The sequence below is a fragment of the Thrips palmi genome, unplaced genomic scaffold (assembly GCF_012932325.1).
Source record: "Thrips palmi isolate BJ-2018 unplaced genomic scaffold, TpBJ-2018v1 HiC_scaffold_19, whole genome shotgun sequence".
Classification (NCBI taxonomy): domain Eukaryota; kingdom Metazoa; phylum Arthropoda; class Insecta; order Thysanoptera; family Thripidae; genus Thrips; species Thrips palmi.
The window spans coordinates 13440861-13561298 of record NW_023144628.1 but is presented as its reverse complement, the minus strand read 5'-3'; the positions used below and the strand labels follow the sequence as shown (position 1 = coordinate 13561298).

At 45.2% G+C, this 120438-nt stretch overlaps 6 protein-coding genes and 2 long non-coding RNA genes across 32 annotated transcripts in view; 7 read left to right on the top strand and 1 right to left on the bottom strand.

Moving 5' to 3' along the window:
- The window catches only part of LOC117645861 (vesicular glutamate transporter 3-like), a 51513-nt gene extending 47643 nt beyond the window's left edge, over positions 1-3870 (top strand). The window contains exon 6 of the mRNA XM_034386384.1: positions 3568-3870. Coding sequence (XP_034242275.1) covers positions 3568-3651 — 84 coding nt within the window. The 3' untranslated portion in view covers positions 3652-3870. The remainder of the gene's footprint in view (positions 1-3567) is intronic.
- Positions 3871-5399: 1529 nt separating this feature from the next.
- LOC117645868 lies at positions 5400-7171 on the top strand. 2 transcript variants are annotated; one of them, XR_004587748.1, is made up of 3 exons: positions 5400-5530; positions 6681-6927; positions 7016-7171. It is a non-coding gene; the product is annotated as an uncharacterized LOC117645868 (long non-coding RNA). The 2 variants fall into 2 exon arrangements; XR_004587749.1 differs by lacking the exon at positions 7016-7171 and adding an exon at positions 6990-7007.
- Positions 7172-27435: 20264 nt separating this feature from the next.
- Positions 27436-27982, top strand: LOC117645871. The gene is made up of 3 exons (XR_004587751.1): positions 27436-27533; positions 27627-27659; positions 27752-27982. It is a non-coding gene; the product is annotated as an uncharacterized LOC117645871 (long non-coding RNA).
- Positions 27983-28650: 668 nt separating this feature from the next.
- Positions 28651-31770, top strand: LOC117645857. The gene is made up of 8 exons (XM_034386363.1): positions 28651-28717; positions 28801-28958; positions 29040-29106; positions 29196-29358; positions 29446-29630; positions 29711-29870; positions 30258-30391; positions 31138-31770. The coding sequence occupies exons 2-8, from the start codon at positions 28912-28914 to the stop codon at positions 31468-31470; spliced, it is 1089 nt and encodes a 362-aa protein (XP_034242254.1). The 5' UTR covers positions 28651-28717; positions 28801-28911; the 3' UTR covers positions 31471-31770.
- A 32504-nt stretch (positions 31771-64274) lies between these two features.
- LOC117645855 lies at positions 64275-69894 on the top strand. Of its 11 annotated transcripts, none has more exons than XM_034386354.1 (3): positions 64275-64540; positions 66099-66314; positions 68417-69894. In XM_034386354.1, the coding sequence occupies exons 2-3, from the start codon at positions 66306-66308 to the stop codon at positions 69716-69718; spliced, it is 1311 nt and encodes a 436-aa protein (XP_034242245.1). In that variant the 5' UTR covers positions 64275-64540; positions 66099-66305; the 3' UTR covers positions 69719-69894. The 11 variants fall into 11 exon arrangements, with proteins under 11 accessions (XP_034242245.1, XP_034242249.1, XP_034242250.1 ...); XM_034386358.1 differs by having other exon boundaries at positions 64534-64668; XM_034386359.1 differs by lacking the exon at positions 64275-64540 and adding an exon at positions 64938-65081.
- Positions 69895-70756: 862 nt separating this feature from the next.
- Positions 70757-87397, bottom strand: LOC117645850 (SET domain-containing protein SmydA-8-like). Of its 3 annotated transcripts, none has more exons than XM_034386329.1 (12): positions 87298-87397; positions 83147-83208; positions 82130-82386; positions 81303-81453; positions 80757-80887; positions 79536-79718; positions 77689-77844; positions 76529-76670; positions 74831-74974; positions 74108-74278; positions 72649-72857; positions 70757-71110 (listed from the first exon to the last, which is right to left on the bottom strand). In XM_034386329.1, exons 2-12 carry the CDS (start codon positions 83172-83174, stop codon positions 70958-70960), a joined length of 1725 nt encoding a protein of 574 aa, XP_034242220.1. In that variant the 5' UTR covers positions 83175-83208; positions 87298-87397; the 3' UTR covers positions 70757-70957. The 3 variants fall into 3 exon arrangements, with proteins under 3 accessions (XP_034242220.1, XP_034242218.1, XP_034242219.1); XM_034386327.1 differs by lacking the exon at positions 87298-87397 and adding an exon at positions 86616-86753; XM_034386328.1 differs by lacking the exon at positions 87298-87397 and adding an exon at positions 84908-85060.
- LOC117645848 lies at positions 86735-102677 on the top strand. Of its 12 annotated transcripts, none has more exons than XM_034386326.1 (15): positions 86735-86868; positions 88667-88806; positions 89978-90123; positions 90923-91068; positions 91387-91891; positions 91944-92263; positions 93658-93927; positions 94765-94919; positions 97007-97224; positions 97875-98171; positions 99919-100162; positions 100465-100723; positions 101057-101206; positions 101798-101863; positions 102238-102677. In XM_034386326.1, the coding sequence occupies exons 2-15, from the start codon at positions 88715-88717 to the stop codon at positions 102400-102402; spliced, it is 3033 nt and encodes a 1010-aa protein (XP_034242217.1). In that variant the 5' UTR covers positions 86735-86868; positions 88667-88714; the 3' UTR covers positions 102403-102677. The 12 variants fall into 12 exon arrangements, with proteins under 12 accessions (XP_034242217.1, XP_034242204.1, XP_034242210.1 ...); XM_034386313.1 differs by having other exon boundaries at positions 97007-97236; XM_034386319.1 differs by lacking the exon at positions 86735-86868 and adding an exon at positions 86976-87114 and having other exon boundaries at positions 97007-97236.
- Positions 102678-108297: 5620 nt separating this feature from the next.
- Positions 108298-114057, top strand: LOC117646566. Its single transcript, XM_034387607.1, has 3 exons — positions 108298-109200; positions 109300-112641; positions 113899-114057. The coding sequence occupies exons 1-3, from the start codon at positions 108298-108300 to the stop codon at positions 114055-114057; spliced, it is 4404 nt and encodes a 1467-aa protein (XP_034243498.1).
- Positions 114058-120438: the final 6381 nt, after the last annotated feature.

The window sequence follows — 120438 nt, the reverse complement described above, 5'->3', positions numbered from 1 at the left end:
CAGAAGTAAATTCATGGATTGATGATTCTTGGAAGGGTCTGGTTTCATGATTCAAAGTAGATCGGCCTGCGATGAGGAGACATGACTTGCAAAGGCATCGACAGTCCATCATTGATCCTGACTGCCTCCAAAATTCTACCACCTAGGCATTACTCAAAGAGTCTTGTCGCATATGGATATTCTTTTATTTGGGAACTGGGCCATGTCAAAATAAAGCGTGCTTGGCAAGTACACTCTACCTGGAGCGTGCTTGACAGGTATGCACTGTCTGCAGCGTACCTGGAAGGTACGCTCTAACTGGAGCGTACTTGGCCATGTATGCTCTGCCTGGTGCGTACCTGACAGGCACGCTTTAACTGGAGCGTGCTTGCCAAGGCATGCTCTAGTTATTGCGTACATCCAAGCACGCTCCAGTTAGAGCGTACAATGTACGCAGTTGGATTTGTAGAGTAGGGTTGGTCGAATCGATTACGATTTAAATCGAAAATCGATTCAGGTGGTCGATTTTCGATCCAAATCGTAATCGATTTGACGTGTCGATTTAATCGAAAAAATCGATTTAGGCGATCGATTTTCGATTTACCTTAAATTTGCGCTATTTTCGCTCATTTGGCGCTCTCAGAGAACTGAAACTGCGGTGATTTTGGTGAAATTGAAGACTTTACCACCTAGTTAAAGATGAAATCATTCAAAAACAAGGCCGTACAAGCAATCGTGCTTCTGTGCGTGAGGAGAACATTGCAGATCACGTCAAATCCTGGCCGGCCTGTATTTAATACTAATAGTAATAGGGAGGACCCGCACGTTTAGAAAGGCGCCAACAAATGAAAACCCCATTTCTACGCATTTCAGAGGCACGATAGTAAATGTACCGAGATAGCTGTTCTGACCCCAATTAAACACTCTGTTCACTCCAGGAATATATAATTTCAAATAAAGGATTTGTATGGCTTCCTAAGGCATCATACACCATGTAAAGTTGCAAAGAAGTCGACAAGGGCATACTTTTACTTTCTTTACCGTCCTATACATTCAGACCAGGATTGTGAAGAGTGACTCGCACAAGCAGAGCATCTAATCTGAGCCGCAGGCATTTAAAAACGTAATTTACTGAGAAAGGCAGAATCGAAAATCGAAAGTTGAAAAATCGATTCATCACGTTCAAAAATCGATTTTTGGAAAAATCGATTATCTTGTTACGATTCGTGGATAGGGCCCGTGCACCGCTGGAGGAAGAACAAAAACTCCTGGTGGGCATTTCCGCGCGAGCCTTCAAACTGGGACCCAGCTGGGGGTGCCTGTTTGTTGTATTTTTTTTTTACCGGTTTTAAACAAAGTGGCTAAGGATCGCGGCAGGTTGCGGTGTCGGTTCACGATAATTGGAGAAGGAAACTCTAGTCGATTACGCCGAACCTTAAGCAAAATAAGTGAACTTGTCAAGATAGTGCAGGTTAGGTTGACTAAGATGTCTGCTAGGTCGACGCCATGTTAACTCCGCGCACGTCGCTGCTGGTGGGCAAACGAAACAGCCTTTTTCTGCTTTTCCCGATACGAGTATGCCACAAAAGCTCTCAACACGAGTCGGAAATTTTTATTTAATTTAATTTCGACAATGTAAAAGGTTGGATGAATTCCAGTCACTTCTCAAAACGCGAAAACGCAAGAACCAAATTTGAACTTCGCGCTGCTTTCCCACCAGCACGGAAGGGAACGTTATGCGTCGTTTAACAGCACCGTTTCGAGATCCTCGACCTGCACGGGCCCTATCGACGAATCGAAAATCGATTCGAGTGGCGAAAATGACAACCCTACCTCAAACGTTCAAACTTGGCGAAATTTAGGACACTCTTATTCCAGGAACGTGACATCACGTTGAAACGAACGTAACAAAATGGCACGTTCGTTTGAGCATTGTGTCACTAGGGTGTTTCACTTTTGCATAAAATTTCGAAATCTCATGATTGCCGGGTGAAAATTGATATCTTATCCAAAAAAAAAGGAACACGTGTTTCGGGGTTTTCCAAATTTCGCAAAATTAGAGGTCGCTCAACGCCCTTGAAAAATTTGTTTAAACTTAGATCCGAAATGCTGAAATCGTCAATTATTGACCGATTTGGACAATTCTGGTCTCATTTGAAAGGTATTGAGCTGCACATTAAGAATTTACTGCCAGAAATTCGATTGTAGTCGTTTGCTGGGCTACAGAGCCGCGTTTGTGTTTTTCAAGGCTCTGATTGCAACTTTGTGAGACTGTATCTTCGGCAGTTACAGACCGATTCTTCCCCGCGATAACTCAAAATGACCGTCAGAGTCTCCTCTTTCCAGCGGTGTGCTCGGATTGTAATTTGAAGCATTTGCCTAGTCTCTATGAGGCTCAAAGTACAGATATGCAACAAATTTTCTTGTTTACCGTACACTTCTTTTAAGGTTTGCACGGCATGCGTTTCGATATGCACGAATTTTTGCGCGCAACAACGCACACTTTCGGGCCCTTAGTTTGGCTTATAGTTACGCACAGATTCGTGCATTTCAAAACGCATGCTCAAGTTTGTGCGAAAGCTTATGCACCAAAAAGCGCCAAAAAGTACATTATAATTTACTGTATCGGAAATGCCCACAGCCAATGCAAGGGTAGGACAGTCCTAAAGTCTTTGTCTTCAGCGACGTTTTTCCCACGCTTGCGAGTGTGAGGTACGGTTCGCACCACCCTTATTGCTTCCTATCGGAGTCTCACACTGGCAAACGCGGTTCACAATTTGCGAAGTGAGGGACACTTCAATTCACGGCAAATAGAGTGAGACTGTCCCACACGTTGATTGGCAGTGCTACTTTCCACCACTGAAAATCTGTCGGCGTGGGTTCGGGCCGTTTTACGGCCGTGAATAAAGTGTCACGCCAATTCATGGCATGACAGAATACCCACACTCGGCGTGACTCAAAAAATTTTGGTGTGAATTTCTCGTTACACTGTAAATCCAAAGGCAATACTTAGAGTACCTTTTTTGGCGATACAATTGAGTATCGCCAATAAACGGCCTTACGGAAAAGTTTTGCCTTCAAAACGGCGATCCACAAAAGTATCGCCAAAATTTGGCTATACTTTGAAGTATTGCCACGATTTGGCAGTAAACGTCGAACAAATCAAGGGGACAAGACCTTGGTTTAAAGCCGTGGTTTTGGCAATATCCAAAAGTATTGCCAAATTTTGGCGATACTTTTTTGTATGGCCGTAATACTTTGCCGCAAGGCCGTTTATTGGGGATACTCAATTGTATCGCCAAAAAATGTACTTTAGTATCGCCTTTGCATTTGCAGTGTATGCCGGTTTTTGGCATGACGTTTCTCATAAAATGCATTGCCGTCATACACGCCGAAGGACGGCGTGACTCACATTTCATGCCCTTTTTCGGCGCGACTCTTTGTCACGCCATAATTCGGCCACGTGCCCGACCATTACGTTTTCAGTGACATTGCTAAAGGGGCCAACGAAAACAAAATCCCAAATAAATTAATATGATCAATTGTATTATATTGTCCACCTGAAAAACATTTTTCTCTGATCCACAGCCGTCTACCACAGCCTCCACTTTGATGGAAACAAATTCATCACTTGTTTGGCGGAGCTCGGACTCTCAGGTATCAAGCGTATAGAAGAAGAAATCACCGCCGACTGCGCTCCGATGGACAACTACGTGAGATACGAGATCTGCGTTGCATGGAAGGTGGCCACGCTTGCACCAGACTTCCTCAAATGTGTCGCGAGTCCCTGAAGATCCCAGGTTACGATTTCATGCATTGGTTGGAAACCTTTTTTCAAATTTCATCTGTTGTAACCCTTTCAGGCATGATACTGTTTCTGTAATACTGTTCGACCAATAAATCGTCACAAAAAAGTTGGTCGTGAAATAAATTTAGGACACACTCTGCAAATCGAAACCCTACACTCGTTTTAATTTTGTCATAATGTCAGAAACATTGTCTGAAATCATTATCAAAGTACGCGCACATCTGATAAAGATTGCGTCTGAAATTCTAAGAGTGCGGCCAAGACTTTGCGAGGATAGAAGGGTACATACACCGCACCCATCGCGAGATAGCCGCATCATAGCAACCCCTGTTTTGGTCCCTAGAGGTCAAAAAATGCTTTTCAGTACTCAGACCCAAGCTTCGAGCCTCCCACGAGATGGAAGATGACCCAGGCATTATGGGATCTCCTTACAAATGTAACTGCGAAGAAAACCGTAGGCCGTTAAGTTATGAGATTTTCGACCCACTCTTATACAGACTGCCGGCCAAAACCTGGTCTACCTAAAGCCGCAAATAATGCCCCAATTGGACAATGCATTTTCGAATGAGTGGAGAAAATATGAAAATGGAACTTTGTTTTTGGTTGCCAGCCCTACGCAAACGTAGCAGCCGCCAAAAAGCACATTGCAAAGTCAACAACAGCCTACAATGAGGCTCATGCTCTACAAACGTTTTTTCCAAATAAATACAATTACAAAACTGCAAAAAGAGCATGTTAGGTATCATTGAAAAGGGACTAAGCTCTGCAATCGTACCAATAAGTGGCTATTTTGTGTCTTTTTACACCAATGTTGCCTTAGTAACATCACGCTTGCGCTGCCCACTGACACTACGGCAAAAAAAACTATACTGAAAAATCAGTTGACTTCTGACACATTTGCCGTAGCGTCTTACCGAACTTCTCCGTAGGACTATGCTCCGCATGCCCCTTGCAGATGAATGAGGTGCACTTCCTCAAGGAGGATAGACAAGAGGGCTACGGAAAATGTTGGGTTCTGAGTATAACTGTTAGAATAGCTTAGGTCATTCCGCGGCCGTATCTCATTTTTCATTTGGTAACTCCTTTGAAGTTTTCTGGTTTGGACTTAATTGAATTCGAAGGTGCAATTGATGTGCTCTGTTTGACCTGTTTACCATAGAGGTACAAATGCAGAAGTTCCACGAAAATTCTAGCAAGGGGGGTTGGGTGGCTTCCCTCCCTGATGTTTTTTTCTTTCAAATGTGGAGCTGGCATTTTGTCAGGTCATGCACTGAAAATTGAATGGTCGGACACATGGTTATGGCGTGACAGTCACGCCAAAAATTGGCGTGACAGAAAATTCTCGCCGAAAAAGGGCATGACGTGTGCGTCACGCCGTCATCTGGCGTGAATGTTCCATGTGGATTGGTGCGTACAATGCGTTTTATGAGAAAAGACATGCCAAAAATTGGCGGAGGAAATTCACGCCAAAAATTGGCGTGAATTTCTGAGTCACGCCGATTTTTGGCATGACTTTTCTGTCATGCCGTTTTTTGGCGTGACACTTCATTCACGCCCCTGCAGCGGCACGAAGTCACGCCGATAGATTTCCAGTGTGTTCGTGCCGTGAAAAGTCGTGCACATACACTGAGAAGGCTTCAACAATCCACGGAGCGTATAAAAGTCTACCTGCGGCCCGAAACTAACAACAACATGCGGTTCGCTGTTCTTGCTTTGGTCGTTGCGGCGCTGATCGCTCTTGTCGTAAGTACCTATTACTATGCAGAGGGTCTACCACTTAAGTTATGCACAGTTGAGTGTGAGTGATGTGAGTTTTCAAGTGGATTCGGCCATTCTATATTTGCCTACATTCAGCCGTTTTCCTGTTAAACAACTAAGGGAGAGGGTTAGTGTTGGCTGAGTGCGTCGTACAACAGGAGCACGAGGTGGCAAAGGCCACGACAATGCATTGGGAAAGTCTCTCCGAAAAAAGATGGAAACTGAACGGAGTCTCCATGAACTCTGCAAACTGAAGTGTGTAAGGGTACACTCTTATTAGAGCATGCTTCCAAGCACACTCTTATTTACAGCATACTTGCTAGGCACACGCTAAAATAGAGTGTACATGGCATGTACATGCTAAACAAGAGTGTGCCTGGCAAGTACACTTTAACTGGCCCATGCTTTTAGATAGGACTAATCCAGTGTATTTTAGCGTGTACTTGCAAGGTACACCCTTATTTAGCGTGTACATGCCAGGCACACTCTACTTAAGGGTGTATTTGACGTATTTGATGTAACATGTACAAACACTCCAAATCTAAAGGCGGTAATATTTCCACCCTTTACTGGCGGTAATTTTGTATTGGCGGTGTCCACGTTTTACCGCCAATACGAAGGCGGTACAGAAATTACCGTCCTAACAGAACCGTTTGCACCTCCTTACGAGAGCTTTACCGCCTTTTTCTTGGCTCTCTGAAGGAACGTTACTGGCGGTAATATTTTGTACCTCCTTTAACGCACCATCTAAACGGCGCGCAATGGGCGGTAATTAACTCTACTGCCGTTTTCCTTCGGTTTGTAGGGTGCGTAATTGGCGGGCTCCAGATTTTACCGCCAATACGAAAGCGGTGCACGTTTTACCTTCTTCACCGTACCGTGTGTACCGCCCATAGATTTGTAGTGAAGGATCCCTTGTGAACTGGTACGGAAAACATGTACAGAACTTCCGTGGATGGCAAGGTACGGACGGTCCTGGTAAAAAATTGACCAGACACGTTCCGTACTACGTTTTCCGTACTTTTTTCTACCAGTGTATGTTGTCCGGGAACGGTACGAAAAGATCTTTTGCATAGTATCCCTCAATGTGACCCAATTACTGCTCAGCTGATTGACTCTCTATTCCATGTTGCAGGCAGCGGCACCGGCTCACGATGTAGCGAGGCGATCACCCCTTCTCGGCTGCATCTCCAAATGTTTCGGCGGTTCCAAGAGCAGCGGCAAGGTGAAGCCTATCCGGACGGGCAATCGGGGAGCGTACCCCGGCCAAAGTTAAACCGTGGGGCCACATTTAAGGGCGAGTCCGCCTGGAGGTCATGTGAAAGATAAGGCTGTTATCAATCAAATGAAATAAAATTCTGTGGCGAAAGCTGCGTCTTCGAGTAAAAAGAATCTTATGAAGTAGCACTTAAACTTCCACCCAAGGCACGTTGGTTGTCTGTAGTCTTTTGCTCTGCTCATTTTTCTCAGGAACAGGAGTCACCCAGTCACTCCGCAAATTGAACTACTGGGCCGAGTGACTCACTGGGATCCCACGAATAGTCGACGCACAATCGCCCGTCCGCAGCGACGACAGATATTTGAGAATAAAACGTGTGTTTACAGCTCTCTAGGAGAGCACTCCAAGATAGGAGCCAATCTTCCGCTTTCATGATCTGGTATTTCCTGAACTTGTGACGAAGGGATCAATGTCTTTTAACACACCAACAGGACTGGAACTTGGACCCTTGGGCCCAAAAAGGTTTTGTTAACATCTGCAGCCTTCGTAAACTTATAAAAGTTTCAAAACTTAAGATTTTAGAACGAAGACCATACACGACAAATGACTTTCCTTGCGCGGGTCATACCACGTCAAATGGAGGAGACAGACTTTGATACAACGCCTTGGGCCACAACGTCTTGGTGTCCGTTTCGCAGAACGATACGAGCCTGCGGCTTTCGAGAAAATGGAACTCAGCATTGCTTCCACGAACACCGTTCGGAGTCACTATTTGGGGAATCCTAGGATTCAAGAAAGTGGTATGTGAGGGCTTTGATACCAAATAGAATCGAATCAGGTCAGTCTTGGAAACGAAACGAAAAGAGAAAGTTTACGAATCGCATTTTTTAGACCTAAACAGCACAAGGGATTTTTTCTCTCCCCTTCTTAAGACATAAACGTACCCGAGACCATGGTTTATTGACGGATTGATTCCTAGCTATTACAATGGGCCTAACACGTGCTCGCCCCCGGTCACTCCCTACAAGCGCTTGGCTCACCTAGTCCGAATCCTGGCTGGGCTGCGACTGCCCGTCCGCGGCCGCGTCGCTCCAGACCTCGGCCCTTCGCGACGCGCCCGGCGGGTGATTTGGCTGACACAAGGGATATGGGTCGCGGTGGCGGCGGATGCAGCAGCCGCGCCCTTGAATGATTCGAACCTGCGCGGGGTGGCGCAACACTAGACGTGACGTCGACATAGAAATAGAAGCGACTGCAAATTGAAACAGACGGCTGTGGGCGTTTTTGTTGCAAAATTACCAAATTATTTTGTGTCTAATGTGGAAACGTTTTAATACGTCACCAAATGGCGTTTGTCTCCAGTACTCAAACCACAATCTTTCCAAGAAAGGTCGAAGCGGGAGACTCAAAAATCATCAAAATGCGTTTAAACGTCGCTGCAGCCCGATCAAGAGAGACGTTAACGGTACAGTATTCTCCCGCAATAGGTCGACGGCTCGGGACCGGATCTCGGACTATAACGAACACGAAAACCGAACAGCACATGGTGCGAAGGCCAGGCTCCAGCAGTGCTCCGAGCTCGGGGAGGCCATGAAACAATTAGCCGGCCCTTGGGTCCTACACTGGAGTGGCCCGAAACGCAGTGCCGACTGGCGCCTTGCGGGTCCACGCTACCTGGCCAGGTCGGCACTGCCGTTCGGGGTCCCGTCAGCGCCCGGGTTCGCGCGTTTTCGACCTGGCGGCACGGAGGACCCCTGTCAATCATCCCCGAGGGTCGAGCTCGCCGGGCCATAAACCCCCGTGCGTAAGCGGGGGCCGTCACATGAAAACGACTTATTGCGAATCGACCTAATGCGGGAGAATACTGTACCGCCAACACATTAACTGAATTCTTGGGAATAAAGAATGGAAACTATCGAGTTCTCGCAGGATCGGAGGACCCCGCTTGTTTGAGCAAGCTCCCAGGCAATTCAGTTAAGCACCAAAACGCTAAAAAATGAGCGTTCAAATCAAATAGTATTTTACAGCATGTTAATACCATTCCACTCGGCACATTGGGCACATTCGATTCGATTAATTTGAAATTGAATACAAAGTGAGTTGGGTCTCTTGTCATCGATACGTGATCAGTTAAAGTCAGTCGGTCCGTGAGTTCACTACCAAAACACTAGCAAATGAGACTTCTGATGACTAGCTAGCACCGCACATGAGGGTGGGTCGAAAATCCCAGAATAAAACGGCGTATGGTTTTGTTTGCAGTTGACCATATTAGAAAAGAGATCCCACAATGCTGGGGTCTGGTGACGTCACCTTCCATCTCTTTGGAGGCTCCAAACTTGGGTCTAATAGTGAAAAATGGCACTTTTGGCCCTACAGGGACCAAACCAGGCATCGCCCAGGATGCGGCTATCTCGCGATGGGTGCGGAATATGTCAAGAACCTATAAAGCCCCAATCCGACTGACTCACTGACTCACTCACTCACTCACTCACTCACTCATAGAAATGTTTGGGGTGAAGGAGTGGTCGTAGAGACTTGCGGTTTTTTCCATTCAATTCCAAATTTTATGGGAAAATTGGGAAAAATCCCAAAAGTTGAAAATTCCTCACCGTTTCCGAGAAAACATACTTTATCTACAAAAAAGGGGAACAAATTTCTCACCGTTTCCGAGCAAACCTACTCAATCTTCAAAAAAGGGGACCGACCGACTAAAAATTTTATTCGCCCCATCGGTAGGTCTGGTCGAGACATTTCCGAAACTGTGCCGCAATCGGGTCCCCGTCACCGGCAACATCCTCAAAAACGATTAAATAGGCCTAAATTCAACAAAATCCACTCAATCTTCAAAAAAATGGACCGACCGACTAAAAATTTTTATTCGCCCCATCGGTAGGTCTGGTCGAGACATTTCCGAAACTGTGCCGCAATCGGGTCCCCGTCACCGGCAACATCCTCAAAAACGATTAAATAGGCCTAAATTCAACAAAATCCACTCAATCTTCAAAAAAGGGGACCGACCGACTAAAAATTTTTATTCGCCCCATCGGTAGGTCTGGTCGAGACATTTCCGAAACTGTGCCGCAATCGGGTCCCCGTCACCGGCAACATCCTCAAAAACGATTAAATAGGCCTAAATTCAACAAAATCCACTCAATCTTCAAAAAAGGGGACCGACCGACTAAAAATTTTTATTCGCCCCATCGGTAGGTCTGGTCGAGACATTTCCGAAACTGTGCCGCAATCGGGTCTCCGTCAGTGGCAACATCCTCAAAAACGATTAAATAGGCCTAAATTCAACAAAATCCACTCAATCTTCAAAAAAATGGACCGACCGACTAAAAATTTTTATTCGCCCCATCGGTAGTTCTGGTCGTGACATTTCCGAAACTGTGCCGCAATCGGGTTCCCGTCACCGGCAACATCCTCAAAACGATGAAATGGGCCTAAATTTAACAAAATACAACCGTTTCCGAGCAGTAAAAGCCATGTAATATATTGCGTCTTAAACCTGGCCGGAGAAATCTGTAGAAATCAGAAATGAAAGATGCAAAAGAGGCCCATTAGTTTGGCCTTTGGTCACATTGACCATAATCAACACAGATCTTATTCTTGTCAAAGCAGTCTTCAATATTTTCCGGACCTTGAATGCCGTTGACTGCCACAGTAGCCAATACAATACAAGCTATCTATTTGGGCAGTAATAGTACCTTAAAAATGAATGGTCAAAAGCAGTTAAATAGACCCTTCCAAAAAGCAGTACAGTTACTTCATTAGAAAATTTTCCTTTGGTCACCACGGACTTACTAAAAAGTTTCGCCAGACGCGTCTGTCGTAACATTCGGATGTCTCGTGCCTTTCCCAAACCGCGCCTGGGTATACCTTGCCCGGGCGTATGCTCGGCGCAAATGGTTGCCACGGGCTACTTGTAACTACATGCAGCGGTGCCCCCAGACCCACTAAAAACTAGATCCTTGTAACTTTTCACTTGTCGGGGTACCCCAATTTCTTCAACAAGTGATCTGTCTGCAGAAAATCAGATTTTTGGTTTTTTGGGGTTTCGGCAAAAACTGAAGTTGGGTAGGATAGTGAAATTTCGCTTGCAGAGCCAAGGACATGCCCTAAAGTTGCAAAACTCAGAGATGGCCGAGCGTTCAGGAGATAGTGCGGACACAAGACAGACAAACAAGTTTCAGACAGACAAAAAAACTTTTCAACCCCAATTTTGGATAACAGTTTATGCTCAGCCAAAAATCTTTCGGCCCCATACATCGGGTTGGGGGACAGCACAGCGCGAGTTCCATATCCCTTTGCAAAGTCTGGGCGATGTGCTCAAAATCTTGTTAAGCGCACTTGTTTTGCTAAAACAAAGTTGCAGACCAAAAATTGGCTTAATCTATTGTTTGCTCAAGGTCACCCTAAGTATATAAAAGAAACCAAAAAGCAGCTTTGTTATATTTTTGATCGCGTTTTGCCAGGGCGAAACTTTACCATTTCAGCCCAAACCCAAAAACACTAAAAAGTGATTTTAAGTTGTATTACCTTGGTCCATTGATATACGTTTTAAGATCTAAAGAAAATGCATTGGTTAAAAGTTTTGTGTTTGGGCAACTCGAATTTGCAAATAATACAAGCAAACGAAGCAAAACCCGTTAGGCAAGAGATGGCCCGACGAATTTTCACTTTTGGCGATGCCTAGTTTTGGTCCATGTACCCAAAAGTGCCAAAATTTTTTTATTTTTTAGACTTTGAACTTTGGGGTCCCAAATGGATGCAAGGTACATACCAAAAACCCACATTGTTTGTGATTTTTCTTTTCTAAATGGTAAACCCCGGGAAAAAATTCCATACAAAGTTAATTCCCAGGGATTTTTTTTACCTTTCCTTTACAAAATAAGGGTGGGAAACGCCAGGACCCTAAAAAAACTGGCAAAAGCGTTAAACAAGGTCCTTGAGATTCCAAATGTTGAGACATCGGGACCGTGTTTGGGAATATTGAGACATTTACCCAAACCCAAAGCAGATAGCCGCACCTGGGCGTGCCCGGTTTGGGCCCTTAAAAATGCCTTTCACCCTTTAAAAGTTGGAAACCTCCGAAATGGGGTGACGTCACGACCCCAGCATTTTCCTTCAACAGGGCCGCAAACCCCGCCGGCAATTCTGGGATTTCCCGGACCTACCGGGGGAAAAACCGGTCAAAAGCCAGGAGGGGCAGAAATTTGGAGCGTCCGACACGGTCACAGGGCTTTGGGATGGCACGTTGGGCAATCTTGAGACATCGGAAACTAAAGCCAATGGGGCCTAGGGCCAGGTGGCACCTTTCGTGGGAGGTTCCCTAAAATGCCGTCCCTTATAAAACGGGGAAGGCTCCGAAATGGGTCCGATCGGACGATCCGAAATTTTCCGGAGGACAGTCCGTCAGTCCCCGCCGGACAGTTCCGAAATCTTTCCCGGACTTGCCGGGAATCGGTCGAAAAGTACCACAATCAGAAGGATTTCGGGGAGTCCGACAGGGCGACAGGGCTGGTCGGGCTCGTTCCGGGCCGTCCGAGACGAGTCCGGAAAAAAAAAGAAACTGGCGCTGGCCGAGGTGGGACTACTGTGGCTGGATTCGTTCCCGGGCCCCTCTCCTTTGGACTTTCCTCACTGCTTGCTGTCGACGTCGCTGACCACTGCGCTAACCTGAAACATGAGGGCCGGGCCCGCAGGCGAGCCTCTTCACCGGCGCGGCGCAGCGCGCAGCGCTCCTTCCTCCTCTCTGGCGAGCGCACCGCGCGCTATACAAGCTAGAAGGGTGCGGTTTTCGACGCGCATCTTGTCTGAATCACCTGTATAGCGGGATTCGACATAGCGGCTCACATATTTTAAATTAGATCTGGCAAAATTTGAGCGGCTTTGGTCGTACTCACACTGTTAGAAATTAGCTCCGAAATTTTATGGAGAAAAACCCTATAATCACGTTCATGGAGACTCCATTCATTTTCCATTTTTTTTCGGAGAGATTTTCTCAGGGTTTATACAGATGTTTTTTGGAGCATTCCTTGGGTCCAGATAGGAGGTAAAATGCAAGTCTTTTCTCAGATATATTAAAGAGGACTTCGCTGAAGCATTTTTCGGTCTGAAATGGTCAAAGAAGGGACAATCTCATTCGAGCTCATTTGACTTATGTCCTGTAGCTTTCCCTTAATATTATGAAAACTAAGGTCAAGAAGTAGGGGTTCACCCTTCCCTCAATTTTTAACTGGTTGCAAACCTTTTTTCCGTGTTTTTGTGATAGTGCAGCATATATTTTTGTTCAAAATTCCGAAATTTTTCGGAGAAAGCCCAGAATTTGCATTTATGGAGAGCTCCATGCAGAAGTTTCGGAAAAACTCCATGATTTTTCCATTTTTTTTCGGAATTTTCTGACAGTGTGGAAAATTGCTGTCATACATCAACAGATTTAGGGCATTACCGTATTGAACGAGTAATATTTTAACATGCTGCTCTGCATGTTACAGTTTGACGCTGCTTTTTTTTCCAAAATAAATGTGTGTTCTAATACAGCGTTTAGCTATTTTTAGCTATTTAGCTATTTAGCATGCTAAATAGGTTAAGGCCAATGCACACACATTAGTTTGTTAAAAACGGGACTATTGGTGCCTTATCGTACAGCCTTCATAAATAGGCCAAGCATTTCTTCGACCCGTGCTGCTTCCTTTACAGAGCGTCAATGTTCGCACCATCGTTAATTCACAATCTTTCGATTCTTCCAGCGTAGTGGTTTGAGTTGAGTAGTTTGAGTTTGATATAGTCGCCTTTAGGACTCTAGGTTTGATAGGGCGAGGTTTGAGGTCTGTAGAGTCCTAGCGGTTTGCATCAGCATAAGCCACGATTAAACTATTTCAAAAACTCATTACAAGGAGATTCTATCACCAATAAATACTGCTTATTACGTGAGAACGAACTCCAAACAAAAATCAGCTTTAAACAGTCTTCTGCTGGGGTGTGTTCGATTCGAGTCAGACCGTCGAGAGCGCGCCACAGTCGACACACTTTCTTTCTTTTTGTTTCCTTACCCTTTCGTCCAAACGACGAATTTTGACGATCAAACCCAGCGAAGAAAACGAAATATAAATAAATAAAATAAAACCAACTAAGTTATGGATTTTTTCATTCACATTACATATTTGGGTCCAAACTTGCCAAAATGTCGGGTCGTCGTTATGTTGGTACTACCGACGGGGCAACAGGTTTTTGTTTTCTGCCGTCTGTTTACTGTTTCGTTGTTGTTTTTGTTTTTGTAGAATGTGCAATGATGTTTCACCATTTATTTTGCTACTTAAGAACTTTAAAAGTCTTTTGGAAGTATTGCTCATCATAACAAGAAAGGATAGGACTAGAATTATGCAGAGGGAATGTGGAATTGCATACTGTTTGTAATGACAAGCGTGCGTCGCAGCATTGCACTGTCAGAAAATTCCGAAAAAAAATGGAAAAATCATGGAGTTTTTCCGAAACTTCTGCATGGAGCTCTCCATAAATGCAAATTCTGGGCTTTCTCCGAAAAATTTCGGAATTTTGAACAAAAATATATGCTGCACTATCACAAAAACACGAAAAAAAGGTTTGCAACCAGTTAAAAATTGAGGGAAGGGTGAACCCCTACTTCTTGACCTTAGTTTTCATAATATTAAGGGAAAGCTACAGGACATAAGTCAAATGAGCTCGAATGAGATTGTCCCTTCTTTGACCATTTCAGACCGAAAAATGCTTCAGCGAAGTCCTCTTTAATATATCTGAGAAAAGACTTGCATTTTACCTCCTATCTGGACCCAAGGAATGCTCCAAAAAACATCTGTATAAACCCTGAGAAAATCTCTCCGAAAAAAAATGGAAAATGAATGGAGTCTCCATGAACGTGATTATAGGGTTTTTCTCCATAAAATTTCGGAGCTAATTTCTAACAGTGTGGAGCTATTACAAGACGTCCCTAACCCGTCCTGGGGCTGAGCAACAAACCAGCAAAAAGGAGTGTGCAAATCTGTTATCCATAATGACTAACACAGTGTCAAAAATTCAAACTGTTTTACCTTTCATAGTAAGACTGTTACTTACACAACATTCATCATGAACTATTTCCAAAGAAACAATCAATTAGCCTCCTCGATCTCTCAACTGTGGATATATTCAGCTTCATCTCGTGTAATCTGGACCACAAGAGGTATGTGTAGTTAGGTTATCAACACATTTTCAAGCAGTGATTACCAAGGTCATTTGAATTCAAACCTTTTCTGGCTAACAAACTCAATAAATTGTGTGTTGGTCAGAATAAAAGAGTGTCCGCAGCAGGACATTCAGAGATATTTGAATCCGCACTTCAAATGCGGATTTACTTGGTCTCCGCACTTGTTAATGCGGTGAATCTTGTCTCCGCTTGGCTCATGCGGAGTAATTCTCTAGCAACATTTCCTCTCCGCCTTTCCTCATGCGGAGATCATGTCACTCCGCTTTTGAAGTGCAGAGTTCTCCACATTTGGAAAAACAGTGAAGATGGGGTGGTTCGCCGAGATGTGGGAATTTGAGGCACGAGATTTCCAAGATTTTAATGTGCGGCTTTTCGGATGAAATTTTGCAGGCTCATTCAAGATGGCTCTAGAATGGTCCCCAAGAAATATCAAAGCTTAATTCGTTCCAGTTTTGTTTCAAATGGCTTAAATGTTGAAAGCGTACTTTGGGTCGACGTTTGTTACACGCGCGTCAACGTTTGTTACATTCAAGTGGTTTGGGTGGAATTTCAAATGGACAAAACTGACATCTATTTATAGAAATCGATTCGTCTGATCAGGACCAACAAAAAATCCTAACATATGTAATAGCACTGCGAATAAAAGAGTCATGATCAATACCCCATTTTGGGCGAGGTATTCTTTATGACCCAAATTTGGGCGAGGATTGTTTCCTCGCCCAAATTTGGGTGAGGAAGGCTTCCTCGCCCAAAATTGGGTGAGGAAGGGTGTATCAGATGCCTATATGGGTCCATAGTATTATGACCCAAATTTGGGTGAGGAAACCTTCCTCACCCAAATTTGGGCGAGGAAGGTTTCCTCGCCCAAATTTGGGTGATAAGGAATTCCTCGCCCAAAATTTTAGTCATGATCATGACTCTTTCATTCTCAGTGAGGCTTGGATGCGAAATAAACAAGTATTTAAGCTTCAAAAGTTGCAGTAACAGGCGTCGACGCCGGGGTCCTGGCTGATTACATCCGATTACATCATTACATTTTGTAAAAACCATCTATTTCGCGAGGAAATACCAAATTTGCTTGTACGTAACAGACGCTGTATGATGTAAATAGGTCAAATGAAGCGGCAAACATGACCTTGTCCCAGTATTTGAAAATGTTTATCCGGGGGAGGTCGAAATAACGCGTTGGCGATTACAGGTTTATGATAGCGAGTTACGGCAAAGCGACCTATTATCCTTGTTTCGAACCAAACATTTCCTGTAGAAGTATTTCCACCGTTGTAGTTTTGTTAAATATCAATTTCGAGGCCGAATAGGGTTGGCGCTTGGGTCGGTGCAGGCACAAAACACGCTTAGAGCCGCGAAATACAAATGCCTGTAGCAAGTGACGCAATTTGCGGAACTTTTCTTCCACTTTACGAACGAACGAATCGACTCAAGGTTTCGGGACTTAGGTTAAAATGTAGACTAAAGTGTCCACTCTCGAAAACACACAAAACTTTGAGTGTTTTAACGGCGTTATAAGGAATTAGACTTTACATTGTGTTTCAATCGGGGATTCGGACACCGACAAAACGGCCATTTTTGTACCTTTCCGGCGCTATTTGTGGTACAAGAAGTCAAAAATTTTGACTGAAAACATGTACATGCCTTTCTCTGAAGGTGTTTTGTTGTTACATAAGGGGTATTTGCTGATAGGAAGTCCGTGCAAGTGGTAATTGAGCTAAACATCTTTGATTTTAAAATTTCCACATTTTGACGAACCAATCCAGATGTAACAATATGACAACATCATTGAAAATAAATTCAGCTGTTCAATCGCACTGTATAATAAGCGGCAATGCAAAGTCTTTTCCGACCATTGTCGCCTTTCTTTTTGAAAAGACCAACGGTTCCAATCTTTAACATCACGCTTGCAAAACCCGCATCAGAAGGGACGCCCCACCGGCCACCGCACTACAAACCTAACTGTCTACTTAGTACACACTTACAAATGCATGCTTGCAAGTACACACTTACAAACGCATGCTTGGCCAAGTACACACTTACAAATGCATGCTTGCAAGTACACACTTACAAACGCATGCTTGACGCCGTATAACTCCATGTGTCAAGCATGCGTTTGTAAGTGTGTACTTGCAAGCATGCATTTGTAAGTGTGTACTTGGCCAAGCATGCGTTTGTAAGTGTGTACTTGCAAGCATGCATTTGTAAGTGTGTACTAAGTAGACAGTTAGGTTTGTAGTGCGTATTTTATTTAATATTGCAGTCATGAAAAAGCGCCGAGCGTGGCTGAGCCATGAATAGGCTCGCCTGCGGGCCCAGTCCTCGTGTTTGAGGTTAGCGCTGGGCAGGTGTAGAAGATATATTGCGGGGCTGCTTAACATAAGTTGCCCCTCTACCCCACCGACTCTGAGTGAGCACACGCGCCCGGCAAACAGGCTACACATCCTACGCGTGCTCGCCGGCGGTCGAAGTGTTGCCTACCTACTAGGCGGGGCACGCCCCACCGACCACACCCGCGCTCAACCGCAGGCAACACATTCAAGGCGCGTGTTGCATGGTGAACACTGGTAGCCAACGAAAGTGACGTCATATTTGTTCGAATGTGAATTTTGTCACGTTCGTTTGAATATGATGTGACATTCGTTTGAATGTTGATTCGCGTTTAAACGAATGTGACACCAGGGGGCGGCAACGGCCTAGAAAGCGCGTGAAGCCATGCGCGAGTAAGGTGCATTGGTTACTTATTTTGCTTCGATTGTAAGATCTAGACCGTTGATTGCAAAATGCTTTGCACAGATCAAAAGAGCACAAAATTTGGGGTGCATTAGGCCTAGTAGACTGCCCGATACTTCCAATTCAACCGAACACAAGGGTGGAACCATTTACATCAACATGGCGCATTCGAGTTTTTCCTAAATTTTATGATTTCTCGTGTTTTTAGGTGTTTTCACTGCACCTTAATATCAGGTAAGGTGAGAGTTTGGAGAAAAGCAATTAGCCTAATGCACCCTAAATTTCAAGCCCTTTCCATCGGTGCAAAGCGTTTTGAAGAACACAGTCTAGTTTTCATAATCTCGAACAAGTGCGCAACCTCTGCACTGACGGCGCGAGCATCGCTTCACGCTCTTCCTAGGCCGTTGCCACCCCCTGGTGACACCCTACTTAAGCGGCCGAGTCTCGTTCAAACGAATGTGACATCATATTCAAAGGAACGTGACACAAGTGGTGTCTATCAGGCGCGTGCAAAGTGCGTATTAGGCTGTGAGGTATAAAAAGCACAAAACACATCCATTTTATTTTCTTTATTCAACATCAATACGATACCAATAAGGGAGGGTGGGGCACCATGACCACTGGGGCACCATGACCACCCCCCTCGCTCTCGGGAACTACTTTGCCGATGGCAACCGGTCGACCGGACTTTCGAGAGAATAGGATTCTAACTATTTTCAGTCAGAGCCCTAGCTTCAAGGGTACGACCATAGCACCTCGCCAAAATTTTTGTTACAGCGTTTTGGCTAAATTGGGCGTATTTCAAATCTGGGATATTTTTTCTCACACTCACATTTGAGGAAATAAGTTGGATGTCCTAGGTTTTTTTCAAAATGTCGGCTCTCCGGCAAAATATCCACTATCACATTTAATTCTAAGTAGCTTTTTTCTTGCTCGGGGTGCCTTTGAGTCGTAAACTGTATTGTGGGGAGCCATGACCACTTTTTAGTGGGGCACTATGACCATACATATTTGAGTGTTTTTTCTCATGTTTTGGCCTGATAATAATTTATTTTCGTCGAAAATTTGCTTTTTGCTTCAGAAAATGTATAAGGGTTGAATAATTGATGCAGAATAGATAGTTTTATCACAAATCGTGAATCACCAGGATGATTAAGAATGGTTCTGAAACTGAGACTTGAAATGGTAGTTTCTCTAGCACTAAATGAGCTCCAAACCGCAAAAGTTGGCCGCGAAGGCGATCCGTGGCTACTTTGCACCAAGATGGCTCTGGCATTATGAGAAACAGCATTTAATTCACTTGTTTGCAGTGTAGTAACCGCGATAATTTTCTTAAAATTAACCAAATTGAAATCTGCATACGAATTTGGATTCGTGTTAGCAAGGCAAACATAAAATGTTAACACATGTCATAGCTTTGGATGTGAAATTTGAAAGCCTTAGAGCGTTAATTGTTTTAAACCGTCCATTTTAAGGCATCTTAGAACGTTTGATACTTCGAAGGTTTTTACAGTGTTTTTAAGTTAAGTTGACTGGCCTGATGGTAAGGACAGCGATATAAACAATTTCAATGAGAATACGGGTAGCAAGTACACTTTTTGGGCCAAAAAATTACTATGGTCATGGTGCCCCACGGGGTGGTCATGGTACCCCATAGGTGGGGCGCCATGACCACTTTGCGTTTTATTTTCCGAAGTGTTCTGTGAGCCTGCCGTGCATTGCAGACAAGTTCCAATGGGTGGAAGAGGTCCTTGGAGGTCCAAAGAATCCCCTCATGCTGGAAACTTAACTTTTTGAACCCCACGGTGGAGTAGGTGGAGGCACAAAAAAAAGTGGTCACGGTTCCCCACCCTCCCTTACAAATAAATACATTGGTTACAACAATACATCCAATCTTGATATTATAAAAATACGAGAAGAGCGGTTACATCTGCACGACACATTGGACATCGATCAAGAGTTTCCCAGCATTCGGTGCAGGTGTTCAGATGCGCACATGGTAAAATAACCACACGTAACTCATTTAGCACATTATGCATTGCCGCCCAGTGTTTTGGGGCGAGGGTACTGGATGATCTATTATAGGTACAGGCGACGCGGTCACACGCTCAGGAGAGGTGCACACCTACAAGCATTCCTCAATAAAGGCTTGTCCCTTAACAATACGACACAGCTGGGGTTTGACTAGGCGTGCTTCTTCCAAGTATCTGCACCCGGCGTCGAACGACCTACCCCTACACCGCAAAACGCACAGCGGGCGAGATCAGAAAAGCCAGTGTTATAAAATCCACAAGCCGCCGTCGCAGCCTTATCACAGGCCAAACCAGATGGCCAATCATGAAACGTCCTAATTCTTTGGTTAAATAATCTCTGAGGGCGCACTTTTGGCCGCAGCTTTTTCACCACACTGTAAAAAATATGTTGTGAATTTACAACGGAATATTTTCCGAAGGGTTTTTGGGAATGTCCAAAAGTGCACTGTAAATGTTTTTTTCCTACGGGAACTTTTGTAAATCAACGTAGGTTCGTCGTTAATTTACGAAGGTTCTTCGTAAATTTACGAAGAAAAGTCGAAAATTTACAAAATCTGTTGTAAATTTACGAAGGGCTTCGTAAATTTACGACGTTCTTCGTTAATCTACGACGGGTCTTCGTAAATCTACGGCGGACCTTCGTAAATAAACGAAGGAAGTGTTGGCAATTTTTTTGCCGAAGGATCCGTCGTTAATTCCAGACGTATAATTACGAAGAATCTCTGTTTATTAACGAAGTTTCTTTGTTTATAAACGAAGGTTCCCTGTAAATTTACGAAGGATCTTTGTAGATTTACGAAGGTGCTTCGTAAATTTCCATTGTGATTGGAAAATCAGCAGAGATCTTTCAAAAAATTAACGAAGGTTTTGGTAAATATACGAAGAGCTTCGTTAATTAACGAAGAAACCGTTGGCAATTTTTTTGCCGAAGGATCCGTCGTTTATTCCGGATATTAATTTTTACAGTGCACACTTAAATTTGCCATATGTCCATGCTCATCAAATCGACGCTGGCTTGAAAGCAAAATCAACTAAGACGGACCACTTCTTCCGCTGACCCTCTCCGATTTGCCTGATTTTTTGTAGGCTTAACTAACTAAAGGAGAGTCTAAAGCCAAAATATTAGGTCCGGCAAAAATTTATTCCCCGAGATATGGCCAACTTTAGTTTAACTTTTGGAGAAAAAACACGAATTTGGGTATTTTGGACTAATTTTACACTTTTCATAGTAAAGGGCTAAAATTTGGTCACTTCATATAAAATTGGCCAAGGGACAAGAATATGACCTCAGATTTGACCTCCGACGTATACCTGAAGAATAAACCACCTAAAACACTCTAAAAACGCATTAAAAAACAGTTATTTCTTGGGGTTTCTGGGAGAAACATGTGGACAAAAATCTCTGATGATCTTATCTTGTAGAAAATGACGCGATGAATCGAATGAGACCACGCGCAGATTTTTATGTCAAACTGTTTAGGAGATAGAGCGGTTCAAAGTATGAAAATTTTGCCATTTATTTTATGAAAAATGCAGGTTTTGAGCATTGTTTGACATCTTTTGCCTCCTTGGTGCGTGTGGGTGGTCTCATCTTGTGGAAAAAGACGCGCTGAATCGAATGAGACCACGCACAGACCTGTATCTCAAACCGTTTAGGAGAAATAGCGGTTCAAAGTATGGGCACTGTAGTCTGCCCGCCCGACAGGCGTGTTTGGCGGCTCTGCCTTGTCGGGTGTTTGCAGGAGCTCTCCCGTGCCCATACTTTAAACCACTATATCTCCTAAACGGTTCGAGATGCAACTCTGTGCGTGGTCTCATTCGATTCAGCGCGTCTTTTTCCACAAGATAAAAACACCCACACGCACCAAGGAGGCAAAAGACGTCAAACAATGCTCAAAACCTGCATTTTTTACAAAATGAATGGCAAAATTTTCATTCTTCGAACCGCTATATCTCCTGAACGGTTTGACATAAAAATCTGCGCGTGGTCTCATTCGATTCATCGCGTCATTTTCTACAAGATAAGATCATCAGAGATTTTTGTCCACATGTTTCTCCCAGAAACCCCAAGAAAAAACTGTTTTTTAATGTGTTTTTAGGGTGTTTTAGGTGGTTTATTCTTCAGGTATTCGTCGGAGGTCAAATCTGAGGTCACATTCTTGTTCCTTGGCCAATTTTACTTAAAGTGACCAAATTTTAGCCCTTTACTATGAAAAGTGTAAAATTAGTCCAAAATACCCAAATTCGTGTTTTTTCTCCAAAAGTTAAACTAAAGTTGGCCATATCTCGGGGAATAAATTTTTGCCGGACCTAATATTTTGGCTTTAGACTCTCCTTTAGTTAGTTATTAAGCCTACAAAAAATCAGGCAAATCGGAGAGAGTCACCGGAAGAAGTGGTCCGTCTTAGTTGATTTTGCTCTAAACGAGTGTGAAGGTAATTATTACAAAAAGAATCATCCCCGGCTCGCTCAGATAGAGGCACAATTGGCAACATAAACCGACAGCGCGGATTCCTTCTAATGTGCTCAAGTTATGGAATGTCGCCAGGTTCCCACCGTCCTATCTCAATTCCACATTCATGGCATTAAACGATATCTCCATACCGAACCCGATAAAATCCCGTATCAGCCCAATCAACTGCGTTGGCAAAATTTGATTGAAAACCATCAAACGTTTGCAGCCTAGATGCCAAAGTGCTGTAGTACAGATCGTCGCTCAGCCACCCGCTTCGCCCGGTGTCCACGGCTCCAACGCGTTGCGTCATCGGACGACTGTGGTGCAACATCGACAGCCCGGGGGCCTTTTATGCGCAGCAGGTTGGAAAGGGAAGCCCCCTTCGCCCGTCAAAGTTTACTGCACCTGTGTGCAAAGTAATTGGTTCCCCACCAACGCTGCAACATGCACATTGTACGCACTCGCAAATCTTATATAAGGCGCTGCGACGACCAGGTGCAGTATTCCACCGCCAGCAAGCCACCAGCAAGCCACCAGACAAGACAAGCCCAGGACCTCCGCAGCCTCCCGCATCGAGGTACCACTGCACCGCTGCACGGGGCCCCCCAGCTCGCCGTCGTCCCCGCGCCGCACCGGGACTCCCAGGACGTCGCCGTCAGTGTCTGCTCGCCGCCGTCCCCGCGCCGCACCGGGACTCCCAGGACACCGACAGTGAAGCCTGGTCGCTGCACCCAGCTGCCCCAGACCCCCTGCTCGCCGTCGTCCCCGCCCTGCACCGGGACCTCCAGGACGCCGTCAGTGGGCAGCGTCTTAGATCGCTAACTACTTAGACAGGTGAGCACTGGGCATGCTTCGAACGTTGACCACGCCGCGCGCACACAACGCGAGAGAGAGTGAGAGAGAGAGAGTGAGATGAGAGAGAGAGAGAGAGAGAGAGAGAGAGAGAGAGAGAGAGAGAGGCGCCGAGCGCCTAGTCTCTCTCTCTCTCTCTCTCTCTCTCTCTCTCTCTCTCTCTCTCTCTCTCTCTCTCTCTCTCTCTACCCCCCCTCCACGAGTGGTCAGAGAGAGCGCGTGAGTCACCCGTATGGAATTGGAAATCTGGAAACGGTCTCTTAGAGGTCTTGTTCTCGTCTTCCCGGGAAGACGAGTTAGCGAGCACGGCCAGACCGATTGGAGACTATAAGTAGACCGATGTAAGACGAGTGCCAGACGAGAACGCGGTCCGTGCAGCCGTCTTCCTCTGGTCTTCCTGCAGTCTGACCGTGGTCTGTCTGCCGTCTGGATTTGGTGCCTTTCCAGACCAGATCCAGACCAGATTCAAACGAGATTCAGCCGCCTACATAAAAACAAACACGCGAGTGGCGGACACTGCGTATCGAACACAGACTGTCCGCGTCGGAAACCGGTGCCCCATGCCGCTGGGCCAGAGCGACATGGTTGAAGGGGTCGAGCGGAGCCGTAGTGTATCTGATTCGACCGGCTGGGTGGAAAGAGCAAGTGCCGCCCGAACTCTGAAGTTCTTCCCGTCTTCTAGTCAACAACACTACGTACGCACTCTATTCAGAGGTTCGTCTGTGTAGGAGGGACGTAACAATATTTATTTGCGCCTTAGTAGTAACCGCGATCACAGATCGCGATGTAGGGGGAGACGTTGTTTTAGAAGACGCACGGTGGGCTAAAACGCCCTTCTGGCGCTCAAAACCTCTTTATTAAAAATCGTTTAAACGGGCAAACTTTGTTTCCATCGGATTGGAAATTTTCCGCAGATTTCAAATCTGGTCTTATTTTTATTGTCAGACCAAAACTACGACCACTACAGGCCGTCAAAGTTAAAATTTGTGATAATGTGTTATTTTTTAGTAAAAAATGCAACAAAACGCCACAGCGATTTTGACGGCTTTGCATCTAGATTTTGAACCCCGGAGGTTCCATTTTAAAGAACAAGTATTCCCGTTCAAAATGATATCCGAGTTATCTTCCTGCGATAATTTGAAGGGTGTTGGTGTGCATATAATCGCTTTATTTGTATAATTTTTACTTTAAAAACAAAAGTTTGAGATCTACTATAGAATCAAGCACTATCAAGCAGGTTTCAGCGCTGGAAATTATCAACCTATGTGTCAATTGAAAGGATCAACAGAGAAAACCTGCGCATATTTGCGCAAACAGTAATACGCGGCTGTGAAACATTAAAAAATTGGCAATTTTCCCCTTTTTGATAGAAAATGCGTCCGAACGAAGAAAGAATCCAAGCAACCGTGTCTCCATCCCAACCGTCCCTTGTCTTTTCACGTGCTATTTGGCTCCTTTTCCCTAGCCCCCCTGCCCCTTCTCTTCAACTAACACTCAAGAAAAGGCCACCCGGAAGTGCAACAGAATTGATGGGAATGCAGATCTTCTGGCTGCAATGTTGTTTCATCTGATTCTGTGATCATCTCTTTCAGAAAAAAAAACCTAAAGCCAAGTCTTAAAAACTGTGTGCCACAGTTCTTTCACTTATAGTTGGCCCCTTTGATGACCAGGCTAATGAGCCTGCCATGTTATTGTTCCATGAAGAGTAAAATGATATATCATTTAAAAATTGGTTTTAGGAAATTGAAGTTTGATAGTTGTTATAAAATCTGTAGCCATGATTTTTTACAGTAATGTTTTTAACAACGTACATATAATTGGCTGAGCGATAGCGAAGCCCTTGCCGTGTTTGGGCGCGCTGAAAAGTGACTGGTCGTGAGTCTGTCTGTGACTTTGTACTCACCAACGATTCTCAGCAACTACAGTAGCTATAGTTTCAAGATTTCGTATTTAACGTCACCTTAGTACCCCCCAACACGAGTTTGTTTCAAATCGTTGTTTAGTATCGTTTGAAATATTCAAAACATACTTTTGAATCAGGTTATTAGCATGGTTAGGTTGGCAGCACTCAGCACTCACGAATTTCTCATACCTGCGGCCGCGGCTCTCAAATACGGGACAGAAGCAAATAAGCAAATAAAACAAAATAACGAGCAGAAGGGTTTGGAAATGAGATCGGCCATAGTTTTTCCACATTCTAGAATGATTAAAACCCTTTTAGGGTATCAACACAGCGAAATATGGAGAATGGCCGTGAAAATGATTTACGTGTTTCGTTCCCCTCTCCCCCTCCCCCTTTCGAGGGGAATCTTCTTCAGGTCAGTGCACTTTGACAGAGCAGTGTAAAAAGAATGTTTTTATTTTGACCTTTTGTATTGTGGGCATCTACTTGTTTCATTTTCTATAGTGTCATCCTCTTTTTTTTAAATTCTCATAGTAGAGGAAATCAGGGAAATGCAAATAACTTGTGTTGAAATTAGCAGGCATACTTAGTTTGGACTCGAGAAATACATTCTATTGCAATGCTGCAAGCTGACAAGAGTGCAAAAGTACTAACATGTGTTTATTAATAGAATCAATGTATGGTTGTGTATATTTAATCCTAATAGAGTTTGAATTGATATTGGGTTCAAAGAGACGACTCAGGTTTTGAGCGGTGAGTGAATTAGTGAATGGATTTAATGAGACGATTCCTTTCACTTCACTGAAGTTAATATAACTGGTACTACTCAGTATTGCATACCTGAGTAAGATAAATTGTGTCGGTTCATTAAGCCTTGGGTAGCCTTGGCATTGGACTCTATATGACGAATCACTGGATTTGACAATAATTGGTCCCCGTTAACTGGTTCAGATCAGCCTACCCTAAACTGACTCTCTTAATATTAACTGTGATAACGTATGCCAATCAATATTGTTTTATTCACTGGTTCACAATGAAAGAATGACAAAATGTTTCATAGATATTACTTATAAAATTGAGAATTCATTAGTTAAGAAAAAAGAGATATCGAATAGTGACCCAATCATACGAGTAATCAATTAAGCGATTCAATGCTGGCAATTGAATGTTACTCGACTGAGGGATTCACATTGGTGTGGCATCAGGGAATTGGTGATGACAGAGGGTGCTTCATGAAGACAGTGTACACTGTCCCAAAAGTAAAGTCAAATCGACGAACTTCTCTTAGTCGATTTTACTAACTAAATAGTTTAGTCGATTTGACAAAGAGATGGTCGATTAGGTCGATTTTTTTCACGTAGGTGAATTTTTCATACCAACTATGACGTCACTTGCGCCGTCAGCGCTCCGTGCGCTCAGGTGGCCGGTCGGTCAGTTGTCAATCATTGCGGCGACCTTGACCTACAACCATGGACGCAGACGTGTCCGCGCTGCTGACAGCCTGGGGACTGGACCAGCTGATCGCTACTTTTGGGTGGTAAGCGTAAATTTTAGTGCTTCTTTCTACTTCGTTTTTTTTAATGCCTCACTGCACGCATGAATCAAAATTAGTATGGATTCGTTTTTCTATTGCTTTGTACGACCGGAAAGTTAAATTTGAATTTCGCTCCTTAACCTGTCTCCCAACTGCCGAAGCATGGTTCGCGTGATTCTCGTCACTTGTTTTAGCCGTTCTTGTGCTTTAGCCGTCGCATCAGATCACATTGCCTTGTTTTAAGTCAGATTCATCCAGTTTATTCCCCTTTTGGGCTTGTCGCGATGGTTTCCATAACATCGCGTCCGTAGAGATTTTTATGTCGCGTTGTTGGCCTTACTCCCGTCCCCGTCTCGGGTGGAAGGAGAGGTTATGGTTTCTTGTCTGAGAACAAGTTTGAGTTTCAGTTCTTTGACTGGCTATCTGTCTGCAGCCGTAGTTTCCATAGTTTTACCATGAGTTTAATGTGTGATCTGTGTGAGGGTCGAATTCGTTTCAGAATGGTGTCAAATCGTTGGTCAAAGTAAGCGTCAAGGGAAGGGAAAGAAAGTTTTGCGTGGATCAGCCGGCCGGTGTCAAAGACGGTCAATGACCCATCTAGAGACCAAAACAATGATTACCCCAACTATGTAGGCGCTAGGATTTTCCTATTTCCCCAACCTAGCCATACTTTTGTTTGAGCTGCTTTCTATTGTGTTTCACACCCACCTGCTAATAGGTTTCATTGCCTTGTGTCCGTATTTAATAATCAAGTTTATATGGAGCTTAGCTGTGCCAGTCCTGTATTTTGATCCACTTTGTCTCAAAATTATGTTGTTGAATTAGCCAAAGCAATCCTGCTCTGACTTAGATGAAATGTTGGTGGTTAAATAACCTAGACTCTTTCTTGTGGTTACACGACTAACCTTTTTATTGTTTACAGATCAAGACATATCGCTGGAGGTTTTGAGGACCATCGATGGGCAGCTTCTAAAGGAACTGATACCTTCCATTGGCCTACGGTCTACTTTCATCTCGAAGAGAGAACAGGTAGCGTATGTCTTGCAGTTGGGCATTTCTGTTGCTTAACTTCTGGTGTCATAGTCCCTAATTTTTTGTGTTTTTGTGTTTTCTGTGTTACAGTTCTTGAAAAGCAGGGAACGGAGTCATTTGATGGTGAGTTTATTTTTTTAAACCCTTTTAAAATCTTCATTGAAACCATTCAATATTTACCTGTTAATTTTTTTTTTTTTTTTACTTTTGTTTAGGAACCAGAATCTACACCTGGCGGGTCAGTTGAGGTTCTAGCGATACATCACATTTCATCAAACACTACTGTAGTCGGACCAAGTTCACCGCTTATTCCAACGCCAACTCCTTCCACTTCAGTTCCAACATGCTCTTCAGTTTCAACGCGCTTTTCAGTTCCAACGCGCTCTTCAGTTCCAACTTCCAGTTCAGTTCCAACTTCCAGTTCAGTTGCAACCAGCCCAGTGGCATCAAGTTCTAAATCTGTAATTTTTTACTCTCCAATATTATTATGTGAGGGGGCGGTAGCACTTGATGCAAAATATGTGAGGTATGTTCAATTTTTTCATAATCTTTTGTTTAAGTTGTAGACTTACATCTGTGTTTCAACAGAAACTTATTTCCCTTCCAATTGAACATTATTGATTGAAATGTATCCTTTTTAAGTGTGTCTTATGGTTTTATTTCATTTCTTACAATATTTTAAATAGTTTTGTTTTTCAATGAAATAGTTTTGTCAATTAAAATGGCACAATTGATACAGACACAAACTATTTTTTCAACGGTAATGGTTCCATTTAAAGGCCTTCATATGTAGAATTGGTGAAAAAGATTTTATGCGCATACTTTACAAGACCTCTAAATATCTGTGAGCAGTGAATCTGTCTTGGTTTTTTGTACCATTTTTCAATGCAATGTTGGCCTGGCCACGAACATATTTAAAGTACTTCACATGCTTTTTATAGAGAAATGGTCCCTGAAGTAGCATGTTTCTTTTGGGAAAATTTATTTGTCACATACTTACACAAAAAAATTTTGCAACCCATTGAAAATACCTCATATTATTTCTTGCTTCCAGTGTGCCTACCTTCATAATTGCTGCAATATATGTTCTTACCTTGTCTTATTCTACCCTCAGACTACTTCTTCCTTCGAAAAAGGTGTAGCTGCTAAATTTTTGCCTGAACAAATTCATTGCTGATATTGTAAGTTCCTTTATTTTGTGTTTGTGTTTTTGTGTGCACACGAATGTTTTCAAAGTGTTCAAAGTTTGTTTCAATTGTTACAGGACATTGATGCTGTTTTAAATAAACATGTCTCAGCTTCTGCTGCTGTTCCTTACTATGAACAAAATTTGCTTCTCTGTGGAACTCATCGTACGGGCATTGTGGATGCGCTTATGGTGCATTTGTTTGTTCACGCCAGGGACTTTGGTTGTGTTGACAGGTATGTGAAACCTCAACTACTGTTCTCATTCTGCCTTCATCAGTCTTTTTGGAGTAAAATTATTACTTTTCTTTTTTACAGTATAAAAAATGATCACTTAAGCTTACTCGCTGACAGAATTATTGATCGATTTACTTGTGAGAAAAAGGTAAGTTGAACTTTTTATCCTATCATTTTCCCGTCTTGTCTGAACTCTCTACTATGGTATTAATAATCATTATTATTTTGTCTGTTCAGAGTACTTATTACATCCCACCCTCTGGCAGAAGTGTTGCAACAGGCAAATTGTCGCACAAGTTAAGGAATTTAAGGAGGAAACCAGCTAACTCACAATCCAAGGAAAGTATCTCAGAGGAGAGTGTTGATGATCCAGCTGAGCGTCTTCGCTGTGCTCCTAAAGGTCAGTAATTCAAGCTTTGTTTTTGGCAGGAAATACTCCAAAGTAGCTTGTATTTATTTGAACTTCTGTTTTTCTATCTTCATACAGATCCCAATGTGGATTTAGAAGCTGCCATCAACTTCCTGGCGTTTACAAGGTCTCCATGGACTGAAGTTGAGGAGAAGTGGGTTTCAACCCATCAATACCGCCTGAACCAGTTGAAGACTGAGCCTTACTTGGACAAGTACTTTGCATCGTGGCCAGTCCTGCAATCACCATCAGGATGTACTCTGGTATGTAACATTTTTGAGAGTCCTGTTTGTTCCTGTTCTGGTGTTTTTTGGCCCCTTTTGATTTTTTGTTTTTCTTTCAGCTTGAAGCTGATTTCAATTCTTTGTGGCCTGGTCGAAACTCTGTGATCTTTAGCAAATGGCCATTATTTGAGGAAAAGCTCTTGAAGCTGGCAGAGAAAGATGTCAAAGACCAGACAAGCAAGGCAATTTTGAGTCTGCTGAAGCCCAACACCTCTTCAGGTAGGTTTCAGCGTGGCTGGATTTATTTCTCTTTGGCCCTGGGTCGACAAATTTTGAGGGGAGGGTGCCTTTTATCAGGAAAGACTCCACGCTGGGGCATGATTTTGAGCAAATTGAAGGAACGTTTTTGTTTGTTGGTTTTTCATTCAGTATGTTACTATAAAGATTTTATAAATTTGAAGAATTTGAAGTGGTGATTATAATTAAAATTCTAAATCTTCTTAAGTTTTTTTCTTGTTAAGTGTTGTTTAAAATATTGTGATGCATTTTAGTGGACTGTAACAATATTTCTCTTTTACCTGGGAAAATCTAATTTCGCAAATGTCTCATCATTTCTTGTTGTCAGATGTAACACAAATTAAGCAACTTTCTTTTCCTTTGTTTTAGATGGTCGTACTGCCATAGCATTCAGTATCCTCCCAGCCCTATGTCCGCCAACTAGGAAGATAAAGTTAAACAACGGAAAGCTATGGTTACCCTCAATAGCAGAAGCACGGTCTTCAATGATTCTTCATGCACAGGTTTGTTGAAGTTTGCATTCAGAGAGGAGGGATATTGTAGCCACAATGTATTTTATTTAATGAAACGAAGTCCTTCATCAATAGTACTTGGAGATTGGCCCATTGAGCCTATTTTGATACGATTCACTCCTAGTGCTCCCACAATGGACTCATAGTTAAGGTAATGTTTTAAATGTTTCATTGGTAGGGGGTGGTAAGCCATATGGTTACTCGAAGTACTCGAAGTCTGATAAAGTCTTGAAGAGAACATTATTCCTTATGCTTTAAGACTAATTTTAGTTTTTCATCACCACATAATATAAATTATAACCAAAATAAAATTGTCTTATGTAACTTATTCAAATTAACAATTTTACTTTGGTTATAATGTATATCATGTGGTGATGAACAGACTAAAATTAGTTTTAGAGCATAAGGAAAAATGTTTTCTACAAGACAATATCACACTTTGATTACAGAGATGAACCATGTAGCTTACAACCCCCTACCAATGAAACACTAAAAACATAAGTGATGAGTTCATTGTAGGAGCACCTTCCAGTTGAAATTTTTTTGCTAACGGCAGTTTAGATTGAAGTAATATTTCCAAATGTTGTTTTTTTTAGTACAAATTATGTGTGGAGTCTACATGACTAACATTCGAAAATATTCCATATATTGGGCTACAATGAAACCCCTTCTTCCTCTCTTTAGGCCCCACCTTATACTTCAGACTGAGAAAATATTGCGCTTTGTTTTTGTTTCAGAATGCTAATAAGGTTCGCTTAACTTTAAAGGAAAACACTGATAGACTTTTTAAACAGGGGCAGAGGGTGCAGCCTCTGATAATTGTTGTAGGTCCCACCTTGGACAAAATAACCAAGAGTTATGTCTGCATCGACAAGACCTTGTGGGCTACTAGCTGTGTGATGAAATCCATTGACGTTTGTTTCAAAGCTGTGTTTGCAACAGAAAGTGAGTACCCCGGACAGTCTCAGCACTTTTGGGAAGCCATTCAAAAATCTATTTACAAAATGAAAACTGTGCATGACAAGTGTCAAACCCCTTTGGACAATATTTTTAAATCTCACTGTGAGTGATAGTCATTTGGATTGTTTTTCCCCATACCCTCTTGGTTTTTTTTTCTTCTCTTTAGTTAAGTTTATTTTGTTGTTTCTTTGTTGTTGTTAATGTAGTTTTGTTACTATGGCCTTTTTTTGTTTTGTTTTGATGCATTGCATCCTACCATTCCACAACTGATGCAGCACTACAGAGATGCTCATTATTTTGGGGGTGCACGTTTTTAAGTATTTCCCTGTCGGCAACCAGGGTGGGGAGGTTCTATGACAGACTAGAGTCGTTAGCTAATCATTTACAAACCCCTGTAATGACATAGATTTAAGGGGCAGTAGCGTCATTTGCACGTGTTTTGACGTTTTTGAACCTCCTGTTTAGACGTTAAAATAAAGATAAGTATGAATGCCAGAGACAAACGGCAGGAACCATTTTAAAGATAAAAGTTTTTACAACATTTTCAAAAAAAAATATTTTTTTTTAGCATTGAATTAGGATGTTTTGTGTTCTATGCAAAAATGGTCTGCAAAATTACATGGTGTCACTGCGCGCACGATTTCAGCCAAAGTTTTTAACTTTTTACCAATCGGGAAAATGCATCTGAAAAAGCATGAAATTGCCCATAAAAAGACCCTTTGGGGTTTTAAAATTGGGCAAGAAAAAATATTGAAACGCTCATCTTCAACTTAAGATGGAAACGAACCACATTTTTTCTGGCCCATATTAAAACCCAAAGGGGCTTTATGGGCAATTTCATGCTTTTTTAGATGCTTTTACCGATTGGTAAAAAGTTAAAAACTTTTGGGTGCAATCGTGCGCGCAGTGAAACCATGTAATTTTGCAGACCATTTTTGCATATAACACAAAACATCCTAATTCAATGCTAAAACAAAAATTTTTTTTGAAAATGTTGTAAAAACTTTTATCTTTCAAATGGTGCCTGCCGTTTGCCTCTGGCATTCATACTTATCTTTTATTAACGTCTAAACAGGGGGTTCGAAAATCGTCAAAACACGTGCAAAAGACGCTACTGCCCCCTTAAATATTGTAAACTATGATAAAGTGATATAATGAATTTGTAATATTTGATGATGTGGATCAAATTGATATTGAGCCTGTTCAACCTGTTTAACCTATTGAACCTATTGATCATGTTGCAATAAATGAAGATAGAGCTCCATTGACCTTAGAAGAATTTGTTATTTTAGTGAGCTCATCGGCTTTGAGATTCGTTGCCAAATTATATGCAGACCCTGTGTTGCCAAGAGGTCTTATACAAACAATTATTAACCATTTCAATAGTTTTTTGACGGGCTCTTATCTACCTCATCTTAAGGGCGTAGGAGCGGGTGGCTACTCTGAGAATGGTAGCATCCGAGAGCGTTTTCGGGTGCATCCGCAGTCGTCTGAGGCCGGGGCCCCGATGCCCCGTAGACCTGGTTCGCAGACAATGCACCCTCGGCCGGCTGTTTATGGCCGGCCTGCCGGAGTGCGGGTGAATGACACCCCGGCACGGGGCTCGGCCTGGGCCGCACGGAGCAGATCGCCAGCTTTTCGTGAGTTCGGCTAGTTCGGGGTCAGTCTTCAACTCCTAAGTCCAAGTTTCAGGTCAAAATCAAAAGTTTTGACCAAATTTGACAAAATATGTTTTGCGAAGTACTGATTATTTCTATGTAGCTAAAAAAGTTGTTTTCGTTGCTCTGTTAAAAGTGGCCGCAGAAACTTAATTTTTAGATGGAAAGATCAAAAATTTCATCCCGAGTACAATGGTGAACATCCCATGAGTGTCAAACGACGCGTTAGAAAAATTTTAGCTTTCAGGTAGCGAAGGGACCGCCTCCCTTTTGTGTGGAGAGGCTTGCTTCACAATGGGCTGCGCCGAGGCGACGATGATGACAGGCTGATTTATTACCCCAGGCCCAAAATACAAATTTTCAAACGAGCCTTTTCGCGTTTTTGGAACATGCGGCAATGGATTCTTCGTTGAAAGCTGGGTCTAATGGTGTTTGAATTTTTGTTCTACGATAATTTCTGCCAAAATCGCGACGAAAATCGGCCAAAACTGGTCGGGGCCCGGTGCCGCCTGCCTTGCAGACGGATCCTCGACGGCTCCCCTATTGTCCGCCCGGCGCGTCACCCCGGACCCCGACTACCTGCCCCGAGCTCGCTGTGCGACAGAAACAACACATCGGCCGAAGCAGCCTGTCTCTCTCTACTGGTGCAGGACCTTCAAATCTGAGTGATTTTCTAGACCACACGACGCGAGTACCACACCTCCTAGAGGAATGGAAAAAACTTGCCCGTGCAGACAAAGGCATGGCCTAGGGGATGTGATGGTCCATTTTTTCGCTATTTCATTAGATTCCGCTCGGGAGCTTCCTAAAAATCACTCTTTTTCAAGGCGTTCCAGACGTTAATAGAAGTTCGAGCGCAAATTGGAATAGACCATCCCCTGCATACAGTCCCTGCCAACAAGTGTGCAAAGTTTCAAGACAAAGTCTCAAAATAAATTTTAAAGCAAGACAAGCTTCAGGCATTTCGAGTAGGGAAGTTCGAATCAGACAGATGGATCGGAACCCACTTATCGGAACCCACTTGGGTTGTGTAATTCAACGAAAAAAAAAAGGAAATGATAAATAAAATGGAAACAAATTATTTGAACACAGGTAAACATAACCTGCACTCAGTAAGAGACCGTTTGACAGCCTACACACATTCTGGAGCAAAGAATATCACAAAACGTTTCAGAATAAAGCGAAAAACCCCCTTTAAAGCAAAGCCGATGATATGAAGGCAATACTTGCCTTTAAGACGACAAGAAGTACCAAACGATACAAACAACTTCTCGACCCCCGGGCCGATGTCTCACCAACGTAAACAAGACTGACCGATTTTTCATATCCTGTTCACTCAAGCAGACGACAGAAATTTTATTTTGTTTGTATGAATCGTCACGTGTCTCGTGGAGCCAATCAGGCACGATCCTGACCTCGTAATGTCAATATAACGACTGCCTCGTCGAATCGACTAAAACCAAGAACACGTCATCAAAACGTCAGGGTCGATGACGTTGTAGCCCTGTGACGTCACAGTCAGGAACAAGTGCCGGTCGACCAAATCTCTTCGTCAAAAATCGACTAAACATTCGTCAAAGTGACCAATATTTCGTGAAAATGACAGTCAAACCAGAGTCAAAACGGGGGTCGTAGATTCGACAAAATTTTAGTGACCCCGTGAAACGACGAATTTTATTCGTCAGATCGACTAAGGTTTAGTCGATTTGAACTTACTTTGGGGACAGTGTAGGAATGTACAGAAATTGAGTCTAGATAGTTGTTTGTAGATTTCAGTGTACTAGTCACAAAAGCTACATTTATTTCAATGCCAAACCCACACTTTCACCTAGAGCTACGCAATTTGGGGCAAACTTTCTAATTTGAGAGTCATGCGTTTCCCTGCAGTTTTCAGTGCGCTGACTTCAATATTGACTTCTAAATTGTCCCCAGACCCAAATTTTAAACCCATTTTTGGGGCAAATTTTTTTAAAATTTAATTGCACATTGTTCTTGCAGTTTTTTTTAGTGCTGATAGCAAAAATCACTTCCATTTTGAAACAGACTTATATTTTCATCCGAAACGAGGTCATTTTGGACCAAAATTTTCAAGTCGAGTCTTATATTATTTCCTGCAGTTTTTGGTGTGCTGAACTCAAAAGACTTCCAAATTTTCCCAGACTCACACTTACCCGAATTTGACCAATTTTGGACCAAATTTTAAATCGAGTTTGACATTGATCCCAGCAGTTTTTGGTGTGCTGATAACGAAAATCACTCTCATTTCGACTCCAGACTTATATTTTCATCCCAAATTAGGGCATTTTGGACCCAAAAATTTTTAAGTCGAGTTATATATTGTTTCCTGCAGTTTTTGATGTGCTGAACTCAAAAATGACCTTCAAACTTTTCCCAGACTCACATTTAACCGAATTTTAACCCATTTTGGACCAAAATTTTTTTAAAACGAGTTTGGCATTGATCCCAGCAGTTTTTGGTGTTCTGATAACGAAAATCACTTCCATTTGTACCCCTGGTCTAAAGTTCACTCAATATGAGTCCTTAAGATGCACATTTCGTCTTCTCAAGCAAAGTCCAAAGTGCACAAACCATGTCAATTCGCATCGCTCAGCCACACTACGCGCCCAGACTAAACGGCGCGTACCCCTAGTTTAAGTGATGTTTTTGACTCCTTTTTGACTCCTTTAAAGTAGTACATCAGTTACAAACAAAGTATTACATGGTAGGTGGGTCATTCCACGCCAAGTCGTCAAGGTTTTGAGGGACGTGTCGGCCGAACCCAGCGGTATTTTCAGGGATTGTTGGCCCTATGGGCCCATTGAAGGCCCGGTACTTTTTTCCCCGGAAAGTCGACAGGGGTCTGAGATATCTCAAACTTCATTTTTGGCAAAAAAAATTACCTATCGACCTAAAAAAATTTATACCTCGGAAAGTATTTGTCCTTTCTCAAAACCGCTTATACCGTTGGAAAGAGGAAGAAAAACTGAAAAAGATAGGATTTTTTCCAAAAATTCTTGGAAACTTTTACTTTTTGCACTTTTATAGTGAAATGTTAAAAATTATGCAACTTTTTTGTACCCTGATCAAAAATGGCGTTCTATGGCTCAAAATGTACCTTGATATGTCCTCTAAACGAAAAGATCAACGCCCCAATGTATTTTTTTTAGTTCCGGAGAACGAGCGGTTCTTGTGGACCACTGCAAGGCTACTTTCCCGCTGGAACGGCTCCCACGCCACGCTCGCCTTCTCTGATGTTAGCGGACGTGATCGCCAGGGTTCGGCGACCGTCAGGTAGGGGGATTCCCACCTCACTTTCCAGCCCACTAAGGGGAAGCGCTGGACCTCAGCGCCTGAAGGGCAAGCAAGGGAGAGACTGGGAAGCACGAAGGGTCACCTACACACACATTTTTTTTTGGGGGGTTGGCCGCGCGACTGTGCTCCGCGGTGCGCGTCGCCGCCGGTGGCGGACTGCGGAACTAACGAACTTGGTGGTGTGTGTTCGTTTCTGACCATCGCTTGTTTGGATTAGGTGTCAGGCAGAAAGGTTCGGATACTTGCTGAATCTCGCCCTGTGTTTTCCTGGCAGTTTGAGGTGAACTATGTAAATTCTATAGAAAAGGCATATTTGCAATATTTGCAACGCACCAAACGTGGTTGGCACCCATTTGACCACACCAGTTGGTGCGGTATAGACCACGTCCAGAAACCAAGTGCGTATCCTAACAACTTAAGGGGCTGGCTGCCGGGGCGGGAGAGTGAGTAAATGGGTGGCTCGCAGCCTGCGTGGAACACCGATACTCCCCAGGTACAGCCCTACGGGTCGTCACGGCTTGGCGTGCGCGGACAGCACCAAACGAGTATCGTATGCTTCCATGAACGTTTCTTGAATGTAGATTTTCGTTTCTCTTCCCAACCCAACCAGCTTTTAGTCATCTTTAACTAGTTTTGTCACTGCTGTCAAAATATTGCAAATATGCCTGTTTGTATTACCTATTTGTGCCAAGACTTGAGCCTTGACCCAAAGCCCTAATATCTGGAGGTCCGACATGAGCCCGGATTGAGCCCCGACCTGAGGCTCGAGTCCGGGCTGAGATCGGGGCCGTATCAAGCTCACGCCGGGGCTCAACTCGGTTTGGGGTTGGGATTCAGGTTGGGTTTCTGGTCACAGGGGTACAAGGATCGTGTCCTCTAAGCCAAACAAATATCAACTATGAAAAACACACCTTTAGTCAAAGTAAAATATTTGGTGTTCAGTTATTCCCCTGCCCATATTTTCTCCGAACTGACCGCTCCGAGAACACTGAACAAGTGCATACTTGAAACATTTTGACAACAGTGACAAAGCCAGTAAAAGATGACTAAAAAGTGGTTGGGTTGGAAAGGGAAACAAAAATCAAACTACGGCAGAGAGCCCGTCGTGAATCTGAACCAGCAAATGAATCAGACTTAAGCCACGCAAAGATATTCTCCAGTGTAGAACTTATATAGTTCACCTCCAAACTGCCAGGAACAAACGCAGGGCGTGATTCAGCAAGTATCCGAACCTTTCTGCCTGACACCTAATCCAAACAAGCGATGGTCAGAAACAACACACACCACCAAGTTCGTTAGTTCCAGAGTCCGCCACCGGCGGCGACGCGCACCGCGGAGCACAGTCGCGGCCAACCCCCAAAAATGTGTGTGTAGGTGACCCTTCGTGCTTCCCAGTCTCTCCCTTGCTTGCCCTTCAGGCGCTGAGGTCCAGCGCTTCCTTAGTGGGCTGGAAAGTGAGGTGGGAATCCTACCTGACGGTCGCCGAACCCTGGCGATCACGTCCGCTAACATAGAGAAGGCGAGCGTGGCGTGGGAGCCGTTCCAGCGGGAAAGTAGCCTTGCAGTGGTCCACAAGAACCGCTCGTTCTCCGGAACTAAACAAAATACATTGGGGCGTTGATCTTTTCGTTTAGAGGACATATCAAGGTACATTTTGAGCCATAGAACGCCATTTTTGATCAGGGTACAAAAAAGTTGCATAATTTTTAACATTTCACTATAAAAGTGCAAAAAGTAAAAGTTTCCAAGAATTTTTGGAAAAATCCTATCTTTTTCAGTTTTTCTTCCTCTTTCCAACGGTATAAGCGGTTTTGAGAAAGGACAAACACTTTCCGAGATATAAATTTTTTTAGGTTGATAGGTAATTTCTTTTGCCAAAAATGAAGTTTGAGATATCTTAGACCTCTGTCGACTTTCCGGGGAAAAAAGTACCGGGCCTTCAATGGGCCCATAGGGCCAACAATCCCTGAAAATACCGCTGGGTTCGGCCGACACGTCCCTCAAAACCTTGATGACTTGGCGTGGAATGACCCAGGTGTACGCCAGACTGTGTCTTGTCGTAACAGGCTTCGCGATGCTGCGCCAGTTTTGACAATCCACGCCTGGCGTATACACCTACCTTGGCCTGCGGCGCTAACCTGCCTTCGGCAGGCTGCCTTCCTTGGCAGACCGTGGAAATGGGCGTGATCCCCTCAAGAAGAGCATGTGCTCATCAAAATCTACTCTACTGGGGCTAAACTTTCGGTCGGAGGTCTAAATGGGTTCTATTTTCCTCGTCAGCAGCTTTAAAAACCTTTAGAACGACATTGAACTTGACAAAAAGTTGAGAGTTCCAAAAAAATTGTCTTTTTCCTGCCATTTTTAAAGTGTTTTTTGGCTAATATGACCGAATGGATTGAGATAGAAAGCTGAATTTTGGTGTGTGGCGAGCCAAGGATATGCCCAATGACGCTGCAAAATCTCAGCAGAATCGGCCGAGCCGTTAAGGAGGAGTAGTGCGGACACACAGACACACACACAGACAGACAGACAGACAGACAGACATGAAAAACTTTTCAACCCCACTGGAGTAACAGGCTTCGCTATCGCTCAGCCAAAAAAAGTTCCCCATTTGATCCATATCGATAGAAAATCATGCGCTGAAGTCAGTGTTACCAAACAAAATGCTCCTTCCTGAACTCGTTTCTGAGATAAATGCAGTCAAAGTTGGGATTTTTAACATGGGTCTTATGGGGAATGGGTCTAAAAAACATGCTAACGTTTACTTTTGGCACATAAGGAGTAATAAGAAGGCAATGAAAAACTATAGTTAGATAAAAAAAACACTACATAGAATCAAAATCCTTCCAGAAAAGCGGGGGTCCCTGTCCATAGATGAGAACTACAGAACAAAGAATGTCCGAAAAATGCCCTCTTTTGGGTCAAAACGCGACTTTGGCCGTTTTCATAGTTGAATTGGTCAAAACCCTGTAGGGTTACATCAAAATTGCATATAACTTAAAACAGAGTTTGGAGCTTTATCTGTAACTTGATGCAAAGCTCAGAGCATTACGACAAATTTCAATTTCAAAAATTTTTGGCGGGAAGCCCTAGCTGATGTACTCCTTTAAGCAGTTTTCAATTGTTTCGTCTGAAATTTACATTTAAAAACAACAATATGTTTTGCATTGATCTAGTGGAAAGAGAGACTGCTCCCGCAGACTCAGAAATATACAACATAAAAATACGATTATATTAAATCAATTTTCGGTGAACCACGGCTGAGATAAGGTCACACTTGCCGCCGCTTGTTCAAAATTTTGTAAAGTAAGACCAACAGAGGGTCTGTACCAAATTTGGAACATTTACGATCGAAAATGGCTGAAATGTAGGTTTTGGGCGTCTAAAAGGGCGTTTTAGCCCACTGTGAGACGGGAAGAACTTCAGAGTTCGGGCGGCACTTGCTCTTTCCACCCAGCCGGTCGAATCAGATACACTTCGGCTCCGCTCGACCCCCTCTTCAACCATGTCGCTCTGGCCCAGCGGCATGGAGCACCGGTTTCCGACGCGGACAGTCTGTGTTCGATACGCAGTGGCCGCCACTCGCGTGTTTGTTTTTATGTAGGCGGCTGAATCTCGTTTGAATCTGGTCTGGATCTGGTCTGGATCTGGTCTGGAAAGGCACCAAATCCACACTGTTAAAAGAAACTGTAGGAGAACAGCACATTTACCAACGAGTGATTTGCTTTTAAGCAGCACGTGTCATCGGAACTTAAAACGGCACAAATGCTGTTAGGAAACAGCAAGTTTCATCATTGAAGAAAACAACAAATATAGTGTTATTGAACGATTTCCAATGCTGGAAAACAGAACATCTTGTTTGTAAAATTAATGATATATGCTGTTTTGGAACGGTATCCTGTCATTTAAAAACAACACCATTCAATTGAAAATTTGCCGGAGCATTTTGCAGCTCACGGCTCAAATCAAACTCCAACTATGTCAAAATAAATTCTGTTGTTTCTGAACAGCATTTGTGTTGTAAAGTTTTTTAGCAACACTTCCAATTTTTAAACAGCGGTGAACTGTCCAAGAACTGCACGAACTGTTACAAAACAAATGTTTTGTTTGAGCCGTCAGGAAACTCCTATTTCCTTTTTGTGAATAACAGAGAGACCGCGTTGAAGAACAGTGCTGTTTGTAAACAGAAAAGAGCGTTTCTGAATGACTGCTAGTATTGGATAAGACTATTAGGACCCTCGACATTTTTTTTTGTAAATGTATAACAACTCTTTTGTTTGAAAACAGAAAAGTGTTGTTTATGAACAGGTTGGTGCCATTTGGAAATGGTAATTCTGTTACACAACAACTTATTGTCAGAGGTCAGATACAGAGAGCCATCATCCCTTTTTACAACACTGCTGTTGGATAACGACTCAGTGTCCAACAATATGCCGTTCCTCTACAACAAGTGTTGCTAAAAAACTTAACAGGATATATGCTGTTAATTAACAGCATCTTTTTTATCAGTGCAGACGGCAGACAGACCACGGTCAGACTGCAGGAAGACCAGAGGAAGACGGCTGCACGGACCGCGTTCTCGTCTGGCACTCGTCTTACATCGGTCTACTTATAGTCTCCAATCGGTCTGGCCGTGCCCGCTAACTCGTCTTCCCGGGAAGACGAGAACAAGACCTCTAAGAGACCGTTTCCAGATTTCCAATTCCATACGGGCAGCCACTCGACCTTGCCCTCCTCTCCCCGCGCGGGGCCACTCACCTCGCGACAGGCTCCTGCCCTGAGCTACTGCTCGCCCGCCCAGCGTGTAGACAACTTATTTAACACCTCGCGACCGCATAAGACTAATTGTATTTTTCCCTTTACAGATTACAATGGAAGTCTTCCCCAGTGAAATTGTTTCTCACTTAATGTCATTTCTGGATGTGATCAGTCCTATCCAAATCGCCCCAACAAATAAACGCTTTCGGCTTTTAGGGAAACATTATCTCGCCACCGCTCAACCCGCGCAGAGCATTGACGAGCTCCCCAAATGCATCACATCAGAAAATTGTTCCGAATTGTCGCTGGAGAGACACTTATTGTTTTTGAAAGGCGTCTTCCAACACTGGTGCTTCGGCCCGGGGTACACTAGTATCCTGGATGGTCGTTTTTTGACATGCACGCCTGAAACCGCCTGAAACGATCGGGCGATCTAACCACAATGCCAAACTGTCCTGTAAAATGCTTGTGAATACAATTACTCAAAAATGCGAGTTTGCAATGTATCCGATTTGTGCAACTTTGCCGAACTTTTTGGCGTTAAAAATGAGAAACGGTTCTGTACCCTTATCATAAAAAATTCACGTGCGACATTGCCTCGTTCGTTTGGACCCATTCCGTTTAGCGCGGCTTTTAAATATCACAAATTCTAGAAGTACGATCAATTAGTTTTTTGTTCCAAATCTCTCGGAACGGGTTTTAGTAAATATAAACATTTTCTTCCAAAACAACTCACTCTTGGAATGTGTTCGGCTGTATGCCAAAACAGTAAGTGTACACACTGCAGGAAATAACCACAACAAAAGTACACAAATTTCTGGCAAATTTTTTATCAGGTTTTTATTGTACTTTCAAAGTACAACAATTGTTGTACAAAGTACAATGGAACCGGCATGACGAGTGCTGGGCAGTCCAGGCCTCGTTGTGGTTCGTACAATTCTCGTTGTACTTTCTACAATCACTGTTGTACTTTTATTGTACAGTTCTTGATGTACATAGTATTATGCGTAATAGTAATGGCGTGATAGCCAAATTTTTTATAATTTTCCCTAGGGGCAAGATTTTGGCCTAAATCTGGATATTTTCGAGCGTAATAAGCCTTCTGTAATAGCGTAATAGAACGCAATAGGGAGTAGTCGGGTCACAGTTTTTAAGAGTGATTTTCCCCTCGGTTGGACGCCGGATGTAGATCCCTGGAAAAAGCACGCCCAGTCAAGCCCCAGCTGTTTCTATGTTCGTATTGTTAAGAGGCAAGCCTTTATCGAGGAATGCTTGAAGGTGTGCACCTCCTGAGCGTGCGACCGCGTCGCCTCTACCTGTAACAGATCAGCCAGTACCCTCGCCCCAAAGCACTGGGCGGCAATGCATAATGTGCGTGTCAAATGAGTTACGTGTGGTTTTTTTTTCCATGTGCGCATCTGAACATCTGCACCGAATGCCGGGAAACTCTTGATCGATGTCCAATGTGTCGCGCAGATTTGACCGCTGTTCTCCGTGTCTTTTTACCCTAGATAATATTTAGATTGGATGTATTGTTGTAATAAATGTATTTATTTGTATTGAATAAAGAAAATAAACTAGATGTGTTTTGTGTTTTTTACTCCTCACAGCCTGAAACGCACTTTGCATGCGCCTGATAGACAACACTTTCACCATGCAACACGCGCGTTGCATGTGCTGGGCGTAGGGAGCGGAGCCGACTTGCGGTTGAGCGCGGGTGTGGTCGGTGGGGTGCCGCGCCTCATAGGTAGGCAACACTTCGACCGCCGGCGAGCGCGCGTAGGATGTGTGGCCTGTCTGCCGGGCGCGTGTGAAGCGTACCCCAAGCCTCACTCAGAGTCGGTGGGGGTGGGGCGGCTACTTTCGTTAAGGTGTGGTGTGGGTGAAAATGGAAACTTCTATACCACTTGGCTGTGGTGGTTGAAACTTTAGGGCATATATGTACTAGGTGGGAAACTTATTTATTTATTTATTTGTTACTTGGCTGCCCAGAGAGCAATGCTCTAATAAGGGCGGGATACAAAAATTACAGGTGGTACTAATGGTCAGGAGCAGTTACAGATACCATTCAAATTCACAGGAGGTACAGGGTAACACTTTTCTTGAAGGTATTTACATTTTTTGAGTTTTTTATATACTCTGGCAAGCTATTGAATAAAGATATAGATTTATACAACACACTGTGGAGACCATACTTCGTAGAGGTGGGAAAAGCTCTTTTTATTTGGTTTTTATGTCTAGTGTTATGCTCGTGTACTTCCGTACCACAATGAAGTTCAATGTTGTTCAAAATCAAGTTATGTTTAAGCTTATAGATCAGCATCGAGTTGGCGACAGCAATGTGGTGATCGATTGGTGGTACATTCGTAGTGATATGCAACTCATTTGTAGGATAGCGAGAATCAAGGTCAAATATAGATTTTAGGGCCCTTTTCTGAAGGGTATAGATGAGGTCAAAATTACTAGAATTACAGGTAGACCAGATTTGAGCCAAATACATAAAGTGAGAGTGTATTAATGCATAATACAATCCCTTTTTTAGATGATCAGGTATATGATACTTAAGCCTGAATAGTTGGCCAATTAAAGGAGCAATTTTTGATCTTATTTTCATAACATGTTTATCCCAGGATAATTTGCTATCAATAATCAATCCGAGATATTTGACCTGATCAGCTTTTACAATTACTTGGCCGTTCAGTGTTGGGTTTACAATAATGGGTTTACAATGTTGGGTTTAATGTTGGGTTTACAACAACTTACACACCAAATTTCATCCAAATCTACCCACCCATTTAGCCACAGTAGGGTTTTTTCATTGAAATTAAGCGTTTAGTAAAAAAAAATCAGCCACGCAAAGTTATTTGACGGAATGATCTGAAATTTGTTTTGGAGTTACCCAAACCCCTATACCTCAATGTAACAAAGAGTTATTTAAATTTTATTTTTTTGTTTTGACTGAGCTAACGTAACAATTTTTTGATATGAAAATTAAGTTTTTTTCTCCATTTTTTTTACCATTTTAAGTCAAACGATTTAAGAAAGTGGATAGTTAATTGAAATATCTCTCTGTTACATTGTTACATGGACCACAATGAACTACTCCAAGAAGTATGGTCAGTATAAAACAAAACTGTATGCGTGGCTAGTTGACGGAGTAGAAAAAAATCTCTGCGACACTTGTCGTAAGAGTTGGGTGACCAGAAAAGGGGCATGCATACATCAGTCCATGTTAGATGAACCACTCACTTAGAGGTTCATAACACGGACCTTTACGACATGCTGTCGGTAATAGAAATATATTTGGCATTAAAATAACAAGTGGATTTAATTTATCATTTTTATCAATTTTGGTACAAATTTTCACCCACGCCTCACTTTAAGGGGAGGTTCTACTGAAAATCTTACTTTCTTCAAATTGAGTCCCAAAGTATTTCAACGTAAACTGATGTTCTGGGCATTTTTCACTTCTTTGGTTCATAATTGATAAACCGTGGCATTAGTAAGATACTGGGACCATTACAAAACCATAAGCTGTGTTTTTAAGACAGCATGTCAATAAAATTTCAAGAAAATGTTAAAATTTCTGATATTTTAGTGACTTTTTTTCTGAAAAGCAACGACAAAATAAATTTGTTGGGTCCCATGTCTTGGGTGATGCCACGCTTTATTGCATATGAGCCAAAGAAGTGAAAAATGTCCAGAACATCAGTTTACGTTGAAATGCTTTGCGTAGGAGAATTTTTTAAGATATTGCTACAATAGGCTGAAAAAACCTCTTCGACTGGATTTGGAGGGAGGTATTGGGCTCTTAATTTCATGTTTGACCATTAACTATGTATTACTATACATCTGCAACAAATTTTTACACTGGGTCTCAATTTGAAAAATGCAATATTTTCAGTAGAACCTCCCCTTAAGTAGCCCCGCAATATATCTGCTACTGGCAGCGAGGTCGACAATGAGGATCCAGGGGAGTCCACATCACCGAAGGCCAGGGGTTCCACTACCAGCAGCACCGACGCTCTCCAAAGAATATGCCAGCCCCAGCCCCTCCCCCAGTGTCGGCCCTCTCTTTTGACTCTCAGAATGGGACGGGGACTAAAAGCGCACTAGTCCCCCTGTGACCGAAAGCTACTCTAGAAACTGAAGAGAGTGCATGGCATGCTCTTCGTAGGAGTCAACCACAAAGTATGCTCTTCCTAAGAGCATGCTTGCAAGCACACTCTTCCTAAGAGCATGCTTGGCAAGCACGCTCTTCCTAGAAGCATGCTTGCAAGCACTCTCCGGGATAAAGCGTGCCGCGTCACTATTATATGGACTCATATCAACGAAGAGGCATGCTTTCATCTTTGAGAGTGCTCTTCACTGAAAACAAAATGGTCGGACGCATGGCTAAATTATGGCGTGACAAAAAGTCACGCCAAAAATTGGCGTGACACGAAATTCACGCCGAAAAACGGCGTGACATGGGAGTCACGCCCTCATTTGGCGTGAATGACAACGCGTTTTATTAGACAAGTCACGCCAAAAAGCGGCATGACAAGAAATTCACGCCAAAAATTGGCGTGAATTTTTCAGTCACGCCGATTTTTGGCGTGACTTTTCTGTCATGCCGTTTAATGGCGTGACACTCAATTCACGCCCCTGCAGCGGCACAAAGTCACGCCGATAGATTTTCAGTGTTGCGAAGAGCGTGCTTTGTGGTTGACTCCAAGGAGGAGCATACCATGCACTCTTCTCAGTTTCTAAAGCAGGAAGCGGACGAGTCCCCTCGTCGGAGGGGAATAAAAGCGGCCCAGTCCACGCGTACTTTTAGCGCACTGTTGGGGACTAAGCGCATACTGTCTTTTTATGTAAGGGCCGATGCGCCAGCTAGAGATATACCTAGTCTGAACACTGACTGGTTCACATATTCACAGAGAAAACAAGGAAAATATGGAAACCAGCGTGGGAGGTAGGCAATGTCGGCGACAAATACCGTGGTTTGCCTACTTTCAGGCGTGTCTTTGCATATTTTCCATGTTTTGGATGAGCGCACATCGCGCGTTGGGTATTCTAAAGGGTACGGCAGTATTTCCGTGCATATTGAGGCTAAGAAAAGGTGACCAAATAAGTTGATTACGTAATCGGGGCGGCACGTAAAAAAAGAATTTGTTGTGGCAACGAAAATGTATGTGTATTTTCGGGGTAGCTAAACAAAAGTTGTTAGGCGTACTAAAAATTGGTTTTCAGTTCTCACAACGAACGATATCGTCAGAAGTACAAAACATCATAAAAATGAAAAAAAAAAAGGCAAATGTTTGTACTTTTCAGTTTCAGTTACTGACGAGTTATTTGTCGTGAGAGCAAAGTGTTCGTTCTCACAACAAATTGATAGTACGCCTAGCAACTATTTTTTGCTATCCCAAAATCAACATACATTTTCGTTGCCACAACAAATTCTTTTTTTTTTTCGTGGGTGACCCCCCTCTCCGCCACGTTATCAACGTAATCCATCCTACCCCATCGCGCGGCGACACCAGCGGTGGCTCTTCACCGGCTCCTCGTGCAGCGGGTGTCGACGAGACGAAAACTTAGCAGGAGGCTCTGGAAAATCACTCTGTTCCGCTAAGAGCTGCGGATTGCCAACTTTTGTCCTTTGCCGCACCAAACGAAAAAACTCAACAAGGTGTTTCAAACAGTGCTTTATTGATGAAAACCTAGAATGAAACAACAGCGACTTGTTAAGAACTCGTGCGACCGGTTAGGAACAAGATTAATGCGCTGTTAAAAGAGCCTGAAAATTTAGACAACATTTGATAGAAGTTATTAACGGACTTGACGTCTGAAAATTCAGACATTTTAGATGGTCTGAAAATGCAGAACTGGAGTCTTTCATTGAAGAGCTGGTGGTCTGAAAATTCCGGCCTGTATGGACATTGCAAACATTAAGGTCCGTGACAAGTCAAAATAAAACAGTGGAGCACCTCATGTGTATGTGGGGTGGTTCGCCGAGATGTGGGAATTTGAGGCACGAGATTTCTAAGATTTTAATGTGCGGCTTTTCGGATGAAATTTTGCAGGCTCATTCGAGATGGCTCTAGAATGGTCCCCAAGAAATATCAAAGCTTAATTCGTTCCAGTTTTGTTTCAAATGGCTTAAATGTTGAAAGCGTACTTTTGGTCGACGTTTGTTACACGCGCGTCGACGTTTGTTACATTTGCGTCGACGTTTGTTTCACGCGCGTCGACGTTCGTTACATTCAAGTGGTTTGGGTGGAATTTCAAATTGGACAAAACTGACATCTATTTATAGAAATCGATTCGTCTGATCAGGACAAACAAAAAATCCTAACATATGTAATAGGCTTGGATGCGAAATGCGTCGACGCCGGGGTCCTGGCTGATTACATCCGATTACATCATTACACTTTGTAAAAACCATCTATTTCGCAAGGAAATACCAAATTTGCTTGTACGTAACAGACGCTGTATGATGTAAATAGGTCAAATGAAGCGGCAAACATGACCTTGTCCCAGTATTTGAAAATGTTTATCCGGGGGAGGTCGAAATTACGCGTTGGCGATTACAGGTTTATGATTGCGAGTTACGGCAAAGCGACCTATTATCCTTGTTTTGAACCTACCATACTCCTGTAGAAGTATTTCCACCGTTGCAGTTTTGTTTAATATCAATTTCGAAGCCGAATAGGGTTGGCGCTTGGTTCGGTGCAGGCACAAAACACGCTTAGAGCCGCGAAATACAAATGCCTGTAGCAAGTGACGCAATTTGCGGACAAAACTTTTCTTTCACTTTACGAACGAACGAATCGACTCAAGGTTTCGGGACTTAGGTTAAAATGTAGATTAAAGTGTCCACTCTCGAAAACACACAAAACTTTGGGTGTTTTAACGGCGTTATAAGGAATTAGACTTCACATTGTGTTGCAATCGGGCATTTGGACACCGACAAAACGGCCATTTTTGTACCTTTCCGGCGCTATGTGTGGTACAGGAAGTCAAAAATTTTGACTGAAAACATGTACATGCCTTTCTCTGAAGGTGTTTTGTTGTTACATAAGGGGTATTTGCTGATAGGAAGTCCGTGCAAGTGGTAATTGAGCTAAACGTCTTTGATTTTAAAATTTCCACATTTTGACGAACCAACCCATGTACATTGTTAAACAGCTATGGAAAATTCACACACTATTTAGTAGGGTGCCGCGAAAAACACTTTTTTCTGAAATTGATATCGGCTCGGGTGGGAAAGTGTTCTCTCAGGGGCCAATATGAACGGTTTTAAATATCACCCCGATCGGATAATATCTTCAGCCCCCACAACGGCCTTGAAAATCGGAAAAATGGTTAAAAACGCCTTGTGGGTAGGCAATTTGTTTGCACGCTTCCGGCCACTTCCAGGCATGTCCTTAGGCGCTAAAAGTCGAAAGGGGACTCCCTTAGTCTAAAATAAATTTGTGGACAACCTCACTCTATGATAACTACCAGTTTCTGCAAAGTTAACGCATGATATTTAACAATTCTGTCATGATTTGCCTGTAAATTCCCACGTATGTCAGTTTCGCCCATTTCGACCGTCTTTTTCTCCGATCTGACTTGCTTCCTAATGTCAGAAGGCTCGATTTCGGGGGGGTTCATTTAGGGTCAAAAATCGCTAGGACGCTCCGTTTGGCGGGAAAATTGGGTCACATTAATCAATTTTTCTGCAATTTCGCTTATTTTGACCCAATTTTCCCGCCAAACGGAGCGTCCTAGCGATTTTTGACCCTGAATGAACCCCCCCTAAATCGAGCCTTCTGACCTTAGGAAGCAAGTCAGATCGGAGAAAAAGACGGTCGAAATGGGCGAAACTGACATACGTGGGAATTTACAGGCTAATCATGACAGAATTGTTAAATATCATGCATTAACTTTGCAGAAACTGGTATTTATCATAGAGTGAGGTTGTCCACAAATTTATTTTAGACTAAGGGGGTCCCCTTTCGACTTTTAGCGCCTAAGGACTTGCCTGGAAGTGGCCGGAAGCGTGCAAACAAATTGCCTACCCACAAGGCGTTTTTAACCATTTTTCCGATTTTCAAGGCCGTTGTGGGGGCTGAAGATATTATCCGATCGGGATGATATTTAAAACCGTTCATATTGGCCCCTGAGAGAACACTTTCCCACCCGAGCCGATATCAATTTCAGAAAAAAGTGTTTTTCGCGGCACCCTACTATTTAGGTACAAGTTGTTTGTAAAACTACGTTGGCGATTAGACATCATAAATTGACAAGAGTTTGTTGTAAGTCTATGAATACTTTTCGTGATCCTCCCCTAACAAATTATTCGTAAACTTACGAAACACTGTTGTCGGTTCACAGTGACCATAGTCGTGTCACGGTGCGCGAAAACTAGTCGAGTTGGTAAGGCGACAGACATTGTGGCCGCCGACTTTGACATTTCATCGGTTCAAAAGAGATAGTGGTCTAGGCCGAAGGCACCACGATCGTGAATGGACGAGCAGTGCCGCAACCATCACGTCCTCAGACGGGACTCGTGAATGGGCAGCCCTTACTGGACTGCCCTGGGCTGCCCGACGGCCTTACACTCGAAATGGCTTACACACACTAAATGTTGAACAGTGAATATTCTCCATATTATGGTAAAATAATTCCATATTAAGGCGGTGCAGCTGACTTTATAATACACCATTGAGAATTCACTGTACCTTACAGATATTTTGACGAATTTCGTTGGTATTATGGAGAAAATCTCCACCATAACATGTTGGTGCAGCCTTTCACCGTAAGACGTTTACAGTACAATGAGATGTGAGCTATGCTACAGTGAATTCGGGGCAAGCATAATTCGGATCTTTTCAGGATTTTCATTTTAAGGTACACAGAAAAACCTCCGTACGGAAAAAAACTACCTTCGTATTATGCTTGCGCCATTTCCTTCGTACACTGTTAAAAATAATCGTAAATTTACGACATTTTGTAGAACAATTATGTCGTTTTTCAACGACATATTTTGTTACGACTCAAGTCGTAAATATACGACTTGAGTCGTAAATTAACGATATATCTGCCGCTAATTTTGATAGCGAGACGTTCCGTTTGGAAACGAATTAAGTCCTAAATTTACGACTTAATCGTAAGTTTACGAACGATCGTAATTCATTTGTGGAATATGTCGTGCAGTTATGACTTCAGTCGTACATTTACGACTCTTGTCGTGAATTTGTGATATGAATCGTAAATAAACGACACAAATCGTAAAAAAACGAGCAAAATTGTAACTTTTGACCAACTTTTCGGGGATTTCGGATTCCAAAATATTTAATCGCGATTACGACATTGTCGTAGAAAAACAATTTTTTAGTCGTTCAGTTACGACGAAGTAGTTTAAGAACGATTTCCGTCGCTATCAAAATTAGCGACATTTTCGTCGCTAATTTACGACAAAATTTCTGACAGTGTATTATAGGAAATTTCTTCGTGAGACATTTATAGTGCAGGCTTTCCCTTTAGGGGTTCCAACGAAGGAGGACCTCTGTTGCTTTTAAGGCGTACAAATAAACTTATTTTTTTCTTTTCCTACTGATAGTGATCAAGAACCGAAAGAAAATAATTCTTTATGCTACCCCTATACATATGCCGCAAAAAAAAAGAAAAATAATATCGTCTGGATTTTGCGGTACTTACTGCAACAATGAAACACCCTTCTCGGTTCACATTTTCCACACACTAAACCTTATAAAAACGGTTCGTAAAACGCAAAAATTTGAAAAAATATGAAAATAACAGAGCTGATGCCGGTCACCGCCCAAACACTTCTCAAACGCAGGACTAGCATGGCGAGAGTTCCGGCGATGGTGGTGACAGCGGATACATTGACAAGGAAAGCTTAGATTCCCAAGTACTCCCTCCAACAAACCTGGTTTTAAAATGACTTCAATCCAAGGGGTCATCCACTTCCTGAAAACGTTCCATGCGCCCAGCTAACATTCTCTCATGATCATCTCCTTAGATCTTACCTCAAATACTCCGGTATTAATGCAATTTGTGGGGCAAGCATCTGTAAGTAGGCAAAAAGGATGGCTGAAGTCACTGGTAAACTCACTACATTCACATTTCATTCGTCATACCTTAACTGAGTCAGCGGCAGACCCCGTGGTTGATTCCAAATTTTATCAGCGTAAAGCAATTACTTTCCCATTGTTCAACGGGTTCTAGTTATGGTACTTGACAACAAAGAAACGAACCCAAGATCTTTATGCAAAAAGGTAACCCATGCGTCGAAAGCGAGCGTGGGTATGTGTCTTCAAAGATCTTCATAGGCATTACGTAAATGGCTTTCTTTCCCTCAGCGTCTCCAAAGCCAAAAATATCTCCGGCCGGCCGAAAGGGTGCGAGGCATCTTTAGGTGGTCCGAAACTGCAAGATTTGCGAGTCTCTACCCTGGGCGGGGGCGGGGCGCTCTTCCACTCGGATCAAACGTACACTGTTAAAAAATGTGCTGTAAATTAACAGCATTTATGCTGTTAAGTTTGATAGCAACACTACTTGTTTTACGCGCTGCTCGCTGGGGGCTCCGCCCCCAGACCCCCGCATGTGTGGAGCGCGTGCCGAAGTATTTTCAGTAAGTCCGTGGTGAGCAAAGGCAAATTTTCTAAGGAAGTAAATGTCCTGCTTCTTTGAAAGCTCTATTTAACCGCTTTTGACCCTATAATAAGGCTACTTTTACTGCCCAAATAGATAGCTTGTATTGCATTGGCTACTGTGGCAGTCAATGGGTGCATACAAGGTCCGGAAAATATTGAAGACTGCTTTGACAAGGATAGAGGTGAAAGGAAAAAAACCTTAAGTCTCTACGACCACTCCTCGACCCCAAACATTTCTTTGAGTGAGTAAGTGAGTCAGTCAGTCAGTCGGATTGGGGCTATATAGATTCTTGAAGATGATTGCCCAATTGCCGGTGGCGGGGTCCCGATTACGGCACAGTTTCGGAAATTCTCGACCAGACCTACCGATGGGGCGAATAAAATTTTTTAGTCATTCGGTCCCCTTTTTGGAAGATTGAGTAGCTTTGCTCGGAAACAGTGAGAAATTTTCAACTTTTGAGATTTTTCCCAATTTTCCCATTAAATTTGGAATCGAATGGAAAAACCCGCAGGTCTCTACGACCACTCCTTGACCCCCAACATTTCTATGAGTGAGTGAGTCAGTCAGTCGGATTGGGGCTATTTGGGTTCTTGATGATTGATGAGTGAGGAAGTCAGTCAGTCGGATTTTGGGGCTTTTAGGTTCTTGATGATGACAATTGATGATTGATTTTGAGTATGTTGCCGGTGACGGGGACCCGATTGTGGCACAGTTTCTGAAATGTCTCGACTTGATTTACCGATTGGGCTAATAAAAATTTTTAGTCGGTTGGTCCCCTTTTTTGAAGATTGAGTGGACTTTGTTAAATTTAGGCCTATTTAATTGTTTTTGAGGATGTTGCCGGTGACAAAAACTCGATTGCGGCACAGTTTCGGAAATGTCTCGACCAGACCTACCGATGGGGCGAATAAAAAATTTTAGTCGGTCGGTCCCCTTTTTTGAAGATTGAGTGGATTTTGTTGAATTTAGGCCTATTTAATCGTTTTTGAGGATGTTGCCGGTGACGGGGACCCGATTGCGGCACAGTTTCGGAAATGTCTCGACCAGACCTACCGATGGGGCGAATAAAAATTTTAGTCGGTCGGTCCCCTTTTTTGAAGATTGAGTGGATTTTGTTGAATTTAGGCCTATTTAATCGTTTTTGAGGATGTTGCCGGTGACGGGGACCCGATTGCGGCACAGTTTCGGAAATGTCTCGACCAGACCTACCGATGGGGCGAATAAAAATTTTTAGTCGGTCGGTCCCCTTTTTTGAAGATTGAGTGGATTTTGTTGAATTTAGGCCTATTAAATCGTTTTTTGGGGATGTTGCCGGTGACGGGGACCCGATTTCGGCACAGTTTCGGAAATGTCTCGACCAGCCCGTGTAAAAACGAATTGTTCCGAAATCTTGCCGCCAGCCGTCCGAAAGAGCCCCCGCCACCTCGGGCTGCCCCCAGAAGCGTCCGAATGCCTTCGGGTGATTCCGTAGTTAGTCCGCGAAGGAACCGCTGTTCGGACGGGCCAGACCGATATGTGCCCGGGACTCGCCGGAAAGTCCGGGTCGGTCCGCCGGGAGTCCGGGGCAGCGGACTTACCCGGAATACGTCCGAGGAGGGTCTCCCCTCCGGACTGTTTTCGGAACTCTGCACCGTTTCCCCCTCGCTTTGGGACTTAGACAAATATTCCTCTAGCGGAGCTACAGTTGAGGTGTGTCGAAGTGATTCCACAATACATTGAACATGTTCAATCTCAAACATTCGCCTTTCGTAAGGAAATTTAGAACAAAAAAATTATTGGAAATACAGCAACTTTTTGTCGTAACTGAGTATGTGCCGAAACATACCACATAACGTGGTTCAAATTGCAAGAATGCATACAGTCAATTAATTTGAATGATTTCGTACAACCGGAGAAACACAAAACTTTAAATACAGGTATCCATAAGAAAACGTGTTGGACGTAAAATATTTTAAATTCGAGGTTCCCTTGTGAAATCCCCACTCTTCTATCTCGAAAATCGCGCCTCCCAGCGCCCAGAGGAAGGGGCGGAGCGGAGAGCGCAGCGCGGAGTCAGTGAAGAGGCTCACCGGAGCCCCCGATCCTCATCTGTCGGGTTAGCTCAGTTGGCTCCGACGTCAGCACTGGTGTGCAAAGGAAGAGAGGAAGGTGGGAAGCGAGGGTTCGAATACGACTTGCCTCTGGCTTTCCACCGTCGGATTTTTTTCGGAACCGAGACTCGGACAGTCCGAAACCAGCCCGCACTTCGGTTCTCGGACACATCCGTAAAGTTGCCGATTTGGGAACATTCTGGAGCTTCGTCGGACTAGCCCGACGGACCTCTTTCGGGCTGGAACCCCGCTCGGACAGATCTCGGAGCAAATAATTTTTATAAGGGAGACCTACCGATGGGGCGAATAAAAATTTTTAGTCGGTCGGTCCCCTTTTTTGAAGATTGAGTGGATTTTGTTGAATTTAGGCCTATTTAATCGTTTTTTGAGGATGTTGCAAGTGACGGAGACCGGATTGCGGCACAGATTCGGAAATGTCTCGACCAGACCTACCGATAGGGCGAATAAAAATTTTTAGTCGGTCGGTCCCCTTTTTTGAAGATTGAGTGGATTTTGTTGAATTTAGGCCTATTCAATCGTTTTCGAGGATGTTGCCGGTGAGGGGGCCCGATTGCGGCACAGTTTCGGAAATGTCTCAACCAGACCTACCGATGGGGCGAATAAAAATTTTTAGTCGGTCGGTCCCCTTTTTTGAAGATTGAGTGGATTTTGTTGAATTTAGGCCTATTAAATTGTTTTTTGGGGATGTTGCCGGTGACGGGGACCCGATTGCGGCACAGTTTCGGAAATGTCTCGACCAGACCTACCGATAGGGCGAATAAAAATTTTTAGTCGGTCGGTCCCCTTTTTTGAAGATTGAGTGGATTTTGTTGAATTTAGGCCTATTTAATCGTTTTTGAAGATGTTGCCGGTGACGGGGACCCGATTGCGGCACAGTTTCAGAAATGTCTCGACCAGACCTACCGATGGGGCGAATAAAAATTTTTAGTCGGTCGGTCCCCTTTTTTGAAGATTGAGTGGATTTTGTTGAATTTAGGCCTATTAAATCGTTTTTTGGGGATGTTGCCGGTGACGGGGACCCGATTGCGGCACAGTTTCGGAAATGTCTCGACCAGACCTACCGATGGGGCGAATAAAAATTTTTAGTCGGTCGGTCCCCTTTTTTGAAGATTGAGTGGATTTTGTTGAACTTAGGCCTATTTAATCGTTTTTTTTTGAGGATGTTGCCGGTGACGGGGACCCGATTGCGGCACAGTTTCGGAAATGTCTCGACCAGACCTACCGATGGGGCGAATAAAAATTTTTAGTCGGTCGGTCCCCTTTTTTGAAGATTGAGTAGGTTTGCTCGGAAACGGTGAGAAATTTGTTCCCCTTTTTTGTAGATAAAGTAGGTTTTCTCGGAAACGGTGAGGAATTTTCAACTTTTGGGATTTTTCCCAATTTTCCCATAAAATTTGGAATCGAATGGAAAAAACCGCAAGTCTCTACGACCACTCCTTCACCCCAAACATTTCTATGAGTGAGTGAGTCAGTGAGTGAGTGAGTCAGTGAGTCAGTGAGTCAGTCGGATTGGGGCTTTATAGGTTCTTGATGATGATTTACCCAAATGCCGGTGGCGGGGACCCGACTGCTGCAGTTTCGGAAATTCTCGACCAGACCTACCGATGGGGCGAATAAAAAATTTTAGTCGGTCGGTCTCCTTTCTTGAAGATTGAGTGGATTTTGTTGAATTTAGGCCTATTTAATCGTTTTTGAAGATGTTGCCGGTGACGGGGACCCGATTGCGGCACAGTTTCGGAAATGTCTCGACCAGACCTACCGATGGGGCGAATAAAAAATTTTAGTCGGTTGGTCCCCTTTTTTGAAGATTGAGAGGATTTTGTTGAATTTAGGCCTATTTAATCGTTTTTGAGGATGTTGCCGGTGATGGGGACCCGATTGCGGCACAGTTTCGGAAATGTCTCGACCAGACCTACCGATGGGGCGAATAAAAATTTTTAGTCGGTCGGTCCCCTTTTTTGAAGATTGAGTGGATTTTGTTGAATTTAGGCCTATTTAATCGTTTTTGAGGATGTTGCCGGTGACGGGGACCCGATTGCGGCACAGTTTCGGAAAAGTCTCGACCAGACCTACCGATGGGGCGAATAAAAATTTTTAGTCGGTCGGTCTCCTTTTTTGAAGATTGAGTGGATTTTGTTGAATTTAGGCCTATTTAATCGTTTTTGAAGATGTTGCCGGTGACGGGGACCCGATTGCGGCACAGTTTCGGAAATGTCTCGACCAGACCTACCGATGGGGCGAATAAAAATTTTTAGTCGGTTGGTCCCCTTTTTTGAAGATTGAGTGGATTTTGTTGAATTTAGGCCTATTTAATCGTTTTTGAGGATGTTGCCGGTGACGGGGACCCGATTGCGGCAGTTTCGGAAATGTCTCGACCAGACCTACCGATGGGGCGAATAAAAATTTTTAGTCGGTCGGTCCTCTTAAGAGAAGATTGAGTGGATTGTTGAATTTAGGCCTATTTTATCGTTTTTGAGGATGTTGCCGGTGACGGGGACCCGATTGCAGCACAGTTTCGGAATCTCGACCAGACCTACCGATGGGGCGAATAAAAATTTTTAGTCGGTAAGTCCCCTTTTTTGAAGATTGAGTGGATTTTGTTGAATTTAGGCCTATTTAATCGTTTTTTTAGGATGTTGCCAGTGACGGAGACCCGATTGCGGCACAGTTTTGGAAATGTCTCGACCAGACCTACCGATGGGGCGAATAAAAATTTTTAGTCGGTCGGTCCCCTTTTTTGAAGATTGAGTGGATTTTGTTGAATTTAGGCCTATTAAATCGTTTTTTGGGGATGTTGCCGGTGACGGGGACCCGATTGCGGCACAGTTTCGGAAATGTCTCGACCAGACCTACCGATGGGGCGAATAAAAATTTTTAGTCGGTCGGTCCCCTTTTTTGAAGATTGAGTGGATTTTGTTGAACTTAGGCCTATTTAATCGTTTTTTTGAGGATATTGCCGGTGACGGGGACCCGATTGCGGCACAGTTTCGGAAATGTCTCGACCAGACCTACCGATGGGGCGAATAAAAATTTTTAGTCGGTCGGTCCCCTTTTTTGAAGATTGAGTAGGTTTGCTCGGAAACGGTGAGAAATTTGTTCCCCTTTTTTGTAGATAAAGTAGGTTTTCTCGGAAACGGTGAGGAATTTTCAACTTTTGGGATTTTTCCCAATTTTCCCATAAAATTTGGAATCGAATGGAAAAAACCGCAAGTCTCTACGACCACTCCTTCACCCCAAACATTTCTATGAGTGAGTGAGTCAGTGAGTGAGTGAGTCAGTGAGTCAGTGAGTCAGTCGGATTGGGGCTTTATAGGTTCTTGATGATGATTTACCCAAATGCCGGTGGCGGGGACCCGACTGCTGCAGTTTCGGAAATTCTCGACCAGACCTACCGATGGGGCGAATAAAAAATTTTAGTCGGTCGGTCTCCTTTCTTGAAGATTGAGTGGATTTTGTTGAATTTAGGCCTATTTAATCGTTTTTGAAGATGTTGCCGGTGACGGGGACCCGATTGCGGCACAGTTTCGGAAATGTCTCGACCAGACCTACCGATGGGGCGAATAAAAAATTTTAGTCGGTTGGTCCCCTTTTTTGAAGATTGAGAGGATTTTGTTGAATTTAGGCCTATTTAATCGTTTTTGAGGATGTTGCCGGTGATGGGGGCCCGATTGCGGCACAGTTTCGGAAATGTCTCGACCAGACCTACCGATGGGGCGAATAAAAATTTTTAGTCGGTCGGTCCCCTTTTTTGAAGATTGAGTGGATTTTGTTGAATTTAGGCCTATTTAATCGTTTTTGAGGATGTTGCCGGTGACGGGGACCCGATTGCGGCACAGTTTCGGAAATGTCTCGACCAGACCTACCGATGGGGCGAATAAAAATTTTTAGTCGTTCGGTCTCCTTTTTTGAAGATTGAGTGGATTTTGTTGAATTTAGGCCTATTTAATCGTTTTTGAAGATGTTGCCGGTGACGGGGACCCGATTGCGGCACAGTTTCGGAAATGTCTCGACCAGACCTACCGATGGGGCGAATAAAAATTTTTAGTCGGTTGGTCCCCTTTTTTGAAGATTGAGTGGATTTTGTTGAATTTAGGCCTATTTAATCGTTTTTGAGGATGTTGCCGGTGACGGGGACCCGATTGCGGCAGTTTCGGAAATGTCTCGACCAGACCTACCGATGGGGCGAATAAAAATTTTTAGTCGGTCGGTCCTCTTAAGAGAAGATTGAGTGGATTGTTGAATTTAGGCCTATTTTATCGTTTTTGAGGATGTTGCCGGTGACGGGGACCCGATTGCAGCACAGTTTCGGAATCTCGACCAGACCTACCGATGGGGCGAATAAAAATTTTTAGTCGGTAAGTCCCCTTTTTTGAAGATTGAGTGGATTTTGTTGAATTTAGGCCTATTTAATCGTTTTTTTAGGATGTTGCCAGTGACGGAGACCCGATTGCGGCACAGTTTTGGAAATGTCTCGACCAGACCTACCGATAGGGCGAATAAAAATTTTTAGTCGGTCGGTCCCCTTTTTTGAAGATTGAGTAGGTTTGCTCGGAAACAAACGGTGAGAAATTTGTTCCCCTTTTTTGTAGATAAAGTAGGTTTTCTCGGAAACGGTGAGGAATTTTCAACTTTTGGGATTTTTCCCAATTTTCCCATAAAATTTGGAATTGAATGGAAAAAACCGCAAGTCTCTACGACCACTCCTTCACCCCAAACATTTCTATGAGTGAGTGAGTGAGTGAGTCAGTGAGTGAGTCAGTCGGATTGGGGCTTTATAGGTTCTTGATTACAAGCATGTTGTAGCCCTCGGTGCTGTTTTCAGACAGTTCGATTGTAATAAAACAATACTTCTTTGGAGTCTTCGATAAAGTCTTCGCTACAATTGTGTTCATCTCATCGTGCTGTTATTAAACAAGACCCCTGTAACCTGACAACAACATATGTTTTAAGATTGCGAAAGGCTGTTTCTAAACATGAAACCTGTTCAACGACAACACAACTGTTTTGAATCACGATAACATTATTGTTAATTGACAAGGAAGTTGTTTTGAAACGAAAGTGTTGTTTCTGGATGGGTTTCCCGTTTAGACACAAAACAATACTGTTGTTATGTAACAGCATTACTGTAGGTGATTGTGTTGTAATATTACAGTGGATTTATAACAGTGTATGCCAGGGAGGGTCTGCGCCACTGGCTTCTTGAACCGGAAGATGAGTAACTCTCCAACGAAGGTTGCAGTCGCCAGCAGGAGGCCGACGGCGAGCAGCAAGAAGCTCATCCGGAGGTTGGCGAGGTTCAGCGGCTCGAACTTGGAGTCAGCCAACAGCGCCCTGGCCCGTTCGATGACGTACTGCCGAGTGTCCCTCTGGTTCTTGAAGCGGTTCACAAGAGCAGGAGTTATTCCGGCAGCCCTGCATCGACTCACGGTCATGGCAAAAGCCCTTCCGACAGGCGATCCCTTCTTGGTAAAGAAATCAGTACTCAAAAATTGGACCGGCAGAGCAAACGTGTGCACGTCTGTCACTGATTTCAGGTATGATGCGAAAAATCTGAAAGCAGACTCAGTCAAGAACAGTGCAGCGCTTCGGTTGGCGACGGCACCTATGCTGTCTGACACCGACACCGGGCTTTCGGTTGCCCTGTCGGCAACTGCGCCAGGCAGTACCCATGGGTCGGGTTTAAGAACCAAGCCGGGTTGGAAAAATATAGAAAGATTAGTGTGCGCAAGTTCGTCCAGTGATTGAATATTGCTGGCTGTGCATTTGCTGAAGAGCTGGGACAAAAGTTTCCCCGTGTAAGCTGCGCACAGGACGACGCAGGCGAGCAGCCAGGTGGCCAGCAACGGGCGACGCGCGTCCCTGCCGACGAGAGACGCACCCTGCCCCAGAAGGGGGGCCAGGGCGTCCAGGAAGGCCGTCGAGCGTCCACTCAGCAGCAGCAACCCAGTGGCGACAGCGAGGAGGGACAACGCAGTCGCGATCCAAAGCGGCGCAGTGAATTCTTTGGTCACGCTATCGACGAGGCAGCTGCCGTTTCCCATCCCGGAGGGCACCAACACCAACACTCTATTCATGCCCCATGGAAACATGTCATAAATGGTTCCATCTGCTATCCGAATCGGGTGTTTAGTGCAGATCACATCAAAATGGCATTCTCTCAAGCAATCTCTCCATTTGTCAACAGTGCTTTCCACAAAGCGGACGTTTCCCTGCGTTTGAACGATAGTCTTTACGTAAGTTGTCAACAAGGCGTGATATACGCTTGTACCCGTACCGGTGAAGTGCACTATGCCGCTTGTGTTTCCAAGGTAGTAGCATGGCGGAAAAAACGGAACAGCTTCAGCCTGCCATGATGAGGGAGAGTCCAAGTTGTTGTTAGAAAAGGATGCAGAGTAAGTAGTAGCACCGTGTTCAGCGTCGCCGATCACCAGCATCATAGTCATTAAACGGAACCATTCCGAAGCTGCTGCTATTTTTTTCAGGTCATTCTGTGCCTTGACTGACATGAGCGCTGTCCAAAGCAGTATTCGGCTCCGAAGGGGTTGAATCAAAGACGCCAGCGTGGCGGTCAGGTCAGATGCTTCGTCCTCGGCTATCAAAATGATGAGAGAGTTTCGCTTTGAAAAAACGTAATTGGCGGTGGAGCTTGGCCACTGCCCGCCAGGCCACGGACCATTGGGCCTCGGCAACATCAGCACTGTTGCCGTTTGCTGCATGCGAAGGAACGAACCCAGCCATCGCGGCTTGCCTAGGACGAGCAGGCAGGGCGGCGACGGGCCGGCGGGCAGCAGGGCCGGTTCCAGCAGGCTGTGGATGTGTCCTGCTTCAATCTCCATGGCTCTCCTGGTCCCGTTTACCTGGGAAGCTGCGCTCCAAGTTGCGGGTGGCGCACCAGCACACCCCAACAGCACCACGGCCAGCACCGCACAGCACGCCTCTTCGCGACAACCGCCCATCTCGAAATGGCCGGTGCTGTCGACTACCGTGGGTGATGTGAAAGAAGTCGTTCGATTTTTTATTGACAGCTACGTCCCACGGTAAACCGACAGAAGGCGATTTCGCCTAGCCACAATTGTGACATGAGGTGGAAGTCACAGTAGCACATTGGCGCCTAGTCGCCAGTCTGAATTTTTCATACCGCCCGGCCGTCCTCCTGCGCGCTGGCTGGAGCTGGCGTTTCTGCCAGCAGCCTCTACCATATTTTGCCTAGTCGAGCGGGCAATGATGTGTGTATACAGGGGCAGCAACGCTAGTGGCAAGGCTGGGGGCTTTGCGCGAGACCGGTACATTGTCAATCGGGGGGTCTTAATTCTCGAAAACCGTCTAGTGTAACTTCGATTTCTCAAATCAGACCGAAAGTTAAGGCATTTTTTTTCTCGCCATGCTAGTCCTGCGTTTGAGAAGTGTTTGGGCGGTTATAAGTTTTCATAACATATGTGTTGCCGGCGAAACTTTAACATTCAAATTTAAAAATGGCGGGAAACATAAATTACAATCAAACACCAAAGGCAGAAGTCAACTCAATTTATATAAGATACAAGGTAGGATTACGCCAGACCGCGTCTTGTCGTAACAGGCTTCGCGATGTCTCGCTGCCTGTTCCTACAATCCGCGCCTGGCGTACCTACCTTGGCCTGCGGCGCTAGCCTGCCTTCGGCAGGCAATGGCTTGTCTGTCGTCGGTTACTTCTAACTTGTTTCTTTCTGGGGGGCTGGACCCCCCTTCATTCTAGATAGACTTGCTTCATCTTCAAATAACACGATCTTGACCCTTGGAACTTTTTAGGCCCCCCTTTTTTTAAGACAGAAGAGATCTGCCTACGGAAAACTCGATTTTTCGCCGTTTTTTATGTGTTTTTTGGCTATAAAAACTGAACCAGTTGAGCTAGGATGGTGCAATTTCGCGTGTGCTGAGCCAAGGACATACCCGAAAAGTGTGCAAAATCTCACCGAGATCGGCCGAGCCGTTCAGGAGGAGTAGTGCGGACACACACGCACGCACGCACGCACGCACGCACACACGCAGACAGGAAAAACTTTTCAACGGGTAATTCTTTCCCAAGTCACCCGAGGTCCCGAAATCGATGTCTCCGATTTCGACGAAACTTTGTGGGTGTGTTCCCTATGTAGCAAAGAGCTCCAGAAAAAATTTTCAACTTTTTTGGTCGGCCCAAAAAATTTTAATCACGTATTTTGTAAAAAACACTGAAACCTGCACTAAAAATTTGTTTGTTGCCTGAGGGCGACCTGCACTCTAAATGTTGTACAGTGAAGATTCTCCATATTATGGTGAAAATGTTCCATATTATGGTGGTGCAGCTGACCTCATAACATACCATGGAGAATTCACTGTACCTTATAGATATTTTGACGAATTTCGTCGGTATTATGGAGAAAATCTCCACCATAATATGTTGGTGCAGCATTTCACCGTAAGACATTTACAGTGTGCCCGGTGGATTTGTTTTCTTTTCATGGTACTGAAAAAAAAAGTCCCCGAGAGCCACTTTAAAAGTCACTTGTTCCAGGAGATATGGACCAAAAAATTCGTTTTTCGCGAATACCCAAAAAATGCATCCGAATTTTTTGATGATAATTTTTTTTTAGGAAGGTCCTGTGGTGGTCTATCACCCTTATTGGTTTTGGGTTTGGCCAATGGAAAACCGAATAAAAATTACGTTTTTTCCGTTTTTTTCGCAGTTTTTGGCCCATAGTATCGCCATTTTAAGTCTGACTTAATGAGCGCCATTAGACTTTTTTTTCGCCTTTTCAAGACGAATCGATTGATATAAGTTGAAGTCAAATCGGAGTATTTTGAAAAATCGCCTTTTTTACGATCGGGATCCAACTAATCTAGATGCGTAAAAAAGGCGATTTTTCAAAATACTCCGATTTGACTTCAACTTATATCAATCGATTCGTCTTAAAAAGGCGAAAAAAAGTCTAATGGCGCTCATTAAGTCAGACTTAAAATGGCGATACTATGGGCCAAAAACTGCGAAAAAAACGGAAAAAACGCAATTTTTATTCGGTTTTCCATTGGCCAAACCCAAAACCAATAAGGGTGATAGACCACCACAGGACCTTCCAAAAAAAAAATTATCATCAAAAAATTCGGATGCATTTTTTGGGTATTCGCGAAAAACGAATTTTTTGGTCCATATCTCCTGGAACAAGTGACTTTTAAAGTGGCTCTCGGGGACTTTTTTTCAGTACCATGAAAAGAAAACAAATCCACCGGGCAGGTCGCCCTCAGGCAACAAACAAATTTTTAGAGCAGGTTTCAGTGTTTTTTACAAAATACGTGATTAAAATTTTTTGGGCCGACCAAAAAAGTTGAAAATTTTTTCTGGAGCTCTTTGCTACATAGGGAACACACCCACAAAGTTTCGTCGAAATCGGAGACATCGATTTCGGGACCTCGGGTGACTTGGGAAAGAATTACCCCAACCCCACCTGAGTAACGGGCTTCGCTATCGCTCAGCCAAAAAGTTTACTAACATATTGCTAACAGAATAAGATGGGAGGGAAGCCTAAGGCCCGCTCATGTATTTAAAAAATAAACGGGACGGGCCAAAAATTGCTGTAATGTATCTCAGCAGCAACTTTTGTGCGGAAAATTAGTCTGTTGTAGAAGAGATCCCAAAAATATGATCAAAATCTGGGTGTAAGTTAACACCTGAAGCACTTCCCTTGTCAATAAGGTCTGAAATGACCCCAAAATTCCTTCAAACACTCTTTGGCATGGGGAAAACTGTTTTATGACCGTGCCGGCGCTCAAAATGGTTGTCATTTTCGTGATCAGCATGTCAAAAAACTTCGCAAATGATATAAAATTTGATGTTATAAGTTGGGTGCAAAATGCCCTCAAAATCCTTTTTTCTTACTGAAAATTACATTTTTCATGCTTCGTTTTAAAGGTAAAAGTAATGTATTTGGGCACGAACTTTTATGCACGATCTTAATCTACGAAGATGCCCTTCCGAAATCCCGAATATGAAGAAAATCTGGATGTAACAGTTCCGCTTAGTCCGAATGCACCAGTCTTGACCCTGTTCGACTCCCGCCTGCCTACCCGTGTGACAGCAGACGCCTCTACACTGCAAAGCCGGTGGCAAGTTTACTTGCCATTAATTTGGCAAGCCGGTTTGAATGCCAAAATTTGGCAGGCTTTGGTCGGCAATCTTCATAAGCTTGCCAAATTTTGGCAAGCTGGGGAGTATTTCCGGGCCAAGCTTGCCAAATTTTGGCATTCAAAACGGCTTGCCAAATTTGTGGCAAGTAAACTTGCCACCGGCTTTGCAGTGTAAGTATGGTTTGAGGGCGGTTTTGGAACAACAGCAGAAAAGTGGTGAGTGGAAACCAGTGCATTTTGCCCAAGAGTCCTGACAGACGTTGAGACAAGATACGCTCAAATCGAGAAGGAAGCACTCGGATCAACCTAGGCATTTGAGAAGCTGTCATGGTACTTAATCGCTTTAGCTAAGTTTGAGCTACGCACTGACCACAAACCGCTGACAACCATCCTAGCGAGCAAAGCCATCAACGAATTATGTGCAGGACTCCAACGCTTCAGCTCGCCCCTATCGTTATGGGTGTATGCAGCAGACACCTTGTCCCGGCTGCCATCCAGCAAGAATCCAGGCCACCAGGACGCCATCGCGGAGGTGCAGAGCACGGAGACTTGGCTGTAAGGTGTGTGATTGCATCTATTGTAGAACTACTTTTTGGATATCCATATTGATTTGATGCCATAATTTCATGTTTTTCAAAGAAATTTACTATTTGTTCAAGAAGTATTTCCTCTAATACTTTTGAAACAGGTGAGTTTGCTGCAATGGGCCTATGATTTTTGGGATCTAATTTAGTGCCCCTCTCAAATATAGGAGTGATGATAGTCAATTTTAAAGGTAATAGACAGTTCTAGCCTTGAGTGAAGAACAAGAAGAACATACGCCGGAAACAGTTGCCAAATTACGCTTATTTCTTGATGACGAATGTTTATTCTCAATCCATAAATTGAAGGAAGCATAATTTTGTAATACAATTAGACTTGAACCTGCCAAAACCCCCGAAAAAGGCCGATTTCTAGAACTGTTTCCGGTGTATGATCCTCTTGGCTAGAAGTGTCTATTTTAATTTTAAAGTGGTTACGTATGAAACATTTGAGAGCGAGAACACATTTCAAAACAATAAGCAGTAAACTAGGGCAAAAGTCGCATTCCGATCATAATTAGTAAGTAACGGTACGTTGGGCGGAGGGTCTGGGCTAGCGTAACGCCGCGATTCATGGGGGGACGGGGGAGTCAAAAAAGTGGTTAGAAGTGCGTTGCGCTATACGGTACTTATATGAAATCTTGAAACGGAAGATGCACTCTCAGCCCAGTGACTTTCTTGTCCGTAACCAGGTATACTATTACCCATAACAATAATATGTAGTAGTTTCTTCTTGAATACGTACAATTCATTCCGAAAATTATATAGGAAAATTTATTTGAAAGCAACTACTAAAAATATGTAAATGCAAACAATCAAATGTACAGCCCAAAAGAGGAGTCTAACTCCATGGGCAACCAGAAATTGATTAAAAAGAAAAAAAAAACTTTAAAAGCGGAAAGCATGTATTGTTGTTCCGAGGTGCTACAGACAAAGTAACAATGTGATATACTCAAAGTCAAGAGCGAGTCTGAGAGTGTGAAGAACAACAGCAAGTCCTGAAACAGCTTCTGCGCTTGTGCACGGGGGTGCGGGAATGCGCATGCGAGGAAGCTGTTTATAGGTCTCACTTTTGTTTTTCTTGTTTGGATCCAAGAGCCATGGGAGTACCCTGCTAATGGACGGCCCCTCAGACGACGTAACGGCTCAAATACTGACGAAATATATAAAGTCGGGCTTGCGTAGCAGTCGTTGGTGCCTGCACACATTCACGCAGCTATGTATGCCTCCTAATGAGCAATAGGGTGAATCTTGAAACGGAATAAGATCTAAAGTGAGTCATAACAACGTCTCCTGCGCATGCGCAGACGTTACCCCACCACCCGGTGCTCATGAGCAGAAGCTGTTATTAGGGCTTACTTTTGCTCTCGTTCCCTTCCGAGATTCATTCGAGTTTCCTATCGGGGGTTTCCTATCGGGGGTTTCCTATCTGAATTGTTCTTCCGGTGCAGATGTTGGCTCCTGACTTCCGGCCCGGGCCGCCTCAGTCTGAGCACCCCCACTCGTGAGAGAACTTACCGGACTCTCTTTTGCACAGTTTCCGGGTGTCGTCAGCCGCCGCGCCGTCAGCCGTTGCTGCAAGTCGAGGACCCCTGGCCTACACATCGCTCATTGCTGTAGGAGAAGCACCCCATCCTGCTGGAGTGGCATCGGACGTCGCGCTGATTCTCCCGCCCGGACAGTCTGACCTTCCAGCTCGCCCACGCGCCCTCCCATCTTGGCCTTGGTTAGGTCCTTCGTCGCCATGGACACCGTAAGTACCTTTCGGCGTCTGTGCGAGCGTTTGCGCTACAAAGCTAACTGTCTACAAAGTAAGTCTCACTCAGAAGTGCATGCTTGTAAGTACACACAATTGCATGCTTGGCAAAGTTTACACTTGTGAATGCCCATGCGTACCGTGGAGTGAGACGGCGCCAAGCATTTGTACACTCTTAGATTAGTGCTGAGTTTCGTGTTACAACGAGTTGACTTTTGTGCTCTCAAAGAAGCGTGTGAACATTTAGAATTTTATTTTAGTAACATTGTCATCAATTACGTCTCGACCATCTTTTTATCTTCTTAATGAATATTGTTAAATGGTGATGGAAGGATGAGTGTGTAAGTGTGTACTTGGTCAAGTATGCGTTTATAAGTGTGCACGTGTAGACACTGAGGTTTGTCGTGGAGTAACGTTGCGTTACGGAAGGTTGTCTGAGCGTAACATTATACGCTCCAACGTCTGATCTTTCCGTCTGATGAGAGACACTATTTCTACCTCATTTATGTTTTTCGATGCATTTTTAAAGGGTACACCAATGAATACTGGAACGGAAGGAAAAGAACAATAGTAAGTCCTAAAAACAGCTTCTGTGCATGCGCACCGGGTGGTGGGAGAACGTCTGCGCATGCGCAGAAGCTGTGTTTGGGGCCTACATTTCTTCTTCTTCCGTTTCAAGATTTAATGGAGTACCCTATTAAATGTGTTCCTTGCACGTTTTCTTTGGAGGGTGCAGTGGTGTTGGGTCTCGCTGCCTTGATTCAGCAGAGGAGGTAGTGTGTCTTTAATTGGCCGGAAAGTGCGTTGCATACATTTCTCGGGAACATTCACGCATGATGTGTCGTCGCCCTTTAATTCGTAAGAAGGCTCTTAAAGTTTTGCTGTCGACCACACTGTGTGTAGGACCTCACAGTTTACTCCCCCGAGGACAGTCTTCGGCCTGCGAAGAAACTTTTACAAATTTTTGAGAAACTGTTGAACACATACAATTTGCCCCGTAACGCAAATAAAATCCATTTTCCTCCGATGAAACTTTTGCGCCTTTTTAAATTTCGTTAAGAACAAAACTTTTAATAAGATTTCCTTGGGTAACCCCCTTCGGGAAAAAGACGTTCTTTGGGTTTGGGTTAATTGCGGACGCCCTACAAATTTAACTCCCTTTTAGGGCAATGGGTTCGCTCCTACCGAAGGAACCATTTGAAACGCAAATAGTTTGAGAAAGATGTACCACATACACTTTTGAAATTGTTAAAGCAAGGTGGATTACTCCTTGTTTCCTCCCCGTGTGAATCCTCTTTGCACCCGCAAAGTTTTCTCTGTATTCGAACAAATTTCGTTTCGTGTGAGAATGATTTTCCAAACTAGGTGCAACCCCCTTATTTAAGCAAACGAAGACTCTTTTCAGGGTTTGGGTTTGGGGTGTACTAGTACACTCTACATTAAGGGAAAACCCCAAGCACATCTTATTAACCAGGCCCCTTTGAAAGCGAAGGAGAGTGTTTGCACTACACGTTAAATTTAAAATTGTACCTTGCAAGCACTTTATTAACCAAGTGTGGGACAGGCATGCACTACATAACGTGGGACAAATGTCCCACCTTTAAGCGTGGGACAAAATTATTTGCAACGTGGGGCAAACCGTGTTCACGTTCAAGCGTGGACAAACCTGTCCCACCTTACAACGGGGCAAATCCCTGTAACTTACAAGCTGACAAACGGTGTGTGTAACGTGGACAAATCTTATTCAAGCGTGGCAAACCGTGTCCCACCTTGCAAGCATGGGACATTTTGCCACGTTATTAGTGCATGGCCTTCCTACACGGTTCAGTGAGTACACGCTATATACACTCGATTGGTCCTATCTAAAAGCATGGGCCAGTTTAAGTGTACTTGCCAGGTACACTCTAATTTAGCGAGTACATGCCATGTACACTCTGTTTTAGCGTGTGTCTAGCAAGTATGCTGTTAATAACAGTGTGCTTGGAAGCATGCTCTAATCAGAGTGTACTATGTACACACTTCAGTTCGCAGAGCACCGAAACGTCATACGATGCGGACGGACATAACCAGCCTGAGAATGTTTTCCTCTCTGCCCGCAGCTACTTTCCCTGCCGGACGAGGCACTGCTGGCCGTGCTGGCCCTGCTTCCACCGAGGGAGCTCTTCAGGTGCCGCGTCGTGTGCCGTCGACTACGCGACATCTGCCTGCACCCGGCCCTGTGGAAGAACGTCAAGTTGCGGAAGGCGGGCATGATCCGCGCGGCCCTCGCTCTCGCCCCGTGCCTCGCTTCGATCAGACGACCAGAGGCTTTGTCTATGAGGGCCCTGGCCTCACATGTGCTCAGCACCGCATGTGTCGTCGAGATGCTTGACTCTGATGTATGCGCAAGTGATGAGGTCCCCTACGCTATATCCATTTTCCTCAAACTGTCTGCTCTCGGCGGACTAAAGGAGCTTTCCCTTTTTTTTGGCGACGACTTGCAGGAAGAAACGCCCCTCCTCCTTAAGGCCATTTATAACCTTAGTCTACAGACACTTGATATTGCCTATTATGGTGGTGGGTCGCTGCCGCCGCTCCCGGCTTCATGGTGTGACGTAGAGGTCGGGCCTTCCTTGACCCATCTTGATTACCGATCACGCAGGGTGGACCCCTTCCTAGAACTTCTGCTGAGAACACACGCAGAGACTCTCGAAGTAGTTGATCTTCGTCGCACGAAGAACATCCCGGTTGCCTTGTTGTCCAAAATGCCCAGACTGCGGTGCTTGCGCTGTGTCCCAATCAACGATCTCATGCAGTTGGTGGCGGTGCCAAACCTTCAGAGTCTAGAGCTTATTTGCGTTCGGAACCTATCGGCTTTCCTTCATGATGTGGAGAGCTTTCTCTGTGTGGTGTCTCAACTTCGAAGAGTGAAATTAGAGTTAGAAGACAGAAGTATTCCGACTGATGCTTTTCTACTCGCATTGAGCAGGTCGCCATCAGCCCCAATTCTTGAAGCCCTAACCGTGAAAGGGCTAATAGGCTCTCTGCGGCCTGTAACATTCATCCCAGCAGAGTTTCTCTCCTTGCAATGCCTGCATCTGGGTCTCGTGCCTTCGGACGAAATGCTGCGATCTGTGAGTCCCACGTCTCTTCCCAGCCTCACGACTCTGACGGTCGAGGCTCCTCGTGACACGTGTCTGCACAGCTGGCTGCATTACCCTGCGGTGCAGGACGTCCTGCTGCGCAACAAGGGCCTCCATCTACGAGTGTCGCGGTCTAAAGCCCCCGAAGACTGCGCCTGCCCATGGTGTCGGTGGGGCTGCCATGTCCCGCTGGGATGTGACTTTTCATTCTCTGCTCACGCTAGAAGAGCGGGCTGTCCTGTCAAGTGCCTGCAGGTGGTCCACCCCGTCACCTTGTAACGACGGCGTCAAGTATCTCGAGTTTGTAATGACAGGATAAAATGGTAAATCCTGGTTGCGTTATTGATCTGTAACTTTGAAAAATTAGATGCAAAAGAAAGAATCATAATGCGTGAATAGCCTTGTTTTTGTTAAAACAGAATCTAAAGAATAAATCCTGGTTAGTGTTTGCTCAATGCCCGTTTTTTTATTTACCTCCTTTACATTATTTAAGATACCAGAACGAAATAGATAACCCAGATACTGATGTATTTTTCTCACACCGTAAATCAAGTTGTGATATACCTCACTGTGGCAAAACGGTACGGAAAATTCTGCCATTTTTTTTTGCCAAGATTCTCTGTAGGCTCTTACAGTATCCTCCGTGCTGCCGTAGAGTCTTCTCAGGACGTGGAAGACTGTTAAGTCCCACGAAGAGGACTGTGCGGTCCCACGGAGAATACTGACAATGGGATTACCGAGAATACCCACAAGCTGTTTGCAGAATTTTTCGTAACTTTTTGCCACCGAGCTCACCCTTCGAGGTGAGAAAAGACTGTCTGACCGAAAACGGGCGATACTCTGACGTATCTCGGAAAAGGGATAGTACTTTGACGCGCATTATCGAACACTGAAAACGTAATAGTCGGACACATGGCCAAATTATGGCGTGAGAAAAAGTCACGTCAAAAATTGGCGTGACACGAAATTTACGCCGATGAACGGCGTGACATGAGAGTCACGCCGTCATTTGGCGTGATCGACAACGCGTATTATGAGACAAGTCAGGCCAAAAAGCGGCATGACAAGAAATTCTGATTCCCTGATAAGGGTGAAACGTTACGGCCAATTTCGCTGTGTGATCTTTTCGGTGCAACATTGTTGGATCGTCCTTTTAGGTGTACGTCCTGGTTCCTGGCTTATTGATTATTTTTATTCTTCTCACAGCGACGAGCGAAAGCGTCGTTTCGTTAAGAATGTGGATTTCCAACAATGACAGTCAGATTTTCACCCACCATTTGTTGGGAGTATGGGAGACTTGCAAATAAGATTATCAGATGGAGATTAACTTGCTTCCTTTATTACAACGGAATTACAAATGAACCGTAGAAAACAGTAGAATATTGTGCCAACACGGCTGAGAAAACGTTAAAGAAATAAGGTAATTACTTAATAATCAAACTTGTTGAAAGTTGAAGTTTGTTACAAGCGTCACAAAACTAAAAAAAAAAAAAAAAATGGCAATGCCGTGACCAATCCTTAGAAATAGTTAGATTCGGCGGTCACCTGTCCGCTCTTCATAACTGCCTGCACCATTTCATCGTCGTCGCGCAGGAAGAAGAAGTGACGCCTGATCTGCTTTTCCACATCCAGCAGCGACTCCGTCAAATGGGCCATATTTTGCTCAGTCTCCTGAAACACGGAAAAGGTACGTCAAGTCGGCACAAAAATGGAATTGAGGCACGCGGAGTGAGTAGGCCATGTAGAAAATCCGCACGGCAAAAACTGTTCCTGCTTTAGACAGGAATGTCATGAAAATCGCCTGTCGTCAACTAGAGGCTGCCTGGGAAAACCACTTCTCAGTCTACGAAGCAGAATGCTTCGAATTACGTAGGAATTTTTTTCAAAATACAAAGCAACTCTAGTTTGTTGTAGAGTAAATACTGTCTTGGTTTTTTTTCCATTAAGAGGCGATGCTTTGCAAATCTTTTCCCGTGGAGGTACCGCTTTGCCATGTAGGGCTGACTTAGCGTGGCGTAATTCATCGAAGTTTAAAAACTGACAGCAATCAAACAAATTGTAGGGTTCCGCACCTTCAAACACTATAAAGGCTTTTATTTTGTCTAACATTGCGGGGACAAAATCACGATAAATACGTGGACCTGTTTTGTACTGTCAGCCCGGAAACTTGTGCCTTAAAAATCCAAGCGTGCACTCTGAAAACCTTACAAACTATTTTCGGTCATTAGACAGAAAAGCAGCTTGTGATAACAAAGTATGTTGGAGCATACATAAGCTGCCAAAGAAAATACTACGTAATTTACGAACTATTTCGTTGTAGAACAGACTAAATAAGTTTGTGCTATGTATGCTCAAAATACTTTGTAAGGTTTTATAATAAGCTTATAATAAGCGTGTGCGACAGATGTGCACGAGATAACGTGAGATTATGCACATTGGCAGTGAGACAACAGGGGTAAAATGAGACACATGCTTTTTAGTACGTACTAATTAGTATCATTTTATGACTTGTCCCTGTTAAACCAAGGTAACTAGTATATCTAGACGACACTGAAAAACCAAACGTGGTCTAGACCGCACCAACTGGTGTGGTCAAATGGATGCCATTTTGACCCCCAGCTGGTGTGGTCTAGACCACGTTTGGTGCGTTTGGTGTGGTCTAGACCACACCAAACGTGGCCAAACGTGGTCTAGACCGCACCATACGTCGTCAAACGTGGTCTAGACCACACCAACTGATGTGGTCAAAATGGCATCCATCTGACCACACCAGTGGTGCGGTCTGGACCACGTTTGGTTTTTCAGTGGAGTGCCCGGGTATCCAACCGTGACCTTCTTCACGACTAAACTGAGGGGTTTGGAGTGTCTCAAATTACCCTAGGTTGTGGTTTGCACTCATCGTTTGAATACGAACTTGCAAATAACTGCCCAGCAAGAAGTTCACCTTCCACAGTGGGCCAGCAGAAGACCGGTGGTGGCGTAGTGGCGGCCAAAACTCCAGACGCGATCTGAGCTCCACAGTCGCTAAACAGGACTCAAAACGAGCGTGTGACCCTTACGATAGATTCCTCGTGTGGAAAGCCATCCATTGGAGGGGTCACACGTTCGGTTCGAGTCCCATCTAGTGACTCTGCAGCTCAAAACGCACCCAGAGTATTGGCCACCTGCGCCGGTCTTCTGGTCCATTGTGCAGGGTCTATCGCACTAACCGGAGTCCGCAGGCATCTGGCGGCAGTCTTGAGCCAGTCCAGCTTGAAGAGTGTCAGCCAGCGCAGCTCGCACAGCAAGGACAAGCGCTGGTTGGTCAGGCCGGGCAGCAGGCGGTTCAGGGCTCGGAGCTGCTCAGTGATCACCTCTACGCAGCCGGTCACAAATTGCATTGAAATTTGAAGCTGCTCCCGATGTGACCTCTTCAACACTGTTAAAAAATGGTTGTACAGGAACAATCAGATGAGTGAAAATTAGAATGTCATCATGAACCAAAGCGTAACAAATGTCGTTGAATTTAGTAAGCGACAATTTGCCGTGGAAGAACAAATTTCTTGTTATCACTATTCTTGGTACAATTTGTGTGCAAACAACATCTTTTGACATTATCTGTAAAATGAAGGAATATTATGAATAAACTTCTATTTTATTCTTTTAAGTCACAGGGAAATTACTATTGTTGAAAGCAGAACAATAAAAATAAATTTAGTGACAAAAGTACTCAATCAATACTTCACGTAGACATTACAACATCTGTTCCAACTTACAATGCTTGTTTGCATCATTTGTTGTTGGTCAACGACCTGTTTTCGAAGGTGGACTGTTAATGTGTCATTACAAGTTTGTCGTTCCAGTACGGTTTAACAAGCTATTTGTTCCACAACAAATCTTGTCGCTTAAAAAAATGAGCAATAAATGTGTCGCTAAGATACGACAGAATTTTTATCAGTGAAGGATTCTGAGGGGAAAAAGTCGAGTCACGTACACTCTTATTCCAGGAACACAACATTACGTTTAAACGAATGTGACACAATGCCACTTTCCTTGTAGCATTGTGCCACATTCGTTTGGATGTGAATCAGCCATAAATTAGCTCATTCAAAAGAATGTAACACAATGCTCAAATGAACGAGACATTTTGTCCCATTAGTTTAAACGCGATGTTGCGTTCCTGGAATGAGATTGAAGGATCTTATAAATCTAATGTCACCAGCACTGGTGTAACTGATGCGTAGTGGTACGCTCTGGAGACTTTACGCTTGCAGTCAGGGGCAGCGAAGAAATGCTGTCATGCATTTGGAGATGCAGGAGAGGAGCGAAAAGAACATGCTGGAAGGCAAGCTTAGCTGACGCAACAAGCACAAAGCTTGCAAGAAAGGCCTCAAGGTACGCTGCAAATGACGCCCCCGGGTGGGCATTTTAACAACTCGCCTTAGAGTGAAATATGCGGCCGTGTTCAGAATTAGTGAAAAATTCGTAAATATGTACGCTGTGCATAATTTAAAACATAAATTAGGAACAATTTTCATATCACGGCATGTACAAAATAGGACTCAATTCAGGAACAAATCCGTCCATTACTCAAACTTGCACAAATACTCAGGTACAAAAAGTCCACAAATACTCAGGTACCCTACAAAAAGTCCAGAAGCATTTAGTGAATCGTTATCGCTCACTCACGTTTGAGCCCCACTTCCTTCAGCTGAAACATGTGCCGCATGGCCCGGCGCAAGTGGTTGTCCGAGAGGAAGGCCTTCCTGGCCCGCAGCACCAAGGCGTGGGTGGGGTGCAAGGGGCCCCGCGGGTACGAGTGCTCAGCGATGAACTTCAACAACTCCTCCGTCGAAGAATCTGAGCAAATAGATCCGGTCATAGAAACATCGGTGCCAGAGTAACTAGAAAATTGCGGCCACTGCAAACAGCAACAAAAAACAACAACACACGACTCGGGAACACACAACTATCGTGTCCTCAACTTTCTTGAGAACTGAAGGTATCAGCTGCTGAAAAATATTGATGCCGGTGCCCCTGGCCAAAATTCGACGCCTCCGAATAGAACAGTCCGAACTGCCAGAGCAAATATAAGACAACCTTAACTGTCAGTGCGGATTTAGAACTATCTGAACAGTAGAGGTACCTAACAGTGTCCTCGAACTATCTTCAGTGCAAATCAGTGACTCACGATTTCTCTAAAATACAAAGTCCACCTATTTATATAAGAATAACTCGCGACGCTCGATGGGGGCTCCGCCCCCAGACCCCCGCATGTGTGGGGCGCGTACCGAAGTATTTTAAGTAAGTCCGTGGTGACCAGAGACAAATTTTCTAAGGAAGTAAATGTGCTGCTTTTAACGGGGGCGGGGTCTATATAACGAAAAGTCCTTCGGTCCTGCCACTACTTACCTAAAAGCTCTTCCAACCGGTCTTCTGCTGGCTTCGTTAGACCTTTCACCTCGGGCAGTGGCAACGACTTCTTGCAACCCTCACAGGACCAGTCATTGCGGATTTCGTCCCCGACCGGCACCAAGAAGCATTGCTTGCCACGCTCTGTTGGAAAAGGCAGAACACTAGCGACTTTAGTACAAAACAAAGAGGAAAGATCGCTCATGTGTTAGGTACATACTCATTTGTTTGTCGTGCAAAGGAATAGTTCGTAATTAACTTGATATTTTCTTTGAAAACATACGTATATGCGCATGCAACTTAGTTTAACAAACTTCTTTATTTCGCAAGGCTTGAATAGTTTGTAAGATTTACAGAGTGTGCCTAAAAATGACGTCACATTGCTTGCTGATCTACGGCCCAGTCACTTGCAAACGAACGTGACACAAATTAATATTCTACCGAATATGACGTTGGACTCGTTTAGTGACAGTGTACAAGCCACTCCACCTGTGTAAATGAAGCGCACGCTTACAACCGAGGGGTCGGCAACTTCCCTTGGCCGTGCTCGAGGGAGTATACGTTTATTACCAGTAATACACTAAAAATCTATCGGCGTGACTTCGTGCCGCTGCAGGGGCGTGAATTTAGTGTCAGGCCAAAAAACGGCATGACAAAAAAGTCATGCCAAAAATCGGCGTGACTCAGAAATTCACGCCAATTTTTGGCGTGAATTTCCTGTCACGCCGGTGTTTGGCATGACTACGCACCAATGCACACAGAACATTCACGCCAGATGACGGCGTGACGCACACGTCATGCCGTTTTTCGGCGTGAATTTCCTGTCACGCCAATTTTTGGCGTGACTTCCTGTCACGCCATAATTTGACCATGTGTCCGACCATTCAATTTTCAGTGTATAGGTAATATATGTGTAATATAAAATAATACAAAGTAATATATAGTAATATAGGGGTATTATAGAGGCGAAATTGAGGTAATATGCAAGTAATATATGGTAATATAATGGTAATATACGGGTAATATAGCCACCGCGTACGAAGTTGCCGACCCCTCGCTTACAACCTTACGAAGAATTTTGAGCACGGTACAAATTAGTTAACTTTCTAAGCGAAGGATAGTTTATAAATAACTAAGTATTTTCCTTGTAAGCTTATGTATGCTCAAAACACTTTGTTATGACAAGCTGCTGCCTAAAAATAGTTTGTAAGGTTTCCACACTCTAAATGTTCTACAGTGAAGATTCCCCATATTATGGTGAAAATGTTCCATGTTATGGTGGTGCAGCTGAACTCGTAACATACCATTGAGAATTCACTGTATACCTTATAGATACACTGTGGCAAAAAGGTACGGAAAATACTGTTATTTTTTTGCCAGGATACTCCGTAGCCCTCTTATCAATATTAGCATTAATTAGCAATAATAGCATTCTCCGTAGGGCCGTACAGTATCCTCTGTAAGTCCGCACAGTCTTCTCCGTAGGACCTGAAAGACTGTATAGTCCTTCGGAAAACACTGTAAGATCCTACGGAGAATACGGAGAATTACCACAAGCTGTTTACAGGATTTTCCGTAGCTTTTTGCCACAGTGTATTTTGACGAATTTTGTTGGTATTATGGAGAAAATCCCCGCCATAATATGTTGGTGCAGCCTTTCACCGTAAGACATTTACAGTGCAGGGCGTGGATGCTTACCTGCACAGGCCGCGCAGCAGGGCGAGTCCACGTACATCCCCAGCTCGGTGGGGTCGCTGCAGCGTTCGCAGTCGCAGACGAACCCCCAGCGCAACATCACGTTCTTGCGGCGCTCTCGCGTGTGGTCGAACCACGTGCCGCCCTGGAAGGACGAGGATAGAGGCAAAAATAAAGAACGTCCCGAAGGTTATCGTCACGGAAACCGGGCAAGCTCGCACACCAAATGTTAATGTAGAATTTTGAGCGAGGAGCTTGCACGATTTTGTGCGTACGTAGAGTTATCCTAATATTGTGCGTAAAAACTCATAAGTTCATGCAAATGTGAGCACGAATTTGGGGGAAACGTTACACCGGTTTAAAGTCATGCAGCTCCACGTACACAAAGGTACTTGCTACATAAACATTTAGAGTGCGGGCAAATCAAGGTTTAATTTTGGTGCCTAATTTTGACGGAACGAAAACGAAGAATCATCAGTTATTCAAATACAACAGCGACTCAAACATTGTCTCCTTTATGGTCGACATAAGACTCCGACGCCCCCTACGAGACTGAAAATACAACATCCTAGATTCTCAACCAACCGCATCTTGTGCCAAGAAGGATTTATCCCATATCGGAACACGAAACACTGAGAGAAAAAAGGACGGAACATGTCTGGTCAATAATTTGCCTGAACCGTCCGTACTTGCCAACTACGGAACTTCCGTACTTTTTTTCCGTACCCGTTTACATGGGTTCAAATGGAGCATTCTCCGTACTTCCGTTCTATATTTGTCCGTACCATTTCCTTACAAAAGTACAGAATTTTTTACAGTGAACTGTCGTACAAAATCGTACGCTGATCGGCAATTGTGCTCTGAAATATCGTGAGCACCCAATAATAAACAGAGACACCTTCAAAGCAATAGAGTACTCCAAAGAAGCTCTAACCCGGAAGAAGAAGAACAAAAACGGAAGTAAGAAATTGAGGTATCTATGAGAAATATACGCTGCGCATAAGGGTCCGCAGCGTATATTTCTCTTAGATACTGCAATTTCTTACTTCCGTTTATGTTCTTCTTCCGGGCCAGAGCTTCTCTGAAGTACTCTATTTGACAATACTTTGAAAATAATTGACGTGCAGGACCCGAAGGAACGCCACGGGCGGGAAAATTCAAACCTGGCGGTTTATAGTGATGCATTGGCCGGCAGCCACATCTCTTGTAGTCACGACCATATACTCGTCCGTCCTAGGTTTCATCACTCTGTCAGCGGAGTTGGGGAAGCAGCTGTGCTTCCTCAAGGACAGCCCGACGAAAAGGACGCCGACGTGGGCCTGAAATACAAAGATGTGCCATTCGTACACATGGCGGGAAAAGAATTCTGAAAACTGAAGAGTGTACACGGCTCTTTGTCGACAACTTATATATAAAAAATGGGTACATGGCAAGATCACTTCACCCTGCCCCATTAAATAACACAGACCCACTTAAGTAAACATGGAATAAACATTCTTTTTGTTAAAAGCATGGCTATTAACTAGACGAAAATTAGGTTGACTCTTAACAGGAGTTAACTCTTCGGCTTCGAGATGAACGATCTTATCCGGTCCGTTTCCGGATAAAGCATCTTAGCAGCAACGCGAGAACTTTTCGAGACGTTTGATCATTTGGAACGCACTGTTACAAAAGTTATGAATTTTCAAAGCAATTTTGATGACAATTTTACGAATACGGATATGAATTTTACAAACATTGCAATTTTCATAACTTGATGCGAAAATTCGAAACAATTTCGTAAAATTGACAATTGTTGGTAATTTTAAAACCATGTTCTGAAAATTGCGAATCTTAAATGTTGATTTTGAGCACACAATAGTAATTTTCCGAATCCGATTGTAAATTTCATAACTAGCTCAAGAGGCGTGGCCAAGGGGCGCTGGTAGAGTCATCAGTAGCTGACCCTCCGCCTCCCGTGGGACGTGGTAGCACAGCGGTAAAGAGCGTGCACCACAAGTCAAAGATCCCGGGTTCGAAACCCGCTGATCAAAAGCAGAATCGGTTCAATAAATGGCATAAGGCCGCTTGGGTGTTCATATACATGAACACTTAGTTGTCCTTTTGCTTAACTGCTCTAAAATGACCTCGCAAACGCGAATATGAATTTTCATAACATGATATGAATTTTCATAACGTGATTGTAAAACAATTTACAATCATTTGTGATTTTAATTTTCATAACAATTGTTTGTGAAAAAAAATGCCAACCAATATTATGAAAATTACAACTGATTTTTTTAACAGTGCGGATGAGAGACTAAGGTGAGTACGTTTCAAGAAGCACCACTATTCTTTAAATCTTGCTTGTTCCAGTTGGAGCGAATTATATAATAACCTATTATTACATGAACTGCCTCACATGAACAAACTTACAGAATTCACTTGCGATTCAAACTAGATTCTTTCTCACACTGCAAGAAATAAAACACAACCAACGTACACAAATTCCTGGCAAATTTTTGACAGGACTTCATTGAACTTTTTAGGTACAACAATTGTTGTAAAAAGTAGTACAATGGAACCGGCATGACGATGGCTGTGCAGTCCGGGCTTGGTTGTGTTCTGCGCAATTCTCGTTGTACTCTCTACAATCCCTGTTATACTTTTCCTGTACAGTTGTTACGTTTGTTGCACTATTCATAATTTTTCTTACAGAGGCAGAAACTGTACACTCTCAGCACGTTACTGACTTTTACCTCATTAATTAGGTATCCGTATGAACAGCAATAATACTATTTGCGAAGTAAATATGACTAATTTCCTTTGTAAAATTTTGGACAAGACAAATTTCTCAGTACATTATTAAATATTTCCTTTGAAGTTCTATAAAAAAGATGGTTGCACAAATGACTTGCATAAGTACTGACAAAATGAGCAAAAGGTCAATAACGTGCTGAGAGTGAAAGGTCAGAACTTTCGGATGGGACCTCCCGAGGTGACAGCAAAATTTTGCGGTGTTAAGACTGACCGGCTTCTGGCCTTCTTTGTTCACAAGCGGGCCGTGGGACGCGCTGGCATACGAGATGACCATGTGGGCGGCGCGGTGCAGGTCCCGTTCGGACAGCCGCTTGATGCCCACAGCGTCGCACAGGTAGCGCACCGCACGCGTGTTGACCTTCAGGTTGACGGTCTCCCACACCGCCGGCAACCTCTGCAACATCACGCCACGGCAAAGCGCAGCACACTGAGAATCTCTTACAATGGTTAGGCAGCAGAATGTCCCACACTGTACGAATTATATTGGAATCGAGGGGTGTCTCTCTTAAAAACGAGGGGGAAACCACTCGAGAAATCCTGTGTCCCTTGAGCTTGAGCTCTAGAAATCTCTGGAAAATCAAATTCTTTCCCACAAAAGGCCGTTAACAGGCAGATTTTAGGCTGAAATCCGACGAAAGCTCTTGTCCTGAGAAATCTTGTGTCCCCTTACACCGTACGTGGTTGCCCCCTCGATTAAAAATGTTACCAATGGCTCCTTCGTATGTTCACTAAGATTGTTCGTGATATAAGAAGAATGTTATGCACGAACAATCGACGTGAACTTACGAGAGTTGTTAAAAGATAAACGAAGAGTCTTTGAAAATTACAGAGAATCGTCGTAAATTGCCAAGAGTAATTTGCGAAGGTGCCTTCGGCAACTTTTCTGCCAGAGGTACCTTCCGAAATTATGGAGATCTACACTGGCAATGAAAGAGGCACAAACAAGACTAAAATTTTGGGCGACGTAGTCTCCAAGGCCCAAATTGGGTGATAAAGTTACCCCCCCCTTTAGGTATTGATCGATACTTTTTCATTCACAGTGTATGTTTACAGTACATGAATCATACAATTTTGAGCACATCCGACAACGATATGTACAATGTTGTCAACACCTGGCGACACAAATTGTCTAATAAAAGCACAACAAGCAGTAGGCGTTTCACAATTTCAATAACATATTTTTAAATACACGAGTCTACGTGCATAGGATGGCAATTACTGCACGCAGTATGGTTGTGCCGGTTGTGCTAATCAGCATGTAAAGGCGTTACACGACGTAAGCTGCATCTCTTTCCATCAAATGAATGCACTGTCGCAATCCACGTTACTCATGCGATGCGGAGTCACTAATTTCACTTGACTGCGTTCGACACACAATATGACATGGGACATTAGTAATGGCATTTAGTGTCAGCGCACGCGCCCTACGTACCCTGGGTGGTTTGTCGCCGAAGCCGAGGTCTTGGAGCAGATAGTCAAGCAGCGGGTTGTCCAGAGACGCCAACGCAGCGCGCAGAATCCACACGGCCGTTCCCACGGGGACGTCCTCATCTTCGATGTCAGCTGGGGGCAACAAATGCGAGAAAAGTGAGCAGCTGAGCCCGGAACACGCCAAGTCGAATACATGGTTGAACATTGTTGGTGCACCTGACTTTAGGACATTATTGAGAATTCACTGCACCTTTAAGATATTTAGACCCAAATTTGCGTCATAATACTGATACACCCTTCCTCACCCAAATTTGAGTGATAAAGTATACCTCACCCAAAATTGGGCATTGATCATGACTTTTTCATTCTCAGTGTAATGCTGCTTTGCCTTTCCCTCATACCGGTTCTCGTATTTAAATTTAAGTGAATACTGAGCACACACACACAAAGAGGGCTTCAGTGAGTACTGTTCACACAGGTTTTCAGAGTGGACGGACACTTATTTCGAGAGCGCGACAGGGGAGCGCCTGCGAGCAAGGAAACTCACCTTTGGGCACCACAAACTCGGCCTCCTGGAACGCCTGGCACTCCGCCTGGTGACTGCTGGACTGACTGCAGGTGTCGTTGCAGACGGGCAGCCCGCAGCGGCCGCACTGGGCGTACGACCCGCTCACGTCGACGCAGCACGCCACGCACAACTGCCGCGGATGGATCGATGGTTGTTAGTATAGTTCGTGCACGCACACTCACTGTTTAGGTAGAATTTCGTACGTGCAACTTGCACGATTCTGTGCACACGTGGAATTTGCACAATATCATGCGTAAAAATGCATACATTTAGGCAAATTCACGCACAACTATACGGTGCACAGGTTTAAAATTATGCATCACCACGTACGAAATTGTACGTAAACATTTAGTGTGAAAACTACTGTGAACGAGCACGCTTAAAACCTTACGAAGTATTTTGAGCATACATTATACAAACTGAATTCACTCTCAGACCTGAATGGACTTTTTTCTCTCTTCCTTATGACGTTTTTAAGCAAACATAAAATGTACTATTTTCTCTTTAACTACGCACAATTTTGATCTTTATAAATATATAACTGTCAATAGATCACGTAGAAATTGAAAAGCACATTGCAATGGACTGAACACATTATACAATGAACAAAATAGTGCATAGCTAAAGAGAAGATGGTACATATTACGTTTGCACAAAAACTTTATGGCGGGAGATAAAAAGTCAATACGAGACTGAGTGTTACTTTGTATACGAAGAAATAGTTCGTAATTAACGAAGTATTTTCTTTGAAAGCTTGTGTATGCTCAAAATAGTTTGTACGGATTTCTCAGTGAGCGTCAACTCACAACGACGTCCTGCTTGGTGAGGAAGTGCGGCTGGCACGGGAACACGACGGACGGCAGCTCGCGCAGGATGCAGGTGTTGGCGGGGATGTCCTTGACGGCCACCAGGACGCCGCCCTCCAGCGCCACGCTGCCGCAGCCGTGGCGGTGCTTGGCCCAGTGCTGCCGCTGGTGCTCCGCGCCGCAGTAGTAGTGCACGCGGCAGCGCGAGCAGGGCCGGCCCTCCGCGCCGCACACCGCGCACGGGGCCGTGGCGGCATCTGCAAAGGGCAGTGGCGACAACACTGTGAAAACAACACTAAAACACAGACACACACTCCCAATTTGCATACTGAGAAATACCGTACCGTGCACGCATAAAACTAAGCTAATTCTCAGTACTTTACGATTCAAATCTGTCATAATACAGAGAAATTTGATCGAAATATGAAGAAAGTGGTCATGAGTTACTAAGAACTCATCACTATAGGTTACTTCCTTCGCTGCGCTGTCATAATACTAAGCTTTTTGTTCGTATTACGAAGAAAAAGCTCAGTAGGATATTGGGAGTGCATATTTGTTAACTTTCGTAATCCGTAACTATTGACATGTCTGACCAAACGGAGGCTACGTCGCGCTGCGTACACAGATAATTTCTTACGAAGAGCGTTATTTGCAGCTACGAAGAAAACGGAGGTTTATTTTCTTTTGATTTTTCCTCGGTACTGCAAACAAAATTGCTCTTATCACAGACGATTTCGTTTAGATACAAAGGAAACATCAAAAGAACAAAACCATTGCATTTACGGGCGAAACCCACTGAAAAGTCCACCTGCCCCAAACCGGACTTGAAGATGAAATTAGTTGAACAATGAGGAGTCACCGAGGGGAAAACAACTAGAATGTCGGTGAACGTTCCCTTTGAAATAACAGGAATTTTAAATAACGGTGTATTTTTTTTTCGAAGTTGTTTGCACCACGGGAGTTACTAATCCCGCAGCGATATCCAAATTCACGATGGTAAGAACAGCAGTGACTTACTGTGCCAGACGGGCCGACTTGAAGACATCGATGATCAAATTAGGCGACGTTCAAGCCTGATCCTGAAAATGAAAGGAAACTTTCATAAAATCAAAATGGAGAGAATCAATAGAGAGGTCTGACGGCAGACGAGCCATGCCAGGGTGAGAACTCGACGCCTTCCGAACGCTTCCAAACAAGACTGACAGGACTGCTTGAGAACAATCGTCACAGAACGAGGGGGCCACCACCCCCGTAAGCCTGTGTACAAATTGGCTGGTAATCTCTGGTAATCCATGGCGTAATCACGTAATCCTTGACGAAATTCTGTCATTTTTCAACGTTTTTAGTCATTTTTCAACGTTTCTGAGCTATTTTTCAACGTTTCCGAACCAATTTTCGAAAATTTCACGCGGAATCCCTAGTAAATATCCCGTAATCCCGTAATCTTGTGTACGCCTGAAATGAGAGTGGTGGCCCCCTCGTCACAGAAGGGGTGCACTCTCATTCCAGGAACGTGACATCACGTTGAAACGAACGTGACAAAATGTCACATTCGTTTGAGCATTGTGTCACATTCGTTTGGGTGTGAATTGGCCAAAAATCAGCGTGTTCACATTAAAACGAACGTGACACAATGCTCAAACGAACGTGACATGTTGTCACGTTCGTTTCAACGTGGTGTCACGTTCCTGGAATGAGAGTGTGGCTAAAACTCCTCAGTCGTCAAATCACTGAAATATGGCGTCCATATTAATTTTCATTTTCAAACTAACATGCGCCGTCAGGTATCATGTAGGTGTCACAGATTTTGATTAGGGACAACTAACGCCATGTGCTGATTGGATTCAGATTGGGCGCCGACTGTCAAAATTCTCAAATTCACCTAAACTTATGCAGTTTAACGCAAAATCACAAGATTAGTAAATACCCTCTGGTTTCAAGCGTAAGGTAAAAAATTAAAATGTGGGTCACGAATCAATTATGGGCTATTTTGTTTGGCGGGCCGCTAAAAATCCATGAATGAGCGAATCGACTTAAAAATTCCGAATGGGTCTTCTCTCAACCTTCCTGAGTCACCTGAAACAGCGCGGATGTCTGAGGCTAAAAGGCTTGACGCCCGGGTAGCCTTCGAAATTGCTGACCCACGATTGGTTCCAAAAATTGTGGGCCACAGTAGCCTGTTCTTACAACGGCTGTAGCTCGGTGAACGAGGGCGACAGACGTAGTCCAGGGATCGGATCATATGGAAACGTCTCAAAGCTACTTTGGCTGCTTGTCCAAAATTAATATTTTCAATATGCATCTTTCAAACATGTTACCCACGATTGATTTTTTACCTTGGTCAGTTTACGCTTGAAACACAGCGTAACAGGCTCATTTGCCAAGATACCCTCTATCTTAACACAAGCAGTCCTGTATCCGGACCAGCTTGGGAGAAGTTACATCCGGACCAGAATTGTGGGCATTCCCCATTAAGTATGGCACCGCAATGAATGAGTCGATGCCTGCCGAACTGAACTATGATAAAACGCCAGGGAAGTGTTGACGGTGCTTCGTGACGTCCAACATAACCTCCAGTGTTCAGTAGGTCGGGCAGAGAGTGAAAGACTGAACCGCTATGAAAATCAAACCATTTACCAAGGTTGTTCCGAATAGCTAGTTCGACTTCTACGCGTGAGGAAGTCTAATACACCCCTGAAAACTACGAATGAAACTCACATGTTTGAGACATAGCGACTTCATAATGAAATGGCCAGCATGGATTTAAATGTGAGTTACCTTGACACTAACGCGCCAAGAGCTCTAAAAAGATTACGCAACAGGGCAGGACACAATTTGAGCGACGTGAAATGCGTATACAATGTGCTAAACACGGAACTCGCGTGGCGACCCTCGGAGGCTGTCAGCTCAGCACGCAAGTTCCCTTTCCACTTCAGACGTCCGCTTCTTCAGCGTGCCGGAAGTGCTGCTTCCATCCGCAGCGTGGAGGGAATACCGCAACTCGCAGTGGCGCAACACGGCGGGTAATCTTAACAGTGGAGCGGTACCGACGCACGGCCGGCACGTGATTCTTTCTGAAGGCGCGCAGTCAATCTAACTTTCCGTGCTCGTAGAAAACCTTAAGAAGTATTTTACGCTTACATAGAGCAATCTAAGGACAAAAGAAATAGTTCGGGAATTACGGAGTAATTTCTTATCTAATGTTTGCTCGCAGCACCTTGTTATAACAAGCTACGTTTCTTTTTAAGGCCGAAAATAGTTTGTAAGGTTTACAGGGTGATTAAAAGCCTACGGAGGCCCAAAGGAGCAATGTACACACTCAACATCTTATGATCGTTTTAACACGTATTACAATGGTTTTTCATCGTAAGGTACGCATAAATCTGCACATACGTAATATGCCTAATTTTTCATCGTATTACGCATGTATTTTATTGTAGTACGTATGTTCACATTTCATTGTATGTTACAATGGTCCTTTCTTCATAAGAATCTGAGGGTGTAGAATTCGCACGCTACCTGCGCTAGATACGGCGTAACGCTTCGCCAATGGAATCAAAAATTAGATCCGGACGGGCCGCCGCTAGATCATAACGTACTAAGACTTCCTAGAGGGTTCAATCTATTCTGAGCGGGAGAAGAAGCGTCCGAAGATGTCAAGCCGACAAAACTGCTAACGAGGGTTTATTTCATGTTCTTGCATCGCGGCGGCCGTACTGGAATTCCCCTCAAGTTCAGAAGGAATATCTCGCAATCGTGAGAGGGGTTTAACAGAAGAAAATGACCTTATAGCCCAGATTTGAACGCAGCTAATCATGAAGTGATATTTGTATCGTAGCGTTACGCAGGAAGGGGGAGGGTACCCGGGAGCGTAACACTGCGTAACATTTTTTTGAGGGGGAGGAGGGGATTGAAATGGTCTCACCCGAGTCCCGTTGCACGTAATGATTTAGAAAGTATGTAGTGCGTGACGTTACAGTTTAAAAAAAACATGAGCGTAACGTACAGTTAGTTTTGAACGCATGCGTGCGATTTTAAACAAGGGGCGAAACGTGTGATGTTAGGGGAGAAAGCAATGAGAAAAGTTCATGAGTGCATTCAACTGTAACTTCAACTATAAATTTGACATCTCCAACAATATTCACTCAATGTCACGTTCCTGTGGGCATAGTGTTTCATCCGTCTGAAGGTGAATCAGCCATAATAGATCCAAATAAGCTCTGGCCTGAAAGAAGAACAAAAATGGAAGTTAGGTATTGCAGTTTTAGTGAGAAACATATGCTGCGGACCTCATGCGCAGCGTATATTTTTCATAGAAACTGCAATTTCTTACTTCCGTTTTTGTTCTTCTTCTTCCAGGCCAGAGCTTCTTTGGATCTATTATGGCTGATCACGTCCGAACGTGTGTGGCATAATGCTCCCAAGAACGTGACATTTTGTCCTAACGTGATGCCACGTCCCGGGAATGACTGGTACATACACTTACAGTGTATGGATAAAGTTGCTGTCCTATCACAATCCGCCACGCAAGACAGCAGAGCACTGCGTAACCGCCACTCCGCCAGTCTGAGGTATTCCCCTCGCGCTGGCTCAGCAGGCTCTCCGCTCTGCAACCGGACGGCAGCCGCAGTGCGGTCCGAGCAGTGCAGGACGACGGGGCGGACGTGCGCCTTTACCCACTCTGTTCATGCAGCTCGGACTCCGCCGGCGAGTCACCTCGGGATTGGAGCCCCGGAGAGGTACGCAAGGTTTCGTGGGGTAGTTGTAGTCCCCAGACCAGAAGTCACTGGATCTGGATGAAAGTCGTAGACACTTCCACCAGAGCGCCGTGTGGTGAAGAAGAAGAATAATAGAAACCGGAAACAGTCCCAAAAGTCGCTTATTTGTTAACTTTATGTTTTGGGTTCTGGAAAATTGATTTAAACTACATCAGGATGCGTTCCATCACTTGTAACCATCTAAACCTCCAAGTTAGATGATTTTGGGTACTGGTTTCGGTGCTTCTTATTCCTCTTGATTTTCACTCGGCGTTCTGGGGGAAGTGTCTATTTGAACAACCGCTTCTGCGCATGCGCTGATAGACCTTCCACCGAGCGACTTGGTAACGGCTGTAGGGGTCTTGGGAAGAGAAAGGTTGGTGCATGTCCCGCAGCGGGTTTAGTTCTCACTTTCATTCTTTGACCAAGAATCCGTTGCTGCTTTCGTTGAGTGCTTTCGTGAAGTTTGAAACATAAGTGACACAGCGTGTTTCGGAGTAGAGCTGGGGCGGACGTTACGAGGAAATGAGGACGAACTTAAGCCGGACCTATTTAGGAACCAAGGTCAGTGGAAGCGTGGAGACGCAGACGACACGCCCAATCTCATGACTTTCGCCTTCTTTGCTATTCCATATTCCTGTTTCGCTTCCGCTCCGGCTATCTATCGGAGTACCCTGTATGTGTTCTAGGAATTCAAATGCATTGCCACCTAGTTTTCACTGGTCACAATATTGAATAGCAACCGGGTTATTTGAGCTTCGTTTCTTCACCCTATGATACATCAACCACAACATGACGCCTGTAAACTTCTGGTCCAGGACCACCAACACACCTTACAGCTAGGAGAGATCCTTCCATCAAAGTCAAAGTGTTTCGGTTTGCTGCTTTGACTTCGAAACGATAAAGATATAAAGTCCTATGGAACACTCTGACACTTCTATCAGGGCCTGAAATGATAAAACAAGAGGAACGTAGACCGGAAACAGTACATGAAATCGATCTTTTGCGGGGGTTTTGGCAGATTTAAATCAAATTCTATAACACTAAGCTGTCTTGACTTCTCAGATGAGAATTAACACTCTTAATCCGTAAACAATCATTGTTTTGGCTACTGTTTCCGGCTTTTGTTCTTTTGCAGGCCTCGCTAGTAGTGTTTGAATAAGAGAAATTGTGTGAGTCCTGAAACTGCTTCACTTGGCCAGTTTCCGCGGGGATGGTAATTCCAAACATCCAGTTTACTCAGCTAGCACCTCAACTTATGATACTTTTTACTCTCTAATATGATGTCCCAATCGAGTTTCGAGAAAGGAGAATTGCATTTAAGTTCGTTACGCCAAGACGTGTCCCTGCATTCTAATGCCTTGATGGGAATGGCGCAGGCTTCAGTGTATCAACCTTTTAGACCCTTTCAATCGCCACCGAGTGAAGAATAATGGTAAATTTAAGGACAGCGACCAGTGGGAACGTTCTTGGTGGTTTCTGGCGTTTTGATTACTTTCGTTCTTCTCTTAGCGACGACTGAAAGGGTTTATTTGCTTGCCTGTAAACCTTGCCGGCGCTCCCCGTTGGTTACGAGTGTGTTGCCCTAATTGTCCACTGTGTTCACATCCATGTCAAGCTCACAACCATGTAAATGTGGTTGATAGGTAGACATCTAGCAACCAACATACATTTTTAGTATCGAGTCAACGAGCAATCGTCTTTGCCATGCCCTTCCTTTGCTAACAGACTCTCGGTTGTTGCTCCCGCGACAAACCTTGATGATTGTTTTCTGTATCAGGTAAGCGGTAGTAAACATAAGAGAGTCTGACGAGGTTTCGGCTGCACCATGGGCGTCCAGGGGCTGGAACGGTACATCACGACGACGCATCCGGCGTCTTGTCCACGAGTCAGCATCGCTGCGTTGGCGGAGAAGTACAGGTGAGTAGGTCAGCACACTGAAAACGTAATGGTCGGACACATGGCCAAATTATGGCGTGACAAAAAGTCTCGTCAAAAATTGGCGTGAAATTCACGCCGCTAAACGGCATGACATGTGAGTCACGCCCTCATTTCACGTGAATGGCAATGCGTTTTATGAGAAAAGTCATTCCAACAAGCGGCATGACAAGAAAGTCATACCTAAAATTGGCGTGAGTTTTTGAGTCACGCCGATTTGTGGCGTGACTTTTCTGTCATGCCGGTTTTTGGCGGGACACTTTATTCACGCCCCTGCAGCGGCACGAAGTCACGCCGATAGATTTTCAGTGCATAGTTTACACATATTTTAAATTTCGTATGAGACTTGTCAAGTAGACACTTCTAGCAGGGCCTGAAGTGAAGAACAAGGAGGAGAACACAGGACGGAAACAGCTGCCAAATAACGCTTATATCAGAATTACGAGTGATCATTCTCAATCCAAATATTCAAGGACCTTTAATTTTGCAGTAAAATATGACCTCTGGCTTGTCAAAAACCCCGTCGTAGGCCGTTTTCTTGTACTGTTTCCGGTCTATGTTCTTGTTCTTCACTTTAGGCCCTGCTAGAAGGTACTATATGTAACGCATACAAGTTTTTTCGTAAGACTCCTGTTTTATCTTATTGCAGAAATGGGACTTCAATAAGTGATCATTTTTGTTTTCGTGGTGACCTTGTTCTTTTGAAGGGCTTTGGTGGCGTGAACAACATTGTAGGCAATTCGTCACTTGGCCAAGGAAAATCGTTAATGGTTTTTATTTGGATCATTTGATTTGCAGCGGGGTCAAATAGTAAGTTCATCCTTTCTATTTGATAACCTATTTAAAAAATGTTTTGGACTGAGATAATTTTACAAAGATTTACAATCTTTTTCAGGGGTTAAGTTATGAATTGCCCAAAATTTGGTTATACCCTCACCTAAAACCTGTCACCAGGATAAAATAAGATCATTTTCTGCCGTCTCATTTTTGCATTAAAGGTAAACCTTTAAAGAGGCTGCTGCAGTGGCGGATCCAGAGTCGGCCCAAGGGGGGGGGGGGCAAAGTAGCACTCTTTGCCTACTTACAGGGGCAAAGTGTTGCTTTTTGCCTACTTTTCAGTGTGCTGGTCGCTCTACAGCTCGCCGTGTTGCAGGAAGGCGACGGGCCGCGACTCCGCCGTGGCGGTGGTGGACGGAGGCCTCGTCATGTACGAGAAGGTCAGCCACCAGGAGCAGCTCTACGGCGGCCAGTTCAAGCAGCTCGCCGCCAGCATGGTGGACTTCGCGTGCCGCCTGCAGGGTGAGCCACGGTCCCCTCTGCAAATGCAAGGGGAAATCACTGTGAACTTCGGTGTACAAGTTCAATGAATTTCAGTCGAATTTCGATGAATTTCAGTCGAATTTTGGTTGTATTTCGAAGAATTTTAATGAGTTACGGTGAATTATACATGTTCAATGAATCCCGGTGTACTAATTTGGCTGGACTTATTTCCCCTTGTGTGAAATGTCTTTCAAGGGAAGCTGACCTACATTTCTGTTCATTTGGTGCAAGCGTTCAAACATAGCAATGTTTCTTCATAGACCGATTCAATTTTTTGTAGTTATTGTGAGGTTCACAGAAAAAGCACGTTTATGCTTGAATCATTATCTTTGTACCATGTGAATTTCTCTTTTGGACATATAGTGCGCATGCTGTTTGTGCTCTCGCAGACTCGCACCAATCACTGTGCAGATGACTGACCCGAGTACTGTCTGTAAATAATTTGCCGAAGGCACCCTTGTATTCACGAAGAATCTTGGCAATTCACGAAGATTCTCGCTGATTTTCAAAGATTGTCCGAAGTGGGTCCGTAAATCTTTCGTGAACTGACAAAAGAACTTTTCGCAACATTTTTGTCTGAAATGCCTCCCTGATCTGTCAATTTTTTTTTCTGACAGTGTATATCATTTTCAGTACAGTATACAGTTTTAGGTTGCGTAGTATAGGTGACTATTGGTTGATTTATTTATGTCTTAAGACATGATGAATTCATTTGAGTTTGTCCGATTTGCCTTTTCTCTGCAATAATTCCGAATGATTCCCTTTGGTGTCCGGCCAGACGTGGGAGTGACTCCAGTGTTCTACTTCAAGGGAGCGCCGAGCGAGGGTCGCCTCAATGTGTGGGAGGACCGCAAGAAGCAGCAACTGGCTCGCGTCCAGGACGCCTTTGATAGGATCGCGACGTGGCCACCCAGCAAGCCAAAGGTACGTCGTGCGTGCCTGCACTGTAAACACACACCCTCGGTACTCTGCCTCAACCAACAATGTGCTCACTTCACTCCATTCGGTGTGTTCTCACGAGTAGACTCTCGCGCGAGTGTACTCTACAATGAGAGTGTGCTCAGAATTTTTAGCAACCTTTCTTCTTTTCCTTAAAAAAAAATAACAAGGACAAATTCTAAAAACGGTTATTTTTCTTTTCCTTTTTTTTTCACTGATATAAACTGTGGTTTGTGTTGCACCTTGGAGTTTTTCGAGTTATATGTTCGCTAATCTGTGTCTCTGCTCTGCCTTGTTTCCCAGTGTGGTGACCGCGATGCCGTAGCGCCAAAGGAGAGCAACACTGATGCCGGAGCTGGAGAACCCTTGCGTCCAGCGGAGCCCAGCGAGCCAAGCGTGAAGGAGGCGGTGTCCTCTTCGGGGGACTCTGCTCCTGAACCTCTGCCTCCTGCCCCAGCGGCGAAGACGGAAGAGGCTGCCGAGCGAGAACAGAAGGAAGCATCCGAGTCCCAGCCTCAAGGGGAGAAGCTGAACGAGGACCCCGGGCAAGACCAGAGCAAGACCCCAGAGTCGCAGCATTCAGTGGTGAAGTCGAGCGAGGCCCAGGGTGATTCCTCAGAGCCACAGCCTCAGGTTCAGGAGCAAAGCGGGGACGCTCGGGCAGACCAGGAGTCACGGCATGACTGGGAACAGTTGAAGCAAGCCCAGGAAGAGCTGCAGCGCTTGGGGTACCACGCTCGCGGCTTCTCTCGTGGGAGGGCGGCTTACTCGCAGCGAGGGGGTCGCTCAGACTTCCCTCAGCGAGGAGGTCGCTCAGACTTTTCTCAGCAAGGAGGTCGCTCAGACTTCTCAGCAAGGAGGTCGCTCAGACTTTTCTCAGCAAGGAGGTCGCTCAGACTTTTCTCAGCAAGGAGGTCGCTCAGACTTCCCTCAGCAAGGAGGTCGCTCAGACTTCCCTCAGCGAGGAGGTCGCTCAGACTTCCCTCAGCGAGGCCGCTCTGACTGGCGCGGCGCCTGGCGTGCCTCTCGAGGTGCAATGGGTCCGCGGCGGGGTGGCCGCGGCGCGCGCGGCTACCACCAGCAGGGCGTACGGCGTGCCCCGCGGGGGAACCACGACTTCATCCTGCCCTCGGGCGCCTTCATTTGCGTCAAGCTGGCGCTCAAACGGGCAGGCTTCGAGGTGAGTGCACAGGGAGCTGGGTCCGTACGCTGTTAAAAAATGGTTGTACAGAAACAATCAGATGAGTGAAAATTTAGTCGTTCCAAAACATAGAATTTCATCATGAACCAAAGCGAAACAAATGTCGTTGACTCAAGTCAGCAACAATTTGTCGTTGAAGAACAATATTCTTGTTATCACCCTTAACGATACAATTTGTGTGGAAACAACATCTTTTGCAATTATCTGCTCAATGAAAGCGAATTATGAAAATTCATCTATTTTGTTCGCCAAGTCATAGTGAAATTACTATTGATAAAAAAAGAACCATGCAAAATAAATTTAGCGTCAAAAGTTCTCCATGAGTACTTGTCACAGACATAACTAAATCTTCGACTTACAATACTTTTCGTTGACTTACAACATTTGTTGTTGGTCAACGACTTGTTTTTGAAAGTGGACTGTTGATGTGTTATTACAAGTTAGTCGTTGTGAAATTATCCTTTAGTTCCTGTACGACTATGGTTTAACAAGCTATTCGTTACCTTGGGAACCTGGAGATCGGGGATAAGGGAGGGAATAAAATGTCCCCTACAATCCAAACTGTATACTCCGTAAAGCACTTATAAATGCATGCTTGGCCACGGACACACTTCCGAATGCATGCTTGACAAGTACACACCTACCAACGCATGCTTGGCACGTAGTCAGTGGTTAGTTTGCTTGCCACAAATTTGGCGATCCGTTTTGAATGCCAAAATTTGGCAATCTTTGGTCGGAAATCTTCATAAGCTTGCCATATTTTGGCAAGCTGGGGGTATTTCTAGACCAAGCTTGCCAATTTTTGGCATTCAAAACGGCTTGCCAATATTGTGGCAAGCAAACTTACCCCCGGCTTTGCAGTGATGCCCATGAGCAACTTGCCTTCACCCGTGGCATGTCTTGGTAGGGCTAAAGGTGCCCAGAAAGTAGGCACCTACCTTCTGCACAGTCTTAATTTCGTACGTGTTGCTTGCACTATCTTGTGCATGCGCAAAATTTGCATAGTATTATGTGTAAAAAAAAGTGCAAAATTTTGTGCAAATTTGGGCACAATTTTTTTCAAAACGTTCCACACGCTGAAAATCATGCATCACCATGTACGGTGTTTAGTGTTTAGCGTGTAATTTATGACTTATTTTATACTCGTTTACCCAACTTTTTTAAATTGTTCAACGCTCAGAAAACCTTAAAAGCTATTTTAGGCCTCGCATAAGCTTACTGAAAGATACTTTGTTATTGGCCGACTACCTCTTTGTGCAACAAAGTAAATTAGTTGGCACTACGTATGTTCAATAGACTTCGCAGGGTTTCAAGCGTGAATGTATGCTCGAAATTCTTCGTAAGGTTTTAACCGTGTCCATGCGTTCTGGCAGGTGCGGATCTCTGTGCGCGAGCTGGACGTGGAGATGGGGCAGTACTGCCGCCGCCACGGCTGCTTCGCGCTGCTGTCGCGCGACACGGACTTCGTGGCCATGGAGACGGCGCACTACTACCTGTCCGTGGCGCACCTGGACCAGGACATGGCGACGCTGCACTTCGACCGCGACGCCATCGCGCGCGCCCTGGGGCTGCGGCACCGCGGCCACCTGCCGCTGCTCATGGCCGTGCTGGCCAACGGATGCGTGCCCGCCTCGTACCTCATCGTGAGTACGCCGTGGAGAACGGCGCCGTTCAAGGGGCTACTCAGGGGAGGATAGTCGGGCCATTGTGTTCGTAATGGAAGGCGCGGATACCGGAGGGCTGGAGAATATGATGCAAATTTATGTTTTCAAATGGGTGTTTTTGAAAAACATAACAATTGTCTTTTTGCAAAATGCAAAATGTAGACTGTTGGTTTTGCAGTTTGAATGACAGTATGTTCAAGTTATGTATGCAGTCGTCCGCGACTTGATCGGGGAACTTTTGTATAGGTTAGCGTCACTCTCCTAACCTTTCAAACTACTTACGTCTTTTCTAAGTAAAGCGTGATGTCATCACGAGGTAATTTTAGTGTACATGAGATTTAAAGGAGAATTCCTTTGTAATTCTCGACCTACATCATCACTCATTTAAGTAAGTGGTTTGTTCCTCGAAATACGGAAGGTTTCAAGCGTGCTCACTTAGGTCTTGTGCCCTTTTTTTGCGTGCATATAACTATGCATGCTCAGATACGTACGTGAGGTGTGCCTAATATTAAATACACATGACGTGCGTATCTGGGCATGAACAATTTTGCAATAGAAAATGCATAACTATGCATTTGAAAAGTGCACATGAATTGAGTGGTAGGGGGCAACGACTCCAGAAATCTTGTATCCCCTGGAGCCTGAAAAATCTCTGGAAATCCGAAATTTTCCCTCTAAAATGCAGATTTGCGGCGTAATAGTGGATGGAGTCTTGCGAAATATCTTGTCTTAAAAAAATCTCGTGTCCTCAAACATCGAACGTGGTTTCCCCCTTGATTTAGTGTACAAGAGTGCAATCCCTGCGTGTGTTTGCAGCCCCTGCACATTAAGGCGGCGGGGACTCGCCTGGACCAGCTCAGCCCGTCGCTGAGTTTCCGCCTGGAGGCGGTCATCACGCGGCTGGGCCAGCTGGTGAAGAACAGGCTGAGCAGCATGACGACCGCGGACGCCGTGCTCGCCATCCTGGACAAGTAAGCGCCGACGAGGCGCGCCAAACGCACACTCTCATTCCAGGAACGTGACGCCACGTTGAAAGCAGTGTGTCAGCATTCGTTTGGGTGTGAATTGGTCGAAAATCAGCTCGTTCACATTCAAACGAATGTGACACAATGCTCAAACGAACGTGACACCTTGTCACGTTCGTTTCAACGTGATGTCACGTTCCTGGAATGAGAGTGCACTAATCTTACACTGCCAAATCAGAGCCGATGCTTCAGATCACAGTAAATGTCTTACGGTAAAAGGCTGCACCAACATAATATGCTGGTGGTTTTCTCCATAATACCAACGAAATCCGTCAAAATCTCTAGAAGGTACAGTGAATTTCAATGGAATGTTACTAAGTCAGCTGCACCACCGTAATATGGAACATTTTCACCATAATATGGAGAATCTTCACTGTACAACATTTAGAGTATATCTTTTTTTTTTCTTTTTGCGATACAACACTGCAAATTGGAAGGAAAGACTCTTCGTCAGAATAGTATGGCGATGCATGAAGTCTCGAAGTCTCGCCAAGTTTTGTTAACACCTGAAAGTCTCGCCAAAATGGTGAGACTTCTGTGTCTGACCAAATGTTGGCGAGACTTTAGAGGTCCGCTAAATATTGGTGATACATTGTGTGTCGCCGTTTGGAAGGCAAGATTTTTCGGTAAGGCCGTTTTCTGTGTTGCCAAAGAAGATATTACAAGTATAACCTTTAGATTGTTGTGCAAAGCTATATTGTTCCCGTGAAGGAATTAGTTTATTTGATTAGTGTGTCAGTCAAATTAGCCATGAATTTTGCACTGCACGGGCTGTCGCACCTAGTCGGCCAGGGTAAGCGATTCCGGTTTAAGTCGCGTACAAGTCAAAACTACTGGCAAAATGGTACGGAAAATTGTTTTTGTCGGATATCCGTGCTCTCGATATTCTCCGGGCTTTACAGTATTCCCGAGGGTGAGGGGCTCTGTAAGTCGCAGTCCCGAGGCTGGAGACTGTTGTCCTCGACGCTGAAGCCTACGGAGCACTGCGGCCGGAAACTGAACGGCCTCGGGTATTGTAGGCTACGGGATACCAACCGCGTTCAGAATTTCCAGCTTTCAGGAGGGTCAATGGTCCCTGGTCCTTCACGCCCTCCCACGGTAACACGCGAAATGATGTGCTGATTAACGTTCCTTCCGTGGTGGTCCAGGTAGCTTTGCGGCCTCCCCGAGATCAGACTTTGGAAGAGGCTACGGTTGAACGGGTACAGGAGGGGGGCCGGCTCGGCAGAGGAGCTGTCGGAAATAACCCAGTGGACGGCAGCCGCACCGGCCAGCGGGGGCCCTGAGCCGTACCGACCGAAGACGGCGCATCCGCTGGGGCAAGGGACGGAGGTTAAGATGTTACGCCGAGGGAAACTGTATCTTTGACTTAGATTGGTCCCGCGACTTATATTGTTTCTGTGTTGCCAAAGAAGATATTACAAGTATATCACCTTTAGATTTAGATTGTTGTCAGTCAAAAGACTTATATTGTCCCATGAATTTTGACCACATCTGACGGTGGCTTAATTTTGTGCCCACCTAGTGCGTCACAAGTAGTGTAAGCTAGTATGTGCACCTGCGTATTTGCAAGTCGCGTCTGACAAAATGTCAACCACACTGGCAAAAAGGTACGGAAAATTCTGTTATATTTTTTTGCCAGGATTCTCCGTAGCTCTCTTATCAATATTCTCCGTAGGCTCTTACAGTATTCTCCGTAAGGCCGTACAGTTTTCTCTGTAAGTCCGCACAGTCTTCTCCGTATGGCCTGGAAGACTGTATAGTCCTACGGAGATCACTGTAAGGTCCTACGGAGAACACTGTGCGGTCCTACGGAAAATACTGTAAGAGCCTACGGAGAATATTGATAAGAGGGCTACGGAGAATTACCACAAGCTGTTTACAGAATTTTCCGTAGCTTTTTGCCACAGTGCATCCGGGCTCAATGGCACCAACGACGAATCTCTTAAGCGCTCTCTTACCCTTCGCTAAATCTACGCAGTAAACTGATGTGATGTTCTATTATATACGTTCCTTCACTTGGTGATTTCCAGGTCGTTGACGGAGTACTCCCCCGAGCTGATGACGGACTTCTCGAAGCAGCTCGGCTTCGCGGACAGCGCGGCGTTCCGGGAGGCGCTGCGCACCCAGCTGGAGGCCAGCCTGGCCGCGCACGACTACACGCCGTGGACGGACGACGCCCTGCCCCGGTCCAGCGCGTCGTCCCCCGAGCCGGCCGCACCGCAAGCCGCGCCCGAGAACTCAGTCAAGGGTGAGTCGGAGGGTAAGTCTCCGTTCTGGTGGTGGTGGCATCTCCTTCTTTGCCACACTTCAAAACGGTACCACGCGTTTTGCAGTGCTGCAACTAGCCTTATTTAGAGTTAAGCGAGTTGAATCACAGTGCGCCAGGTGACCAGTGGAGGTGGTAAAAATTCTGCATGTGTTTTCAGCGCCAGTCACTAAATGGGACTCCGCATGTGCCCCTATGAGTGAATCGCTCTCCGACCGACTAATCCATTGAAGGGGTCACAGGTTCGGTTCTAATCCCATTCAGCTACTCTGGAACTCGAAACGCGTTTAGAATTTCTGCCACCACCACTGGTCCACGGTTGGCCGGAAGACCGGCGTAGGTGGCAATAATTCAATAGACGCGTTTTGAGTTCCAGAGTCGCTAAACAGGGCTCGAATTGAACATTTGACCGGACCAATGAATTCCTCGCTCGGAAAGCAATTTATTGATGCGGGGTCACACGTTCGATTCGAGTCCCATTTAGCGTCTGTGGAGTAGAATTTGTTGCCGCCCCCCACTGGTCTTCTGGCCCACTGTGCGGTCCTCTGGCCCACCATGGTCTTCGTCTTCTGCCCCATGTGTGGTCTTCGTCTTCTGGCCCACTGTGTGACGCTGGCCGCGCATTTTTGCAGTGCTGCAGCTGGCGCGCGTGCGCCACGTGGCGCTGCAGTTCGTGTCGCCGCACGTGCTGGTGCTGCTGGAGAAGCGCGTCTGGGAGGACAACTGCGCGCTGGAGGACCCGGCGCTGCCGCCCGGCAGCTGCTCCACCGAGGCGCTGCGGCCGTTCCGCCGCCGCCTGTACGGCGTGCTGTTCCACGAGGGCGCCAGCCAGGACCACGGCCTGGGCCGCGTGCGCGAGTTCATCCTGCCCAACCAGGTGGCGCAGGGCGCCAGGCTGGTGCCCGCCGAGGTCGAACCGCAGCCGCTGGGTGAGTGAGGGAACTGCACACGGAACGTCAGTGCATACGGAGGAGCATGGCACACACTAAACTTCTTACGGATACATCCTATCCACGGACATTTTTGTGCAATTGCAATTACGGATAGATTTTGCTTGTAATACGGATGAAATCATCCGTATTACAAAGAGTTTTTACGTCCGTAACATACAGACGAAAATATCCGTATGGTACGGACGTAAAACCCTTTGTAATACCAGGGGGCGGTAACACTACAAAACGGGAGTGAGGCGAAGCTCTCGCTTCCTGCAGGGGTTACGGACTTCTTCGAGATTATTGAAACTAGGCCATTGTTTTCAAAACGCTTTGCACAGATCGAAAGAGCATCAAATTTAGGGTGCATTAGACGCATTGACCTTCCCAAAACTCCCAATTTTACTTGGTACAAAAGAGAAAATCGCGGAAATGTTTACACAAAGATGGCGCGCCCGAGGTTTTTTCCTTAATTTTAAGACTTATTGTATTTTTTAGTGTTTTCACTTTGATTTTTTGAGGGCTGAAGTAGCAGTTGAGGGATTGCCAATGAGTCTAATGCACCCTTTATGTGATGCTCTTGCGATATGTGCAAAGCGATTTGCAAACAGTGGCATGGTTTGAATAATCTCGAAGAAGTCCGTGACCCCTGCACGGAGCAAGATCGGAGCGAGAGCTTCGCCTCACTGCCGCTTTAGGGTGTTACCGCCCCCTGGTAATACGGATGATTTCATCCGTATTACAAGCAAAATCTATCCGTAATTGCAATTGCACAAAAATGTCCGTAATACAGATAGGGTGTATCCGTAAGAAGTTTAGTGTGCAGGGGACACGCCGTTGGTGACGCGCGGGGAGACTCGAAGGCTAAGCAGCACCAGGGGTACCTGCAAGTCCCAGTCATGTTTAGTCTGGTTGACAACGAGAGAGAGCTGGGTGACAATTGTCCTGATGAGTCGTTCGGCCGTGCTGTCGGACTGAGGACGCAAGGGAGTAGTACGGGTTTTCCGTATGCCCAGTTTCTATGTCAGGGTGACATTGTCTGTATTATGGTTGTACAACTGACCACCATTGAGAATGCAGTGCCTTATTGATATTGTTGATGTTTTTGAATGAAAATCTACGTCATTATTCGCTGGTGCATCTTTCTGTATATGCTGGTGGACTTCTTCACTCTTTAATTTAAAAATGGATGCACAGATACTACTCGTGATGGCATAGTCGCACTATGCATTTAAAATTCTTCAAGAGTTAACTGTCAATGTTTGACGTTGAAAGCACTGGTGAAACAAAGGCATAAAAATTATGCCCTTTAAGGGCGTAAACGATTTACGCCCTTAAAGGGCATAAATCGTTAATGCCTTTGGGAAGGGCATTAAAATTTTGCTTAAAATTCCTATACCATTTACGCTCTTCCCAAGGGCATAAAACGATTTATGCCCCTGGAAGGGCGTAAAAGAGTATTTATGCCCTTTAGGGCGTAATTTTTATGCCTTTGTTTTACCAGTGAGCCTGCATCACCATATTTTGGCGGAGATTTTCTCCATTATTCAAATAAAATGAGTCAAGACATCTATAGGGTACAGTAAATCCTTAATGGTGTATTAGTCAGCTGCACCACCACAATATAGAACATTTTCACCATAGTATAGAGAATCTTTACTATGCAACATTTAAGAGTGTTCAGCGGGGAGACCTCTCCTTGTGAGGCATTCCAAGCACTCAAGTCGTTCCCCCCGGCCCGCAGACGCGGCCGCCGTGCCGCACCCCGGTCTGCTGTCGCTGTGGCGCGGCGAGAACATGGAGGACGCGCGGTGGCGCCTGCTGGGGTGGTGCCTGTGCCCGTCGCTGGGGCTCGCCGCCGCCGACTTGCCGGCCCGCCTGCGCGCGCTGCCCTGCCGGCACGTGCTGCCCGCCGCCGCTCTCTTCCTGATGCGCCACTGCGGCGCTCTCGCCGCCTCCATCCGCGCAGCCGCGGACCGGGCCTCGCGGTGAGTGACACTCTCTGATCACCCTCGCTGTGCAACTGCTAGGGTCGTGCATGGCACACTGTTAAAATTTGTTGCCTGCATGTACGCTGTTGAACATTTGTGCCGGCATGTACACTGTTTAAAACTGATGCCTGCGTGCACACTGTTAAAATTGTGTGCCTGCATGTACACTGTTTTAAATTTGTGCCTGCGTGTACACTGTTTAAAATCTGTGCCTGCATTTCGCTTGTAGGATTTCGGGTCATTGAGGCTCCCCCGTTAATACTTAATTAAAATAAAACTTCTTCCATTCGCCCTCGCAGGTCTGTCGTGCCGACGCCTGAAGCTGAAGCCTCCGCCGTTGACCCGGTTGAAAGTGCCCCTGCCGCTGCAACATCTGCCGTGCCTGCTCCAGAGGGTCAAGGTCGTGACGCCAGTGCGGTCGAAGAAGAAAGGGCCGAGGTGACATCAGCCGAGTCGCCCACTCAAGAGCCGTCCCCCGCCCCGGCTGCCCCCGTGGTGGAGTTCACTCCCACGTCCGAGGAGGAAGTCATTCGTCTCTTCGCACGGACTTGTGTTCGAGTAAGATATTTCTCGATATTTTCGCTGTTACCGGAGTACCCTTCGATTTGTTTGATCAGCCCTCAATGATTTGATGGCCAAGATTGCATTTTAGCCTCATTTCTTCTAAACTGAAGGAATTGAGTTGAATCCAATAGAACTTCTTCTAAACACGATGAAGTTTACATCGGATGTCGACAATTACTGGTCGCAATTCAATAAAAACTCATTTAGAAATGATGTGTTGCTCAAAAAAATTCACGGAAATTCTAAATTATGTCCGTCTCCTTGCCCTGTCCATTGTAGTTTTACCAGGTGCTTGTTTTAATCTCTTCTCCTTTTTTTATGTCGCAGGTCGGCAAGATGACCGCCGCGGAAATCGAGCAGCTTCCGCCGCCCAGACCGCAGCGCCTTGCGGTGCACCTGGCGGCGCTCTTCATGCGCGCCTGCACCCACCTCATCGTCCTGAACGACGCCCTGGGAGCCGTCGTGCCGGTGGACGAGGTGCGTCTTATTGCATTCGGAAGGACTCAGAGTGTTCATTCGCTCCTAATATCACTGCAAACGAAAGAGTCTTGACCATTACCCAAGTTTGGGCGAGGCACACTTAAACTGCCAAATCAAGTACGCAGCGGTGTGTTAGATTGTACTTTGGAAGATCACATATATAGGAGTGTGCTTGTCAAGCACACATCCGTTAAAGTGAACTTGGGTTAGCATCTCTAAGATGTGTCCTTGGACAAGCACTTATCTCAGAGTGTGCTTTCAAATGGGTGAGATGAATGTATTGCTTGCCCAAGTACATCACACAGCAATAGATGTGTGCTTGTCAAGCACACTCCTAGCAGTGTGCTTGTCAAGCACACTCCTAGCAGTGTGCTTACAAGTACACTCCCACAGCTGTGTACTAAGCGTTCATATGATCTTGCAGTGTATTCACCCAAATTTTGGCGTTAAAGAATACTTCACCCTAACTTTTGGTCTTGATTATGACTCTTTCAGTTTAGTGTACTTCGTACCTTCTGGTAACAACTTCCTTGCAGCCCATTGCGCATGGAACTGAGCGCTTCTTTTCAAGTCTCTGATCTTCCCCAGGTCCAACCCGCTTCCTTCTTTGATGGCAAGCTGCTGCACACCTTGCTGATGGACGACACCTCGCATGTGAGTAGTGATCGCTTGCGTGAAAACTCTTTATTCCAGGCCGACCTATTTAGACATAACAGGATGTGTAAAAAATGTTTTTTGAGGACGATATAAAAATAGGTTTTAACATAAAGTCGTGTACTTTAACATATCTCCTACGACTTCTTGACTTTTTTCGTGCCCAGCTTTGACCGATATTCATAAAGCATGAATTCGTTTGGAGCAGGAAAATGTGCATTATTACGCAACACCTTCCTTGCGCGTTGTTGCGCTTAAATTCGTGACTCTCACGAGTATGCTCGATTTTGTGCTGTGGGCTCTGCACGGTTTAACCTCATAGTGGTTCCTTGTGCGGAGTCTCAATCGTTGATCGTGCTCTCTTTGCTGTCCAGGAGGTCGACGACGGCGCCGTGGAGGCCATCGTGGCCGCGGCGCGCTGCGGCGACACGGCGTGCGACGCGTGCGCCCCAGCCACCGACGCGGCGCTGCAGGAGGTGGAGAAGGCCCTCGCGCAGCAACACCTGTCGACCGAGGCGGAGGCGGCCTGCGAGGAGTAGAACTGCCCGCCAAGTTGCCGACACCGCGGCGCCGTACCGCCTTTCCCTGGACTCGTTCTTGAGACCGGGTTCGATGGACGTACGCGCCCTCGGGTTTTCTGACGACGTTTCGCCACGTTGTGGTAGTTAGACTGACTGCCTTTGATATACGGACATGTTACCGCGATTTTTTTTTTTTCGTTATTTGTACGAGTTGCCCTTATAATTGTGACTTTTTGAGATGTCGTACCTGTGCCACGAGGAAGTGGAGAATAAATTAATGTCTTTTTGGTTTATTCATGTATTGTTTTCTACGGGTGCTCCATTTACCACCATTTGAGATTGATTGTTATTGCACTGACTGGCTTACTTGAAGGTGATTTCTGTCCCTATTATAAACGTACCTACAGTTAAGATTGGACTAGAGAGAGGTTCTTCACCCTACTTCGACAACGCAGGCCATTATCGCGACTGACTTTGGAAATTTCCGATTTTAATGGACGAGTACAGAACGGACTTGTCTTTATGCAAACAGCAGCTGGATGAGGATAGGTTGAGTGATTCAAGAAAACTCTGAATTGTTTGTCTCTGGTGTTTCAAACTTCATTCAACACAAGTGACATCAAAGACGGTCAGTCTTTCTTGTTTAGTTTTATTTACTGTTGATATATTTTACAATAAGCCAATAAAAATGTGTTTTTTTTTTTAAGTCAACAGGTATCAGTTGCCTATGAAAAACATGAAAGAACATCCGTTCCTCACGGTCCGTAAAGCATTTTGGACTTTTTCACAAACGGAAAAGCCAAACGGCAACCTCCGGCCTGAAATTAGCGGTACATTTTCCGTTAAATTTCCGTACCATGCTTTACAAAGCACATGCTTTTATGGGAGGAATGGTACGGCAGGCGTCCGTAGCACCATTTCAGAGGGTAAACGAAACGCCGTAGCTTGCTCCGTATCAGACCCTAATTTTTTGCAGTGCACACTTTTTCTCCCTCACGGGCTCATAAATAAGCGTATGTATGAAAAAGGGTCATGCTTTTGAGAATCACAGAAAGGTTGATTTATCCCCAAGCTAAACAAAGGGCCAGTCTCGCTGATGTCTGACCTTTTTTCGGTGGAACAGGTTTGGCCCTTTTCCCGTCATACATTTGTGTATGGCCTTTTTTGGAATTACTTTTTGTATCGCCAGAAATTTGTCAGCAGATGTCTCACCCTTTGAATTTCAGTGACGGCGCAAGCATTGTACGAACGTCGTTTTTCTTCTTACTAAGGAGGTATCCCTTTGTATCTAACAATTAAAATACGAAAAAGATTCGCTACTGTAGGGGGAGAAATGTTGCGTCGTATCACGCCGCCGAATTCACAGTAATATAGCTCAAATTTGGCTGTACTCTAAATGTCTTACGAAGAAATTTCCCATAATACGAAGGAAATGGCGCAAGCATATTACGAAGGTGGTTTTTCTTCGTATTACGAAGGTTTTTCTTTGCATCTTACAATGAAGAAGCTTAAAAGATTCGTATTACGAAAAAATATTGCTTCGCATCATGCTTGCGCCGAATTCACTGTAACCTGCTAATAACATAGGTCAAATTTCATTGTAAGACATTAAGAGTATAGGGGTGAAGGGTGTGAAGGCGCGAAGGGGTGTGCCATGCAAACTCTTGCGTTTTCTGAGTTGTATCGCCACTTGCACGATCTATAACACAACACATCGACCCCACATAATATGTTCTTTTTCCTCGTTGATGTCCTTCCGACGATTGCACGCAACCACACCGGCACAGCGGCACAGGGACACACTTTACGCCACATCGGACGGATTCATCGACGACGCTGTCCGACGGTTCCGGGTGTCGGCATGCACGCCTCGATTCCTTTGCAAACCCGGTCAACATCAAAATTACCACTGCCAATAGCTATTGTCAGAGCGCTTGGGCAAGCACCTTTTGCTTATCACCATGGAAACTTTAATGAGTCAAAGAACTGGTTAAGGTGAGCAAGAACTTGCTGAGGTGGTACTTTGGCGGGTGATTGCAGTCGATTGCACTTAAATATTCTGCTTTGCTTTTTTCGTTCGTTTTAGGTACAGCGTGTTTTTCAACACTTTTATGTACATTTGCTCCTCGCTTGGGGAACTCCTTGATGCTCTCCAGATTTTACTCTATTGGGTACAGTATGGCTCACTTAGCTGGTTCATGATTGAGTTTATGGTTCGCAAAGTAATATTCGTCATCGCAGCATCTTCAATTTGCTTACCATGCATCGGAATTCGGTTCAGACACATGCTAGCGACCCTGCGGGTTGTAAACTTAACCTTCTCTGCGTCCAAGTTTCCGAAAAATGCTTTAACCTATTTAATAATTAACATTGTCTGGGAATTCTCGTGGGTTTCTGATGTTGTAACAGGCAAGCATTTATATGACATTGAGACAGCGATGAGGGGTTTGCAGGTAAGCGCAACATCGCATTCGCGTAAAATCTCGTATGGAAAAGTACGGCATAGGTTCGTGTTTACTTTGATGTTTTGGAATTTTGGTTATAAAATAGCGATAGAATGGAGACAATGCAGTGGGAAGGCGTACGTCTTGGGACTGCACTGTTAAAAATTGTTGTTTTAAAACAACAACACAATTACCAACTTCGACAACGCTGTTGTTTGTGAACAAGTTTGCTTGTTTTGAAACGACGAATTCGTTGCTAATTACTTTTATGACTCATGCTGTTTCAAAACAATATTTTGCTGCGTACAAACAACCCGGACAATTTAAGAAGTGGTTACCGCGGGGTAACCGGGGCTCTACTAGGTCTGTGACCTTATCGGCAATAAAAATTGATGCAAATAAGGCTGTCTACCGGTTTACAAACGTCTTGTGGACGAACGACGCAACTCGTTAGTAAACAACGAAAGTCATTTGAAAACAACTTTGATCATTAAGAAAATTAGCAACATATTTACTGTTAAATTACAACATAATTTTTAACAGTGTGGTTATCAAGAGCAAAGCGGTGAATTTCTAACCGAACTTGGTCACTCACCAAAATGATATCCAATTTCACCTGACTCATGCACTTGTTCAATAGAGCCTAAACGCTTATCGTGCAATCGTGTTAATTTTGTCAGAATGTCAGAGACATGTGTGAAATCCTGATCAAAATTCGCGCACCTCTGAAAGCTGAAATTCTGAAAATTAACATACTCTGACATTGATGGTTTGAGTTCTACAAAATGTCACGAAATGCTTTCAGAAGTGCCCGAATTTTGATCAGGTTTTCATAGACAGGTTTCCGACAAGTAATCCGATTTTGCCGGTACAAAGACCTTACAACGTGATGTCTTGTTCCTGGAATGAGATAGCAGAAATTTTAATGACATTGAAACGCGATTTCCTTGTAATTTCGAAACAACTAAATAATGTTGTTACACAAATGCCTTTCTTTTCTAAACGGTGTTTTTTCAATGTGCACATTCTTTGAAACCTGGAATTGCTTAAATTCTGTGCAAAAGTTACGATCAAAGAAAGTGCATAGTAGTGCATGCTGCAGTCACGCAGGCAAATTGAGAATGGATTGTTTTAGGGTGTGGTAAACTCGGCGGTGATGATGCTCTTTGTAAGCCTTACCCATGAGCTGTCTAATCGCTTTGCTGATGTGAACAGAAGGTTAATAACTCTCAAGAACCTGAAGCAGAGAGCAGTTGACGTCGCAATCCCACTCAGAGAGGCAAGTACGTGGCGTATTTAACCCCACCGAGATTCGAGCCTGCCCATACTAAATTACTTCGTACTTTTTCTGTGCATTGCTTTGCACAGAATTAAGCATGCGCGAGAAACGCACTAATTCGTACGCATCAACACTCTCATTCGAGGAACGTGACATCACGTTGAAGCGAACGTGACAAAATGTCGTTTGAATGTGAAAAAGCTGATTTTTGGCCAATTCACACCCAAACGAATGTGACACAATGCTCAAACGAACGTGACATTTTGTCACGTTCGTTTCAACGTGATGTCACGTTCCTGGAATGAGAGTGAACGCACAAATTCGTACATTTTAAAACGCATGCACAATTTTGTGCAAAGCTCATGCATGAAAAACAAACGCAGTTCTGTAGGGTGAATAAAGGTGTTAGGTAAGGATCAATCTCACTGTGACGCCAACATACCTAACGGTAAAAACGGTACCTGGTTTTCCCAGGAGCCCTATTGCAAAGACATAGGCGATTCCCAGGGGGTTCCTGGGAAAACCAGGAACCGTTTTTACCGTGCACGGCCCGAAACGACGCTGAGTAAAATGACTCGGGCAAGAGCTTCCTAACCTGGCATTCTTTGAACACAGGCTCAAGAAAAGCACCTCCATACGAAGGCTTTGTTGGAGCAGGTCTGCAAATGCTTTGGCGCTCCAGTATCATTAATCATGATGTATAATATTCTCCAGACAATGGAGTTACTCTACAGCATTGGTCCATACGTGTCAAAGGCAGTTTACAGAGAAGGTACCCCTACCGAAGTTTTAAACGATTATAAATATTTGGCGAAAATCTGCTTTCTTCTCGTCAGTCCACTTCTTCTCCTGCTCGACATCGAGCAGGTTGCGGAAAACGTAAGTTTTGAGAAGACACTGGCGGGAAACACATTAAAATCTAATGCGTAACGTCTGCTCAGGGGCGTAATTAGAGTCGACTGGGGGGGGGGATGCGTTACGGGTTGCATACCTTAAGGGGCAAACTTGTCAGTTTTATAGAGATGCATCAAACAGAACGGTAATTATTACCTCAACTACTCAGTACCCTATTGTTAAAGTTTCATACATTATATAAACAACGTCTACGCATCAATACCAAGAAACAATCCGCGTAAAAGCCGAAATTTTGGTCTCCGGGAACCAAAGGGGGAAGCCCCCCTCCTAATTACGCGCCTGCGTCTGCTTCCACTGTGAGAACACTGAGAAAACAAATGCGGAGGATTCCGCACAATCTGGTGCGGTGTAATTTTCTATCAATTTGACCGCACTAACTGATGCGGAGAAGATTGACTTCATTTACTCATGCGGAGTGTGCCAAATTGATGCGGTCTCAGTTTTGACCGCATTAGTTTAGGTGGATTTCAAGATCCCACGATATCTACAGCAGTGACAACTTCCCTTCCCAGTCCATCCTCAAAGCGGTTACGTTTACTTGGCCACCTCATTTACTTCTTAAACAATATTATTTGGGAAACCAGTACATACCTGTCATTCTGTCATGTAGATGTTTGTAACGCTGAGATGAGCGTAAAGTTAACAGCAATCAGCCTCATTAAAAAGCAGTAGTTTTTTTAAATAAAAACCAATGATTGAAACTGCATATTGTTAGCGATGAATTGTCACACAATTTGAAAACACAATTCAAAATTATTTTTATCTTTCAAGTCCTCGGCAATCTTCGGTGAGAACAGCACTGAGGTATCCAATGCTGTCCAGTCCAGGGCTAGGTTGAGGTTAAGTGACCGGGTTGCTTTGGCAGAAATATTTTCAATACTGCAATATAGAAGCATGTCAACACATGCGAAGCACTACAGTACAACTGTATTTTAGTAATATTCATAATGTTATTGTTGGGCATGTGAAGGTTGGCAACGCCGCCTGCCCCCACTCCCGGTCTATTCCCCCACCATCTCGGGTAGGCCTTGCTTGTACAGTAGTCAGTAGGATCGCAGAGCGGCAACCGGGTGGGCCATGTATTGCTCTTGACGGATTTCAATACAGTGACGTTTATTTAATACCTGCTGGTTATTTAACCCTACCCGCGCGATCTACTACATGGTGACAGCGAGTGCGTGATCCGAATCTGTGTCCAGGATTACAGTGAAGTGTTGTGTTGTGTTGTGAAGTGACTGGAACTCTCAGTGCGGCGCGCCGGCTCGGATTTCCAAGATGTCTACCCACAGCGACGACGACGTGTGGCGTCCGCCCGCGCGCCAGCCCTCCAACGGCCAGGACCAGGCCAACGGAGGACGCAACACGAACCAAAACTCCAGTGACCCTGCAGGGCCTCCTGGAGGATCCCGGTCACAGTCCACGCAGCCAACCTCCTCTGGCCCGGCAGGGGCCGGAGGGAATGCCACAGCGTCCAACGCCAACGCCCAGGCCCCGACGGGGTCCGGAGGGAATGCCACGGCGTCCGGCCCCAAGGACCCGTCTGGGAACGACGGAGGCAACCGGTACGACGACTACTACGACGACTATGACGACTACGAGCGCGCTCCGTACATAGTCCAGTCTCACATGCCCATGCCGGCGCCATTTTCCTTCAAGGCCGAAGATTGGGTCCGATGGCGCAACCGCTGGCAGCGGTACGCGTCCGGCAGTGGACTCATGGACCAGCCTGAGAAGAAAGTTGTGGACACGTTCATCTACGCGATGGGTGACAGAGCAGAGGACTTGATGCTCTCCTTCAAGATGGCCGAAGGCGAGGAGCGGCGCTACAAGCCAGTCTTGGAGCAGTTCAATCAACATTTCGGCGTGCGGAAGAACGTTGTGCTCGAGCGGCAACGTTTCCTGCGGCGCAAGCAGGAATCCGGTGAGAGTGTTGATGACTTTATTGCTGACTTGCACCGTCTGGCCGAGACGTGCGGGTTCAAGACCATGAAGGACGAGTTCATCAGGGATGCCTTGATCAACGGCATCAGGGACCGGCGGCTGTCGGATTCCCTAGCCCTGGACGGGGAAATGACTTTGACCAAGGCCGCAGCTCGCATTCGGCAGAAGGAGGAGCTGCAGCGCAACAAAGCCGAGCAGCCCGGCGGCAGCAGGGGCGGCGGCGGCGACGTGTCCTTCGTCCGCGCTGGCGGAGCTGGCAGGCAGCAACGGCGCGGCGAAAACAGCAACAACAACAAGAGCTCGGGCGGCGGCCGCGGCTCGGGTTCACATTCCCAGAAAGGGGGTGGAAAGTCGGCGCGTCGTAACTCTGGCAAAGAGTGCGGCAAGTGCGGTCGGACGCCGCAGCACGCCTTCTCCGAGTGCCCCGCCAAGGGCACGAAGTGCAGCAACTGCAACGCTACAGGGCACTGGAGCGTCAAGTGCGACAAGAAGAAGGTCCACAAGGTGGGCGAAGACGACACCGACGACGACGAGCTGTTCGTTGGTGCCACTGCACTGTGCGAAACAGTGCGGGTGGCCGGAGTGTTCTCTGTCGGCGGCGCCGGCAGGAGCAAGAAGCGGCCGCCCTGGATGACCAAGGTCAGCGTCGCGGGCCGCGAGCTGACCCTGCAGGTCGACAGTGGCGCGGACGTGACCGTCCTCGGCCAGAAGACGTTCGAGGAGGCCTTCCGCGGCGTCAAGCTGGAGTCCACGGCCAACCGTCTGCGAGGCCCGGACCGCCGGCGGCTGTCGGTGCTGGGCGTCATGGCCGCCCCCGTCGAGTGGCGGGGCAGGAGCGCCACCACAGACGTCTACGTCATCAAGGAGGACGCGGTCAACCTTCTCGGCCGGCCCGCCATCGAGGACCTGAGGATGCTCCGCTGGGACCCCGACGCCGTCGTGGGTGCCGCAGTCCAGGACGACCCGGGGCCGTCGCCGACCGGCGACGACTGGGTGTCCGAGTTCCCCGAGGTCTTTAAGGGGCTCGGCTGCATCAACGAGAAGCGGCCCTACTCCGTCGTGCTCCAGAAGGACGCGGCACCGCACGCAGTGACGGCGCCCCGCCGGGTGTCGGTCCAGCTGCGTGATGACGTCAAGGCCGAGCTGCAGCGCATGGTCGACATGGGCGTCATCTCCCCGGTCGACGAGGCCACGGAGTGGTGCGCCCCGATGGTCGTGGTCCCCAAGGCCAACGGCAGCGTGCGGATTTGTGTGGACTACACCGAGTTGAACCGTAGCGTTCGGCGCGAGCGCTACATGATGCCTGCCGTGGACGAGTTGCTCGCGTTGCTGGGCAACGCCAAGTGGTTCACGAAGTTGGACGCGAACCATGGGTACTACCAGTTGGTGCTCACCGAGGCGTCCAAGAAGCTGACGACGTTCATCACACCGTTCGGGCGTTTCTGCTACAACAGGCTCCCGATGGGCCTGACCTCGGCCGGGGAGCACTTCCAGAAGAGAATCAGCGAAGTGCTGGCGGGGCTCGACGGCGTGATTCACCTGGCTGACGACATCCTCGTGCACGGGGACCAGCGGGGCCAGCACGACGTGCGACTCCGCGCTGTGTTCGTCAGGCTGAAGGACCAGCGCGTCACCCTCAACCGCAAGAAGTGCGAGTTCGCCACGCAGCGGACGCGCTTCTTGGGCTACATCATCGACGCCGGGCTGGGCATCCTGCCTGACCCTGCCAAGGTGGAGGCCATCGTGGGCATGCCGCGGCCTGCCTGCGCGGGAGACGTGAACCGTTTCCTGGGCATGGTCAACTACCAGTTGAAGTTCCTGGAGCACCTCTCCACGATGACGCAGCCCCTGCGGGACTTGCGCCGGGAGGACGTCGAGTTCGTCTGGCTGGACGTGCACGACAAGGCTTTCCAGGCCATCAAGGACAAGCTGGTGTCCGCTCCGGCCCTAGCGTTCTTCGACCCGAAGAAGCGCTCCAGGGTCTCCGCCGACGCTTCGAGTTTCGGGCTCGGGGCGGTGCTCGAGCAGCTGCACGAGTCCTGGGAGTACAACGGCGCCGTGCTGCGTGACATCTGGCGCGCGGTGTACTACGCGTCGCGGACTCTCACTGACACGGAGTCCCGCTACGCCCAAATTGAGAAGGAGGCGCTCGCGCTTACCTGGGCTTGCGAGAAGCTGGAGATCTTCATCATCGGCGACTCGGACTTGGTGCTCCGCACCGACCACAAGCCCCTTCTCTCTCTGCTCGGCCAGAAGCCGCTGAGCGAGCTCACCCCCAGGCTGCAGCGACTGCGCATGCGGCTGATGAGGTTCACCTTCACCATCGAGCACGTGTCGGGCAAGGCCTTCATGGTCCCCGACACCCTCTCCAGAGCGCCCTTGCCGACGGCGGCGCCCGCCGGCGACGGGGACTTGTTGGCGGACAACGACGTCGAGCTCTACGCCAGGGCGGTCCTGGCAGACATCCCGCTGTCCGACCCGGTGCTGCTGGCGGTCCGCGAGGCCCAGCAGAGCGACCCCCTGACCCAGACGGTGCTGCAGCATGTCCGGGACGGGTGGCCCCACTCCAGGGACAAGGACGTCTCCGGAGAGCTGGCGCCGTTCTTCCGAGAGCGCGCCAGCCTCACCACCATCGACGGGCTGTTGGTGTGCGGGGCGCGGGTCTACGTGCCGCGCGCCATGCGGGCTGACGTGCTCGTCAAGCTCCACCATGGCCACCTCGGGGAAACCAAGTGCTTGGCGCGTGCACGCGCTACAGTGTGGTGGCCAGGTATCTCAGACGCGGTGCGTCAAACTTGTGCCCAGTGTGACATTTGCTTGCAGCATCGGCCCCAGCCCGTGGAGCCGCTGATGCTGTCCAAGCTGCCCTGCCGGCCATGGCAGCGCCTCGCTGCCGACCTGTGCCAAAGGGGCGCGGACCACTACCTGGTGATCGTGGACTACTACTCCCGGTACCCGGAGGTCGCCAAGCTGGGCTCCCTCGGGACGACGGGGGTCGTCAACAAGATGCGCGACGTCTTCGCCCGCCACGGCGTTCCAGAGGAGCTGCGGGCCGACAATGGTCCTCAGTTCGCGAGCGCGGAGTTCAAGGCCTACGCCACCGAGGAGGGGTTCAAGGTAACTTTGATGAGCCCCCACCACTCCCAGTCCAACGGCCAGGCCGAGGCGGCCGTCAAGGTGGTGAAGAGCATCATCAAGAAGGACTCGGACCCGTATCGTGGGCTCCTGGCCTACCGCACGGCGCCCCTGGAGTCCGGCTACAGCCCAGCTGAGCTCTTGATGAACCGGCGGCTGCGCACTGCTCTCCCCATCCTGGGCGAGAACTTGCGGCCCTCCGGCGTGGACTCCGAGCGCCACCGGGCAGCTGTGGTCAAGAGGAAGGAGAGGGCGAAGGCGGACTTTGACCGGAGGCACCGCGTCAAGGAGCTGCGCCCCCTCCAGTCTGGCGAACTCGTCTGGGTCCGCGACATGAAGGCCCCGGGCGTGGTCGTCAAGAGGCGCAGCGAGCCCCGGTCCTACGACGTGGAGTGCGAGGGCCACGGCCTGCTGCGGCGCAACCGGGCGTTCATACAGCCCCTCTCGCGGTGTGCGGCCGACCCGGACGACGACATCCCCTGCGAGCCCAAGGAGCAGGACGACGGGCCGCCCCCGCCGCCCCCGCAGCGGGAGCAGCCGCCTGTCGTCCCGCCATCCCCGGAGCGCCCCCGCGTTGAGGCCTCGCCTCCGCCGGGCCACCGGGACGGGCGCACGGCGACGCCGCGTGCTGCAACTCCACCTGCTGCGACCCCACCCAGGTCGCCGCCCCAGGTGCAGCAGCGCTCGCCCTTGCGCGCCCCCCAGGACCCTCCCCGCGAGACTTTCGAGCCGCGGCGAAGCGGTCGCGCCACCACCAAACCCCGGCGCCTTATTGAAGAGTGCTAAGTGTGTGTGTTAAGTGGTGTGCATAGTGCCAAGATAGTGTTAAGTGTTGTGCAGTGATGCGCACTAAGCAGTGCTGTAGTTTAAGTTTGTGTTCAGCCCTTTGAGTGCATTTGCATTTGCATCCATGTTTAAGTGCGAGTTGTTAGTTAGTAAAATACTGTACATCAAGATGAATCTTTCTTTAGAGCTGAATCGCTCTCCGATGTACCTAAACTTGCTGTTGTAATGTCTAACGTATTGTTGTTTTCTCTGCTCCCCGGATTTGCCAAGTGTTGTAAGTTAGGAAGCTAATCTTTTAGTTTTTCTATGTAACTTGGTTTAGCTCTCTTTTTTAAAGGAGGGAGGATGTTGGGCATGTGAAGGTTGGCAACGCCGCCTGCCCCCACTCCCGGTCTATTCCCCCACCATCTCGGGTAGGCCTTGCTTGTACAGTAGTCAGTAGGATCGCAGAGCGGCAACCGGGTGGGCCATGTATTGCTCTTGACGGATTTCAATACAGTGACGTTTATTTAATACCTGCTGGTTATTTAACCCTACCCGCGCGATCTACTACAGTTATGCTTTGAAACATCCACAACTATTGAAAATTCGTTTTTTTCACACAAAGAAAGTTCAAGACACACACTTTCATAGTGAACAACAAAACAAACCTAACAACAAGAAGATGGTAGGGCCAACCTAAGATCTTGAGAGCCTGTTAGCGTTAAAGTAAAGCCAACTTTGGATGTATATTAGGGATTTTTAAGGGAATGGTATGTTTATTAAAGCTTAAAATTTGATGAACGACTCACACAAAAGAACAACTTTATAGTTTACTTTCTGACTCATATGATGTTATTTTCTTATGTTGGCACTCCTTTGTTTTTGTTTATCTTATTTATTTTGTTGTTGATTGTGTGTGACAGTGTCAGAGTATGATTTGAAAGATTATTCCTTTAAAAAAGTTCTTACAATGGTTTGGAATGACTCAGACCCTGAAATTATGAAATAACCTCAATCAAAGAAATGCTGTAGTGCGTCGTGTGCGTTGACTTGTTCAAATACAGCAGCACAGACAATTCTTCAGTCAAGCAGCCGGCGGGTTTAACCTTACCTGCATACAGCATAGCCTGGCTCATGGAAACTAGTAATGCTATCACCAAGAAGTTTGAGGCTAAAAATAATTTAAAGTGATGAATAACAATAGTTTGATACTGCATTTGGAACAATATCCAGTGTCAATCAACATTTTATACAGACAAAATTATTATTCCGTGGCTTGCTGTTTCAAACACAGGATATTTACTCATCGCAGCGTTACAAAAATTAACGTCAAAGGTATGTGTTGGTTAGTCAATGATAAGCATCAGAAGTAAATGAGAAGGCACAGTACATGCCATCCTTTTCTGGTTGTCCAGTAAGAGACGGAAAGTTGGTAGCAGCCGCTAGCTGTTTAGCTGTCATGAAATGTAGGACTCCGCATCAGTTCATGCGGTCAAAATGGAAACCGCATCAGGAAATGCGGTTAAATTTTACACTGCATGACTCCTGCGGTGAAATTGCATCAAAATCCTGGCTATTCAGGTGACCGCATCACTTCATGCGGTCACTTACTTTAACCGCATTTCAAATGCGGAATTCTCCGCATTTGTTTTTTCAGTGAAAAAGGTACGGTTTTGGCTGTTAATTTATAAGCGGCACTTGCCGTGCTTGGAAGTACGGAAGGGACCATAGTCGTGACGACGACCCCCCCCCCCCCCATTTGGTGTGCAGAACTGGTCGTGAACATGATTAACTTGCAAAATTTGAACCCTCTAGCTCCAACTGTTTTCAGAGACGGGGCGTGTCAAAATAACCAGATATTTTAGGATGAACTGAAGTTCTCGGTCGAATTCAGCTTTGACTACACTGCACGAAATGGAACAAAATGACCTTTTGTTCACTGGTATTTCTAATGTGATAAGTTTCATACAATTTGCTGCGATAAAAAGGCTAATGTGATTCCTTCAAATTATCGCATCTGTGGCAGCAATAAAAAATTATCGCATTAAAAATGCAATAAGTTACCCAGGTTTTGGCCAGTCTGGGCCCAGATTATCACAGTTTTGGTGTGATAAAATGATAACTACGCTAGTAATGCGCTAATGCAATAAAATAATTATTGCACTTATAATTCAATAACTTTTCCATAGCGCTACTAATGCAATAAAAATTTTATTGCTTTTTAAATTAGTTCATTATTACACTTCGAAAATCAGTGTTGGTATTTCCTATAGGAGAAATTCGTTGGTAGGTCTCAGGGGTATTATAGACGTGAAACGAGTGAAAACGATGACGGAATTTTCAAATGACGGAAAATTCCAAAGTGAAGTTTTTCGGCGTCAAACGGACTGTGCGACGGAGAATATCGTATCTATTAGTCACGGTGTCAAGCGTAGAGATACACGACCTTCCGCGAGCAATGACACCTCATGGCAGCTTTCCCAATTCATTGAGAAAGGAGGAATTGAGCGCATGAGCCCTCGTCCGCTTGAAAGCTCTGAGAACCCAAAGATCACTGTTATTCAACGAATGTGACATCACATTGAAACGAACGTGACAAAATTCACATTCTAACGAATGTGACGTCACATTTGTTGAATAACAGTGATATTATTATACTTAATGTTTTTGTGCAATTTTGAACGTGTAACTTGCACGATTTTGAGCAAACGTGAAATTCAAATAATTTTTTGCGAAAAAATGCATAATTTTATGCAAATTTGAGCAGTTGTATGCAAAGCGTACACAGGTTTAAAATCTGCATCATCGCGTACAAAATTGGACAAAAACATTTAGCGTGTAATCACAATTGAAAGCGTGAGATACCAAAATCACTCTACCAAAAATGTCCTGTCCGAGGGGGAAATCACTCTTAAAACCTGCGACCCGACTATTTATTACGCCTGAAAATATGGGGATTTAGCTAAAAACAGACCAAAAAACCTCTAAAGTATATCAAATTTTGAGAATTCGGCTATTACGCTACTATTACGCACACTATCACGCGTGTTATTACGGAGAGAGTGACCCGACTATTACGCGAGTGCTTTCCCCCTCGGTCCTGTCAATGCCGTTAATTTATTACCAGTTTTCACTGTAGGTCAATTCACAGCGTTTACTGTGATGTGCTCACGGGATTCACTGTGATCTTGTTCGCGGTGTTCACTGTGATCTGGTCCCCAGTAAACACTGTGAGTTTGACGCCGCTGAGCACCGAAGTACTGCAATTCAGGCTCCAGTTTACGGTGTTCACTGTGGCCAGATCACAGTGAACACTGTGACCGAGATCACAGTGAACGCCGTGAACTATTTCACAGCAAACGCCGTGAATTGCATAACAGCAAACATTGGTAATAAATTAACGGCGTTGACAGGACATTTTTGGCTGAGCGATAGCGAAGCCTGTTACTCCAGTGGGGTTGAAAAGTTTTTCATGTCTGTCTGTCTGTCTGTGTGTGTGTGTGTCTGTGTGTCCGCACTATTCCTCCCAAACGGCTCGGCCGATTCTGCTGAGATTTTGCAGGGTCATTGGGCATATCCTTGGCTCGCCACACACCAAAATTCAGCTTTCTGTCTCAATCCATTAGGTCATATTATCCAAAAAACACTTTAAAAACGGCAGGAAAAAGACAACTTTTTTGGAACTTTCAATTTTTTGTCAAGTTCAATGTCGTTTTAAATGTTTTGGAGGCTGCTGATGACGAAAATAGAACCCATTCAAACCTCCGACCGAAAGTTTAGCCCCATTAGTGTAGATTTTGATGACCAAATGCTCTTTTTGAGGGGATCACGCCCATTCCTACAGTCTGCCACGGAAGGCAGCCTGCCGAAGGCAGGTTAGCGACGCAGGCCAAGGTAGGTACGCCAGGCGTGGATTGTCGAAACTGGCGCAGCATCGCGAAGCCTGTTACGACAAGACACAGTCTGGCGTACACCTACCTTGTTTGTAGAGTGATCTCACGATTGTCTCGCACCTGGAACTGTGGCGCCTTGGTGCCAACCGCGAGCGATGAGGTTGACGCAGTGTCAAACAATTCTCACACTTCAATTAGCAGTGAATAAATCCAACAGTGACTGCTTATTTGCAGCCCACATCTCCGGCGGCGCCATGTTGAATTTTAGTTATTCTCTGTTAATTCTAAGGAATCGGGAGAGACAATAAGGCATTTTGACCAATCCCTGAAACCGGAAGTCAAAATACAAAAGTATGAATTGAATCGATTCTGCGCATACGCCAAAGTTGACTTTTCCTTTTTTTTATTCTTTTACTTCTGGTCTATAGAGTCATTAAAATACCCTATCACTGTCATTCATTTTGCGATAGCTTTACTACAAATTTTTGCGATGAAAGTAGCGATGTAGTAACTTTTATCACACGTTTTTCTGCGATAACTTTGTATTGCATTTTCTTCGTAGTCATTATCCCAAAAAAGTGATTTCTTATTGCAAAATTTAGCCATAAATTTTTTATTGCAGATTTTTAGTTGTCATCGTAGCAAAAAAATGTAATAAGTTTTTTATTGCAAAATATAGACAGTGGTTATCGCAGTGGTTATGGCACAATGCCTGTAAATATTCAAATGTATCAATTGTTCAGACAGGCTTTGTGAACAATGTTCATATTCCTTCTTTACATTACCCGAACCGTTGGGATAAAGCTCCTTCCCACTGAAAACTGTTTACATGTTTTGGAGAACCATATGACTTCACTGGTAACTAAAGCGTAACTTTATGCTTGAGTCAAGCATAAAGTTACGCTTGAAGACGTTACGCTTGAAATCAAGCATAGGCTAGAAATTCCCCCATGCATTTAGATAGGGGAAATCTTGGCGGATGAGCCAGTAACGCTTGATTTCAAGCGTAAACTGATTACGCTTGAAAACAGTGGGTACGCTTTAGTTTTACCAGTGTTTGCGTGGCTTCCCACTTCGAGGGGTCCTATTCAAAAGATCTTATCTGGGCGTTCCCCCCAAGACAATCTTATCTTAAACGCTGGCAAATTTCACTCATTTTGATCAATCAGAATAAATACAACGGTAAGCAAAACATATATCTAAATGCACTTTTGGTTTCGTTGATCTTCCGTCTTTAGATTTACTTGAACAAACTCACAAATTATATTGATATGTAGCTGTACCAAATGATCAAACTATGTGAAATTCACCTGCGTTTAAGATAAGATTGTCTTGGGGGAAACGCCCAGATAAGATCTTTTGAATAGGACCCCTCGACTTGTCGCCGATCTCCACACCCAGCCAGGACGTAATGGGCGTTGAAAAAGAAGCTCCATTGCTGCATCCATATACAAACCTAACTGTCTACTTGGTACAAACTTGCATGATTGCAAGTACACACTTACAGACGCATGCTTGGAGAAGTACACACTTACAAATTTAGTGGTCATCGGAGAGAACAACCTATTTTCAATGGTTTCCCCATGTGACTTACGCCCTTATGCCCAGCCCAACGGCCGCTGAAATTCATGCTTGGCAAGTACACATACTCATGCTTGGCGCCGTATAACTCCGCGTTTGCAGGTACGTACTCGTCAAGCATGCGTTTGTAAGTGCACTGAAAATCAAATAGTGATACATCTCACTCTCTGAGGGGGTAAGACATAACTGTCTCACCGAAAAAAACGAAAAAAAGGTTGTAAGCTTACACGAATGTATCACCGGAAAAATGGTCGTACACACATGTATCACCGAACAAAGAGTGATACTTCCCAGGAAAACAAGGGCCAATTTCGCACCTTTTTTTCGGTGATACATTTGTGTACGACCATTTTTTCGGTGGGATATTCGTGAACGACCTTTTTTTCGGTGACACATTCTGTATCGCCGAAAATTGGTGAGATGCCTCACCCTTTGAATTACAGTGTGTGTACTTAAGCATGCATTAGCAAGAGTGTGGGACATTTGGGAGGTTTGTAGAGTAGCGGCACACACAGACTTGGGTTGATTCTGACTTAGATCGTATCTTTTCAGGGGATGGCAACTGTGAAATTCATCCACTCAATTTTGAATGTCCAAGTTTCAAAACGAGAAAGAAACCTGGTAAGAACACCGGACCCCCTTCGACGTGACTTTTCCACATATCAATAGCCCCTTAGAAACGTGAGGATGGGACAAGGGCGGATGCAGCTGCATCGTGTCCTGGATCTACGTCAGTCACCTCGTACAGTGTGCAACGTTGCTATATAACTAGTGTGAATTTTGACAGAATTTCAGAAACCTGTCTGAAAACCTGATCAAAATTCGCGTACCTCCTGAAAGCTGAAAACGTATCCTGACATTCTGTAGAACTCAGGTCATCAATATCAGAGAAAGTTTTCAGAATCTCAGCGATCAGAGGTGCGCGAATTTTTATCAGGTTTCCAGACATGTTTCTGACACAGTGATAAAATTTACGCGAGTGTGCGTACTGGGATGTTTCAGCTGGAACTTTTTGCTGCTCAAGTTCATCAGGGGCCTGTCAAGGTATCTTTCGGACGCATACTGACATTGCGCCTTGGCTGTCTTATTGAGGTATGCACTACAAAGTCAAGACTTTCGTCAAAAATGTTTTGTTATGAACATTAAGAACTTTTTTCATTTTCCATTCAAATTTTGTGGACACCTTGAGGGATCCTATTCAAATGATATTATCTGGGCGTCACCTTCCAGAAAATCTTATCTTTAAAGCAGGTGAATTTCACTCAGTTTGATCATTTGGGACGAATACGAGAGCAAGCGGAAAATTTCTCTTCAGGCACTATTGGTTTCATTGATCTTTCATCTTCAGGTTTAAGGGGGCAATACACTGAAAACGGCCGAAAACTGACTTGTGCGATTGCTTCCATACGCGTAGTTGTACGTTGTTAACATTTCATGTGTCAAGACCTTACGAAAAGAAGCATTTTAAGGCCAGGGACAGGTGAAAAAATGAAGAAGTTTGGTGAAATTGAATGAAATGAGTTCTGGGTGGAAAATGGTCCTTTGGACCTTCCTCTTTCAGGATCTGTCGGGACTTCGACTATCCGGGACCTGGAAGTGCTTAAAATACATCTTTTCGCACACTCCTGCATTTACGACACTTTAGTAAAATTGTCCGTTTTGCCATCAAGGGGGGAGGGGGGGGGGGTTCTAGCGAAAATCTTGCCATTTTCAAAATGAACCCCACTGTCATAATTTGTTGGGAATATGAAATCATACTTCAAAGAGACTAAGATTTGATTTTCGAAGGCATATGCCAGGTCTTGAACCCAGTCGAATTGTCTTTTTTGGACTGTTTTGGCTTTATTTAGCCGTATCTTGAACAATCCTCTTGCGCATACTATTTTGACGTAAAAGGCTTATCTTCACATTTTGCACTTCTTCGATTCATTTTAAAAAGATTTCAGCATGCCTAGTTCAAAATTTCCATTATATTAGTAATCACATGCTTTTTTCATCTAAGAAGTCACTAAAACTTGTCTATTTTGTACATTGTTGATCAATTTAAGTGAAATGCATGCTTTAGAAGCTTGCCAATGGATGCTAATGGACATTTTCA

What these genes read in the sequence shown, in the direction of transcription:
- LOC117645857 (XM_034386363.1), top strand. Translation starts at nt 28,912, where the DNA reads ATGGTGCATTTGTTTGTTCACGCCAGGGACTTTGGTTGTGTTGACAG. An exon ending in TCTTCGCTGTGCTCCTAAAG is followed by an intron (nt 29,359 to 29,445) that starts GTCAGTAATTCA and finishes ATCTTCATACAG; the next exon opens with ATCCCAATGTGGATTTAGAA. An exon ending in GAAGCCCAACACCTCTTCAG is followed by an intron (nt 29,871 to 30,257) that starts GTAGGTTTCAGC and finishes CCTTTGTTTTAG; the next exon opens with ATGGTCGTACTGCCATAGCA.
- LOC117646566 (XM_034387607.1), top strand. Translation starts at nt 108,298, where the DNA reads ATGTCTACCCACAGCGACGACGACGTGTGGCGTCCGCCCGCGCGCCAG. An exon ending in GCGGCGGCGACGTGTCCTTC is followed by an intron (nt 109,201 to 109,299) that starts GTCCGCGCTGGC and finishes TCACATTCCCAG; the next exon opens with AAAGGGGGTGGAAAGTCGGC. An exon ending in CGCAGCGGGAGCAGCCGCCT is followed by an intron (nt 112,642 to 113,898) that starts GTCGTCCCGCCA and finishes GAAATGCTGTAG; the next exon opens with TGCGTCGTGTGCGTTGACTT.
- LOC117645848 (XM_034386313.1), top strand. Translation starts at nt 88,715, where the DNA reads ATGGGCGTCCAGGGGCTGGAACGGTACATCACGACGACGCATCCGGCG. An exon ending in AGACTTCCCTCAGCGAGGAG is followed by an intron (nt 91,892 to 91,943) that starts GTCGCTCAGACT and finishes CTCAGCAAGGAG; the next exon opens with GTCGCTCAGACTTTTCTCAG. An exon ending in AGTCAAGGGTGAGTCGGAGG is followed by an intron (nt 97,237 to 97,874) that starts GTAAGTCTCCGT and finishes GCATTTTTGCAG; the next exon opens with TGCTGCAGCTGGCGCGCGTG.
- LOC117645850 (XM_034386329.1), bottom strand. Translation starts at nt 83,174, where the DNA reads ATGTCTTCAAGTCGGCCCGTCTGGCACA. An exon ending in CGAGTTTGTGGTGCCCAAAG is followed by an intron (nt 80,888 to 81,302) that starts GTGAGTTTCCTT and finishes TGTTGCCCCCAG; the next exon opens with CTGACATCGAAGATGAGGAC. An exon ending in CTGCTGCGCGGCCTGTGCAG is followed by an intron (nt 74,975 to 76,528) that starts GTAAGCATCCAC and finishes CTTTTCCAACAG; the next exon opens with AGCGTGGCAAGCAATGCTTC.